Source organism: Cyprinodon tularosa, unplaced genomic scaffold (genome assembly GCF_016077235.1).
Source record: "Cyprinodon tularosa strain WSP-4 unplaced genomic scaffold, ASM1607723v1 ctg280, whole genome shotgun sequence".
In the NCBI taxonomy this organism is placed as follows: domain Eukaryota; kingdom Metazoa; phylum Chordata; class Actinopteri; order Cyprinodontiformes; family Cyprinodontidae; genus Cyprinodon; species Cyprinodon tularosa.
The window spans coordinates 348,727-480,103 of record NW_024038986.1 but is presented as its reverse complement, the minus strand read 5'-3'; the positions used below and the strand labels follow the sequence as shown (position 1 = coordinate 480,103).

The 131,377-nt window shown below is 38.6% G+C and overlaps 1 protein-coding gene across 1 annotated transcript; it reads left to right on the top strand.

Moving 5' to 3' along the window:
- Positions 1–32,104: 32,104 nt before the first annotated feature.
- LOC119786881 (microtubule-associated serine/threonine-protein kinase 1-like) lies at positions 32,105–123,220 on the top strand. The gene is given in 26 exon segments (XM_038290445.1): positions 32,105–32,780; positions 52,104–52,135; positions 75,194–75,288; positions 79,700–79,775; positions 85,007–85,079; positions 88,362–88,522; positions 91,645–91,720; positions 92,370–92,579; positions 97,585–97,686; positions 100,645–100,777; positions 100,866–100,933; positions 102,016–102,092; positions 102,206–102,414; positions 103,782–103,920; positions 104,006–104,138; positions 112,506–112,671; positions 112,852–112,953; positions 113,317–113,439; positions 114,626–114,735; positions 115,036–115,196; positions 115,292–115,854; positions 115,939–116,168; positions 116,710–116,832; positions 116,928–117,061; positions 117,155–117,342; positions 120,656–123,220. Coding segments are annotated over 26 exon segments (5,097 nt in total). The 5' UTR covers positions 32,105–32,741; the 3' UTR covers positions 122,230–123,220.
- Positions 123,221–131,377: the final 8,157 nt, after the last annotated feature.

The following is a 131,377-nucleotide window of genomic DNA, read 5'->3' as shown; positions in this document are numbered from 1 at the left end:
AGAACATAGATAAATGAACTTCTCTTGAGTTGTCTGTCTACTACAATTACTACAAGAACTCATCAATCTCTCACCCAGGAGGTCACAGCAGAACCCAGAGCAACGTCTACAGAACAACAGGGCTCACATGCCTCAGTCAGGGTAAGTACTCATTATTAACCATAAGAAATAGATTAAGCAAATATGGCAATATTTCCAGACAAAAGAGGCTGGAGACCAAGAAGGATACTGTAGCAGATTTCGCCAAAATACCTTATGATGATTCCCAAGACATTTAGGCATTGTTCTCTAGAGTGATGAGAAATAAAGGTCTAATATAATCTGCTTTAAAACTATAACAGCATTATTAAAATCTGTCATCTTGGCAGCATTGTGACTGTTTTTCTGTTGGTAATGACTAATCAAACCATGGATTCTGTTCTCCATCCTGAACAAAAATCTCCTGCCATCAGTTTTCAAGCTAAAGGTTCAGCTGTTCATCTTTTGAAAAGATATGAAAACAATTGTGCAACGAAGCGTGTGTCAAAACACCGATTGGTAGAAAGGTAGTTGTGAGTTCCACCAATAGCCAGTTATTAAGGTTTAGATAATTTTTTTCCTCTAACATATAAAATCCTCATTGAAAACTTTTCTCATCAATGTACTACAGTTAAAATCAAATAGTAAATGGATAATTTCATCACTGCCATTAGAGGTAGAGAGCTTCCTTTCATACATAAGTGGATTTAATCAAATTTTAAGGTGACCACTTTGCCTTAAGCAGATGGAAACTGTTTACTTGGCCCAGTCAGAGTGTCTCTTTATGTAATGCTGATCCCATGAGGTTACTGTAATGTAAATTTAGGACCGATCTAGCTTGGTTGAACAACACTCCTCCCTTCGGGTGAGGTGTCTTTACGAAAAATATGACTCACTGCGTCGTTAGTTTATCTCCTGGGGTGTTTAGGATTAGCTGGGGTGCTAAATCTTATAGCTCTATATATAACATCCGGAGGCTGAAACTTGAAAACCTTCTTCCTCATCTTGAGGAAATCCGAGGTGACGCTACACATGCTTAACACCGGATGCTCTCTAAGCCGTTTAAAAGCTTCCAGATCATTAGGAAAATTACTCCGAACTTTACTCTCCATCAGGTGTAGCTACGTGTACCTTAAACTGCTTAAATAAGGATACTGTCGATTCCCTCATGTACAAGCCTATCATGTACAAATGGCACATTGGTGGTTAGTCAGAATATTAGGATTTTATGAGGAGAGTATGTTTTATATATACAATTTTGTCTGGGTAACAAATTTAGTGTAAAATATTAACCACTTTCTTTTTATATCAATGTTCTGCTGTCTGCCAAAAACTCCCCTGCTGTGACCTTTCTGTCTGATTGCTGGTAGAGCAGGTGAGTATAAATCAATACAAAACTGCACACTAGGCTTTGTTTCTTTAATTTTTTTAAAAAGGGCATGCATCCAGAGCAGACTTTTATGTATCTGTACAACATTTTATCTACAATAAGCAAACTCAGGCAATGCATTACCAACACACATTCAAGGCAAATTCAGGACTCAACTTTTAACACAGATTATTGTTTAAATTCTTGTTTGGGTCACAAGACCTATCGCATATTCACATGGGTTTTGCTTGATGATGTCCATGTTGCTGAGCAAGAGGATAAGATAATAAAGGCTCAGTCTCCTTAGAGGTGTTGGCCTGCAAGAAAACTCCAGACTGGAACAGGACGTTGTCCAACAGCGCCATCGCGTGGCCTTATAGCAGTACTGCTCCCTGATAACTGTCTATAGACTTACAGTGTAGAGTAAAGTGAGAAGAAGCTGTTCCATTTTCTTCCATATCTTTGCAATATAAAGAAGAGCTTGGTTGTCTTGAATCAGTGAAGATGAGACGAAGCATTTCAGCAGTAAATGCAGTGTTCAAGTCTTTTAATTCTAGCTGCCATTAGGTCTCATTCTTTTTTCCTGGATGCTTTTTCCCAAGTTCATTGTCATGGTGGCTACAGCATAGGTTGACAAGATCATGATGGTGCTCCCCACAAACTGAGACGAGGCCCCCCGCCTCGGCACAAACCTCCATTGAGTGGTTGTTTGTGGCCTCTGAGCATCCGTTGCCTCCACCGTCTGTGAAACTGACTCCATGGCTGCTCCTTAAACTCTCCTAGAGAAACAGATGAATCCAAATGTCTTTGCTTTAGTCTGTTCGTCAGGGCGATGGACAGTGTTCTTCTTTCTGCAGCTCGATGCACCAGCCTGCCTTTTCTCAAACAAGCTTCTTTATCTACTTGGCCTTGTTGGCAAACGTCAAATCCTCAGACTCAGCTTGACGACAGAGTGCGTCAGTGACAGCTGTGAATGAATTAGGTCTCCTGTCCCCGGTGCAAACTGTTCAGACAGGAAACATTAATAGAAACAACAGAAGTCATGGAGTTACCTTGAATGTGGCTCAGGATCAATTGGCTCAGACTTGTAAGGAGCAGGATTAGGATACAGTCAATGTCAAACATTTACATACAGTAGATTCTTGTTTACACAATAATAATACTCACTTGTAATTAATTTATTAGAACAATTTTTTCTACAAAGGGGGATATAAAACTACAACATATCTTCATATCTTTGAATTTATTTATTTGTCAAGCCAAAAATTATCCATTGACATTCAGTGTAATGTAGAGAACAATGGGTTTCAAAGCCATTTGCTCCTTGGATAATTCTGCATGGACTTTTATTAACCCTGAAGAAGTTGCACCATTCATATATGTTGGTAGATTTTTTTGCATGTGCCCAACAACACATGCTTTAGGTCTTAGCTTCCTCCTAATATTTATTTAACAGATAGATTAATATGATATACTCAAAGTTTTATATCAATATATTGTAATGTCATGTTTTACAAATATTATATATTTAAATAGCCCTGCGATGGGCTGGCGACCTGTCCAGGGTGTACCCCGCCTCTCGCCCAATGACAGCTGGAGATAGGCACCAGCATCCCTCGCGACCCCAATTGGGACAAGCATGTCAGATAATGGATGGATAGATATATTTAAATAGTATATTATTATCATTATTCAGTATTTTAAAGGGTTTCTGTTTGATAATAAATATAATGATCAATAGTAGGGCTGTAAATCACACCCATCAATCTCCTGGCCCAATGATTTGATTTTTTTCGATAGTCACGAATACACCACGATACGATTCGATTTATTTATTTTTTACCTTACAGGCTAGACAATGCTTCGAAATTGAAATAAATAACTGAAAGCTGTATTATCGTAATGCATTTTAATTGAGAAAAAACGGCAAATAACAGAAGTAGCAAAGTTGTACTCCACCTAGGTGTCATGATGGGCGGACAGATGGACCCAGTATTCAAGGAGAGACAGTCAGTAGGAAAGTTCAAAACATTTACAGTATTAAATAAACAAACAAACAAAAGCAAAGCTGTGGCTTGCGGACACTGCAGGCGGGGGGGCCCCGCCCAATCTCAGACACTCTGTAGTGGGAGAAACACAGGTAAGTGACCACGATCATCTGACTGAAGATTATCTGAGTTGGTCACTTACCTGGTTTAACAGTCCAGACTACGAGTGTCCCCAGTGCTGCAGTCCCAGAGGACATGCTGGAAGCCGATCCTGGTCAGGGATCCAGAACAGACAGGAACAGACAGAACAGGCAGGATCCAGATCAGGCAGGAACAGAAACAGGTGGCAGGATCCAGACTTCCAGGCATCCACAGGCTCCCAGGAGGGTTCAGAGTCTGACTGGGACCAGAAGCGTGACCAGGTGGTCACGCACAGGAGCAGACAGGATCAGGTGAAGACAGGCAGGCTCAGTGGAAGAGGGTAGCCGAGACAAGACGTAGGAACCGGAACTTGAAGCAGGACTTTAAACTGGTCTCCTCCCGGGAGCCAGGCTTACTGGATAAAAACTGAATCTCCCCCCATAATGAGCCAAAAACCCAGAGGACTCCGTGGGGGAGGAACAGTGGACAATCAGGAGACGAGACAAACACTAAAACCCTCTTTCCACTGGCAGCTAGGATCCAAGACATGAACCATGAACTAAAACTGAAACGACAGACTGACAGAAAGATAAGAAAATATCTGGCCCTGAATGCTCAGGCTGAACTGAATATAAACCAGAGGAAACAGTTGAGAGGAATAAATTATAATTGAGGCAGGGAGGGAAGAGGGCAGGTGAAAGGAATAACCAATTAAGCAGGAGCAAACAGGCCAGATCATGACACTAGGCCTATGAAATGCTTTTTCACTGAAAAATAATAATGCCTCTGTGTCATAGATTCTGAAAGGCCTTGCAACAAAAAATACTGCATGTGGAAAGAGAGTAGTGGCTAAAGGAAGCGAGGAAGGAGGGCAAAATAGGTTTAGCGGCCCCGCAGCACGGGAGTCAGAATGCTGTGAACATGAAAAACATGAATCGATGCACTTGTGGATACGTCAATGCATCGGATTGTCGGCTGTTGGACCGATGCATCGATACAAAACGATTATTATTTACACCCCTAATCAATAGAGCAAAAATTGTTGTAATGTGATTTTTTCTTTATTAATTTTATGTAAAAAAAATTTTTTTTGTCATTGTAAAGACTTTTTAGTCAAATCGTGGTAAATGGTAAATTTATGTGTCAAACTAAAGGGTTTTGTCTTTATAAATTTGTCTAAATTTGTCTAAATTCAATTTCAGTTTCAGAATATCTAGGCCATATCTGACTAGGTTTACCTTCACAATCACCTTTCTTACGTTTGGGTTAATATCCTGTTATCTGCCCTCTTTTCCTCTATCCAAAAACATCACCAGCCACAAAAAGTGACACTGAATACATAGATGGAGTCTCTAAGTCATGACCAACTCTATTTTATTACAATAAGGATAAAGAGGAACAAAACAGAAACAGATCCCACTGTTTGAGGCTGTGTTGGAGCACCTTTGAGAAGATGTACGACTTGACAGACACGCAGACAGATTCATTTCTGTGTATCACGTGCCGCCTTGTCAGCATTAGATGGATGGCTGAAGAGAATCCCGACAAACAACTTTGTTTGTTCCATAACTCTGCTGCAGAGATGACACCTGCAGTGGGAGCAGATCAATAGACAAGACAAATCCTGCTGTTTCTTTCACTTTGTCACCAGCGGTTCTGTCAGCAGGTGTGTCTGCAGCAGCAAATCACTTCACACCTTTAACTTTCCTGTCTTGAAGTCACTCATATTAAATATGCATTAAAGAACAAAGGGTGCTTATATACTTGCAACTGCATTCAGCTCCAGAAGTCACCTCTGTTTAAGTGTAGGGTTGCCTTTGTAGAAGATCAATCTGTCAATAAAAAATGGTAATCATCTGGTGCCATCATAAACTGTTAAACACATGGAGATAATTAACAAATTAACAAAATAAGAGATAAGTGGTGGTTTTGTAGAGACCACGGCAGCATAAGCTGACTGGACAACTGTTCATACAATCCACAAATCTCGCCTTGCAACAGTGTTGTTTTCGTTAACAATGAGGATGACGAAGTTATTTCGTCCTTTTTGTTACAACGATAACAAAAACTGAAGCTAAACATGGATCTTTGTTGAAGAAAAGAGCTGAGAGTTATGGGTGTGAGTTTTAGTCAACGAGACAAGACTAAATAAAAATTAGCGGGTAGTCGGTTGGACATTTAAAATATATCATTGTGCTGTAATCTGCTACGCAGTGGTGTCAAAAGTACGCACATTTGTTACTTAAGTAGAAGTATAGATACTGCAGTTTAAAAACACTCTGGTAAAAGTTGAAGAATCAACTTGACCTCTTTACTCAAGTAAAAGGGAAAAAGTATGTGCTCCAAAAACTACTTAAAGTATAAAGTAACCTTAAAAAAACATCCAGATGCCACTATATAAATTGAAAGCTCAAAGGATGAGGGAGGTCTTGTTGGTCTCCATCTCCCGATATTCTCTCGCCTGTGTCCGACCTTTCAGACATTTCAACATCTTTTTCTGAATCTAACATTGTAGCATGGCATAGACAATTCACGTTTGCAGTTTGAAGAACACCTGCTTGCTTCTGATGATTCCCTTTAGCTAACCAATGAGTGTTTGCATTATATGACTCATCTAATTACACTAGTTTTCACTAGATGTGGATGGCGCCAATGATCCGCATTGGATGGAGCACATGACCTGAAATAAATACTTATAAACATTAAACCGAAGCCAAGAGTAACGAGTAACGTTTGTTTTAAAAACATAAAGAATAGAAAGTACAGATACTTGTGTGAAATTGTAATAAGTAGAAGTCAGAAGTAGGAAGAAAAATAAGTAATAAAGTATAGATACCCAAAAAGTACTTAAGTACTTTGACACCTCTGCTGCTAAGCAGTATCAGCCGTGCTGCTGCTTCCTGTTTGATCACTCAGCCCACCTGCCGTGCTGCGGTGCTCATTCTGCATGACCGCAGATGGATCATGGCAGCAGCGGAGGGGTGAAAATAATACAGAATGATCAGGTTGTCCGACAGAACACCGGTACTGTACGCTGAACTCTGACAAACTGTTTTTCCAGCTGTGCTTGTGCAGAAATGCGTCTTTGCACGCACTTAGCTCAGAGTCTGTGCTTCTCTCCATCCACGTCGATTCGTTCACTTTCAGCATTCTCTGCTCTCGCTACTTGATAAACTATATATGGCTGATCATCCTCTGCCGAGCGTAAAAACCCCTTTGTCTAACTATAAAGATTGTATTTCTTCCACCTCACAAGAGGTTATATTAAACATTCTTTAAATTCTACCAAAAGGAATCCCTAAATTATATTCAAACCAAATATTTCATTGCATTCTGTTCATTTTTGTATAAAGAGCCCAATGAAAAGGTACTGTACATAGATCCTTGAATATTTCTCTTTTATTGTTCTTGTTTCTATCTATTTAAATATATTGTAAATGTTTCCTTAAATTGTCATTAAAACATTTCTCTTGTTGCTTTAAATATTTTAACATTTTAGTGAGCACATTCATTCGATTTAGGTCTGGATTGTCATGGCATTACAAGGCCATATCTGTATTTTTTTTTATATCAAAACCCTGTGAATTTAAATCTACTTTGATCCCTGAGCAGTAACCAAGCGGTAAATTGAGGAAATAAAGCCAAAATTTCAAAAAACTTCATTGGAATAAAGAAAGTTTTATTGATCTGTGTGTAAGGCATAATTCATAGTTTACCAGGAAGTGTTTGCTAGCTGTTATAGTATATAGGCTGAAGCTGTCAGTCTGGTAAAGAATTTGGTTGTTATTCCAAATTGTAAAGGTTAACTTTTTTTTGCAAAAACTGACTAAAACTAGACTAAAACCTTTTTAAGTTTTAGTCGACTAAAACCGACTAAGACTATCACATATCGTAAGGACTAAATGTGACTAAGACTAATAATAGTTTTCGTCCTGAAGACAAAGACTAAATTTAAGATGGCTGTCAAAAACAACACTGCTTGCAAGACTAGAAAACAAAACATTTGTCATAAGAGGCATCCTTTGCCTCCAGCCAAGTTGGGAAAGCAATAAAACATGTGGATGAAGGGCCTGAAACGATTTCAGAAAAACTAGAACTGAACTCTTCGGCAGTGATACTTAACACTATGTATGATTAGTGTTGCAAAGATCTTTTTTTTTTTGTAACTAGTAATTTTAAAATTGTAAAAAAGTTAGTAACTCAGTTTACTGCACAATCAAAGTAACTAGGTACCAGTCAAAGTAACTATGCATTTACTTTCTATAATCTAGAATTTTAAAGAATTTCAGTAGCTTCCCTGTTAACTGAAGTTTGAATACAACCAGAAGTTAAACTAGGAAAATTTAACTTCCTCTGTGATTTGAAAATTAAACTACTACAGAAATAATTTATTATCAGATCAAGATAAGCAACAATAGATTGCAAACACAGGGAATGCTAATGCATGTGCTTCATGTGATCTTAAGGCATGGCTGCTAAATGCTAGCCTGGGTGCCATTCTGAACTTAGTCCCGCCCACAATGTTTGAGGTCGGGAAGTTGGGTCTGGCATTGCTCAATAGTAGCGCGAGTATGCTACCACAATATCTGGCGGGCCAATCAAATTGTCAGGGCGGGCTTTATACGATGATGGACAGATGATCAACAGTAACGTAATCAACCACGTCACCAAAGCGCACATGGGCGACAACAACAATGGCTGCCGCTGGAGAGTTGAGGTGAGTAGATTCTGCTATTAGGTCTGTTCTAGAAGATATCGACAGCAATTTAATTTTAAAAGAGGAACAGAGAAACGCGATCAAGGCTCATCTTCTTATTCTAGGCGTACAACTGCACGCTTTGATTTTTGTTGACAACAACTGTGCATCGCTTAACATACGTCACGCACTCCGTTGCTCTTATTGGTTGTAGGTCTATCCAATTGAGTGCAGAGGCATTTTTTTCCTGGTTCGTTTTCGAAACACGCCCCATAATCACAGCTCTATGGAGCAGTATCAGACTCATATTCTGACTAGAATTGAGTAGGACTACGTCAGGCTAGCTAAATGCACCACTGAATTGGCAAAAGCATGCAGGTTTCAGAGCTAATTATGATAGAAGAATAAAAAAAACAACAACAAAAACGTAATATTACCGTATATGGCTGATGGATCTGTCTATCTCTAATTCCCACTTGAAGAATTGACCTTTCAGTAAAAAATTTATTCAAAAATACTTAACTGCTCTGAAAGGGAAATTAAATGTAGTAATTTATTCTTTTATTTAGTTTTGTGGATGTTGATAGCTGAAGGATCCTCTGTAGCGATCTGTCTTGCAACGGATTTGGTGAAGTCTTTGACTAAAGACGATCTGTTGGACTTTAAAATTCTTTTGAAGAGGATGCTCATCACATTTACAATCCTAAACTGTGTTTTGATGTGTCTTCTGTAAATCTCAACAAAAGGAAAACCATTTTTCATAAGATGTCCTACTTGTAGTTTGAGGGAAACCATTTCTTGGATATTAAAAAATATTATCGGCATCCCTTAGACCAGTTACCATAGTTACCTATTACAGTCCTAGAATGCGTAGACAATTCTCCCCCAGTCCCTTAGCCACATGCCAACAGGCCTAGGTTTTGTATATCAGCAGAAAGCAGAGAAGTACACTAAAATTTGCAATTGGGAACCAACCCCAACTTTTTTTTAACACATTCAACATATAATCTGCACAGCAAAACAAAGGAACACATGACTGGAGAGGGAGGCTCTCAAGTTGATAAGAAGATAGAGGAATGCTAGTAAAATGTGTCGACATTGTTGGTTTTATTGTAAAAATATATTTATAAAAATGCAGTAAATATATGTAATATAAGGTCAAACTTGTGAACTATTTTCACCAGAAAGCTGCAGATTTGCTTCCCGGCATTTTGGCTCCAGGTTTAGAACAGCCAACATCATTGTAATTTGATTAGCTGGGCACTTTGACAGGTACGTTTTAATCTCCACTGCCTAAAGGGCTCAGAGCTGAGCCCTTTGCTTTAAATGTTCCGTTGTAAAGCTGGACTCAATTACTAGTCCAACAGACATATGGAGACTAGAGCCACTTTAAAAAGAAGCCTTCTCATAGATATGGACTTCAGAGTTCTCTTTCATGTTACTTTAACTTCTCCTCTTTGCTGTTGTTCAGTGCAGATGAATAATAAAACAATGATTCTGACATTTCTTTGTGTTCTGCCCTATTCATCTGGGTTTTTCCTAAGAGGTTGACTGATGCTTTAATAAGGAGGGAGGTACAACTTTTTGAAGGCATAAATAAAAAAGGAATCTAAGCCACATTCAAACCAAAGAAAATTAGACCGTCAACATCTTTTGAAGCGTTAGGACATGTTTTTATTAAGATTTTCAAAAGTGAACATTTCATTATATTAAACAGTTTCATTATATGAAACTGAATTTAAAAGAGGCTGCTTTTCAGTAGCAGGTGTTAATTAAAGATATAGCTTTGCTGTGTAAAATGACAAAATAACATCATGAACTGGAGGATAGACGGGTTATGATTGTCAGCTCCTGTGACAAAAATGCAAAAGTAGTTCAATGACACCAAAGTGGAAGGGAATTAAGTTAAAATATTCTCTTTTTTGGAGCTAAACTGGTGCGAACTGCCTGATTAAAGGAAGAACTGCATTGTCACCATGGAGAGTTTAAGGGAGAGCAGAGTTTATCTATTTTGAAAGTCCCAAAGGCTGCAACTTGCAATAGCACTGTGCACAGATGGTAGATATGACTGCTATACAGAGAAGATGCAGGGAGGGGAGAAGAAAGACAACTTTATGTCTGGATTAATCACATATAAATAACTTGAAGGCAAAAACACTCTAAAGTAGCCATTTGCAGGGGGCCTCAATAGGGGGAATATCATCTTCCCAGAAATTCTGGCCAGTGGTGCAGCTGGACTTTTCTGGGAGGGAAAGTCACAGAGACAGAGGAGATCACAGAGACTTTCTAACAGTTATTTCAATCTGAAAAACTCACATGGAGAGAAAAGACAATTACATTAAATCTATTTATGCAATTACTAAGGTTTTGGCGCTCAGACCTAGAGCTGAATTTTGATAGATATGCATGAACAGGAGCAAAGAACAGGGCTGTTCCCCCTCAGGCCTGAAACTGGTGGTGGAGTGGAGATAAATGAAGTTGGTCAGTCTGTAGACTGCTGGTTAGTGAGACGGTCTGCTGAGCTTTATGGGGAGATCCAGAGGATTCCATGAGCTGATACTAGAGCTTCACTCAGGGACCTGGAAGATGGAAGTCCAGCTTGGATAACAGGTTGCGAAAACCTGTCCATGATGAGCAAGCATGAAGCGACGGTGGAGAGGAAAAACTCACCATTGGGAAGAAACCTCTGGAAGAACCAGGCTCAAAATTATGGTATTCTGCCGGACCAGTTGAAATGAGATGGGAAATGCAGTAAGAGTCCGCAAATAATGAAACTCTGATGAAGTTTAGCTACGATGGTGGAAGATGGGCTGGAGGTAGATTGAAACAGTGTCATCTGAATGAAGTCACACAGCTCAACCAAGACCTGCGCACTCGGTAGCAGAAGAGTTGCGGATCGGAGGCCTTTTAAAATGAACTTTGGATGCTGATTGGCTTTCATAGATGCGTGGTTCAAAGCTGATTGGTTGTGTTGCAGGTGGATGTAGGAGAGTAATCAGTTTATTTAGCTGAAATTCCACCTAGGCTCCATATTTAGATATACATGAGACATAAATTGGATAACATTTGTATTTGTAATTTGCAGTTTATAAACAATGTGACAAAAAAATCCAAAACACAACTTTGCATTTCAGCGTGTAAATATGTTTCTTCATGAGTTATTGAATACATTTAAACTGAGAAGAAAAATTAAGTGTAACACAAGTGCATGCAATTTATTATTTCGCCACATGAAACACTGTTTCTCCAAAATGAGTAACATTTCTTATTTATTGCAACGGTTAATGAATGAACAGTTTATGACCAGGATCTCCTCTGTTCTTTATGAAATGGACCAGCAAGAGTTTTTTTCTGCTAATAAAGAAAGGAACCAAGTAACTTTGACTAAAAGGTAAGCATTGCTTGGGTTTTACTTTTATTTTTGTAAAATTTTGCAACGCTAATTTTACTTGTAATTAAGAAAACATGTTGCTCCACTGTTACTTGAGTGTTTGTTTTTATGTTATCTAAATCATACACTATCATGTACACTACCCCGTACCCCAGGGCACTGCTCTAGCTCTGCTCCTGTTCCCAAACAACCATAAAGATGATTTTAGTGTTTTATTTATAGAATTAAAGGGAAAAAACTCTTGATTTGATCGTAAAAGTTTGCCAAAAACAAAAGACGAAACTTCTCTTTCCCTTTACCAATGATCCCCATTCCCGATGCACAATTAAAATAACAACACAAGTGTAAGATAATGTGAGCATACTGTGTGTTTTCAGAATCAAAGCTGTATTATCAGTGACCACAAAATAACAACCAACAGAATAATGCCATTTATTTCATATAAAACAAATAGTTTTCCTGTGAAAAACACAGAAAAATGTTCACTGTGTGGATACAACCCATTTCTTTCAAGCTACTTCACTGTTCAAAGGCGATGTTACGCCCTCATGGCTGTCAAACTCTAAAACAAATCCACTGCAGCTGCAAAGCACGCCATTAAAAACGCCGCTGGGTGACACCAATATCTGTGATTGTACTCTGAAACGATCCATCCAGATGTAAGAAAAAACTGTTACAGTTACAAAGAGAGTTATTCCTTCATAGCGGATGGGTGTTCAGCGCTTAGTTCATTAAGCAGCTTAGAAATAGCTTTGGTTACTAGGTGACACATCTGTGTGATTTTTAATTCTTGATAGTCCAGATACGTTGACACACAGAGAGAAGATCTTCTCTCTCTCTATCATTGCACCTTTGCCTCCTTCTCGCCAAAATGACTCAGACTTTTCTGAGTGTGAGTTTTCACCTGACTTTCCAAAGCTGCCAGATATAGATGCAGAAACATCTGTTTCAGCACCTGTTTCAGGTTTGATAAATTGTTTTGCAGTTGGTCACAAAATTAATCAGCATATCCACCTCCCAGTAGGTGGATCTGTTAATCAACATGTTTTATGATCATCACACAAGCACGGAAATTTGCTAATCCTTTAGTGCAGAGAGTGTCAAATTGGTTCTTAAAGCATGTTGTGCTTCACAGGCCTTGGTTGGAGCAGTATTAATCTTTTAAATTCATTGTATCTCTGCTTTGGTATTATACATTTACTCTTATCTTTTTATTAGTTTGTCACTTTGTAAACTTTATATTAACATATACCTCTTTTTTACGCCATGATGTGTCTTTTTTGTCTCTTGAAGGCCAGATGAATTACTGTGAGGGACCGTATAGCTTGACATTTATAGTTTAGTACATCATTTATGTTCTGTGTTCATTGCATTTATTTTTTTTGGATTTGCAGTTAAGTGTGCTTGCAGCTCGTTTCTCAGTTTGCTGCACGTTTGCACCTGTTTGCAGGTCGGTTCTTTTTTTTTTGCAGCTCATTTCCTTTTCGTTTGCAAAATTTTTCTTTTGCATTTGTCTCTTGTGTAAAAATGTGTTCAATTTAAATCTGTCTTTGAGAAAGAAAAGACAGCCCAGTATTTTTTTATAGAATATATCTAGATATCTGGTTGTAGATATATCTTGTCTGTTCAGAGATAAAGTTGATGTATTTCAGCAGAATTTTTCTACATTCTTTATTTATCTTATTTTTAAAAGCTGACTTTGGTTCTACTTTGAGTTTGACGAATGCTGCTAGCTGTATGCTCTTACAGATTCTGGGATACATGCAGCAGCCTTCATCTTTTTTAAATTGGTCTATGTATTTTGGACGGGTCGCCCTGCAGAGTAAATTTGTCAGGGACAGCCGTGCCCTGATGTAAGCTTGGGGACGTCCTGCTGGGAGTTGCCTTCAGGCCACCAGCAGGTGAGGTGACTGCTGGTTCACAATGAAACTAACAGGATTACAAACAACCCCAGCTGCTCCTGTCTGCTCCTCTGATGGGTGACGTCACTCTGTAAGTGTGTGTAGCTCAAAGGAGGGATGCAAAAATAGAAAGGAGTGCCTTAAACTTAAAGACGTTCACCATGAATATCATCTCTTCACACTGCAGAGAGAGATTACATGTCTTTAGATTCTTTTTCTCCTAAACGGATCAGAAGAACCAGATAAAGACTTATTCTGATCTTTTTAACTCAACATCTGACGCTCTAGCTTTAATTCAGTCTAATTCAATAAGCAGCTCTCTGTGTGTGTGTGTGTTTCATTCTGAACTCAGTGTGACCCTATGGTCATCCTACATATTAACTTCAAACCTTCAGGAGCAGCTAATTCAGTTCTGTACTGTTATCAGTCCACCTACATCTCAATTTAAGAAATATATTGAATAAGATAGTGGAGCAGTGGGTAGCACTGCTGTTTTGCATCAAAAAGTAGATCTGGGTTCGATTCCTGGCTTAGGGTCTTTCTGCAAGGAGTTTGCATGTTCTCCCTGTGCATGCATGGGTTCTCTCCAGGTACTCTGGCTTCCTCCCACAGTCCAAAAACATGACTGTTAGATTAATTGGTTCTCTAAGTGTGAGTGTCTGCTTGAACAGTTGTCTGTCCTGTTTGTCTCTGTGTTGCCCTGCGATGGACTGGCGACCTGTCCAGGGTGGACCCCGCCTCTCGCCCATAGACAGCTGGAGATAGGCATCAGCACCCCTCGTGATCTCAGCATGACAGAAAAAGGATGGATTAATGGATGGATGGATGGAGTTTCAAAATTTCCAGGCAAGCAATATTTGCTTTTTCTTTAGGAAACTAAATGTGAGATTCTGATCATTTGTTTCTTATGCAGTAGCTTTGCGTGACATCTTACCCAATTTAATCAGGAACAGTGGTGTCAAAATTACACACTTTTGTTACTTAAGTAGAAGTACAGATACTGCAGTTTAAAAAAACTCTTTACTCAAGTGAACGTGAAAAGGTATTTGCTCATAAAATTACTTAAAGCATAAAAGTATAAAGTAACCTTTAAAAATAACAGCCAGATGCCACTTTATGAATTGAAAGCTCAATTTTTTGACTATTTAAAAAAAATTCTTTGAGACAGGGCCAAGGATGAGGGAGGTCTTGTTGGTCTCCGTCTCCATCTCCCGATACGCTCTCGCCTGTGTCCGACTTTTCAGACATTTCAACATCATTTTCTGAATCTGACATTGTAGCATGGCATAGACAATTCACGTTTGCAGTTTGCAGTATTCATGTTCAAAGTAAGACATAGCCTATTGCCTGGGAATATCCAAAAGATGTTCTCTGAAAGGGAGGGAGGGGAAGGGGAAATTTTAAGACGAATAGATGTAGAACAACAAGAAAATGATTATGTTTATCAATTTGCGGCGTTAAATTGTGGAACAAACTAAATGAGAACCTAAAGCAATGCCCAAACATATTCCTTTTCAAAAAAATGTACAAAGAAATTATTTTCAAAAGGTATAGAGAAGCATTGTGGAAAGTTTTGTTTGTGTTTTATGTTTTGTTAATTTGTATACAGTATATGTATGATGGTATATGCGTATACAAATTTATGTATGTATATGTGTGGGTAGGTATGTATTTATATGGATATATATAGCAACATAATTATAAATATTGTAAATTAAAGAAATACAAGAATTAAAGGGGTAGGAGTACATAAGTTTTACTTCTTCCTACTCCTTTTCGCACATGTAATAGAGGTATATTAATTTAGGAAAGAAGGGTACCTTGTTTGTTGTTTTTCTCTCCAATGTTTTTAAACATTGTTTTATTGTTTTTTTTTTTTCTTGCATGTTCGAAATAAAGAATAAAAAAAAACACAAAAAAAAAAACATTCACGTTTGCAGTTTGAAGAACACCTGCTTCCTTCTGATGATTTCCTTCTGGTGTCAGCACAAATTTGATGAATAACTAACCAATGAGTGTTTGCGTTATATGACTCATCCATTAGACTAGTCTTCAATAGATGTGGATGGAGCCAATGATCTGCATTGTATGGCGCACCTGATCCAATCCAATCCAATCCACTTTATCTATATAGCACATTTAACGACAGAAAACGTTTCCAATGTGCTGTACATAACAAATAATAAACAACAGCACAACACAACAATACATTTACACGATACAACAATAAATAAACTAAAAAGGACACAGAGGACCACACAAACTACACGTTGTTAAAGGCAAAAGAGTAAAAGTGGGTCTTAAGAGGAGACTTAAAACACTCTACTGTAAAGGTAGACCTAATGTGTAAATTAATATTTATAAACATTAAACCGAAGCCAAGAGTAATGAGTAACGTTTGTTTTAAAAATGTAAGGAATAGAAAGTACAGATATTTGTGTGAAAATGTAATGAGTAGAAGTCAGAAGTAGGAAGAAAAATAAGTAATGGAGTAAAGTATAGATACCTAAAAAGTGTACTTAAGTACAGTAACAAAGTATTTGTACTTCATTACTTGACACTTTTGATCAAGAATAAATATGGGAGTTTTAATTTCTCATCACCTATATCTATATCTTTTGTTGAACAGCAAAATATATTCATCAGTTTTTATGGTTTCTAAGTTTAAGTTTTTTTCTGTTATTAAATTTAAATCTATCATCATTGATCTAAATACATAATTGATTTTTGCAGCAATGTTTACAAAATTATGCATCTAGATGGAGATTGTTCTGTGCCTTTTAAAGGGGAAGATCTTTAACACTTTATATGTCACTCAGTGAAAGACTTTGAAATGGAAAATTTCAAGTCAAGAGTTTTATTTGAGATAAAAAAAAAAAAAAGAAAAAAAATCCACTATCCTTACAGAAAGAAAGAAAGAAAGACTTTTTTTGTTAGAAATTGTGGATTTATAAAAAGAAAAAGGTGGGAACTGGATGGGAAGGCAAAAAAGTTCTGTCAAGCTCCAGCAAGTACTACTTTCTACAAACAGTTAAATGTATTCCTTATACCTGTGCTAACATGTAGGATGGCAGGAAACAGGTCTTCTTTCAAAGTTAGCATACAGAGATAGCATTTCTTGGTGTGATCAAACCAAACAAAAACCTTTGGTTCACAGTTTTAAATGGTATATTAAGCCATAATGAATTGCATGCATCACCAAACTAACAAAACTGTGAAACCATGGTTAAGACCTTTTAGATTAAACTAAAGAAAAAATCCAGTTAGTTCTAAAACTAAATCTTCAGTATCTCTGACCCATAGTCATAACTTTCTGAAGGACTAGTGTGGACATGTCCCGAACGATAATTTGCACACTTGTTCCCCTTTCTGATTATTTTGATTTATCCAACAGCGTACCTGTTAATGTTGTGTTCCTCTTTACTATTTAAAATAAAGCAATTCAGCTTCTTAGATGACAATGACTCACAGTTACAGGTAGAAAATAAGTCAAATTTATTGTTTTGTTATTTAAAAGAAATTTACCAGACTGCGGCAGTTCTAGAGATCCTAAATTGCAGAGATTTAAAAGTCTTGCTTAGGTGACTTGAATATTAGTTTCTTTAGCTCATCATATTAATAGATATCTTAATGCCATGTGTTTTTTTCATCATAGCACAGACACAGAAGCAGGGACAGCTTCAGATTTCAAGATAAAACAGGTTTACTGGTATACTGTAAATCTCGGAAATCCTTTACAAGAATAAACATGTAATTTTATATTTAAAATGCACTTTTGTCTTTTGTAAATCAGCACGACTAAGAAATAGATGTACCAGCCAACTTAGCTGCAGAGCCAGACCTGCAGCCAAGAGAGACTTAAAATTTGTATCTAAAAAACCTACAAGATTCAAAGCACAAACAATACAGTAAAAATCTGAGAATCATTGATTTGAAAGACAACCTTCAATACTCTGACTTTGTCTGTCAAAGATATGTGTGGAACCAAATTCTAAATTAGATTTTGCTGCTTGTGAAAGGGGATAATAATCAATGATACAGATGAAATGGAAGCCATTCATCTATCTGGGAATCCTAATTTGCAGTCTTTTTTAGTTTTAGTACCTTTCAGTTTTGCATATTTTTATTAATATCGTAATGGATGGATGGATAGATAGATTTCCTATTTGAAATTGTATATATACAGGGATGCCCAATATATCGCCCTGGAAATCAGTATCAGCTGTTGCTATTTGTTTATATATATATATATATATATATATATATATATATATATATATATATATATATATATATATATATATATATATATATATATATATATATATATATATATATATATATATATATATATATATTTTTTTTTTTTTTTTTTTTTTTTTTTTCTATAAATGTTCGTGATGATTTAGAGCACTTTATAAATGAAACACTAAAAGATATCTGTCCATCTATCTGTAGTTGTAAATATTAGCGTATTTTTCGACTGTTGCGTTCTCAACAATAGGAAAGCATTAAAGAGACACATGGCATTGCCATTTAGGTTTGTGGTAATTTCTAGCAATATATAACCTAACGGAAGTCGTTGGATCCTGCAGCACCCAGCCTTGTCCAAACCAACTTAAATAACAACATTATTTCTCTGACCTTTGCTATGACCTATCCAAAAATTACATCTAAACAACGGTTTTACCAAGAAAAGGTTCAGTAATTATTTAGGGTAAAGTAAAGAACTTAATGTGCCATAAATTTATGAGTTCACTGGAGGAGAGCTAAAGACAAGAAATATCCCAGCATAAAAAATAACTGACTTTTACAGGATAAAAATACCAAATATTGGAATGCCACACAGGTTTCTATTAAAGGCTTAAATTGAAATAAAACAGGTTTAAGCCCCCAAGCCATCTGTATACAGATTTACCATTAATTTCATTAACCTCTACACAGATATAATGAAGATTTAAGCATTTATTATGCTTTATTTTCTGTCTACAGATGCCATAAAATTTTTGTTTGTAGATTACAGTACTCGATTGTACCACTAGGGGTCAGGATGGAGTCTATTCTAAGCTGAGGCACAATGAGGAAAACGTGGAGTGGAACATTGCTGATGTGTACTTAAGCAACACAGCCGCTGGAAAAACACAGAGCAAACATGACTAATGAGGTATAAACTAAATCCACACACAAACACTTTGGTTCAAGGTGTTCTTATTTCAGAAAAGCAGACATCATGTTTGCTCCTGCACTGAATCATCTTCATAATGGAAGTCTTTTGGCAAAATGTCTCTGTTTGTATAACTACTGTTGATGTAAAATACCCCTTAATGAAATGTAACCATGTTTTTATTAGTGGAATTATAACAAAAAAAAAAATAAAAATAATAATAATAATAATAATAGTAACAATAAATAAATGTTTTTTTTTTTTTTTTATATAAACTGTACACATTTCTGTTATTTTTTTCCTGAAGTTTGGTGTCTTTTATTTATATAAATACAGTGGTACAAAAAGTCACTCACAGGAGTTTCTGTTTTTACTTATCGGTTATTTTTAGATGTTTTATTTAATTTATTCTAATTTCTGTGTCGGGGTATTGATAATCTGGTCGATATAAATGCAACTTGTGGAAATAATGGGAATGTTTGTCCACTGGTTGCAGAATTTATTTCATTCAGCCACACTCTATGGCGTAAATATCGGTAAGCAGAGACAGCAGTTGCTTAAGGGTCCATGACCTCTTAGGGGCCCCATCACTGACACCTGGTTGGCCCCATATGCAATTGTAGACTTGGACATCTGTTTTCAGATGTATTAGTGTAAAAAATTCCTCTTAAACCCACCTGATCCTGAAGTGACTGACAACACCGGGACGTATTTATACCCCAAAACATGCCAGATTTCAACATGATGATGAGCCGTTTAAACACGACACCAATAGCAAAGCAGACAGTGGTACTTTTAATTACTATGTATAACTGTGTATAGTTCATTAGACGGTTGGTAAAAATACACTCATATAATGTTTCAAACCACAATAAAGATCTTAAAAGAACAATGTATTTGAGTATTTTATTATTTTACACTACGACTTGGAATTATGGGTAATCCAGAGCGTAGATTAAAACCATAACTGTTACGGTAAGTACAATGTGTTAGCGATGATGGATACCAAGAAGAGGAACTTAAGCGGATTCCAGAAAAGACAAAGGAAAGAAGAGCTGCTGGGAGAACGGAAAAAAACTTCACAAAATAAACGCATTCTTTCAAAGAACCGAAGAGGGAGAGGAGGACGTTTCTGCTAGCCCCATGGCTTGTTGATAAGCATCTCCCTGAAATTTGTTTTTGGAACTTAGGATGTCTGTAACATGTGGTGGTGCTCTGTCACCAATGGCTCCATTCAAGGTGCGCAGTTACTATTTTTCCATGTGTTGTGAGATCATAAACTACTGAGAATCGTATAATTGTGTCTTCTTGGACGATTTGTGGAACTGTCGCCGTATCCTGAACCTTTATCACGTGTTGTACTTCCAGGGGCGGATTTAGGAAATTTGTGGCCCTAGGCAAAGACAGGCAGGGGGCCCCCTGAGAAGAAAACCCATAAAACAGCCCCATTCTAATAGAGAAATGTTAATAGAATAGACATCCATTATTTGTTCTAGGTTTTGTCCCTCTCTTCTTGTCCCTTTTTCTTCTCTATTTATCAGCGTTCTGATGGCATTTTAGCCAAAGGATTTTTATCAAAAACATAAAATAATGTGCACAAATAAGGATTAGTTGTATTAACCATACATGGAAACAGAGTTTTATGGGGCCCCCAGGAACTTGGGGCCCTAGGCAACTGCCTAGTATTGCCTAATGGTAAATCCCCCCCTGTGTACTTCATATGGGGCCCACCCAGATAATGTTGCTTACGGGCCTATTGTTGTGTCGTTACGCCATTGGCCACACTGGATGGTTTTAAAGAACTACAGTTTCTTTATTGTCATACTTTACATCTGTTAGACTGGCGTTGAGCAGCTGAGTGAAGTAGAATCATTTAGGCATTAATAAGCTTAGTTTTTAACATGGAACTGGAACAAAATGATTACGGAAATGGAACAAAATTATTATGTTTTTATTAAAACTGTTATTTATGATTTCACTGAAGAATCCTAGATGACTTGCAGAGACACATCATTTTCTCTTTCCCCCAATATAACACAAAATCTAGTTCCGTTAACAGCATGAGTTCTGTACTTATCATCATTTAATGTTAGTATATTGATGTACAGAATTAACCACGGTGTTTTTATAGTCAAATAATGTTTTGAATATTCCACTTGAGAGTAGTACTGCTGCCACCATCTGTATTAGAGGGGGGGAAATGGTAGGGATGGCAAATGATTGGCTAAGGGTGGCCATGCCCCCCCCCCCCCTGGCCCCCATCTAGCTCCACCCCCAAAAAGCAGGTGTTTAAATGTTGTGTTCTTTGCTAGTTTAAAAAAAGCAAATCATCTCAGCTCCTCACAGGACCATAACTCGGAATTACAGTCTGATAAAAAATATAAAAATCAGACTCTGGAGGTTCTAGATATCCCAAGTGATAATCTTCCAGATTTTAAAGTCATTCATAGGTAAATTGAAAATATGTTTCTTAGCTTCCTAGATTAGTCGACATCTTCATGATATGTATTTTTCAGGACTGCTCAGAGACAGATTAAGCGACAGCTGCAGATCTGAAGATGAAAACGATTTGTAATGGTTTTTGTGATTTTTTTATGTTATGATAATTATGTTTAGAATATTGTTTATATAAATAATAATTTTCATGTTATAATTGGTTGCAACACAAGGGACTAATACGTTCAGATTTTGAAGTTCTTAAAAATATATTTGCACTTACAACTATTCGTATTACCTGCACCAATTTTTATTTTTTTTTCACTTTAATGGGTTATTAATGTTGCTGATGTTTCTGAGCTATAAAAAAGAGCCGCTGAAAGGTACCAGTCTGTCTGTAAATATTAATATTTTTGTTTTGTTACTGTTGCATTCTCAGCAATATGAAAGCACTGAATAAATGAATGGCGTTCACATTTGTGTTTGGGCTCATTTGTTGCTAAATACAAAAAGCCTTTAACTCCAGGTTCATCATCCCCAAAGCTTATAACTTTTATTACAAGGTTACACCCTTGGCTCACATCCTGCTGCTATTAAACTGCAAATCATCAAAAAAATAAGGTATTTTTAATTAAAATATAAATTTTATTTAAAATAATAATAAAAAAAAAAACTCCATTATCTTATTTTAAGCGAATAACATCTAAGTATTTTACTTTAGGGGCAAAAATACTCATTCCATTTGCAGATTGTCATATTAACCTACTGAATTTAAGGCCAAATAGACTTATTTTAAGAAAGCTTTACTTATTTTTAGATCTCCTTTTTAATAGTAGGACCAGGTGGGCTGTTTTTTCCCCTCATGTCTGATTGTGTGCCACAGCTAAAACCAGGTCATTTCTGTGTAGTTTTAATAAACCTTTAAAAGCTCTAAATCCAAACTCGGACACATGGGCTGGATCAGGCAAGCTTTAAATTCATACAAATGTGAGGAGAAAAAAAAAAAATCTTAGCAGTGTAATGATTGAACTAGTGGACATGAGCTCATGTTTCAAACTGAGCAGAGCAGCTGTTACCCTCCCAAAGTCAAAGGGATTACAGTTTCATTACGCAAGAGGATATGAAAGCTTTGTGTTCAGCAGCAGCGGTTCATTCTACGGCAACTACCAGGGCTTTATTTTGAAACTCACTGCTGCTTCCCCACTAATGCATGTTTTATCAACCTTACCGTGAAAATCAGTGTAGCGTTGCTGCTGCACATTAAACACATTTTTATGTAAATATTTCATACTCCAAGAGAAAATTCTTGAAAGTTCCAGCCTATTTAATGCACTACAAAAATTTTAAATTTATATTTTTCTAAGAATAAGTGTACTACCTCTAATTTGAGAACGAAAAATAACAATTTGATTGTGGAATAAGATTGTCTATATTTAGAAAAATTCAAGTGCATATTATCTAATTATCTTATTTTAAGGAAAAAAAATAATGATTAAACTGGTAGATCATCTTATTCACCAGCTCAAAGTAAATGAAAGTACACTTATTTTAAGAAATCGTCACTTATTTTTAGATCTGTTTCTGTATCTTGGATGAACAGATTTACAAAAGGGATAAAAAAATAGAAATAGAAAAATATTTACCCTTGCTCTTTTTTAATTCCATTCATATCTGAATATGGAAAATGCAGTATAGGACCCTCAGATGGGTCCTTTCTAGTGATATGCATCCAGGAAGCGCTCACAGATGTGACAGAGAGAGAAGCACAAAGACAACAAGGCTTTGTGTGGATGAGAGGGGCCCAGCGGTACGATGGGAGAGTTTTTTCTGTTCGTTGGGGTTTACACAACGCACAAGCGGCAGAACAAACCCCTACCATCAGCAGTGAGACGATCCGGCCCTCTGACTGCCAGCCAAACTGCCCGACAGCTCCATTTAATCCAACTAAAAAACAGCCTGCTTACTGGGGCTGTTTTTCCTGGCTCAATTTGGGGAACTCTGAACTTATGAAGCACAGAGATGCAGGGAGAATATCAGCTCTGAAATCTACAAAAAAAACACCAACCAAGAAAACACAAAATAGATCATCTTGTTTCTAAAAGAAAAAAGTGAATTGTTGGGTTTTATATAATAAATGGGATCTGTCTTGTAAATTAAAAATGTAACTAGAGTGAAAAAAGCAAGCTCAGGTCTCAGTGAATGGCAGTGAGGAGCAGTTATAGGATGCCACCTGTGCAACAAATCAGCACAATCATTATGTGCAAAGTGTTGAATGCAGTGGTGTAAAGCACTCCGCTACTTGACTGCAGAGCAGTGGAGACGCTTTCTCTCAAGTCACAAATCTTGCTTCTCCATATGGAAATCTGAAGGACTGTTCTGGTTTTGGTGGTTGCTAGGGGAACTGTACTTCTCTGAATGTAATGTGGCGAGTGTTAAGTTTGGTGTAGGGGAGATCATAGTTTGGGGTTGTTTTTCTTGGCCCCTTATTTCCAGAGAAAGGAACTCTTAACGCTTCAGCATACCAAGATATCTTGGACACTTCCGTGCTCCCAACTCTGTGTGTATGAGCTTGACTGGCCTGCAAACCTCAAACCGATCGAACATCTTTGTGATGAATGACAGCGGAGACCAAGAGTCAAGACTTCTAGCCCAACATCAGTGTGTGACCTCACAAATGAGCTTCTGGAGCAATGGTCAACATTTCCCATAAACACTCCTTATGTATCTTATGGATAGCCTTCAGATAAGAGTTGAAGCTGTTCTAACTGCAAAGGGTGAACCAACGTCATATTGAAACCCTATGGATTAGGAATGAGATGCTAATTAAGCTCAAGGCTGGTAAGCAAATACTTTTTGCAATATAGCATAAATTAAAGTCAGCACTGCTCTCTTAACCAAAATATAAAGGAATGTATGATGCACTCCTCCACCCCTGATGAGATCATGATACGGTAATGTCTCTGTGCTCTAAATGCTGACTCATTGGGAGAAAATCAGACAGAATGATGGAGACACAGATCCAGCACTATGTGAAGGACCAATCATTCAATCCTGAGTTCTTTGTTTCATGCTTCAGGGTTAGAGACGACTTATTGACCCCGATTGAAGTGATTACATTGTTCAATCCAAAGGTAGGAGCCACCAAGATGTTTAAGCTGTGCCATTAATCATTGGAGTGACTCCCTTTGCAAGACAGAACAGCTGTGAAGCTAAAAAGCTAATGGTTCGTTCAGCTGTGTCTGTCATGGCTCAACACTGAGGATCCAGTATTCAAGGCAGACAGATAATTCAAAAGCATTTATTTAAAAAGCTGATCTGCAGTGACAGCAGCTAGGGTGACAATTGCAGGAACTTCTGCAGAAAGGAAACACAGGTTAGTGACCACATAAATCGCATGGAGGTAGATTATATATGTGAGTCACCAATCTGGTTTACTTGTTCAGTCCATGCTGAACAAGACGGTGGGCTGCCAACAAGATGCAGCGGGCGCTTCCTAGAGTGTCCCAGACACTGCAGCCCTGGAGGACAGAGAACAAGCAGGAGACCAGATCCGGGCAGACAAAGGAGGGCAGGAAAATCCAGAGGGCGAAACCAAAGCAGGTTCGGAGGATGTGCTCAGGATTCAGAACAGGAGGTCAGAAGTCCAGAGAGGTTCCAAAGAGAATCCAGGTTGGTGACAGGAAACAGCTCCAAGTTCAGTCAACAGGCAGAATCCAGCTGTAGTCCATAGACAGGTGAGGCAAACACATCAGACGGGAACAGGCAGGGTCAGAGGTCCAAAGGCAGAACAGGTCAGGATCATGTAATCAATAAGGTAACGCTGAATCACCACTCACCACTGGCTCAACAATAATGGCTGATGACCGGAAGCAGGCAGGTTAAAACAGATCAAACGAGCTCAGTGATTGAGAGGCAGACCAGGAAATCAGAAACACCAAGGTACAGCTAGAACACTCTCCCCATTGGCTCGAGAATAATCTGACCCTGATGACTGTATAGAGAGCAAGTTAAATAGAAGCGGGAGCAGGTGGATCAGATGAACTGTAGCAAGAAACTGGGCAGAGTTAGAAAGGTGAAAGAAATTAGCAATTAAGCCAGTCATCTGCACCAAGATCATGACAGAGAGAAAAAGGAGAGAAAAGTGGTGGAAATCGGAGCTGAAAGCTGAGCTGGTTCCGAGAAAGCAGGCAGTTACTGCAACCGTCCTGTGATGCGCAGGTTCTGCTTTATGGGAAAGGCTGTTTTCTGCAGTCAGAGAGTAGCAAGCCTTAAAGGTATTCCTCTGCTTGAGTTCTTCGATATTTACAGATCCTTTAGCTCCAACAGAGGAAACTAAAAATCAAACTAAAGCCTTTTTAAAGGTAAACATGGAGTTTCTAAGAAAATAAAATAATCATACATTAGACCTCAAGATACGCCTTTAATCAGCTAATGACAGTCTGAACCTCCATTGTTAATTACGTTTAAAATTCTCCTCTAAGTTTTGCACCTTTAGTTGATAAATCATTGAAAACTAGCTTGTAGAAATTGTTTAGATAAGTAAAAATAGATATCTATTAAATGAAAATATCTTAGTTACCTAGGTAAAAGGTGAAAAGTACAGGATCTACCAATGTAATTAAGATTAGGTTTCCTGCCAAAAAGTGATGCAGGAGAGCTTAAAACATCTATTCTTAGAAAAACAGTTATATGCACAGAAAATGTTCATTTTTGCTCAGTTTTTACAAACATGAAAAACAAAGACTTTGTTCTGATTTTCACTGATTTTGTTCTAAACTAAAATAATACCGGTAGTATAGATTGAACTGAAGAAAAGTCCTGCATAAACTGATGAATTCTGATGAATGAATAGAGCTCTGGTATTCACAAAATAAATTTGCTAATAACATTAAAATTGAAATAAAACTTAAATCACACTTAACAAGTAAATTTCATATCTAATAAAGGGGGTCTCAAAATCACCACCGTTCTCCAGCCCTGTCTTCATCCATGTTGCTATCAATCTTTTTCTACAAACAAACTAGCCTCCAATTTCACAGATTCCCCTCACACTCTTGACTTTTTATTTTCAATTTTGTAGCAGCTGTTACATCATGTTATTATGGATATGTAGTAAAATAACCAGACCGTTTTGAGAAAGCAAGGAGTAGATAATTACAGATATTTGTGTTCGAATGTAACAGTAAAAAAGTCCTCGGAAAAATAAATACTAAAGTAAAATACAGATACAAAAAAAGCTACTTAAATACAGTAAGTATTTACACTCTTTTCACACTTTTATTAGAAAGAATGCTATTGATCACATTTTTGACTTTATTTGGAGTGATTTTTCTAGTTTCCTTTTAAAAATCAACCCTGTGATTCTAATAAATTAGGCTTAATTAAAAGAGAATTGGCTCCTTCAGACATACTTTAAAAAAAAGATAATTTATTGCATTAATAAGATTGAAATGTGTTTTTGTTGGTATGTCTTTTCATGAAATTATCAACCTTCCATACAAATACATTAGTATATTAAGTAGTTTAAAGTCTGGAAGTCTCAACTTCTAGTCAACTTCCACTGCCGTGCTTAAAAGATGGTTTACTATTGTGCTGATATGCTTTGTTTGGTTTTCCTTACACAAGCGGCTGTGCATCATACCCCTGGACTTTCAGAAACTCGCCTTTTTATCTGTTATATGAAGAGGCTTTGCAAAATAAGCAATTTGAACATACATTAAACGACTTTTCGTGCCAGTTAACCTCAGTTGGGTCAGCGTGGGCTGTTCCCAGATTCTTGGTTGCTCCCCTGCAGATCTCCTCCCCCGTCTGGCACTGATGAGCTCATTGCTGTGTGGGCAAGCAAACCATATGTTGCATCAAAACTGTGTGAAAGCCCTAATCTCCTGCAAGGCATCACACAACGCCTTCGCCAAAGGGGGCAATCATTCATCACTGCCGGAAAAAAATATATATTAAAATTAAAACTGATCATGAAGGTATAAAGACTAAAAGGTTAGTTGTTTTGGTTTCTTTTTAATCTATGTTCTAACTTAAAAAATATACATTGGGCTTTATGGGGGTGTAGTTCTGGGTTAAATGACCAGCCTGCATAGAGTTGACATGTTTTCCTTGTGTATATTTGGATTCAGTCCAGGTACACCTGCTTCCAAAGTTCAAAAACACGACTGGTGAGGTAATTGGATACTCTAAATAGCTCTAGGGTATAAGTGTATGTATGTGTGGTTGTTTATGTTGTGTTGTTATTCCCAATAATCAATGAAGCTACAGATGCCAGCCCTTCGATTAAAGCCTGCAAGGTCAAGCAGATAAAGATAGAATTAAGTTAATCAGGGACAGATCATGGATGCAAACACCTTGGACTGGAATTCCTGCTTGGAAGATCATGTGCAGGAATGTTTTTTATTACTGTGGAGTAAAAGAAAACTATGGTTGAGAGAAAGAAATTAACTAAGCCCATCTGTAGTTTGCCACATTCACAAATGCAGGAGACAGCAAATATTAAAGTCATAGGGAAATGACACAGACATCCATCCACGTGATCACTGGGACGGAACTCAAAGGTAAAGGAAATGATTCTTATTTCAACCATTGCGTATATTAGCTGCGACATATGAATCAAGATTTTATAACCGAAAAAAATTTATTGCGTCATGAGAGAAACGGATGTGACGTTTGACGGGTTTTATTGAGGATGTTAAGCTCGGTGCAGAGTTTCTCTGAACTCTGCTAGACCGGAACTGGAAGATGAGGGGAAGACAGACTATTAGTTCAGGCGCAGTGGGAAATTTGATTCGTTGATTTGAAGCAGAGGATCTGGTTGATGACTCACGTTTCCAGAGAAGTGACGGATCCTTGACTCCAATCTGTCTGTTGGTTTCCAGTGTTTGTCTGACTCGGTGGAGGGCGGAACAGGGTTTACCCAGAACTCGGACGGTGTAGGGGAACGGAGACGCTGATTGCCACTCAGATTTTCTGCTGTACTTCAACGGGTCATGGTGAAGGTGCTTCCCTTGGTCAGAGAGTAATTTCAACGTCCTCAAAGGAGACTGGATCCAAACCTCCTGTTTGAATCCCTCGCTCAGTTTAAGACTCAGTTGATCCCTCCTTGGAGAGGAGGTCCGAACAGGTCCAGTTTGCAAGATGACTTCCTGCCGAGAGGCAAAGACAAAAACAAAGTTAAAACTCAGGGAGACAAGAACTCAGACTTATTCAGAGAAAACTCAGCTTGGCTAGAGTACCCCAAACAGGCAAACACTCAGGCGTCGAGGTAGTGGCAATCAGCAGCTTAAGAGCACTCAGTTAATGAGGTAACCGTCAGCAGGTGTGTGAGGAGGCGAACCAGAACCAGGCGCCTCCTGTTGGTGGAAGGAAGACAAACACAAAAAAAAAAAAAACCACACACAGACAGGAGGCCTGACAGATTGACAGATCACCGTTGATATACAATTGGTTGAATTTAGGTGTACAAGCTGGCATATAACTAACTGGCCTGCATAAGATAACGAAAAAAAACCCACAGATTTTAAGACAGGATTTTTGTTTTTTTTTTATAGAAAATTTGTACATTTTGGGCCAACATAGTCTAATAAAGAGTACATTACACATACACATTTATATACATGTTTAAGCCAGAATAATTTGACATTTAAATATGACTTTTCTATGACTTTAAGTAAGGAGAAGAAGCTCTGATCAGGATACAACAAAATGTGAAAACACCAAAACTATAAGTTTGATATAAAGCTTTGAAATCATCATATCACCACAAAACAAAGAGGAAGTTGCATCATACTGTGGGAATCTTTTTTTTCCCCAGCCAGGAAACCTGGTTAGAGTTTGGAGGCACAATGGAATCCAAACTTTAAAGATTCTTATTCATTTTTCAATCTTGGTAAACCTGTATATATATTTTTTTCATATTCCCTTTAACAGGAAAATGAATGGACACAACATCTTTATTTTCCAAATAAATCAATGAACACAGACAAGATTTTTGAGGCCTTTCCCAATAAAGCTATGCACATATTTATACATCAGTGCTGTTTAAACTAATTTATGGTTCTACATAATACAATAAATGAGCTGAGCAGTTGTTCTTCACTTTTATTGCATGAAAGATTCTTAGATGACTGGAGATACAAAGGCCCAATCCCAATACACCCCTTACTTTCAACCACTAGCCCTTACTCGCTGCCACTAGCCCTCACCCACTACTCACACAGTGGCATTGAAGCCACACTAGTCTGGGCTTCGTAATCTTCTCTGGGAATTGGGACACCCCTCATTGGATTGTTGTTTTTCTGGTTTGCAAACGACTGCATATTTAAGTATGCACATGCATAAGATATGTGGCACCATATAGAAGATACAAAATGTTAAAAAGAAAAAAACCCAACAACCATTTAAACTGAAATTGTAAAATTGGAATAAAGCTGAACGCTTGTCCTTGAAAAGGACTATTAAACCCAGCTCATAAATTATAGTGTAATAAATATGCTAATTACATAACCATAGGAAACAATTAGACAGAGCCATGCCATTTCTTTATCTTTTTTTTTTTTTTTTTTTTTACAAAATTAAAGATAGAAAGAGAAAACAATGAAAACACAGGATGAAGGGGGGCAACCTCTTAGACAGGTTTGTGGGTAACTTTAAAAAACTCTGTCTTAATTTAGCAGGACTGTTTCATCAACCTATCTCCAGCGCAGATATTGTCCAGCTGTCTGCCCGACAGGCTGTGCTAATCCTCTGCTGTACTAATTAGATCTCCTGTGGTTAGCCTAGAGGCTAGCTCCGGCCAGCCGTGGTGTCTCTAAGCGCTGTCTCTCTGGCAGGCTTCTCCGATGTACTGCTGTCCTACTCCCGGCCAGCCGTAGCCCCACTTCCCTTCCTTCAGCATTTTGTCTAAACAGCAGATTTATCCCATCTTTCATATAGGTCTATAGCTAGCCCCGGTCAGCTGTAGCCTCTCCTCCACTCTCATCCTGAGCTAGCATCAGTAAGCTGCTGCCTTCTCTCCCTGTAGCACTGTTTCCTCTGTGGGCTCCTCTGATCTCCTGCTGTGGTTCTTAGCTCCAAAGGTGGGCAGGGCTGGTAGCCTCTTTCCATTTCTGGTACTTTCTTTGCTGGTGTTATAGTACTGATTTTCTGCTGCTCCTGACTGAGCTCCAAAACAATGTCTCACTTCACTCTGGGGAATCAGGTGAACCCAGAAAGCTGTTGCCGACGGCTTTGTTTGGTCTGTACAAAATGTAAACACGCAAACAAAAATAAAAAACTGTGAGTCACCCCTTAAAAATCTCTGTCCTCCATGTTCTCTGTGCAATTGTCTCTGGCACTTCTCCCACAAGTCAGCAGGAGTCTGAAATTGCTTGTTTGTAAGAGCTAGAACTAGGCCTACTTGTTCCAGGGGTGAAGGTGGGATTGGTGTTACTTTTGCCTGGATTCATTTTTCATTTCCAGTAAATTTTGTTTGTTTGAATCATTCTCTCATCTGTTAAAAAAAAAAATATTTTGCACATAACCTTTTGGTCTGTCTTTATTACATTATTCTAAATATCTGATGTTATAGGCTCAATAAAAACTCATTACTTGAGTAACGTTTTTACCAAATACAATTTTACTCATACTTTCTTGTCCAGTTCTTAGATTGTCACTTTTACTTGAATATAAATATGATGAAGTGGTGTTACTCTTACTTAAAGGAATAGTACACCCAAAACATGATTAGCCTTCATTTTCTACTCACCCCCATGCTGAACAACACTCTGGAGTACTTTTTTGATATCTCAAATGCATCTGGAGATCTGGGAGGCTTCTTGCTGTCTGCTGACATTCAAATAATGGAGGTCTATGGCGCCCGAGGCAGAAAGGTCCATAAAAGTCCACAAAAAACGTGTCAATATTCCTCCATACTGCTCATCCAATGTATTCCAAGTGTCCTGAGTGGGTAGCATCCAGAATTTACTCGAAACGAAGTCATTTAGAATGTTTTTAGAGCATAAACAGTAGTGTATAGGATTTCCTGAAAGCGCGCACATGCGCGTTCACGACGCTACGGAAGCCGGCAGACCAAACCAGATGAAAGTGCGCATTCAGCTCGGCAAAGAACTCATGCTCTTCCTCAACACTGAAGTCCTCAGACATTTTTCTTTCGTTGTTTCTTTCTTTGCACAGGCAAACAGCACATTTCTTCTTCTACGCTTGCATTATTGGCAGAGCAGACGCTGAATGCGCACTTTCATCTGGTTTGGTGTGCCGGCTTCCGTAGTGTAGTGAACGCGCATGTGCGCGCTTTCAGGAAATCCTATACACTACTGTTTATGCTCTAAAAACATTCTAAATGACTTCGTTTCGAGTAAATTCTGGATGCTACCCACTCAGGACACTTGGAATACATTGGACGAGCAGTATGGAAGAATATTGACACATTTTTTGTGGACTTTTATGGACCTTTCTGTCTCGGTCACCATAGACCTCCATTATTTGAATGTCAGCAGACAGCAAGAAGCCTCCCAGATCTCCAGATGCATTTGAGATATCAAAAAAGTACTCCAGAGTTTTGTTCAGCATGGGGGTGAGTAGAAAATGAAGGCTAATCATGTTTTGGGTGTACTATTCCTTTAAGAACATGTTCAGGGTTCTCTACCAACCTCCAGGAAGGATCAAAATAAAGATGCTAAAAAAGAAAGATTCTAACCGTGCTCATCATGTGCCGCTGTCTGTGGTGCTGAATTTGGGATATTTTTATTTGTGTCCAGGTTTTTACTTCTCCTCTTACAGTATAATGAAAACTCTTTGGTCGGACATGTGCATACCCTTATCTAGCTGTGTCAGTTGCGTGGGATGTGGGGTGGGTTTTCACCACAGGAGAACCCTAGGGACGAGAGGGAATTACCGAGAAGAAAATATCGCGTTATTGCTTTCTCACTTTAATCTCTGCATCCGCTTCCTATGAAATAATAATAATAAAAATGTGAATGAAAGAAAAGAGGGAATGTGTTTTGGGAGGAGGCGCTAAATATTTACGGGAATCTGCAGCAGCCCAATGGAGGAGTTGAGAGAGGGATGCATTCCTAATGAGTAGGAACTACCAGCCTGGTTGCTTCGCTTTGGACGCGTCGTCCTTTGTGCTCAGAGGTGGAGCCAAGCTGACATATCTTCGGCTCCAACAACAACAAAAAGCGGACGAACTTTGAATCTGACAATAAAAGCTGGGAGCTGATTATTTTAAGGCTTTTTCTTTTTTATGACGGTCCAACCAATAATACTGAAGCTGCAGACCTTCTGGCGAGATTTCAATGATGCTCGGAGAGGAGAGGGATCTCTGAGCGCATAGAGGGCAGCATGTCTGTCTGCAGAGAGGGGACAGCGAAGCTAAGGAGACTTTTATTGCTGCTTTGTTAGAAGCATTTATTTTCTCTACATGAGAATTAGAGAGAATGTCAACGCTTGACATGTGCGTGTTTCCACGGATTTCCTCTACGTGACCCCGGACTCGTTCGGATGCGCCAGGACGCCGCCGCTGCCGGTTCTTTCAGTTCGGATGCTGACGCCCTGCCTTCTAAAAAAAACATAGCAGTTAAGGCAAAGCATTGATTTTGCGAGGGAAGCCTCTGCTTACTTCATTACGCCATGGATGACTCGGGAATAATAAGGCGCCGCAGGCTGCAGGTGAGCCCTGGAGTTCCTCTTCATTTGTTTAAAACCTCTCCTCTTGTTTCTAAGTTTCCCCTACTGATCTAAATTTGTTATGAACAGCGATCTGGGTTTAGTTTGGGGGGAATTTTATAAGAGGTCGCTGTCAACAGTCTGAGTGTATGGAGAATATTAAATCAGCAATATTTGCCATAGGTCTCAGTTTTTATGTCTATAAATCTAAACTATTAATTCTGACCCATGCTGTATGTTTTGAGACTTACTGGAAGATGGGCCACCATCCAGCTTATCACCTTCAGAATTATTATCCTTTATTTAGCTTCATCCACCATCACATTCACTTTGACCCTTCTATCCCACAGCATGATTCCCCTACCACCATGTAGTCAAATTATTTTCAGTGCAGAGTTACATTGCTACTACATAAAGTGTCTTGCATACTCTCAGAAACTTGTTTTGTGTCCATAATGTGAGGCTGTTACATAAAAAGAATACCATATTTCCTAGAGGCCTGTCAAACATATTTTATTCAACCAAATGTTATAAATATTACATATGTACAGTATAAAACTACTATTAGAATCTCACACAGGAGCAACCTGACTGATTGAATATTTAAATTTAGTATACCTGTTATATCAACATTTTCTCATTATCAGTTCGTATGAAATCGTACGAAAAGTTATGCACAGTATTTCGTACGTTTTGGACGTTTTTCCCCGAAAATACAGATCAGTGCGCATACGCAGGCAGACGAAAAAAGCAGATCCGCGGACGGACGTAAAACTGGGAAAAACAGTGCAATATTCACTTTTTCAGGTCTCTAGCTACCTTGCTTGTTGTTTTGTATCTTAGGGTTAGGGTTAGGATTAATTTTATGTAAAATTCTATGTTATTTAATGGTGCGTAAGATGCGCAAGGATATCTTGTCTCGAGGCAAGACGTAAAAATACGACGAAATGCGACGAAAAAAAACGTCTGAAACGTACGAAATTACGGTGCATAACTTTTCGTACGATTTCATACGAACTAATAATGAGAATATCCAATGTTGACAGAAATGTTTCAAAAAATCCCCAATAGCAGAATTTCTGGTCCCTCATTCACGTTTTACAAAGACAATATGGCACTGTGATGTCATAGCTCCAACTCTCTCAGATTTGCCTTCAGTTTAGGTTTTGGATGTTGACAGGGTCAGCCTAACAGCGTTTGCTTTTGCAGCCTTTTACAAATTTCAATAAAAGACTTCCATGACTCTGCTCAAATGAATAATTCCCTCAGCATTATTCTGCCACCTTCTTAGATGAGTCTAAGACTGACCTTTTAACAACACAAATAAAAATTTTGTTTGGTATAATTAAATACTGGCTATGAAAATGCAAATTTTCACACTGTTTGAAACGGTGGAAAGTCAGTTATGCTGTGGGCTTGTTTCTCTTCCAAGAGGCCATTTGAACCTACTAGTGCAATCTACTAGTAAATCAAAAATAGATCCTGTTATGGGCTTTGAAATGAAAAATGACCAATTTAGTCTAATTAAAAAGGGAAGTCGTTCAACTGTGACCTATTCAAACCTTCTTCATGGCCATCATAGTCCGCCCAGAGATAAAACTGCAGAAACCCTCTACACAGCTTAAATGCAAAGCTTCCATATAATATAAATATTATACATTAGATAAATTAGATACCGACTTGTCTTGTGCCCAGCTTTGATGCACAACAATTCTGTCATCTGTGATGTTTTTAAAATTAATGATTTCATTGGTGTCTTTTTTATTATTCTTTTACTTTTTAGAGTGAATGCAGTTTATTTCTGTACTAAATCAGGTCAACATACATTTAATTTGCTAATGCGTCGCTTTGCCGTGGTTCATCTGACTTTAAGGTTGAGCCTTATTTCTGCCGTGCTCCGTCTCTTCGAGGAAATCTACGGTTATGAAGGTGCAGTGATGCATGGTGATCTGATGCGTTCAAATGACTGTGCTCATCCATTATGAGGCAGCCTGCGTAACCAAGGGGTCATACCCCCCCACCCCCCTCCCAACACTCTGCGGTTCAGTCAAGTGAACTGAGCAGAGATGAGCCGCCTGCAGGCCGTGCAGACAGCAGCTTCCTGTTAGCTTCTGCACAGCCATGCATGTGTTTGCGTGCACCTTCCTGTGTACCGCTGTGGGTACATTTCATTTCTCAACCTAGTCTGCGCTCCGGTGGTTTCATTTTCTGAGAAGGATAATCATGAAGGTTCAGTCAGAATGGCACCTGTGGGCTAAGTGGGAGAAAATTGACCCCCTATTGTTTTGCAGAGATGGAGAGGGCTTTTAGAGAACCAAGTGAGGGTTATAGTAAGACTAAGGTGTGCATATGAGTCTTTTTCTCATCGTCCTCCTGCTGCTCTGCTGATGTGATGTGTGACGGAAGCTGAGAGGAAAATTAATCATGACCATCAGTCAGACTCACAAAGTACCTGACTGTCCATTGATATGATCAGCCTTGCAGAGTGATTAAATATCAATACAGTGCTCAACCTCTGCAAAGGTATTCATATACTTCAATTCTTTTCCCATTTTATCATATTACAGCCTCATAATATTCACATTTTGACTTAATTTTAGATAGACTAAGAGATTAAGATAAAGTGACTGCAAAACTTTTGTGGTATGTCTCTATCTTTCATCAGACATTTGGACACATTTCTTTTTGCACCACACTTCCAGCATACAAACGGAAAGAAACTAGCTGTGAAAATCTGTTTTCAAGTCTTTTCACATATTCTCAGTCTGATTTATTTCGGAACCTTGACTTTTCCATTCCAACACATGAATATTCATGACAACCTTTCCATTGTGGGTTTGGCTGTATTTTGAGCAGCCTTTAACAGATTGTCTTTCAGCTTACAAATGATTTATTTCATCACATTTTACAATAATTTAAAATTTTGCGTCGATCTGTTAAAAAAATCCAAGTAAATATATCCAATTTTGCTGTAAAAATTTAAGGAAAAAGTTCCAAAAGCACAGTTTCTCTGTCTCTGAGAGTAAATTGTACATATGTGCTCAAAATGTGTGTGCATTTACCTTCTCTACACAGATGTCACATTAATTTGCTAGCTTTATGGCATTGTGTATCTATAAAATGCCTTGATGAAAACTGATTGGCTTTGCATGCTTTGTTAAGCTGCTGTGTCAGCCCCATGGGTCTCATCATCCCAGCCGTTTCTCTCTCTCTCCCTCTCTCTAACGCTCCCTCTTTCAGCACCATATGGTGACACACCCCACTTCCCTGCAGTTGAGGTCAGAGGTCACAACCATGATGCATTTTCTATGACATGACTAACATTTAAAGAAATGACAACAAGAAATCATGCTCCTTTTTTCCAGTCTATTCTTCACAGGATCTATAGCATCTACTAAGAATAGGATTAAAAAACATTATAAACATTTTTCAGATATATAAACAATATTTCATAGAGCGTATGAAAATAAAGTATAATCCAATTGCATAAAAAAAGAAAAGTTGTCACCGTTAATTTATGGTATGTAGGAACACATAAAAAAATAGAAAAATAGATTCTCACCCCTGAATACATTTTCCTCCGTTCATTAAGCCTAGTGCTAAAATTCCTGTTTAAAGTTGTCAAAACCTGTATTTTTCTTATACAATCCTTCTGAAATTGTCTTTAAATTAAATTAATGTTTAATTATTTATAGAAGATAAGAAATTTTAACTCATTCAGATCCCTTTTCATGTCCTTTTTAGAAAAAAATTCAGGAGGCTACAAAGGAAAATTTGACTTGTGTGTCTGCTCTTCATCATGTGGATGTAGAGTTAGCAACATTAGCAGTTAGCCATCGTTTGATAACCATCATCTTCTGGTCTCTTATTTCATAGGTAAATAGTTACAGGATCAGCAACACATATTGATTGACTCCAGGTGAATCCTTGATTGTTGAAACTGCTTCTTTTGGTGGAATAGTGATAGGAGCAATAATATCAAGGCGTCCTTCTATGAATTGTGTAAATCGAGCAGGGGGACCTAAAACTTCCTTTGCAACAAGCCAACTCCTGTGGACATTTCTTATTTAAACAAAGGGATTTTAACTAAGGCACAACTCTGACAAACATAACGTGAAAACGTCACATTTGGAGGTGATGACACCTTTAACACATTGCAGATATGGCTGTATGTTTCCCCCCACCCTACAAAGCTTGTAGCAAACTTTAAAAAGGATGATTTATGGATTACCTAATGCAACTTACAAATACTGGCCACGTTTGTGGAATGCAAAAGAAGTAGTTGTCATATCAGCTCCTCCAGAGTTAGCATGTGCCGTTTCACCATCTTTGTAGGCTTTGATTAATCATATCATCGTTGATCTAGCATTTTACATGGATAACCATGTTTTTCTGGCACCGCTGGTCTTTAAATGGAAGTCACGTGTCAGGAGATAGAGATCAAAGGGATGTAAATCAAACCTCTCAAGGACAAAGGCCTCTGTACATTGATTTTGCTCTTTACCCCTTAAGCTACCATCCCATCCATGGATTAATGGAGCCATGTTTTTTTTAAGCTAAATTTTTATTTGAAGTATTATGGGGCTAAATTCACGTGAATGCCACACTTTTCAGATTTTCATTTCTAGAAAGAAAACAATGCATCACTTATATCTTTCCTTTAATAGCAGAGTTTACATTTTCGGTGTACTTCTATCAAGATTAGACCAAGAATGAACCGGTACCAAATCATCATATCTCCACCACCGTGCTAAACCTTCATTATGAGGTCTGAGTGCCAATATGTTGCTTTCAATTATAGCTGTAACGATCTGCATTTTAGCCAAACATTTCTTGTTCTACGCCAAGGAAAGAAATTTACAGGGAGTGTTGGCCTAGTGGTTAGAGCAGAGAGCTTGTGCTCTGAGAAGGTTGTGAGTACCTGGTTCGATCCCCACAGCCAGCAATCAGGCTCCCTGAGCAAGACCCTTAACCCCACACTGCTCCCCGGATGCCACACGATGGCAGCCCACGGTTCCCCAAGGGGTTGAGTTAAATTCAGAGGTACATTTCTCCAATGTGAGATCAATAAAGTTCCATTATTATTCATCAATCGGAAAAGCTTTGCTCGGGAAGTCTTTCACTTTGTTTACAAACCTCAGACATGTTTCCTCTCTAAAAATCAGACATCCTTGCAGTCAGTGCCATGACGGACTTCATCATTTAATCAAATAAATGACTCAAATCCTTCCCTTCCATAGAAACAATGATACCTATTCATGGTGTGTTCCTCAAATGGATTAGATTAGCAGCACATGGCTGCTTCTCACTGCTGCTTGTTTATTTAGATAGATGTGCTGTGCATTTAATGTTGCATTACCCCATTTGGATACATAAGATAAGAGCAACACACGTTTTATTAATTAGGTTATCTTGGAATAAAGGAGAGTAAAAGTCGCAAAGCTTTTTGCATTAGTCAGATTCTTAATGGTGAGTAAGTTGAAGCTGTGGGTGATTTCTGGTCTGGTCACTTTCTCTTGGCAGGGTAACACTCCTTGATTGATCCTTGTTTGTCTCCCAGCCAGCTCTCCATTATTTCTCTGAGCACAAAGTCGACAAAATGAATGGCCTCAGAATCCTACGTGAGCAGGGGACTTTATATTCCTGCTGCTCAGCTAATCTTATTTTCTCATAACAGGGGCTTTCTTTCTTTTCTTCTTGTTTTTTTTTTCTCCTGATGTATTTAATGCAGCCAGCATGTCCTGAAGGACATTACTTTGCAAAAGATTTGTTTTTCTTTTATGGCCATAGCTCAGGAGGCGGGGGTTTCACTGGCCTTTACTGGCCAAATGTTTGTCCCTGACTGACCTTACCTTACAGAAGCTTTAGCACGATTTTTAAACATACTGGCAGAAGTATCCCCCACTGCTTGAAATAAAAAAAAAATCACGTTGAAAGCATAGGGTTTTTTTTATTTGGATTTTATTCAACAGATGAACACAAAGTGGAATGAGTGGCAAAAAGGGAAATATATATGTGGTTTAAAAAGAATCTGAAAAGATTGTATTCAGCCTCCCTGATTTAATATCCAACCAGCTTTTGTCAGCTGCACTTTCAGCTCCAAGGAACGCATTCATAACTTTCCGGACCATAAGCTAAAACACATCTGTTATGCTGAAGAGCGAAATCTCCAAAAACAAGACATCTGTGATGATGTCCTGGGTGATGCTGCTTCACAGACTTTTATCCTGATAAAGGGTTTTATGAATGCCTTTTAACCACTCTCTAGGACAAACTGGAACAGACAAAACATTGCTTTAGAAAATCAGACATGCTTTAACACGAAAAGTCAATCTAATGGTTTAATGGTTTGTTTGTGGAAATACTTTTTCTATTCTAACACACTGGGACAATTGCTGCTCTAGTAGAAGCGCCTGAATAGCCACAGATGTTTGCATTGCCTCCCTTCTTTCAACACAATCCCAGGAACACGTGCTCACATGCTAACCCTGTCAGGGGGACAGCCTAGGGCTAAAAGGGATCAGACTATCATTTATTAGCTCAAATCTAAGCTCACCCTGAGGATCCTGCTAAACCTGGATCAACCACGAGCTGTTGCCCAACTGGGAAATGTAGTGAAGAATTAGGAGGAATCAGCAGCTACTTCACATTTCTGGCATTATGTAAATACTCCACCTACACCAATGGAAAGATTCATTAGCATTTAGCTTAAGAGCTACATAAACCTCATCATCAAACATCTGCTTTAGTTTCTCTTCTTCTAAGCTGCTTTTTTGTGAAAGCAGCGACGTGGGAAAAAGCATTCATGCAGCGAGCAATAAGCATCCCATTCCGACAAGATAATTAAACCACAGGAGGATTTACTTTGAGCCAAGGCCTCCAGAATGTGGTTAGAGCCACATATGAGAATAGAGGCCTGCATCGTTTTTGTTATATTATATTCTTATCCTTACTTTATTAAAAAAAGTGGGCCGCTGTGGGAGCGTCGATGTCTGTGATTTTCCTCACTCATTGAATACATTCAAGGTTTTATTACGGACAGAACTGTTGAGCGATGTTATTGAGGGGAAAGGTTATCCAAACCAACCCGGGCCTATGTGACTTGCGCTCCAAACCTAAATGCTGTTTGTAAAATATTTGGCAACAACAACAATCTTTTTTTTTTTATAGTATGGTGGAGGATGTCTTTTTTCCACTTTCCAATAATTCAGCCACAGTGGATAGTTTGTAAACAATGAACTCCTGTTTAAAGACATTCCACAAGATCTTGTGGAATGGGATTTAATTCGATTTAGACTGGAATGCTCAAATACCTTTGTTTTCTTTTATTTTTAGACATTTTAATGTTGTCTTTTAGCCTTTTGATCCTTTTTTCCTTCAAATTTATATGCAAGCTGATGGTGAAATATCCTCCTTCCTTCAGGATTCTTCTTTTTCTTAGAGAGAAGAATCCACAGTTCAACTTTCTAGAGCTAATTTTCCATCTACTGAAGCAGCAAAGGAATACCACACAATCACACTACTACCATTACCACCATGTTTTAAACTGTTGATATGTTTTTGTTTGTTTTACTACTCAATCATTCTTAGAATCATTTTGATATGACTCATCTCTGCTCCATGTTTTGTCTTTAGTAGATACTCTAGCTTTCATGTTGGAGTCCTTCCAGACTAACAAATGTAATTTATCCTGTTTATTTTTTATTTTTATGTTAGGGGAATTAGGGGATATTTATGAGGTAAGAAAGTTGTCAAAAACATATGCATATGTGTCTAAATTTGTAAATGTAAGCCAATAAAGTCAAATTTTGTTTTTGTTCCTTGTTGTTTACCTATAAATATATGTGATATCAGAATTTTCATCTGTGAGGGTTTAAGTTTAGAGGTTATAAATACAAGTTAAAAAGTTAAAACTGCACAATTGAAAAATACAAATCGCAGAATATCGCCACCAGATGGTAAGCTGGGTAATAGATTTGTACTCCTGAATTTGTAATTTGCGCTTGTGCTGTTGAATACTCCTAAACTTGTGTTTTCACAGATGAAACATTTGATGTCACATGTATGTACAGTATGAGTGGATAAGAACCAAAAACAAATCTTACATTTATTTATGTTTATTGACCTACCTTTACAAGTTCAGATGCATTTCTTTTGACAGTTATCTTACCCCATGGATTTTGTTGCGTACTTCATGTAATTAGGCAAGTTTTATTTGATTTATGTCGTTAATCTACATTAGGACCAAGCAATGTTAAATATTACCAGTTATTTTATATCTGCATGCCAACACACAATATATATCTCAATATATTTTCCTTCCCATAAAGCAATTATAAAAAGACACATTTGAACCAAATATCTCGGGGGAACTGTGGGGGTTGCGGGGATTATTTGTGTTCGGAGAGGGAGAAGGAAGGCGGGGCAACAGAGATTTTTGCTCAGACAAATCAAGAAGAGGCAGAAGAACCGGTGGCTGTAAAGGATCATAATAATAAGACGTATAGCTTTTTATCACCACTGTATATCAATAACTATAATCTTAGCATAACATGGAAGCTGACATATATACTAAAGGATGGGTTCAGTTCATTTTACAGTGTTCATTATGTCATTGTAAGCTGAGTAGAATAAGCTCTGATATGAGGAGCAGAGATGGAAACTTTCTGTTGGCCTCTAATCGATCACTGTGCATAACATCTTAACATACAGTTGGATTAATTTTCTAGTTTTAAAAATATAGAACAGTCGGTAAAGCAGGCATACAAAATCAGATGACAGTATTTTGTTTATTGCTTATTAAGGATCTAAAACAAAAAAACCCAGTCAGCTCCAGTGATAAGACATTTATTTATGTTTAAATTTCTCTCAACCATAAAAGGAACAGAGTCCAAACGACTGCTAAACTTAATGGAAAATTATGCAACTGCTGCTTTTAGGGATAATTTAATATTCATTTTGGAAATAATGATTTAGACATACATCTCAACATGGACTAATGGTTAACAGACAATAATTCATTGATTAACGTCATTCCAGTTGAAGATGATTTTGGTTAAAGGTATGATTGTGATTCTATAGTAATATCTATATATCAATCAGATGACAAAAGTGTTTGGGAAATAGTATGTATTTTTATCTATTTTTTTTGCTGTGTGTTCTGATGTGAAACAGCAGGGGCATTATAACATATTGCTCCTTTAAGACATCTTTTTATTCTGAGTTTTTCAGATCCATTTAAGACATTTTCTCTTGGGAGCATTCTCAGTCAGACTGCTTGGGAAAACAAAGACCACAAAAGTTAAAACCAATCAACATGCTGGAACACTAGAGTCACTGTCAACACAACTAAGTAGGTTTAAATTCAGCCGTATTTGGCCCAAGGAATGGGAAGAATGTTTCAATGAGCAAACATTAGGCTTTAAAAAAACAAAGACAGTGCTCTAACTGCCGGTCATAAGGGTGGTTACGTCATTGCTAAGTGCATACAGTGGTAAAAGAAAAGTGATCCCCCCCCCTAAAACATCCAAAAGCTAGATGGTTAAAACATTTGGTCATCCAACTAATCTCTGGTCATTTGCAGAGATCAAAAATGGTTCTGGAATGGAGGATGCATGTTGATTAAACCTCTGTAACAGTCACAGCATTTTAGTGTCATGATTCTATCAAGAGCTGGGACCCACGTGCAGAGAGACCAATCCAGAGAGACCAGGGAAAAGGTTTAACAGGTTTATTTAGGAGTTTGTGATGAATCCAGTGATGCTCTGAACACTGCTCAACCGGAACTGAAAGGTGAGGGGAAGACACTGCGGTTACTTCAGGCTCAGTAGGAATTTTGATTCTCGAACTTGAAGAGGAGAAGTTGGTAGATATATGTTGCTGACTCTTAGACTCCAGTCTGTGTGCGGAAGTTTCAGTGTTTGTCTGATTTGGTGGAGGGCGGACAGGGTTTACCCAGAATACGGTTGTTAGCTGGCGAACAGAGAAACTGACTTCCACTCAGATTTCCTGCGGTACTTGAACGGGTCGTGGTGGAGATTAATTCCTTACTCAGTGTGAAGCTCAAATGATCTCTTGAGGGAAAGTGGATTCAAACCTCCAATTTGAATCCTCAACTCAGTTTGAAGCTCAGATGATCCTTCCAGGGAGTGAAGGTCTGAAACATCCAGTTTGCAGGATGACTTCCTGCCGAGAGGCAAAGACAAAAACAAGATTAAAACTCTTTTTGACAAGAACTCAGTTTGACTCAGCAAAACTCAGCTTGTACCCAAAACTGGCAAAACACTGACGTCGAGGTAGTGGCAGTCAGTAGCTTAAGAGCGCTCCGTTAATTAGGTAACTCACAGCAGTGTGTAGAGAGGCGGACCAGAACCAGGCACCTCCTGGTGGAGGAAGGGAGACAAACACAGAAAAAACACATACATAGACAGGAATCCTGACATTTAGCTTTTTAAACCCTGTGGAAAAGCTCGGTCAGTACCAGGAAACAATTACTATAAGTTATATTTGCCATTTATTATCATAAGAAAATTCAAATATTTTGCCAGCATTATGCCAGTAACTTGTTGAGAGCTAAAGAAAATGTATTATTTTTGCAAGTTGTTATAGACACATCTTTACACATTATACTGTATGCCTATACCAAAAAGATCAAATTTCCAGTTATTATGATGAAATAAGGTTATATACTCTAAGCATCGGTCCAGATAGTGTTTCAATGGCCCTTTTTTAGCCTAAAAAGAACCACAGCATCTGGCAAAATGAGCTGACATAAACTGATGCATTGCCATCTACAGGCAGTACTACTAAACTACCAGAAATCCAGATGTTGGTTTTGATGCAGCCACTAAAGGCTGATTTATACTCGGAAACCGGGTTGTCTGCGTGTGTCACAAAGAACACAGATATGCCCCCGCCCTTCCACAGACACTCTCCTGCACCTCAGGAGAGTGTCTGTGAAAGTGCCACAGACAGGAGGCCTCTGATTGGTCAAATCTTTTTGCACCTTCTTACACTTGATATTGGACTCTTCTTCTACAATGGGTCAACATGCTTTGGCTTGTTAACTCATTGTAGCAGTGAAGTATTTCTGGTCACTTCATATCCATATGGTGAATATACACAGGAAGGCTATATTACTGTTAAATTCAGCAAAAACAAATCTTAAAAGACAAACATAATAAATACTACACCAGCAGGATGCTTTGATCTGTCATAAAAAGTGTTGTATGCAACCAGAGGGAGTTACTAGGCATATATAAATAAATTAAATTCACATAAAAAAAAGGAAAAATTAACATGTGTTTACAAAATTCCCTTCAGCATTTCATGCAATACCCAGTCATCTCTTTGCAAAATTTTCCCCACTGAGGTCCTGCATGTTCCAGCGTTACATGTTAATGAACGATTTTCTTAATGCGACTTGCTCTTGTAAGTCATCTTTTCTCTTGCTGGGCTTCGACAGCTCTGGGCCAATTAGCCAGATCACTCAATGACAAAGTGAAGAAGGATCAATGGGTGGAATATTCAGCCAGCCTCTTTAAGAGAGATCTGCCTCAATTAACATGTAAACCCCAGGGGCACGTAGTTGAACATCAGTGTAGCCTTTGACTTCTGATCTAGAGGTGAGGACAAGGAAAGGATATAACGTTCATCCTGGTGATGTCTGTTGAGGACGTGCTGTTTGTTTTGTCTTGATTAGTTTTCATGTGCAGAGGGAATGTGTTGAATGTGGAATCACATAACTTCAAAAGGTTGCTAAGGAATTTCCATATTTTCTACATTTTATTCAGCCACAAACAAACTTTTATGTGTTTTAGTGGAATTTTGCTTAAAAAACATTTTATTTAGTTCCATTTTCTCTGAGGCCTGTATATAATCAGCTGCCTTTATAGGTCACATAATGAGTAAACATTATGAGTCTATATAGAAAACTGACCTCAGAGGGTCTTTGGGAACCTTGGTGTAGCAACAGACGTTATTGATAATTTTTTTAAGATACTGCTTAACTTATTACCTAAAAATGAAAACGAAAAGTAGTCACAACCCCTGGTAACTCTGGAGGAGCTGCAGCATATCTGTTTGTTTTAGTTATTTATAGGATGAGCAAATAATAAACCTCTTACTGTTAGCACATTTGACTCAACCCACTTTATTTGAACTTTGTTAAATGTGTAGAGGAAAACCAACAATGCACCTCACCCTAAACATAACAAGTCTGCAGTAAAACATGATAGTGGCAACATCATGCTGTGGGAATGCAGAGACAAAGAAGCTGGTCACAATTGGTTAGAAGATGGAGCCTGCAAAGAAAACTTTTGCGTTATTTTTTCATATAATGATCCCGATTAGAGCTCACCATTTTCCTTATAAAAACATCAGTGAGTAACAAACAGTTCATCATATCCAATAACAGAGCTACATCACATTTAACAACTAGGAGTAGTGTTTAAGAAAACATTATAAAAGCATTACAAAATACAAAAAGAGAAATATTTCATCACATCCTAACAACAAACTTGCATCACATTAAAAAACGTAGAGTAACGCAAAAGAAAACAATAGAACAATAAATACTTTTCTTCTGCCTATGTTAGAGCTTTTGCCTTAATAACTAGGGATTTCTTAAGATTAGTTTTGATATAAAAATTATTAGTTATCAATCTAATTTTAGGGGAAGGGGAAATTTTAAGACTAATAGATGTAGAACAAAGAAAAGATTATGTTTATCAATTCATGGAGTTAAATTGTGGAACTAACTAAATGAGAACCTAAAGCAATGCCCAAACATAATCCTTTTCAAAAAAATGTACAAAGAAATTATTTTCAGAAGGTATAGAGAAGCAATGTAGAAAGTTTTCTTTGTGTTTTTTTGTTTTGTTTATTTGTATATATGTATGAGGGTATATGGGAATATATCTTTATGTATGTATATGTGTAGGTAGGTGTATATATATATGGATATATATATATATATAGACATATAATTATAAATATTGTAAATTGAAGAAATACAGAATTAAAGGGGTAGGAGTACATAAGTTTTACTTCTTCCTACTCCTTTTCGCACATGTAATAGAGGTATATTAACTCAGGAAAGAAAGGTATCGTGTTTGTTGTTTCTCTCTCCAATGTTCATACACATTGTTTTATTGTTTGTTTGTTTATTTATTTGTTTATTTTTTGCTCTCTTGCATGTTCGAAATAAAGATACTAAAAAAATATAAAAATAACAAATATATATATATATATATATATATATATATATATATATATATATATATATATATATATATATATATATATATATATATATATATATATATATATATATATATATATATATATATATATATATATATATATATCATCCAATCCAAAAGAGTTCAGTAAACAAATGTTTTTAAGCACATTAGTTTGTAGTTAAGGTTAACCATCCAGCAGGAAATCATCCCTCCAATAACCTTACCTCCAAGCTGGTTTATCTCAGTAATTGTGAGTTCACAAGCACACGACAATACATCTTGCACCACTTCAGCTTAAATCATTCTAGTTCGTCCCAAAATGGGTAAGCTAAATACATTTTAGCATTATTAAGTTAAGGCCTGACATATAGCAGTAACAAAGGCAAGAGCTTCCAAGCTCAAAACGGAGGCAAAATGCAGATGGCAGCGCAGGAGGTTGTAGTCATAGCTGCTGGTATCACTTCTGTGTTGTCAGAATCTACAATTTCATCTTTCATTATCAAGAGCATAATTTTTTGTGGCTTCATATAGCATCTGCTGCTATCTCATTTGTTAATTTGATTGGCTAAAACTAAACTTTGGTAGATGGTCAATAGAAGTTCCGCAGACAGATTGATAATGTGTCGCTCTAAATCTGAGTGCTACACGTTATCATGCTGGCCTACCAGGTTATCCCTCTGCATATAGCCAGAGCTACATAGGGGTTTATAAGAAAACACTTTTCTTTGCCCTCCTAAATCTTAGATTTAGTCTTAGGGCCCCGTCCACACAAAGTCAAACCCTGGCCTAAACGCACAAATTTTTCACCAAACCAGCCTCTCATCCATACGAAGCCGGCGTTTCGGGGTCTGTAAACAATCTTTTTTTTATTAAGCCTTCAGAGTGGGAAGATTTTGAAACGCCGTTTTTTAGGTTTCCATCTTTAAGCTCTAACCACATTTTTTTTCTTACACGCATGCGTCATAGCGTCGCCTCTAAACACGCATGCGCAACAGTATCACAACAACAATGGCGCCGTACTGTGTTGAATGGTTGCTGCTCATGCTACTCACCCTGCTGTCGGGCTTACAACAGAATCTTCTTCTTCTGGAATATCTCCAGGAAGAACAGAGCAATATCAACAACATAGTTCAACACCTGAATTTGACTGAACCACGAAAATGGACCCGCAGGGCAACCATGTTTAAATATTAGTGCGCATGCCCAACATTTCGTCGCCTATTTTTGCTTTGGCACCACAGCGCCACTTACAGGCCTGGCATACATTTTGCAGCGTTTTCATGCATTCGTGTGGACGATCACATTTATTTTACGTCTCCGTCTTTACGACAAACATTCTGGAAAATATTAGCGTTTCGTGTTCGTTTTGACTTCATGTGGACGGGGCCTTAGTCTTCAGGACGAAAACTATTATTTGTCTTAGTCGCATTTTAGTCATTACAATATGTGATAGTTTTAGTTTAGTTCAAACTTAAAAAGGTTTTAGTCTAGTTTTAGTCAGTTTTATGTTGCAAAATAAAGTTAACCTTTACAATTTTGAATAACAATCAGATTCTTTACCAGATTGACAGCTCTAGCCTAGATACTGGGTTTAGAATGCTGTAGTGCAATTCATAATTGCTGTTGGCAGAAAACTTAGATTTATAGAATTCAAATAAACTTTTTTTTTTTATGAAATGTTGCCGTACTTTATAAAGAAGTGTCTCACAAAAGTTATGAAAATAGTAGATCTAGTTCAACACATCCTGTTGGTTAATATAGCAAACAGAAAAGCTAACAAAATGTACAATAAAGAAATGGTTTTAGACATACAAGGTTTCCATCATAGAGCAAACACTTCCTGATCTACAATGAATTATGCATTACACACAGATCAATAAAATCTTCATTGCTCCAAATAAGAAAATCAAAAAACATTCTTCTTTCTGCTTTGGCAATTTTGGCTTTATTTCAATTTACCCCTCAGTTACTGCTGCTCAGGATTCAAAGTAGATTTAAATTCACAGGATTTTGATATTTAAAAAAAAGAGATAGCCTGCATAATTGCCTTGTAATGTCATGGCAATCCAGACCTAAACTGAATGAATATGCTAAGTAAAATGTTAACATATTTAAAGGGAACAGAGAAAATGTTTTAATGACAATACAAGGACAAATTTACATCTTATTTAAATAGACAGAAACAGAGAGAACCGAAATAGAGAAATAGAAAGAAATATTCTATGATCTATGTACCTTTTCACCGAGCTCTTTATCCAAAAATTAACAGAATGCAATGAAATATTTTGTTTGGATATAATTTAGGGATTCCTTTTATTAGAAATGAAAGAATGTTTAGTATCACCTCTTGTGAGCTGAAGGAAATAAAATCTTGATAGTTAGACAAAGGGTTTTTTTTTCACTTGGCAGAGGATGATCAGCAATTATTTGCTCTTTTATTGCCACATAGATGGCAGCTTTATCATTAAGCATGACTTTCTGGTTTGTAAGACATTGGTCAGCTACCTGCTGACCACAGTTCATGTGATTATGCGCTAAAGCTTTTATTTGCTCCTTTATTGGCACATAGGTGGCAATAAAAGAGCAAATAATTGCATCAACTTTCTAACATTGGGTCAAATAAAAGTTACATACCTTCATATATCTTATTTCGGTTTCAAAAGATCAACACTAAGGAAAATTTGTAACTAATAATCAATAAAAGTTTTGGCTCGTAATCACATGAATTCTGACGTCCTTTGCATGAATTCTGACTGCTGACGGACATCTTACAAACCAGAAAGTCGTGCTTAATTTTAAAGCTGAAAGCATGAAAGCGTCTCTGCATGCAGAGTTAGCAATGATCCAGCCTGGGACGGCATGAGCTCTGGCCCTGGTTGCAGTGTTTTTATTTGGTCCTGTGAGTGTTTGCAACCGTCTGCACCAAAGAGATACGGGGGGCGGTGGGTGTGGTAAGGGACTCCGTGTTGTCAGAAACACAAAGACAAATGCAAACACACAAATCTGCGTGTCCACACAAATGTGTCACGATCACACGGCTGTTGAAGTAAACAGGACAAGCTGTCAGACTTGTTCTTCGTGAATAGGCCCACTGTGAAGCAATTTACATCTGTCTGTGAACAGTCCAATCACGACTTTACATCGACGGCACAGCGGGCCTGGCAGGTCTTTGATTTCTAAAGTGCTGTGTCGATGCTCCAGGGTGGAGAGGTTAGGTGACCAAATATAGAGTCACAAAGTGGAGAGGCTTAATTGGTCTGTGTTTATTTGATGTAGTTCTCCTTATCGAATCCACATTTCAACCATAATTACAACTGAATCCAAATAAGCCTCAGTGAAAAGACTTAGTAGCAATAAAACTATCACTATTCTGCTAAAGTTGACCGTCTACATTAACCAAGTTTGCCATAAAAACAATCTTCATCCTTTTTTTGAGATGATTTTACAAACCATAACCCAATTATGTTAGATTATTAAACTTCTTTTTTAGAAAATTCTATAAAAAATAAGTGCCATTAATCTGCCAGAGAAGAAAGACAATTACACTTGGTAGGACTTCTTGTTTTGAGAATATATATATCATAACTTGAGGAAGTCTTACCGAGTGCAATGCATTTGCATTAAATAGAATCTCAACATGAGATTAATAATATAAAAAAATCTGTTATGCTTAGTTTATCAATCTAATAATTAAAAAAAAGATTACAGAGACTTTTGGTTAGATCTAAAATTGTATGACCCCTTTTGAATTGCATTACTGGAGCTACACTAATGTTTAAAAAACAATTGCTAAGAGTAACAAAACAAAAAATTTACACCATGATTTTAAGAAGTGCAATTGTCTTACTGCGCTGACAGATTATTGTACTCGTTTTGAGTAGAATCTTCTTACTCTTGCTTAGTGTATGAAACACTAAAACACATTAAATGAAATATCTACAGTACATTTCAATCTGTAGAGTCACACTGAAATGCTGCAATTTGGAAAGTTTTATTGACATAAATGAAATAACTTCTTTGGCGCCTAGACCACTGCAGAAGACCTTTATGGAAAAGAATCTTTTCTTTCTTGGAAAATAATTAAAGTAGCCTTTCCTCCCAGGGTCCGAACACTGATGGTGGAATACTGTAAGCCGGAGGATGAGTGGGACTCAGATTAGTCTGAGAATGAGGGAGGAGATGGGGCACAGGTGGGTGAAAGTTTGCTGGAGAGGAAAGATAGGCAAAGAGCTAAATTAATGGGATCTTGAAAGATGATTGACTACGGAGAAGGTGTGGTCCTAACATTGATTGACTGAAGGTAAAGCGAGGGACATTGAAGGTGGTCCAGCTGTCATGGCTCAGAACCGAGGACCCAGTATTCAAGGCAGACAGACAGATAGTTCAAAAGCATTTATATAAAAAAAAACTGATCTACAGTAGCAGCGGCTAGGACCTCTAGGACAGGAAACTACAGAAAGGAAACACAGGTTAGTGTCCACGTAAATCTGGCGGAGGAAGATTATGAACGCGAGTCACCAACCTGGTTTAATAGTTCAGTCTGTGCATGGGGAACGTGTCGCTCATAGAGTCCTAGCTGCTGTTGTCCCAGAAGACAAAAAACAAGCAGGAGATCAGATGCGGGCAGATGAAGGAGGGCAGGAAAATCCAGAGGGCAAAGGCAAAGCTGGTGTCCAGGACGTGTTTCCCTTCTGAATCTCTTTGGAGCCGAAGAGGTTTAGAAGGGAAATCCAGGTCTGTGACTGGAAACAGCTTCAAGTTCAGCAACAGGCAGAATCAAGCAGAAGTCCAATGACAGGTTAGGCAAACAGATCAGATTGGAACAGACAGGCTCAGAGTTCCAAAGGCAAAATTTACGAGTCACCTTCACCTTCAGCTATGACTCACATCAAAACCAGGCAGAGCAAAATACTTGACGTAGAGAGCAGCCTGGGATCAGCTGTTTTCAAAACTGAGATATCTGAGCTTATCAAAGTAGCTCAGGTTTCTTGATGAAAACAAAGTAAAAGTAATTATGTCAGTCTGACTATAATTTGTTTTCTGTATTTTGTCCTCAATTCATCCCGTTTATATGTGATTATAAGGGAGTTACTCAGAGGAGCCCCAGTTTTATAAATACAGGTTTATAATATGATTTTATTTTGTATTTATTTAGATTCCATACTAACTGCTAGGTATAAAATACCTAGGAATTAAATGCTCAAATTAAAAGATTAAGTAAATTTTTTTTATTTTATAATCAGTTATTATGCTTTCGTCCTATTTTCAGTCAACAATACTTTTGAATGAGAGGGGTACTCATGGTAAGACAAAATTTTTCTTTTGAAGATATAGAATTGTGCACGGGTAAACAGAGGAAAAACCCACTCTTATCTTTTAAATATTCTCTTTGTTTCATTAAACAAAGCAAAATAATAGATTCAAGGGACGCTAAATAAATGTATTTTATTTACATGAGCAATGAAACTAGAAGAGGAACTGACACTGAGTATTTAGAACATTAATTTCACTCTACAAGTTGTACATCTAGGCTGTAATTTGTTTAACACATTTCATGTATTTTATCTAGGGCTGAAACAATTCATCAGATGAATCTATTATCGAAATAATGTCCACAAATTTAGTAATCGATTAATTGTTAAATTGAGTATAGAGACTCTAAAACATGTCTTTAGCTCACAGGGCGATCAACTTAGAGCAGGAATTATACCAACATTGTAAAAAAAAACATTTAGCATTTTAGATCAAAAAAATATTTTCGCCATCCAGAAGTCCTCTACTGCTGCAACAACGCTGTATTTTAAATTATAAACATGTTATTCACATCTAATTGTTGGTAAGGACAAGTAGGTCAGTCCAAAATTTTGGTTGGGACATGTCCCTATAGTCCCTATGCAAACCTATGCCAATGGTTTCAGTAGTTGAGAGGCAGTGCTTTCCTTTTTTCTGTCTTTAGATGGTACCTGAGTGTTTTATTTATATGAATAAACCAAATTGAATTCACCCAGGTAAAATGAAAAACACTTCCACTAAATGTGTTGTTTCAAAAATCTCTTTTTCTCCTCCTATTTGTTGCTGCCAGCAGGATTTGCCGCTGCCTCGCAAAAACAGCAGGTGAGTGTTACTTTTGTTTACTTCCTCTCCGGCTCTCTGCATGTTCTTTTCCATCCCCTTCTTTCATGAAGCTGACAGCAATTCAAAGCACATGAATCTTGTTTGTTGATGTGAGTTTAATATTTCATTTGAAAGCAACGAGGCGGTTTGTTGGAGCTGATGGTGTTTTGTTGTACATGGTGTGTGGAGGATGAAGAGGACGAGAACGCCTCCTGCAGAGCAGCTGGAGTTTGTCAGACTTTGATTACTACCAGCTGTAATCTGTGGTTTCTGTCCACTGTGCTGAAGGATCCTTATCTCCAGTACTAATAAGTTTTTAATCCATCAGTGTTCCACTTTCTTTTCCGTTTACCTCTTTAACACCTGCTTGATCCTTCTTGTTTTCCAATCATTTAAATTTGAATTAGTCTCAGTGTTTATAGTTGTTACAAACTTAGAGTTGTGGTAGAGTTTGTTTATCAGATTCTTATTACCAATTACATATCTAGGATTCTATTGCAGTGGCTCGTAAATTGTGAATAGACAAAAGCATCATTCTTTTGCAAATTAAAGTATCTGAACTAAAAATGAAACTAAACTTGACACAATAAAAATAATGAATAATGTATTTATAAAACAATATATTATTGGCAGACAACATACAATGCTATATTGTGACATTTGCAGTATTTCTCTTGTTTTACCAGTCTTGGGTTTTTTACAAAGTGTCTCAATGCATCTTAATCATGTCTATTTAGTTTTAAAACAGCTGCATTTATGGGAAATACTTCACAGCTGTACTAACTTCTATGTGGAATAACTGTTGGAAACAGTGTTGCCAGATTGGGCGATTTACCACCCAATTTGGCGGTTTTTATTTTGATTTTGAGGGTAACCTATTAAAACACATGTCCACCAATCATTCATTATTACTGGTCCATAGCAAAGCCTCCATCACTGATTAGCTAATGTGATCTGCCAGGGTGTTTCCCACTGAGACCTAGTGTAGTGGTGCCACAAATTATGCTAGTTTTTGCAGCAGGTGGATCTGATATGATAACTCTAGCGCTGACGATTGATGCGTTCAGGTTGGAAGAGGAATCTTTTAACCTCTTACATTATTTGAAAGCTACCACCCTCTAGTTTCCTAATATATAAATTAAAATTGGGTGAGTAGAACACAGACCATCCTGCATCAGTTCAAACATGACTCAAAGTTGTTGTTTTTTATTCTCGGAAACGATAGGTCTTTTTTGAACAGCAGTAATAAAGACATTCTTGAGAAAGTTGTATTATATTTTTTCTACATCATGTCAACCACAAATGCAGAAAATTTCAGACCTCTAGCCAGAGGCGTGCACAGACATTTTGGTGGGCAGGTGCTCAGGAGGGGGGAGGGCACTTTTTAGCGCACGTGGAACACTTAATTATAAAAACAAATACACACACGTTGAATGAAATTTGACTTTTATTTGTAACATTCTCTAAACATGAGTTTTCAATGGATAAAAGTCAGAACAGACTAAAGCGTACTACTTTAAAGTAGTACGCTTTAGTCTTTCTTCTTTAATCTGGCTCATCTCCCTGTTTTCCCTCACCCATCTGTTCTCCCTCACCCTGGTCTTTTTCTGTCTCTGGGTCTTCCCTGAACTCTTCCTCATCTCCTGTCCTGGTAGATGTTGATGGTATAGAGCTTCCCTGCTGTGACTGGCTACAGTATAATAATAATAACCATCATGACAATAATAATGATAATAATAGCTTTAACAAATATGCCACATTAGTTTAAATAATGGGCTATTAGGGCAACATGACTGGAAGTCTTGTCACGTTGATATGACTTATGGTAGCCTACAAAATAATAGCTATTTTAATACCTGCTGATTTTGTAAAAACCACTTAAAAATAAAATGTGAACAGCTTTTAAGATTTTTCAATACGATTAACCCTCCTTTCTTGGCATTGTGCTGCAATTACTAAATCAATATGCAATTAAGACAATAAAGAGACCAAAATGTGTAAATTTATGTTGCCTAACAAAACCTATACAACAGAAAACATTTGTCTTAACGCATAGATTTGCAATTGCAAACTCTACCGAAATTATTTGTAGCTTATGTGGTTGTCCTCACGTTATCTGTCATTGACTTGGGCTATAGTGTAAAACTTTATCTAGCCTAATTAGTTTATCAGGTGACCAGTCGGCAAAATGCTTGTTTGGTGCTGCTGAATGAGACATTTTAATGCACAACAAAATGATTTTGCTTGATCTGTATATTACCTGGCTAATGGGGCACGGGAGAAGCAGCCTGTCAGCGACCGTTCCTGCTATCTGAAGACGCTTACTGAACTGCTATGATGCTGTGCATCTGGCATGCCTTGCGGGCGACCGCACGAGTTCACGTGACAAAGGAAGAGAGATAGGCTGGTCGGATGTGCGCAAGGAGGTGACTTATTTCGGGGCATTGTTTCAGTCGTTTTTAATGGCTCAGGTTTTCAAAAGATCATTTCAAAACCGACCTCAGTAAAATCTTAATAATATTAATAATAATAATAATAAAAAACGAGTTTCAAAAGGGCATTTTCGTTGATAAAGGGCAAACTTCCTAGTGCTTTAGCACCACCTAGTGTCTATGTGTGCACGCCCCTGCCTCTAGCTATAACAGCTCCAGAGCTGTGGGCTGTGGAATGTTTGGTGTCAGCTTGGAGCTGCGCGCAATGGCTCCACCTGCTGGTAAAATTTTTACCGGTGTAATTTTATGCATTCTGAATTATTACCCCCACTTAACGTGTATCGGGTAGCCGGTGACCCGGTGGGTTTTAAGGGATTAAAGATGCTTTAGGAAACCGCTTCTATCGGGATTTAGCGCTTGGTGCAATTAAACTCCTCCCCCTCCCTATATCAAGCTCGCCAGTTGAAAGAGCTTTTTCACAAGTTGCTCTGCTGAAAGCCGACTCCAGAAATCGCATGGGCCTGCCGATACTGCGAAGTTTGATAGATCTGCAAACCAAACTAACACAGAATGGATGGACATTAGCAACAAACCCTCCTTCCCCGCAGTTAGATTTCATTCAACCATGTACTGATCTCAAATCACAAGGGATTGTAATATAGTTCATCGGAGGTAAAGTTCAGCGTTCCAATGTTCAATGTTCCAGCCATCAATCTAATAAGCATTAAAGGTAATAATTCAAACTCAACCATAATAAATGTAATTATTTCAGTGATGTAAAAATAAGTTTAGCATATTTGTGAGTGATCATAGTTTGTCTTCTAAATGTAAAAAGAGGAGTAATCTACGTGGTTTTGAATCCATCCTCAAATGTGTTAGTATTGGTATATAGTGTGTCACATGACACTGGATCTGACATCACTGTGCTGGCAGGGTCAGTTGTTTACAGAGAACAACTCTGGGCAGATTTAGTTGAATTGTAGCTTTTTTTTTTATGTGTTGAATTAGGTTATACTGAAGTGTTCATGTTCAGTAAATATAACAATATATTAATTGGGCAGGTTGTTGTGTGACGTGACTCTTTCAGGCAACAATGGTTGGAAACATGCTGGCTTTATCAAACTGTTCTATATTGTATGGTGGCTGAGGGGTGCCAGTGTCTGCATAAATACATGATTTAAGAGCAAAATCAAAAGGTTGTGCAAACTCAAAAGTAAAAATAGCAAATGGAAAAATGCTGCAAGTTGGAAAAACAACTGCAAGTTAGGAAAAGCTGCAAACTAGCTGGAATAATGGAAGTTCTCCAAACCACTAGGTGAAAAGAATCCATCTGGGACCAGAACATAGACAACTCAAATTAATATTAATAGGCAAAAACAGAAATGGTATGCCATCCAAAGGACATTTGGAAGAAAGATTAAAGACAGTATGTTTTCCTCTGAGTCTTTTTTAAATATTTAAATGTCCTCAGGCTTATTTACTACTTTACTAATAGTCTGTCCCTACATGACATGATGATTATCTCCCCCTATTGGTCTGAAGCACTTCAGTTATATGGAGCTGGTTAGCAGATGATGTTTCTTCATGTTGCTTGAAACATACATTTTAAGGCCATATTACCATAGAAATGGTCTACAAATGTTAAATAGAGATGATAACATGTTTCTTTTTTTTATCGGAATGTTCGTTTATTTCCAAGCTTTAACCATTTTACCCAAGAGATTACCCTCAGATGAAAGATTTTTGGTAGGATTTAAAACAAACATAAATATATATAACAACTGAATCAAATATGTTCTTTAGGGAGTTTTTTTTTTTCAAAATCTGCAAACGTACCTATTAATGTTTGCCAGATGTAGGTTGTTTTGTTTTCACTCCTCTGTCCAATTCATCCCAAACCAGCTAAATGGGGTTTGGACACAGATCTTTCCACTGCATGTTTTTTCATGTTTATTTTGTTCTGTTTCCAGATTTAGTTGTGGCATAGCTTGGACTAATGTTTTGGGTCATTAGCTTGATGTAAGATGAACCCCTGGCCAAGTAGTCACCTTGCATGCCGCTGTCATTTTGGTTCAGAGGGTTTCTCATTTTGTACAGATCACCGACACTGGATCCATGAAAATTATGCAAACCATTACATACTTCTATGTTTGACAGTTAATGTCACACACAGAGGAACTTTCAAATGTTGATTCATCAATCTATAACCCTTTCTTTCAGTCTTCAGTTTGTCCATTAGTAGTTTTTCATGGCCCAGGCAAGCCAGTTTGTCTTATTCTGTCGTCTTAACAATGGTTTTCTTGCTGCAACTTGTCCAGTCAAACCTGCAGTCCTCTTTTCACGGCTGAAGCTGAGATTTTTCTATCAGCATCTACCATCAACCTGTGCTGGAAGCTGTTGATTTGTGGGCTGCTGATCATGCAAGCTGTTAACATATCCTCTGATTCAGGTTTTGCTTTGGATCTGCCAGATCTCTTCCTGTTTCTGAGTTTGATTGTAAAGGAAACGGTTCTCACTGCCTCCTTGAATTTTTATAACAAGTCCTTCACGTAAAAGTTTTTTCTATGGTATGCCTCTATTCCACATTTAATTGCCTTTTTTCTCACCAATTTTGTTGCAACACACTACTTTCTGACTCATAATGCGTAGAACAATGTTGTTCCAAACTGTTTTTATGCGCACAGTGGGGTTTGATCGCAATCAAGAAAGGAATTAGCAGCCACAGCTTTCAAGCGTTGATTAACCTTCATTGCTGTAGAACAGCCGTAAACTGATAATCCATTTTGTCTTTTCTGAAAAAGACTTGTTTTTCTACATTCTGAATTTTTATTATTATTCCGTTTTTTTAACCTCTGGCATTTCAGCATTTCCATTTTTACCATTTCAAGCTATTCTTTGGATTTGAACAACTTTATTTGAAATGCATAACTTTAAATATCGAGGCCTCCTTAAACATTTGAGTGTCGATTTATATATGTAGAAGTGTGTATTTCTTTTTGTAAGTATTATCTTCTATTTCAGAGGTCATGGATTAGCGGGCCGTGGTCTGGATCCGGACCCACCTGCGGGCCAATCCGAACACAACCTGATTTAAAAATGTATAAATTACTGCACGTTGTCGGCCAACAGTGTCTAACCTCACTTGCGCCACTTCTCCTGTTAATATGGTAAAGCCTTTTGGAGCATAGGGACCAGGCTACACGTAATTTGGCCAATGAGCTGACAGTCTGGGTCACTGCTGTGAGCCACTTTTAGACACAGTAGGCAAACCTGTGGCAAGCCAGAGAAAGAGACGAAGATGAGAAAAAGAAATCAGAGAAAGTGTAGACTGCTGGAAAAACAGCTGGGAAATGGTGAAAGAAAAGTGAAATGGTGCTCAAAGATGACCGTGCACATTTTGAGTATGTTTGACTCAACCTGCTGCTGTGAAGCAGGATTCACCAGCATGAACAGAAAAAACAGAAAGAATTAGACTGCATAGAAACTACCTGCTAGGAGGCCAGCCACATTCACTGCAAAGATGGCTATACGATGAGGTTATGTATTGTCACGATCAGAACAATAGGACCAAGAATTCAAGGCAGACAGAAAATTAGATTTCTCAAAACATTTAGTTATGGGTGCCTAAGGCAGGAGCCTCTGCAGGAAGAGACCAAGGTTAGTGACCCCGTCTGTCTGCATGAGGATGATAATGAAAGTGTGAGTCACTAACCTGGTCTTATAGTTCAGTCCGTGCCCAGATGGGGAGGTTGATTCCAGCCGGCTGCTGGCGCAGCAGGTGATAATCCAGAGAGTCACAGACGTTGTTGTCCAGAGGGCGAAGCCAAAGCTGATGTCGAGAAATGGTTCCAGGATCAGTTCACAGACAGGCAGAAATCCAGCATGAGTCCGAAGGCAAATCAGGCAAACAGATCAGACTGAGACAGGCAGACTGGCAGACTCTGTTTTTAAATAAAGCTGCTAAATGATTAAGCTCAGCTTAGACATGTCATGATCTTGGCGCTGATGACTGGCCTGATTACTCATTTCATTCACCTGCCTAGCTCCGCCCAGTTCTCATTACCGTTCATCTGATCCACCTGCTTCAGCTTCTATTTAATCAGCCTTTAACCAGTCATCAGGGCCAGATTATTCAAGCCTTTTTTTTGGGAGTCCTCTAGCGTCCCTGAGGGTTTCTGATTGCCTGATCCATTCTACTCCTGGACCTCTAAGTCTGCCTGTCTCCGTTCTGATCTGTTTGCCTGATGATTAAATATAAATTAACTTTAAACTACATATACTGGTGGATACAATTTATGCATGCGTTGCTTCACTGTTTACTGCTGAAAAATGAGGGAGAACACAAAAATTATTCATTTTATTTAGAAGGAGCTGAATTAAAGCAGATTGAGCAGCTTTTTGAACATTTTGGATGAAAGCAGAGAGAGACAGGTTTATCAAACTCCATCACAGAACAGCCCCAGAAACAACTGGCCTTTTTCTCCAATAAAACAAAATGTATCTTTAAAAAATAGCAGAATACAGCATTAGTATAAAGATAGTTAAATATTTGACATCTTTTAGAATAAAATTAACTTGTCACATTTCAGTTTGGCTTTTCTCAATGCCAGTATGTCTCAGGTTAATGTTGTTTCACAGCAACAAGCTTTTAAATGGTTTGTTTATCCATCTGAGCTGTGGAAAAACCTAAAGAAATTCCAGAGATATTCATCAGTCTTTAGATTCCGAAGGCCATCTTTTTTATCTCACCAACAAGAGCAATTGCTTGCACAGGTACGTAACACCACTCCCCCACTGTATTCATACAGCTCAGTCAAGTTAAGCTGAGCTTTCTTTCAGTGATGAACACTCTTTTTTTGCAGTTGAATGCTTTAGTAAAATGGCCACAATGGAACGCAGCCAGAGTGACTCAGCTTGTCATGACTTTGCAACGCTAAAGTGATGCAGTTTTCCTTGCTACATCTGATTTTCCTACAGAAACAGCTTGTGCATCCTAATCTTGAGCTGGGGCTAGATCTTGCAGTGCATTATGGGTTATGTAGCGTAATTGATGTAAGCACTACTCAACCTACTTATTACAACAATTTTATGAAAAGATCTTATGGGTTTCATGTAGTTGCATCATTGCATGTCGGATATAGCCTAATAAATTTAATAATTTGGGATGCTAATAGGGGGAGTGGCAGTCAGGTGTTTAGGGCTAGTGGTTAGGGCATAGGCCTTTGAATCCTGAGGTTGTGAGTTTGATCCCCCACTCCTACAGACTGTCCCTCTGGCTCCCTGAGCAAGACCCTTAACCCCACACTGCTCCCTCGGCGCCACACATTGGCAGCCCACTGCTCCTCAAGGGGATGGGTTACACTGCAGAAAAGTGATTTCCCTCTGGGATTATTAGAGTATATATATATATATATATATATATATATATATATATATATATATATATATATATATATATATATATATATATATATATATATATATATATATATAGTTAATTTTCATTAAACATGTTTTTTTATTGAGTACTGCTGTACACATGTGGTGTGATGTCACTTATTATTTTTAAATATTAATAACCGTACACTTCTGGGTGGCTTGAAATAAGTTATTTTATACTTAGCTAATTGTGTTATTAAATTAGAAATGGCTAAAATTTGCATAAAAAAATTGACAAAGCTCTAAATGTTGCATTTTAAATTAAAGGCCCTATATCTTGTGTTTTGCATTCAAAGCAAAGCCCCCTCTCCCATTTGGATTGTTAAGATCTTTAGTATTTAATAATCATTCTAAAACCAGGTGATAATTAAAGGAGAAGACCAGGCATCCTCTATTCAAATTCACCAAAAGCTATTGCATTCATTGTTGGGAACGTATCTGCTATCTACTGTAGATAGATCTAGATCCTGATACACTGAGGGATGTACATTTGGGGTTGGGGGTCCTGTGAACAGACATCTTTATGGCAAAGAAGGGTTGTGTTTTCCTTTGAGCATGTGGTCAGGAGCCTGGAGGGTATAATGGAGAGTGAATAAAATTGATAAATTCTTTATATTAAGCAGTTTAGCTTTGGCCTAATCTGGAGAGATAATCAACACGCTCTGCGTGTTAAACTCTTTCCTGCAAGGAAAGCAACCTTTGACCCTAGCAAGATTGTGGTACGCAGTTTCTCTTTTAGCAACGTGAATATTGGAATTGCACCAACACCATATCTCTATTCTATATCTATTTTGAAGGCTGAGACCTCTAATGGTAAAAAAACAACAACACGAGTTTCACTGCTTAGACATTAGACTATGAAAGTCTGTCTAAGTCTAAGATTAAAATATGAGAGTTCCCCGCCTTCTGCAGATAATCTGAGTGTTGGCCTAATGCGTTAGTGTGGTTCACTTGTGCTCTGAGAAGATTTCAAGTACCCGGTTTGATTACCACAGCCTGCACTCCTGAGTTCCTGAGCAAAAAACCCTTAACCCGACACTGCTCCTTTGGTGCCACATAATGGCAGCCCACTGCTCCCCAAGGGGATGGGTCCAATGCAGAGCGTGAATTTCCCAATTGTGGGACGACAACAAAGGGATTTATATTTAAAAGAGCCATTTGGTCTCATTTTAGCCAGAATCAACTCGCTGATTCCTGATTGGGGATAGTGGCCATTTGTTTACCATGCCAGCGCAGCCTGCTTCAAGTATCTACCTTCTGGAAGGAGCCTTCTTACGTAGATAGCCTGCAACTGCTCTTTTTTAAAGGCGAGGGAGGGGCTGCTGCTCAGACAGCAGAACTAATGAGGATTAGTCAGAGATGCCTGAATGAAGCAAAGGACCACTTTCTCTATGATTATGATGAAGCAATAGCATCAAAACATTGTTAATTGCTCAAAAAGTTGATCTTACACGATATGGACCCTTTAAAATTCATATAGGTAATTGCAGAAATGAGATGAATTCACTTAACTTGCTATATTTGTTTTTACAGTCCTTTACTAAATTTATTCTATGATTATCTTCAATGCCGCTACAAACCTTTATTTAAATATAATTTAATGTGAATGTAATGGTATTGTTAAATTGTAGATCCAATGAGTTTTTTAAATTCTTTTTAAAGCTAACAACTGCTCATATATTCTTTACAATGTTGTGTCTTTTTACTGTTGGTTTTGTAGTTCAATTATTTTTATTTAGGTTCTGTACTTATCAAGCATTGAGGTATTTTCTGTTTGGGTTCAGCATGTTGCCATCTCCCTCAGTCAGAGTTTATTAGTCCGGAATCTATTAAAGATGAGCTGAGTGGATTTGGCTCCATGCTCGGTCTGCCTGCTGCATCCATTCAAGGGTAAACCCAGCCATTCACAGCATGGAGTGTATGTGGCGTAACTCCTAATTAGCTACGCTCTCTTCATCTCTTATCACTTCAAACCCTTTCTCATTATTACGTAACAATCCACACGAGATTATCCCTATGCCAGTTCTTCAATCACAGCTTTCTAATGAAATGAAGGCAGAAAATGGGAATGGCAAAACTACACCATAGCTGGGAAATAAGGACCCATAATCCCCTGCTGTCTTTTGTTATTTCTTAGGGTGTACAGAGGAAGGGTGTACAGATCCACCCTTCCTCCCTTTAACACTCCCTCTTTCTTTCTCTCTCTCTCAGTCTCTCCCTCTTGTTTTCTCTTCCCTCCCTCACCTTTTGCTTCTTGGACTCACTTGCTCAGACACGCAGCCGCTGAAAGGATGTGGGAGCTACAGCATGTGTTTGACCCAGCTGAAATTGTACCCCAGTGTTTTTAGACTGCTCTTGCTCAAGCTGTTGCTTGTTGATATATCAACAACAGATAACCAACCAACAACATGTTCCGACGCTCTAAAAGGTAAAGGATTGGGGGGGAATGGAAGCTGTAGCAGCACTGTTTTTGATTCCTTCTTTCTACGTGTAAAGTGTTTGCTGTGTGTGCATTAAAGTGGATAAGAGCATCTGTGATGCAAGGTGATAACTGCAAGACTGAATACGTTCCTACTATCTGAAAGAGTTGAAATACGTCCATTATTAGATCTTAAAACTCATATAGTGTCCGTTTTAGTTTATGTTTCTTAAAGTTGAGTGGGGTGATTTCCAGTAAGGCTGTTTATCCATCTGATTGGGTTTAATGATGAACCAGAGGAAGTGGTTTGCAAAGACTTCCCACACATGACATCACTGTTTATTCCCAATTATGGCTTATTTTCACTGAATGCCAAGATATTTTGAGTCATTGTCCAAACTTCTTCCTTATCAAAGGAGGTAGTTTTTTGTTAGTTACTGTTATACTAATGTGTTTGTGTTTCAAGAGGTTGGAAATTCAATCACAGTATCTAGCTTGGGAGTGAGCAGTCCAAACCTCAGGGGCGGTGCACTGGATGGTCAGACTTGTTCAATGGAAAACACCTAATTCTAATTAATAGCCACACAACTGCTAAGGAGAAAATTCAAATGTTAGAATACAGTTTGATGGATAACTGTTAGTTTTAGCAAAGTCTTTATACTAAAATTTACATTAATTTTAGTTGCATATCACTCATATGTAAATATCTTAGTACTACTACAGTTTAACCCCAAAAAAATGCAATAAATTGATATATAGAAGGTCAGATAATATTTTAAATAATTTAAATATAAAAATAAGTATTGAAAATGTTTCCTTTTTTTGTATTTTAACAGTTAAGAGGTTTTATGAATCTCAAAATATAATAAATAATTTGTTTAGGTCTGACCAGTTAAAAATGCTCAAAGCTTTTGATTACCAGATTTATAATCAGTAAAAAGTGTAGATTAAAGTCTCTAAAACATTAGCTGCTATAATCATTGTGTATAAAACATTTGTACGTTTTACTTTTCTTTCTCTTTACTCTTTTTTGTATATAATTGTGAAATAACATCACGAGAGCCATAAGAACGCCTCATGTCTATCTAAATTTAGTACCTACCCTTGTGTCCTTTCTTATTTCAGAATTAGTGAAGAATTTATAAGGACAAACTTTAACTTAAGGAAGGCTTTATAAATGTGTTACCAAAGTAATGCATAAAGGAAATGAATAAACCTGTAGGTTTTGTTTTGGGGCCACTTTGAAAACACTTGAATGCATTTGCATTAAGGCTGCAGATATAAATTATTTAAGTAAATTATTCTAATAATGAATTATAGTGATTATAAATGTCACAATCAATCCGAATAATAATTTCAGCCCTTGTTTGCATGTTAACCTTTATGCCTAAAATTCCCTAACTTGAAACTAGGTAAACTACAGTTTCTGCAGCATGATGGCAGGATTCCATTGCAATGATCTGTCAATGTTTACCTGACGTTAGGTGACATATGGATGTCTAAACCTTGATAGCAAAGATTTTAATTCTTTATTCCTTTTTATTTTATTTTATTGGGTACAACTAGATGCTATGATGCCCTGGCTCTGACATGATTGACTATAATGTATTTCCAATAAATTCTATTGAAACGTGGCTTCCGTGACTCATAGAGATATTTCTGGCAGAGCTTCAGGGTGACCGCTTAACAGAAAGCTAATTATTACATGAGTCAGGCAGAACAAGTAAAAGGATGGATTTTTTTTAAGGTTTGATTCAATCTGAGGTATAATTGTATCCCTTTAAATGACTTTGCACACAGGTTCTTTTTGTTAAAAGTAGTGATATTTAAATTACACAATGAAACACATAAGTTGCATTTATAAAACGTATCTTTATGAGATATACCTTTAACATATTCTGTATCAGCTATCTGGAACTATAGCTGACATTCAAGCTCCAGGGGTTTCCTCTTTTGAACTGCCACTAGTGGGTGTCCTGCTGAGCTTCTCATTGACTTATTTATCCTCTGCTTCTCAGGCATTGCTAAAGCCCTCCTGTGACCTGATGACTCATGATCATAAACAGGAAAATGCTGCAGATGCCGAAGTTGCTGTAACACCTTGCATCAAAATGATATGTACCTAAATGCAGCATAATATACAGTGAAAGTCCCTATAGTATCTGAAAGATCTATTTGGTAGGATCAGGTAATTACTTTTCTTTTTTTTTATCAGTGTATTTCAATAGGAACCAGTTACTTTTGCAGCACAAGCTAATTTCCTTGTCCTGAATTGCTGTTTTGGTCACAATTGACAACAAATAAAACATCATTTTAAAATGTTTCATATGTAAGTATCATAAAATCCATTTTGATCCAACAATATATAAGAGCACAATTCTATCAAGCTTTTCCAAGAGAGTTATAATAATATATAATCACAACTTTAAAAAATTGTGATTCAAGAATTTTGAGACATTTTTAAAATAATACAACAATCAAGATTAAACTCACCAGATTATATAGTAGCAGCCATTCAAAATGACCCCATCCAGTCAAACGCCAGCCGAATGGCAGCCCACTTCCCTGCAGCTCAAGTACACTTGACTATACTATTGGTAAGTATATGAAATATAGTTTAGAATAAGTAAACCCTAAGTGCACTGCCTGATTTTAAGTATGAAATTTGTGCACTTTTAGTATACTTGAATAAACTACTTTTTCTAAGGGTATGTTTGTGCCATTACAAAGGGTTGCAAGAAAGCTCTGCTTTATATGCATTTAACATTTTCATTTTGAAAGTATTTAACTCCTGATCAGCTTTTCGCACATTTTAACCCGATATTTTCACTATTTTGGTGATAAGCTCCACAATTCCGAAGCTGGAAGCCCTCCTTGTCATCTCCTTGTGTTTATCCCTTGGTTGCCTTAGCTAAGGTGCGGCTTGCATTTGAGGAAACAGCAATACCACAAAGACAATTAATCATATGCTTTTTTTCCATGTGCAGCACATCTCTCACTCTCACTCACCTAACAGCCTTAATGGTTACATTTTCTACCCATAAACACTCATTGCCTTTAACCAAACAGGCCAAGTAGTTAACTGTAGACCAAGTGAGGTCAGTGAGAGGCCAGAGTGTCTTGATCAGGTTAAAGAGTGTCTCTGCTAAGTGCTGCAGCTTTCCCCCCAAGAGGAGCCCTGGGTTTAATGGCGGAACTTCCATTACTAAACATTTCCAGTGGAGGTCTCTGCCTTTTTTCTCCATTAAGATTCCTCCTGATCCTATTTGTATGTTAGCTGTTTTCCTTTCAGAATGTCTTTGATTGGAAGAAAACACTTTTAAGCCAATGTATCTTTTATATCCTTGAATTGAATACGCCTAATGTGTTTTACTGTGCCATCAACTGCTAATTGTATAGAGACACATGGATTTAAAACTGCTATAAAGAGGAGAAAAAGACGTGTTTTCTGAATAAAAGATCTCCTCTCTCCTGACAGTGTTAAAGAAACTGAAGAGTCAAGTTGGATTACTATTATATTGTTTTTTAAACATAGCAAACAACTTTCTAATTCTCATAATCTCTTGCTGTATGAGCTGCCCCAGACCCTCATCATGACCATTTCAGTCTTTCTCCTATTGCTGGTTTTGAGACATAGTGATAAAGTTTCATTAAATGTATTTGCTAAGAAAGACAAAGGTAAAAGTAATGTTAGCTTGCAGGCGCTGCTTTGCTTCACTCAATCACTTTGTTATTTACTCCGTGCGGACGTGCTGAGTGTCCTACTTACTGTCATTCAATGTTGTTATTGTAAATATTTACAAAGTGCTTTATTTTCTAACGAGCTGAGCAAAAACAAAGTATAACACACAAAAATAGCAAATAATCCAGCAGGACTTAGTAAATGTTCAGAAAATCTTTGTATGCAACCAGCCTGGGCTGCTGGAAAATACATGTAAAAAATGTGCATGAGTAAATAGCTTAGAAATATTCATTGGTTTTTAGTTCTTATTTTGATTTCTGATCTTTATTTTCTATTTCGCTACAATTTATTTAGTATCTTTTATTCGAAGACTTGCAGCATACAGGGGCAGGACTGAAAAATATAGACATAAAAAAAGAAATAAAATATTCAAATATAGAAAAACCACTGCAGCAACACAAATGACCTGAATGCTGTACCTGCCATCTGCTGGCCTAAAGCCTCAGAGTGAAAAATATGAAACTGGAAACTAGATCTTATATTAATGCATTAAGATAAAAGAACAAATGAAAAAGTCCGTTCTCTTTTAAAATGTTGTTAGTTTTGACTAATTTTTAAAGCTATTATTATTCAGCTTCTGTTTGGGGTCCGGTTTTATTTTTACTTTAGTCAACATTTTTTTTATTCTTGTTTTCATTATTTCTGTACTTTTAGTTAAGGATAATTGACTCAGATCTGCATATCCTTCACCTATTAACTTGCACAGTTTGGTGATTAGAATATAAACTGCATATTGATGAAGGCGCATACACATAAAAAAACGGTTTTCACATTCTGTCTGCTGGATTGCAAAGACAAATCACTTGGCACCTTCTTTGAAAATCTGACCTGTGTTTCCTTTGCACCTGTTTTAAGATGCAAATCCTTCTGGAGACCAGGAGATTTCTGTGGTTAAAAAACAATCAACCTTAAATGCATCATCTCCATTATTAAACGTGAGGTTATAATTCTTTTCAGTGGGGACACAGAAGCTGACAACAGCTAACAGGAAAATTGATGGGGCTGATTACTGGAATAAAGCCTGTCAGAAGCAGCAGAAAACAGATTTCAGAGTTCCACTCTCTAGGAGGGAAAAACCTCAGTTTTAATCTCTAGATGTGGAAAACTAGACTTAGACAACTTTTATAGTCATGTTTGTATACACAGACTGTATGCAAAACATTTTGTACAGCTTTCATGACATTTCTATTTCTTACAGTTCAGCAGTGATCAAATGTAAACAGAGTGGGAGTAAAAATTAATATGGAAGTTCAGAGCATTAAATATACATGGTGCAGTTATGCAGTATTGTTGGTTCGGTGTTATCAGTGTGATGCAGAGTCTGTGACATGATTCAGAGTTTTCTCAACAGTTCAGCTGTCTGATGGCGGTGGGAAAGAAACTTTTTCAGAATCTGCTGGACCTGCATCGAATGCTGCGAAGCCTCTACCCAGAGGGCAGCAGGGAGAACAGTCCATGGTGGGGGTGTGAGGGGTCATTGATGATGTTAAGGGCTCGGGACATGCAGCACTGGGATGAAATGTCTTTAATGGAGAGAAGAGGAGCTCTGATGATCTTCTCTGCTGTTCTAACCACTCTTCTGACCTTCTTCCAGTCTGAGGCACTGCAGCCTCCACACCACACAGTGAGACAGCTGGTCAGAACGCTCTCTATGGTGCTTCTGTAGAAGGTGGTGAGGATGGGTGGGGGCAGGTGGGCTCTCCTCATCCTCTGCAGAAAGTATATGTGCTTCTGTGCCCTTTTGACCAGTGAGGTGGTGTTTACAGTCCAGTTGAGGGTGTCTGTGATGTGGACCCCCAGGAATTTGGTGTTTCTGACCACCTCTTTAGCTGAGCTGTAGATTACCAGTGGAGCAGGGTTAGGCCGGTTCTTCCCAAAGTCCAAGATGATCTCCTTGGTCTTCTCCACATTCAGGATCAGACTTTTATCTCTGCATCAGCCAATCAGCTGCTCCACCTTCTCTCTGTAGTCCCATTCGGCTCTGATGAGGCCCACCACCATGGTGTCGTCTGCAAACTTCATGATGTGATTGGTGGTGAACCTGGGGACGCAGTCATGTGTCATCAGGGTAAACAGCATAGGGCTCAGGACGCAGCCCTGAGGGGAGCCTGTGCTTAGGGTGATGACATCAGAGGTGTTCCGTCCTACTTAGACTGACTGGGGTCTGTTGGTGAGGAAGTCTAGCAGCCGGATGGGTGCATTGAAGCTAAGCTGTTCCAGTTTGCCCATCAGATGCTGTTGGATGATTGTGTTGAAAGCAGAACTGAAGTCCAGGAACAGCATCCACACGTGGGTGTTCTTCTCCTCCAGGTGTGCCAGGTTCAGGTGGAGAGCAGCAGAGATGGTGTCCTCAGTGTAGCGGTTCATCGATAGGAGAACTGGACCGGTTCAACTGGAGACGGTGTGTTCTTTAACCAGCCTTTGGAAGCACTTCATCATGATGGGAGTAAGTGCGACAGGAGTGAGGTGACCTGAGGCTTCTTTGGGACCGGAATAATGGTTGCAGACTTGAAGCATGCTGGCACCATGGTATCGTCAAGCTAGGTGTTCAAAATATCTGTGAGGTCACCAGCCAGTTGACCTGCACAGTCCTGGTACACCCGCCCAGGTATGTTATCAGGCCCTGGAGCCTTCCTTGGGTTGACTCTCCTCAGAGTTTTCCTCACTTCAGCTACGTCCATGTTTAGTGTCTCTTCCCTCTGGTGTGCAACAGCTGTCACTGCTGGGGTGCTGTTTAGTGCCTCAAACCTTCCAAAGAAGTTGTTGAGTTAATTTAGGAAGTCAGTGTTTGCTGCATCTACCGTGGGGGGGGGGGGGGGGGGGGGGGATTTCCCGTATGCCTTGGCACATCCTTTTGGTGTTGCTGGCATCATGGAAGAGATCCAGCATCTTTTGGCCGCGGTTCTGCTTCGCTGATCTGATGGCACATTTTAAGTTGGCACGCGCTGTTCTCAGTGCCTCTCTATCACCAGACTTAAGAGCTAAGTTTCGTGATCTTTGAACCTCTCCATTCATCCAGGGTGGTTGGTTGGCCCGTGTGGTGATGTTCTTTGTGATGCTGACGTCTTCAATTTATTGTTGATGTAAGCTGACACAGTCATGGCATACTCGTTTATATTTATTTTGTTGTCATAGGTTGCTGCTGCTTAACTGCTTGTGATTGCAAATGTCTTTTACAGAGCTTTATACAGCTTTCAAATTTCCATTTCAGAAAAAAAGATAATAAAATAAAATAACCATTGAAGTGTCTTAGCAGCAGAGCTGCTCTTGTTTAATGGATTGATGGGGCTATAGTAAGACAGCAACAGAAATGCTGCAATTCACAAAAACAGAGTGCTGTCCTTGAGCGCAAGAATAAAAGGCTTTTAGAACATAGTAAACATCCAGACAACTCTGCTAATGGAGCTCCAAATTTTAAGCATGATGCCTGAGGCATGTTTTCCACTGGATGGTCATTTAAGATAAAATGGCAGTACAGAGGGCAAAAAAGCACTCCAATATACTCATAAATGGGCTGCTCTGGTTTATGTCCGAGATATTTGGACTGATGTTTGGATGATAAACCCAAGATGGAGGCGCAGATAGGGGGGTAGGATAAGCTGGACAAATATATTTATTGAAATGCAAGACAGAAGTAGTGGATTATAAATATATTTTTTTCTAATCTGAAAAAAATAACCACTGACAGAAAGGTTAAAAGTTTTCGCTCACAGCTTGTGCACATACATATATATATTGCAGATGTTCTTCCCGATATATGAGAATATAGCAGAACAAATAATCCGCCATTTGGTTCACACTTTTCCTGCTACCTAACTAGGAGGCTATTATTATCAAGTCAAATGAGGTTTTTGTTCTTGTAAGTGCCAAAAATGCCCAACAAACACTGATGTAAAGAGTTTAGACCTTATATTAATTATTTAATCCCACTACGTCTGGTTAAATTTGAAAAATGCTTGGAGGGAGAGCTTTTAGAATAAAGAAACTGCAACTAATCAGTAAATGAAAGCTTGTCAATTTAGTTTAGGAGAACAGACAAAACAAAAAGCCCAGAGGGAATGTTGTACAAAGGAGCTTGTTCACGTGATAGCTTGTTGCTACGCAGAGCGCATCAGGGAGACCGCCGAGAATACTAACCAGGGACCACAGGAGGAGGGGAGGAAGAGGAGGAGGCGACGCAAAAGAAATGATCTAATGGTGACACAATGCAAAATCTCAAAACAAAACGTCAACAGCAGGAAGAGGAAACTGGCAGCAAATTGTTCTGTAAGGAGACAAGTTTGGAATGGTTTCTGAATTACCCTCAGGAAATAACTAAAATGAGAGGGTTTATAGAAATACATAATAGAAAATGATTTCTTTGTTCCATACAAAGGCAACAATTGTGAGGAAAAAGTGTCAAAAAAAAAAGGAAATCAAAAAACAACAAAAATCAAATAAGAGCGGTTTTTATTTTGACCGTGTGGGAACATTTCTCCCAAATATCCTCCAATTGATCTTCTTGCATAGTTATTTCCATATCTGCAAACTTTTTTTAATATTATTGTTACATAGATGGAAAAGACGGCCTTCAATGTGGAGCCATGTGGAACTGAAGAAAAATTATGCATGGTCTTCAACTATTTCTTCCTGAGTAAAGTCTTAGACTAATGTGCATTTGTGACCTCACCAAAAATAAAATCCTTAGTATCCGAGTTCCTCATGCTGAACCAATGATGGTACGATGAACAGAATCTGGTGTTTAGCAACAGGAAGTGGACACTAAGGACCAAGCAGGGGCATCACAGATGCATGGGGCATAGGAAACATGGATGGTTTGCTTTGGGGCACAAAAAATTCTGCAAAAAGCAATGCTTCAATCACCCTGTAGAACACATCTGCATTATAAAAAATGGTGGTGGCAGCATCATATCGTCTTTTTTTTTTTTTTTTTTGTGGAATAAAGAGGCAGCCTAGTAAAAAAACTGGTTAAAAGCTGAAAACAACTAGAGAGTTAGGCAGAGGTTCAACTCCCAGCAGGACAGAAACTAAACAGCCTGAGCTGCAATGAAGGGGTTAAATTGGATGGGCATTATCAAGTTATATGATAACTCATATGTCATGATTTTTTACATTTTTATATTTAACTTCAACTTTATTTTACTCTTATAATTGTATTTTTTTATTTATATATTTTTTCTGCATTTATATTTTATTTTTTTAACCACATGTGAATAATGTTAATGTTATAGGTAGATGAGTATTGTCAGTTATTATTCAAATAATTATTATCACTATAACCTGGCTTAAAACCTCATCTTTTTTTATGGCCACTCTTAGATTTCCCGTAACGTAACCTGCACATTTTAATGGGCTGAACCAGACGGGTTTGCATGTCTTAACGTTTTAGTAGCAGTCTTTGTAGACCTCCCACACCACTTATTGCACCTGCCCTTATTTTAAATCTTTTAAGATCAGACCCATAGTGTTTTATATGTAGGGTTTAGTTGCCAGAAAGTTCCATGCTGTTTTCCCTTCGCCACATTCCCTGTTTCTAAATGGGCTTCATAACCTGCTTAGCTTTCTGGGAAACTTTTAATTAGATTCCCTTTTTTCTTTCAAAAATACCTTCCTTCTTGCTATAATATCATAAAGTTTATTTTGTGGAATGCACCAGTAAAAGGGGAACTTTTTGCTTTTAAAGTTACTGCTGTTTGTGCCCTATCTGTCAGTTCAGGAAATCTACCAAGTTATGATAGGCTTGAATTTGTGCCAAATACTTTTTTAGATTAATAAAAAAAAAAAAAACCTACATACTGCTATATCCCTGACCTGGCTGTTTGCTGTGTTCCTTGGTCATCGTGATGCTGTTTGTTCACTAATGTTCTCTAACAAACCTCTGAGGTCTTCTCAGAACAGCTGGATTTATAAGATTAAGACAGATTGTTTGTTTGGTGATATTATTCAGTGGTTTCAGATTAAAGAGGGTGGATACTAATGCACACCAGATGTTTCCCGGTTTTGTTTTCACAACAGGATAATTTTTTTTTTACTTCCATTTTTTTTTCCTTTAAAAGTTTGCACTACTTATTGAGTTATCACATTCTGTTGGTATATTTATTTTGCATGACAGGTCAAACTTGTATGAGCTTTAGATAGATTACATGTGCTTTTGCTTTATTTACTTTGTGATTCTGTTTTATTCTATTTTATGAACCTAAAATCAGTAGTCCAGCGAACACTTATTCTGTATTTTAAATCAGTTTTGAGGAGTTATAGCTGTTTTTATTTCTTTTTATATTTGTAGTTTTCATTGCAGAATGCTTACTGTTGTGGTTTTTTTTTTTAGGTAGAGAATTTTAAGATCTGTCCAGGGGCAACAGCTGAAAAATAGCCTTTTGGCTAATTCTGGTGCATTTGCAAGAATGCTTTTTAATGTACACTGTCCCTGTCAAATAAATTAATTAATTTAATTAACTTAAAAGTTAAGCTGCTTTAATTTTTCTTACATTAAAATGACATTTAGATGATAGTATAAGTAACTGGGTGCAGTCAGATTATCTGGCGTGTCGTAAGGCTCCTTATGAAAACCATATGAGAGATAACCTCTCCTGCTTCTTTTCTATTTCGAAGCATTATAACAAATTCTTCTAGATTGATTGGCTGCATGTTAGCGCACTTGCTTGCATTGAATTACAGGTGATGGCTACAGCGTTAACACTTCCTGGCCAGTAACTTGCATACTTGGCTGTTCTTGTTCTATACTGTTTGCCACCCTATTGGCGATGTAAAGCAAACTCAACATTTAATTTACCAGTTAAAAAGAAATGCAGTAACCTCTGATCCTCTTTGCTCCCTCATCTAGAAACAAATCCTTTAAATCTTGAATTGATGTTCAACCATATTTTTATTCTTATTTTTTGGTTTGAATGTGAAAAATGTAATGCTGGAGACATTTCTCAGCTCTGTTAGGAGCTACTGGGAGATACTGTGAACTCTGTCTCACATGTCTTCTATCACGACCCAATCCATCCAGGTACACAGTCCGAACCATCAGATTATTTGGGCATGCGCAGTCAGAAATACAGCCAGGTCACCGTTGATTGCACTTCATGAAAAAAATCTAAAATAATCTTTTTGTCTCCTTGAAAAAATAAGTGTACTTAACTAAACTGTTTATTGAGAAAATAGATGCGTTTAAATCCTGTCTGTTCGTCTGTGTTCGATCTGTCCCAGAAATGGGATCCTACACTCATTCCGGTCGACTTTGGATTCATACATAAATCTAGTCTTTTTGAGTTTTATATTTGCCTGTCTGTGCACCTTTATGCTGTATAGTGCATATTTTAATGAAAGACACAACTAAAATACAGATAAACGCAGTGCAATCATATTTTGCCAGACTCCTCTGAGCATGTCTGATGGTGACGTGAGACAAGCAATTTAACAGAGAGAATAAAAAACGTATCCAATTCTCTCAGAAAGTTAGTTAAATATTTTTTATAGGATGTAGTTTAGATTAGTTTAGAAGGATAGAAATTAGTACTCTCAGTACCATGCTTACATTATTTATGGCAATCTGAATGAATATCTGATTGCACGTGCACAAAGGAGCTAAATGATAAAGATCCTGCTTTCAGTATGGATGATAACTTTAACCTACTTTTGCTATCGTTGCAGAATCTTCAACTCTGAATGTCAACATATTTTAGATCTGTCAAAATTTTATATATAAGTATTACTGATATACTTTTTTTTTCAAAGTAATATTAATACTTTTATTTTTGCACCACTCTAGATCAGGATTCTTAAAAACTTCAAGCTGTGACCCCAAAAGTAACCATGCAACAGGCTGGTGTTCCCCTTAAAATACATAAATATTTTATTTTATTTGAACATTTAAAGTAAAGTAATTATATGCATGATTAAAATATATGTATTTTTAAAGCATTGAATAATTGAATTATTCTGTTTTTTTTTTGTTTTTTTTTTGGGGGGGGGGGTTCCCATTTTACAGTTTTCTGCTTTATTTGTTCTGTGGTTGTCTTATATTAAAAAAAAGAATCTTTTTGTTGAAAAAGTGATAGCTATGGCTTTTAAGAGCATGAATCTTGGAATGGAGTTTTTCTGCACACTCATACATTGAAGACAATATATGGGTGTGTGTCTGCTGGAGTTTTTGTCCTTTGTGTCTCTCAGTTTAGAAATTACTTTCATTATATATTAGATGTTTGATTAAGAATTGTCTAAATGCATTTAAAACATCTTGAAAAGTATTACTACAATAAATGATGTTGACACATTTTTACATTTTCTACATATTGAATATTTTATGATGGAGTTTAATTTTCTCATCTTATCTCTTAGCATCTCTGTGTCACCGCTCTGGTGTCGTCACACTGAGCTCACGTCTCCACAGAGTCATTGTCGATGGATAGCTTTGCAGAGATAGCATGTCCGGTTCACATGTGAGCCCATGTGACAAAGGCAAGGATGAGACACAAGAGGAGGAATCCAGCTTCCTCTTTATTTAAACGAATAGATGAGATGATTCTCCCATGCTGCATAGGAGTGCAAAGCACATTGCATTGTTGAAAAAGCCTGCAGAGTAAATGACACAGCTAAAGAAGGAGGTTGGATCAGAGTAGACGACTTCTGAAATACAAAAGGTTGCTGTCTGGCACTGTCTGAAACTGTGTGAATTAGATGAGTCCAGGTTTGATGCAATTGGTTCGATATGTTTACATGAGGCCAAAGAAAAGAAGATCTGCATTTTTTCCCAGTTATGTTTTATTTCTTTTTCCTGTTATTCTCCACCCTCCTCCTAATGTGTAATGTCAGCTCCAAGGAGACCAGGCGGAATGGATGTCTGAGGAAATTAAATTTTCTTTATCACTGTTCTTGCGTCGTCTGAATGAGCCATGCATGGCACAAGTCTCCTGCACAGTGCACACAAAGCTACCGCACACTCACAGAGATCTATCCTAAGACAAACTTTGCTGGTATAACTTCACACACGTTTTCCTTCCTGTTTTCTCTCTTTGCAGTTGCCGCACAAGCAACAGGAAGAGTCTGATCCTGACAACCACTTCTCCCACGTTGCCTCGCCCTCATTCCCCCCTTCCCCTCCCAGGACACATTGGTATGTGCAGAGTTTAAAACCATCTGACAGTGACCACTGTTTTTGACTTTTGGGTTGATTTTTAAGAGGGATTTGATTTTTGCTGTTGTTTTACTGGCTTGATTGAATAGAAAAACTTCAGACAAAAAATAAAACCAATATACTATAAACAGTTTAATCAGCTAATTTAGTAGGTTGCAAATTTCACAGAAGAACAAGAAACTACTTCCTGTCACTTTCCTAAAATAAGAGAGAACTCCACATACATTCAGTGTGTGAAAATCAAAGCTAAAATTAAAAAGTGACTTTCAAAATTTAAAGGAATAATTGCCACAGCCACTGAACCTGAACTTCAAATTCATGTAATAAAAAAAAGAAGAAAAACAAAATGTTTAATTTGATAAAAGCAGAGATACATTCATGATGTACAGAAAAGTAAGCAGCAAAAACATTATAGAAAAAAATGTCATACAAATGTGGACCTTAGAAAAATGTCATGATTGGTTTAATGAACGAAAACCCACATGCGGAACACTTACGGAGACAGAGGAAAGTTTAACAATATTTATTAGGGAAACACACACAGAGTTAATCAGGAACTGGTTCTGGTGCAGGTCCGGGACTGGTTACTCTTATATCTTGAAGAGGTTCTAACAGATCCTTTGAGAGGGGGACCGGTTGGGTCCAGAGACAGTGGAAGTAGCAGAGAGCTCAGCAGCAGCAGCGTCTAGCTTCTAGCCAGAGAGTTTTCGGACTTGGGTTTGTTTCCTAGCTCTTCCCAGAGAACTGACGGAGGAATCCAGACTGAGATCTTCAGGTTTGGCTTACGTGGGCAGGCAGGTAGATTTCCAGGTTATGCTCATCCAGAGCTTCAGACTTCAGTCGGGTTTCTGCGAGCAAAGAAGACAAGAACAAGTTAGAAGGCTAGTTTCTCTCAAGAGGCAACTAGTATTCACTAAGATTTCAGAGGCTCAGGTTCGCTAACCAAACTAGGTCAACACTGCGGCGTCGAAGGAAGGTCTGACTGCTGCTTATGTAGGGAGGTCTTCTGATGAGCTGATGATCCCCAGGTGTGCTGAGGACTCCAGCTCAGGAAGCCCACAGCGCTCTCTGCTGGAGACAGGTGGCAGATCTCCAGATCCCGACAAAAAATGTATAAAAATAACATAATAGTGAAGAGTTAAAGTCGTAGGGAAATCATATTTAAATGTAAAATCATTCTGGCTTGAACATGTGTATAAGTGTACTCTTTATCAGAAGATATTTCCCAAAATTTAGAAAATGTCTGTTTTTAAAGAAATCCTGTCTTAAAATCTGTGTGGGGATTTTTTTCATTATCTTATGCAGGCCAGTTAGTTATACTTCAGCTTGTACACCTAAATTCGGCCAATCATATACCGACGGTCATCTGTCAATCAAATTTTTTCGGTGATAGCATCTTGATTCATACGTCGCAGCTAATATACTCAACTGTTGAAATAAGAATCATTCCTTTCCCATTGAGTTCCGTCCCAGTGTTCAAGGGGATGGACGTCTGTGTCTTCAGCAGGCGTAGAGCTAACAGAACTGGCAGCGTTGCGAGGCAAGGGCTCAAACATGTACGGCTGTAAGCCTTCTACACCAAACCAAGCTTCTGCCGCCATGGCGTCCTCTTCCACAACAACTTCGTCCCCGCTTTCCTCCTCTAAATAGAAAATGTACAATGGAGAAGACTCAACCACGACCTCAGACACAAAACTCCCCTCCTCTTGCATGTTTCCTCTGTCCATAGCGTTCCTTGACCGTGTCGTTTCCAAGTCACCAATTTAGTGCTACTTGGTCCCAATGGAATTTTCCATTGGGAATCTACTAGCACTAAGTTGCTAACTGGTTAGAAAGATGCGTCTGAGAAACCAGCCACAACCAAACTTGCTTGCAAACCTTCCGCCACAACAATCCCGCCCCCTTGATAAACGACCAATCACATTCACTTTATTCACTCGTGTAAAGTCGTGCACCACTTGGGAGAATTCGGAAATGCAACGGTTGGAACGGCCGCTTCCCTATGACTTTAAAAGATAATCAATAAAATACTGTACTGTAAAGTGTTTCAACAATATAAAACTGTGCACCTGGAGAATAAAATAACCAATATACAGATATGGACATTTTATGTCCAAAAATGGGGTCGCCAGATATTGGGCCGGATTTATCAAGATCCAATTTTGCGTGCAGTAATTTGCGCTCGCAAACTGGAATTTTGTGCGAGGGGCTGAACCATGGTTTGCGGGTGATTTAACAAGAGCGATTGCGTAACTGGTGGCAGGTGCAAAACTGTTGGAGACGCCCTATTTAAATGATGGTTTTGCGCGTTTTGTGGTTTGCGGCAAAGTAGTTTGTGAAAACTAGTGCATTAAGAAATTTTAATCTTACAGTGGCACCCCCACCCCCTCCAAAAAAAAAAAAAAATTATATATATATATATATATATATATATATATATATATATATATATATATATATATATATATATATATATATATATATATATATATAAACTTTGGCAACCTTTATTCCCTAAGGTGGTATGTGGCTGAATTTCTACTTCACTGCAGTAAAAAAACAAAAAAAAACAGGTGTTTTGTATTGGCCTGTAGAAAAATGCACATACCAAATGGCTCACAATGGGACTGTGGATGAAATGACTGCGCGGAAGCATCCCCGCAGCATTGGCATGTTGCTCCACAGGCGCAGAGGTTGGGGTTCTCTGGTAGGGCGTCAGGGCGACATGGCATTTAGAACGTCGGACAGCACTTCTGAAAAACGAGATTGGGAGATCCCAGATGCAAAAAAGTGCAATGTTGCAAGGAGTTTTGTGATATCGGGTATTGCGTGGGTCCTCCTTGTGGCTGGCTCCAAATCCATTCGGAGTTCCCCCAACAGCTCCAAAATGGCAATGCTGGATAAACGATATGTTTTGATGATCGTTTCCTCGTTCATTCCAAAAATATTCACACGGAGTGAAAAAATGCGTTCTCTGGGTCTCCTTGCTTCATTTCGATGTCTCCTTCTTGCGACAATAAACGCTGCCATGTGTGCGCAATTACGCATACAGACCATTTGCACCTTCTTTTGAAACGTGTTAAATATAGAGTCAGATACCGTTAGCAAAATTGCTTTCAGGTTTGATAAATCACTTTGCGAGTGCTAAATTAATATATTTACATGTTCTCCTCCCACAAGACACACTTTTGCGTGTAAACGCCCCATATTGCATATTCATTGCAGAAAAAGTACTAAATGGATAAGAGACGCTATTTAGCACGTTTTAAAGACCAAATCCTTTTAGCACGCTGTTGATAGATCAGTTTGTACATTTTTTAGCGTGCGCAGTGAAATAGCTCACGTTTTTATACACGCAAACCTTTGATAGATCCGGCCCATTGTGACATATATCCCCAACAAGCGTACTTTTTCCTTTAAGTAAAAAATCCAGGATATTAGTGGGATGAATTACTAATCAAGAGCTTGGTAGGAGATAACATTAAAAATGGGGAGTCTCCTGTGTAAACTGGGAGACTTGTTAGGTATGAGCAAGGCCTGTAAAGAAATGATCCAACCTGATCCAGTTGCAGAGGTCAAATCTTTCTGCTTTCTGTTGCAGAACATCCCAAATAATTTATGGAACAGGGATCAGATTTATTTATTTTTAATGACATCTTTATAAAAACAGACGTTTCTATTCAGCAACAGAAATGTGACTATACATCAAACACTGTAGCAGCCTTACTGTATGAGGAAAGAGCTTTCTTATACTGGTATTGTAAATATAAAGTTAGAAACTGCAGCTGGGATGTTGATGGAAATGCCTGACCTTCTTGAACTACAAGCTGATCTGTTTCCCAGCACCTTTAAAGTGATGTGAATACAGTTTTATATCCTCATATTTTAAATCTGTTCAGAGATCAAAGTGTGACAAATAATATGTTATGGTTTTACAAGGGGCTATGAGGAGGGTGGTTAAATGGTTGTTATGCTAACGTTGTCTAGCAACCATGGGTACCTCCAGGCAATGACGGCCTAAGTAAAGTCTTGGTTTACCTCCCTAAGCCCAGGACTCATTGTTTTTGTTATTTTACAGCTGTTGTTTTATTATGTTTCTGTATTTAAGTGGACTAAGATACAAAACTTAAACTCACTAGGTGAGTTTAATGGTTGTCTCGTCAGTTCAGCCGTCAGCATTGTACTAAAACCTCTCTTCCAGGAAAGCGTTAAAGGGAGACGGTGACATCAAAATGAACTTGAGCTCCTAAAATCAATAGTATGGTCTTAAACTTTGTCACATTGCCATATTGATGCAGAGATTTAGTGTGAGTTGCAGGTTGTGTCTGTCTTGCTTTGTCATCTCTGACCTTCTCTGATGCATGTTTGCCTTTTCTCATTGTCCCCTTAGGAAGCAGCCCACTGGACAGCCCCAGAAACTTCTCCCCGAGCAACCCTGCACACTTCTCGTTCGCCTCTTCCAGAAGGTCTTTGTTTTGTCACATTTCTGTACCGTTCAATAAGTCAGGATATTGACACTGAAATTCAAAATGAATATATAAATTCAGTAATTAAATCCAGACAAATAAAAAAATTTCTAGTTCAATAAAGACAACTCCATGTGCGCGTCCAACTCATTGCTGTCTGCTGCAGATAAAATTGCATTGGGGAGTAGTCTTGATAGCAAATTAACTGATCAGCAGTTGGGTTCCACATTATCTCTGGTTAGTTTATCGTATACATGTGCACATTGTTTGTAGATTTTATAGATGTTCCAGCTCTGCCTGTTTTTCAGTGTAGTCCTGTTTCTCTGACTGTGACCGGCTGGATGTGCTCTCTTCATCCTCTGACATGGGAGCTAACTCGGAGCTTGTCTGCCTGGCTGTGTGTTTCCTGGACGAACCGCCTGTGGAGCTGGTTGACAGCTGCTTTTTGTCTGCTTCTGTCTCATTGAACCCTAGTCGGCCTCGGCAGATGGCCGTTCACACTGAGCCTGGTTCTGCTGGAGGTTTCTTCCTGTTAAAAGGGAGTTTTTCCTCTCCACTGTCGCTACAAGCATGCTTAGTGTGAGGGATTGCATTTGAGTCAATGAGTCAATCATCTGGTTTTCCTTAGATAGAAAAATTTGGATCAATTTGACTGTATGATATGGTTAAATTGTAAAGTAAAGAGATAACATGTGTTGTGAATTTGTGCCATATAAATAACCTGAATTGAATTCAATTGGTAGAGAGCCCATTACCCAAATCATATGAACTTGCCCAAGGCGTTAAAGCTTCCATTTACAGCCCCTCTGGCCCCTAGGTTAACTTTGCTTTACTGGAAGCTTGCCCATCCTTCCTCATATATCAAGTGGGTCCGGGAAGTACTCTACAATCTGAAGCTTGAGAGGCTTATTCTCTCTCCAGGGCACTTTGAAGTTATTCAATACCAGGTGTGACCCCTTCTTATGGTAAACACAGTCTCTTGATTACAGTCTTGATGTGAAGGTTTAGTAGAGAGAGCCACCTTTATTGCTATTCATTTTTTGTGGATTGTTGGGATTGATATGTATAATAATGTGCATATTTGTTCATATTTATACCTATAAATCTGAGGGGGGATAGGCAGGTGGTCAGGGGTATTCACATATATAAATGTTGATGCTTATAAAGAGGCTCTGGGGCTTTGATTTCAAGATTTAAATGTACACATATATTTTAATCCAAATTAGTGGTATTCCATGTCTTAGATTCATAATAATAATTGAACTTTATTGATCTCACATTGGAGAAATTTAGCTCTGCATTTAAGCCATCCCGTTGGGGAGCAGTGGGCTGCCACTGTGGGGCCCCTGGGGAGCAATCAGGGGTTAAGGGTCTTGCTCAGAGACCCAGAGTGGTATTCTGTGGGAGTGGGTTTTCATGTCTAAGAGGTGGGTCAGAAGCCACATTTACAATACCCTCTAAAAGAAACGTTCGGCACTGAGCTTGGATCAGTTAACCGTGCCGAGCTTGGTTCCTTTTACACACCACACTAGCACAGTTCCTCGCCTCCTAGTGATCATCTACAGTACTGCTGCCCTCTAGAGGTTAACCAGCAAATCAACATGTCAGAGCACGTAACATTCAGGAAGTTTGTGGACAGTCAGGCGAAGAAAACAGCCTTTGGTGTCGTATCCACTTCGTAAAAGCCGACTTTGTCAACTGTGATTACCATCTAATAATAGATGTCTAACAACAGTTATGTTTCTTAAGAGTTTTGACTAGGAAAGAATACTTTGCATATATAAGTATTGAATATTGAATCTAGCCATTATATCGTAAATGGCTTACCATACTTGCGGATGCCTCTGTAAACTTCTGCCTAGCAAAGACAAGCCTAACTTCACAGGACCCATACTTTCAATGGCTCTGCCTATACCTACAGAAGTTAATGGTGAAAGACATGTTTTGCTCCACTGAGTCGTAATATCTAATGGATGACAGAGTATGGTGTAACACCATGTTGCAGGTCCCCCAGTTGAAAGATGGCAAAAACAAAATACATCAACAATAAACCTCCTCGTAGAGGTGAATAAATCCATCCAGTCACAAAGTTTCTGTTCAATGTAAACATATCGTCTTGTTGTATTTTTCTATCTTATAAAATAGGAGTTAAGCAGCTTTTAATTTTTTATAGCAGCAAATGATGCTCTGACCTTGCCTCCCCAACCAGGAAAGATTCACATATTTGATACTGGAGGCTGGAAATTAGAAGAACTAATATTAGGTGGCAGCAAGGCCCTTAGCATTGGTAAATATTAACCGGAGCAGCACCAGCAAACCACTATACTCTTTGCATGTGGCAAAATGCTTGTCAGGCCTAAACTGAGCAACTTAGAATGCCCAAACAGAGCCAGCTTAACGCCTAAGGGTATTTTCATCTGTAAAAGTGCAAAGAAGAACCACAAAGAAACATACAGTAATTACCTTCTGATCCGATTTGTTTACAAATACATGTCTGTAACTAATAACTGATTATCTGCGATCGTCTTATAGCTAGAATTTCTGCCAGATTCCACCAAAGTTGTGTTGAAAAGAGCTTAGTGGAGATGTTCTTCACAGAAAGAGGGACCTGAAATCAACCTCTGCCTAAGCCAGCCAGTCAAAATTAAACGCCTCGCCTCTTCACACTTATCCCTTCACCTCTGGTGAAAAAAATGCATCCCTGCTTACTTTGAATAATCTATTCAGATCTCTTAAAATATGACATGAAAATGTAATGCTGGTGGATGTTGCTACTTTCTAATAGCAGGCGGACTCATTTGTAACTAATAAACAAAGAAAGTTTTGATATGATTAAGCTCCGACACTTTCCAAAAGCAGAGATATGTTTGAATAAGTCCAGTTGGATTTGGATTCATCACTGTCGCCTCTCATCCAGACATGGTGCTGCCAGTAGAGTCTCTAGCGGCTCAGCCCTCCTGCAAATCTTTCACCCTCATTTATCAAATCTGTCTGCCTGCCTGTCACAATTGGACTGAGCTGTACAAAAGTAAATTAAATGAGTCACCAGTCCTCATCTTATTAAGAGTAGATTCAGAATAAGTCCTTAGTTTGCTCTGTAATATTCTAATACATTATACAGTTGTTAGGGGTTTGTTTTGTTTTTTTTTGACTAAGCACACTCTGTGGAGGATGCTCGATGTTTCCCATAATATTCTTTATTTTATGAAGACATCTTTAGTGTGAAATCATCCCGAGAGGTTCTACAAAAGTTCATAGAATAGAACACTCTTTATCAGCTTATTGAGCTTTAAGTCATTTGCTCTGATGCTGTTAGCCTAGCAGATGATGGTAGAAGAGATCACACTTCCCACAACATACTTTTAGAAGATATGTAGCATCATTCTGCAATCAAAGGCCCAAGTTCCCTCCAGAAAGTACAATATCCTCTGTCTTGTCTCGTCCCTGTTTCTTCTGAAATCTACAATTATCTCACTTGTTTTGCTTACATTCAGGATCAGATGATTGTTTCCACAACATTTCACAAAACCTGCTCCTTGTTCTCAGCTTCTTGTCCACCTCTGATGCACCCAATGACTGCAGAGTCTTCCAAGTATTTCTGAAGATGACAGGATTCTGTCTGGCCCTGGTAGTCAGAGGTGTATGGAGTGAAAAGGAATGGTGAAAGTACCGTCCCCTGTGGGGCTCCTCTGCTGCTGACTGGATGATTGACCCTTCAGTCTCTCAAGCTGTGGTCTGTTTGTGAGGTGATCTTTCATCCAGGCAATTATTGAGGCCTCCAGTTGAGTCTTCTGAATTTTCAAGCCAAACAAATCAGGTCTAATTATGTTAATTGCATTGGGACAATCAAAGAACATGTTGCTCACAGTGCTGCCTGCCTTGTTTGAATGGAAGTGGCTCTGTTGAAGCAGGTGTATGATGGCATCTTAAACTCAAACTCCACGGCAATCAGCAAACTGCAGGTGTTGCTACAGCTGTTTTTTTGTTTGCTGGGATGAACCAACTGACCATCATGATGTGGGATGTTAGTGCATCATTGTGGACTGGTGGCAGAGTCCTCTTTGGTGCTGGAACAGGGTAGGAGGTCTTCCACATCACTGGAAGTGGACTAAAGTTGAAGAGGTGCTGTAGAATCCCACGGAGCTGCTCTGTGCAGGCCTTCAGGACTCTGAGACTAAGACCAACTGGACCTGGTGACTCATAACAATTCAGTCTCTCCCTTTGCCTGTTCACTTGACTTCTAAAGACAGACAGGTGAAAGGCAGAGCAGCACCATCTTCTGATTTGGGTGAAAACAAGCACATAGAAGCTGGAGGGTCCATGGCAGAGCTTGACAAGTAAATTAAGTAATTTCTAAACACTTTTTTTTTTTTTTAGATGTTGATAGCTTTTGGTGGAAAGGATCTCCTGTAGTGGTCCGTGTTGCAGCAGATTTGGAGAAGCGTATGACTGAGCACACTCTGTGGAGGATGCTCGATGTTTCCTATAATGTTTTTTTTATGGATAGTGTTGTTCAGTTCTGCTAAATAGTAAAATAAACAGTTAGTTTTGAATTAAATTAAAGCAGAATGTATTATTTTCTTGTAATGTTGAATGGGGGTGTATAATCTGATTAGTCATCATTGATGTGATGATTGGATGGTCATGAAAACTCTCTTGTAAACCAAAGGAGCTCCCAGCAAGAAATGTTTTGGAACCACTTTGTCCGTTGTTCTGAAGGACTCAAGATGGAAACATGGCAAAAATGGCGGAGAGTAACTTATTATTAGATCAGACTAAAATATATATATATATATATATATATATTGCCTGCATTCAACACACCATGTGTAGTGGAAATGGACATCTTAATGCTGTTCATCATTCTGAAAAAAAAAAACCTCAATAAGGAACCAGAAAGTGTCAGCATCATGCTGTACTGTATATAAGCTTGTCTAGGTCTAATTAAGTCATTAATTTAGTTGATAATCTGTGAAAAGACATAAAAATGAAGACAAAGACAAACAAAAAGCAAAACCAAAAAAATGGCTCAAGCAGAATTAATCAAACACATAAACTAAAAAAATTAAGATTTTATGCCCAAAATGTTTTCATTTTGATTGATCCTGTAATGGGTATCAATCCAGCACTTAAATATTACAGTAAAAGCATTGAAGTGTGATTGTCATACTACAAACTGCAAAATGTTTTGTATTTGATTTTAACAGATGTGATATTTGTGTTTCCTGCAGAGCGGATGGGAGAAGATGGTCTTTAGCATCTTTACCCTCCTCTGGATATGGCACCAACACCCCCAGCTCAACGGTAAAACTTTTCTCTCATATCTAATTCATTATATAAAAAACTTTCCATCCATTTTAATTGTTGTTGAGAGCCTGTAAATTTGAATCAGTTGTTAATTGGCAAGTCTTGTCCTCGGAGGTCGCTGTTCTGCAACTGTAAGCTGTGTCCTTGGTCCAGCACAAATGTATCAAACGGCTGAATTATATCCTCAGTATACAGATTCCCCAGTCTGGGTAATAATTTTTTTGATTGCGGTATGTTGGAGCAAGGACATACCTAAAAACGTTAGGATGCCAGCCCCTGAGGACTGGAGTTACCTATCCCTGATGTATGGGGTTTGCATCTATTAAGGAATTTCCTTTGGGGTTGAATGCCATTGAATGTCAGAACTCCAGGTTAGAATGTTAGACATCCTTTTTCAACCTTGACCTGACAATCCAATATGGCTCCTCGAGGTACAGATCTTCTGTAGCTGTAGTATAATTCAACCTGAGGGTAGGAACTTTTGTGCTGTTTTTTTTTCTGGTGGGTGAAGAATAAATAAAGGATCATTTAAAAGAGCGACGTGGCTGTGTCCGAACGTCCGCCCTAACCCCTAAATCCCTCAATTGCTATATAGAGCAGGGACTATATAGTGGACTTTATAATTAACTCAATTAACTGACCGTTTGGACAGATGATCGCTACTTTTCACTTCCCGTTGGTCACGTAACTCTGCCATCTTTGTTACATGTATTTGTCAGCACCACAATAAATCCCATGATGCTTTGCAAGGAGAGCTCTCGCAAAGCAATGGGATATATTTGCTAGTCCAGTGAACATCGATGATCAGTACTTTTCAAGTTGCATTGTGGGAAATTTTGAGTCCACTACTTTCTTATCTACTAAACATTCAGACAGTCATTTAAAATGGGATAATGGCTATAGAGTTCCCTAAATAGTGATTAGGGAAGACATTGGGATACAACCATGTCCTTTATTCTTTTGCATGCCACATTTGTTGAAACAATTTCTGTTAATTTACAGCTTTTTCAGGAAATGTACAGTATTTCTTAAAAGAACAAAAATAATTTTTTTGTGTAAAAGGGGGGTGGCGGCACCTATACTTTCACGTGAAAAGTCCTAACTTGATTTTTCAGTTTAATTGTATTTTAACCATAAACTTACAACAAAATTAAAGAAATCAATAAATTATTCACATCAATATACTAATGTGAATTAAGAGAAAAACAGAGTTAATTCTCATTTCAGAACTTGGGTGTGCAATTTGCGATGAAGAACAACTGCTCATATGCATGTTTATAGGCTATATACACTATATTGCCAAAAGTATTTGCTCACCTGCCTTGACTCACATATGAGCTTAAGTGACATCCCGTTCCTAATCCATAGGGTTCAATATGACGTCGGTCCACCCTTTGCAGCTAGAACAGCTTCAACTCTTCTGGGAAGGCTGTCCACAAGGTTTAGGAGTGTGTTTATGGGAATTTTTGACCATTCTTCCAGAAGCGCATTTGTGAGGTCGCACACTGATGTTGGACGAGAAGGCCTGGCTCTCAGTCTCCGCTCTAATTCATCCCAAAGGTGTTCTATCGGGTTGAGGTCAGGACTCTGTGCAGGCCAGTCAAGTTCATCCACACCAGACTCTGTCATCCATGTCTTTATGGACCTTGCTTTGTGCACTGGTGCACAGTCATGTTGGAAGAGGAAGGGGCCAGCTCCAAACTGTTCCCACAAAGTTGGGAGCATGGAATTGTCCAAAATGTCTTGGTATGCTGAAGCATTCAGAGTTCCTTTCACTGGAACTAAGGGGCCAAGCCCAGCTCCTGAAAAACAACCCCACACCATAATCCCCCCTCCACCAAACTTTACACTTGGCACAATGCAGTCAGACAAGTACCGTTCTCCTGGCAACCGCCAAACCCAGACCCGTCCATCAGATTGCCAGATGGAGAAGCGCGATTCGTCACTCCAGAGAACGCGTCTCCACTGCTCTAGAGTCCAATGGCGGCGTGCTTTACACCACCGCATCCGACGCTTTGCATTGCACTTGGTGATGTATGGCTTGGATGCAGCTGCTCGACCATGGAAACCCATTCCATGAAGCTCTCTGCGCACTGTTCTTGAGCTAATCTGAAGGCCACATGAAGTTTGGAGGTCTGTAGTGATTGACTCTGCAGAAAGTTGGCGACCTCTTCGCACTATGCGCTTCAGCATCCGCTGACCCCGCTCCGTCAGTTTACGTGGCCTACCACTTCGTGGCTGAGTTGCTGTCGTTCCCAAACACTTCCATTTTCTTATAATACAGCTGACAGTTGACTGTGGAATATTTAGGAGCGAGGAAATTTCACGACTGGATTTGTTGCACAGGTGGCATCCTATCACAGTTCCACGCTGGAATTCACTGAGCTCCTGAGAGCGACCCATTCTTTCACAAATGTTTGTAAAAACAGTCTGCATGCCTAGGTGCTTGAATTTATACACCTGTGGCCATGGAAGTGATTGGAACACCTGATTCCAATAATTTGGATGGGTGAGCAAATACTTTTGGCAATATAGTGTATGTATAAAAAAAAAAAAAAAAAAAAAAAAATTTTAAAACAAACACAAATGTAAATAGATTACACATTACACTGGTAAAATTTATAACACCGTGAGGAACTAGTTGTAATGGTTCCTAGATCCACATTGATAGTAACTGGCACAGCGGGAATACACATGCTACCTTGGCTGTGTACGTAATACAAATGGTCTGTTGGATATTTACAACAATTTCCAACAAGGGGTAGAAGACAGAGATGAAGTTCTCCCTTCATCATCCATTTATTCCATTTTAAATTAGTATGTCACCTGTGATAAATCAGCGATCAACTCCTTAGTGAGACAAATAATTGGATGAAGGCCACTGATTGGCTTCACCTCGCACACAGTCTGTGATAGACAGACTCAGGAGTGGCATTGAGGCTCAAAGAAAGACTTCATTAACGTTTCAGTTTTGGCCTGTCATCCTGCTGTTGGACCCCATAAGTAATCTTGACACTCTGTAATTGCATAGCTTTCAGAGGATCGCTAATTATGCCTCAGTTTCCACATGTTTCACACACAGCTTTTGATGCTACCAGTTTTCCGGCATGTCACCTTTTTAATCTTTCCCATTCCGGTTTAATCTTTCCCATTCCAGCTTCACTTCTACAAACATTCTTCTTAGTCTGCCATGTTCCCTTCTGTTCCCTCTAATTCCCTTCCTTTCCTTGTTTCTTCTATATTTTTCTCCTTCATCTTTCTTCTTCTCTCTCTATCCAGTCCTCCAGTTCCTCTCAGGAGAGGCTGAACCAGCTGCCCTCCCAGCCCACCATGGACGAGCTCCACTTCTTATCCAAGCACTTTGGCAGCACTGAGAGCATCACAGATGACGACGGGGGCCGCTGCTCCCCCCACATGCGCCCGCGCTCCCGCAGTCTCAGGTCAGCAGCCCCATCAGCAGCAGCAGCACGCCAAGAGATTAAAACAGTGTCTGCTGCCAAAAAAACTCTTATCTCATTTACTTCTTTTTCAATAATGTTCCAGAAATCTGCCTTTTTTTTTTTTATGGAAAGCAATTCTTGTTCACTTTTCACAAAGCTAAGAGCTGACTTAAAACAGGAATGAAGCAAAATTGCAGCCACCAATAAATATCACAAATGCTTATCTAGACTCGGATAAAGAGTTAACAATGAATTTAAGATTTATCGAGACTATCTGGATGCAGACGGACAGGAGACCGTAATATAGAGGACTTGCGCATTAGATATCAACACATTTTTTCTCTCCAAAAAGTCTTTATTAACCTTTTATACAGTGTAGTTTAGTATGCTTTTTATAAATAGGAAGGAAAGATGTCTGTCTTGTTTCATAAAGTTCGATATTGTGGTTGTGCTAAGTAGCAGATGGTATGGATGATTTTAGCCGTGACAGGGACCCCCAGGGGGCCCCAAGACACAAAATGATGGTGTGAAATGGTTTACATCACCATTTGCTCCCTGAGGTATATGGAGGCCCAAATACTGTATATCATGAAATGCATAAATGTGAATGACCCACAACATAAATAAATGTACCATTAAGTAAGCAGATATATAATTTAATTATTTATTTATTTCAAAACACAATTCAAACATAAAATATACAGCCAAGTTATACAATTAAAGGTTAAATAATAAAATGTTACAAATTAGAAATACATTTAAATTGATGAATTAAAATGTTAGATGTTGTTTTTAAAAAGTAATTTGTTTAAAAATGAACATAATATTGTTTTTATGAGTGAAGAAATAAAATGTGTTTTTTGGAAAACCCCTCTCACAGACCATGCCAAAGTACTGCATAACTGTGAACTGAAAGGAAATTATGGATGCTTTTTAAGTTTTCTTCACAAGTGAAAGTCAAAAAAAACAATGTATTTTTTGGTATGTTTATGGGTTGAGTCATTCCAAGTCAGTACTTTGTAGAACCACATTAAACTACAGTTACAGTAATTGGGATATAATAAGGATGTATATTATCAGCTTTTTTACATATTGTAATTTTTGTGCATTCTACTTAGTCTGTAACAGCAGATTTCTCTAAAATTTGTACATTTATTTGTACAAAATATGATTTTTCTTTGAAGGAAGTATTGATTTTTCTGTGTGCCACAGATTTTTGCATTTTATCTTTTTTTAATTCATATTTTTCAGTTAAATGGACCTAAGGAAAACTGCAGATAAGAGCCATGAGAGAGAATACAACTGACTTTATTATATTTTTTTCTTATTTTACTATTTTAAAGCAATGATTGGTATGATCATAGAGCAGCTCAGTAATGCATTTTCAGTTTATAATGCATGCCCTTTCATTTATGCATTTATCCTAATAAGTTTATTAATAATATTCATATTAATTTTTTGTTTGAAAAAAAAAAAGCAATGCGTTAGTTCTTGGCTCAATAGGCTCTGTTCATTTCAATATTTTTTTTAATAAACATTTAACCAGCACTGCCCTCGGCTTGTAGCAAATTAGTTTTTTTGGCCCACAATGTGTTTGACTTTGACATCCCTGCTATAAGGTATAGATTATAATGTTTTATTTAATCTACATTATGATTCAATTTGGTTGAAACAGATATCCCTTTTTATCAGGATAAAAGTAATCAGCTTCAATGTATAATCAGAAGGTTAGGGAAATACTGTGCAGATATGGAGCAACTTCAATACCTAAATATATAATATAAGCATAGCTTTCTAAACATAATACTTTTCTAACCTAACCCTGTTTTAAATCTCCTCTCAACATTTCTCCTGACCCCTCTGCTGATTTCCTTGACACCAGTAAAGTGACTTCTAAAGTAAACTGGTATCGCTAGATTTCCTTTATGTATAGGCTATAAAAGTAAAGAGAGGTTTTTGAAATTTAAAATTGTTTTTTTTTCTTCTTTTTCTTTCACAAATCACAGTGAAATATGTTGATTTCTGTTCATGACAAAGTGTGAACAAGTATGCGGCTTATTTTGCAATACACTATATATTAACATAGTTTTAATTTGACTCTGAGATCATACTATGGCTATAAAAAAATGATATTTTCATAATAAAATAAAGCAGTGTATGCCATCCTGACAGTGTGGCCTACACTGAGTATTTATTTACATCGCCATCAACCTGACAGGCCTTAGCCCCCCTTCAGTGAAAACCAACATATACATATTGTTTTCACAGCACTACTCTTGTCTTATCCCTCTTGGCATTTGATAGTTTTGCACTTTTTCACATTTAATTTTGGACTTTTCCTCTTTTTTTTAGACTTCCACTTGGAGAATGCTGGTCTGCTTCGCTCTATTACTTTGTTTCCTTATAAGATAAATGTGCAAAAATACTTATTGAATATAGATCAAGCTAAAGTTTACTAGAAAATAGTGCAAAAAACACAGAATAAAAAAATAAAAAACAGGACAACATGGCACCAAAATTTTATTGTAAAGCCTTTGAATGCACCTGCATTGAGTTTCTGGCTTAGAAATTCGGAAAGTAATTGTAAGTGACTTGGCCTCTTTACCATAACTTTCCTGTAGTAGTTTTAGTTTTCCTGTTCCCAGTGCAAGTTTTGCTATCTTTCTCTAATAATCCACAGAATCACATATATGTCTAGGTATCTCTTTTTTTCTTCCTTTGACTTTATTTTTATCACCCCGCCAATACTAATAACAGCAAACTCTGAATCATAACAATTTTCACACCAAAGAGAACAGCAGCTACTTCAACCTTGGTCTGCTTGGAGAAGGTGCATTAAGTGATCATAAAAAAAAATTGAATTTTTATTTCCTTAAAGAGGTGATGAACTTCGGAGCCCCTAAAGGGACATGGAGGGGGAAAAAAGAACTTTTGCGAGATCCTGCAATAGTTTTGCGGGATCTCGCAAAAGTTTTTTTTTTCCCTCCATGTCCCTTTAGGGGCTCCGTAATGAACCTATAGGTCAGAACAAAGTAGAAATCAATTCCAGTGACCAGTCCATTTCTGCATATCTGTTAAACATCTTAAATTCTTCTAAGACGTTTTTTTTTTACTTCTTCCAGCCCGGGGCGCTCCTCCTCCTGCTATGACAATGAGATCGTCATGATGAACCATGTGTACAAAGAACGCTTTCCAAAGGTAACCTGCTGAGTCTCACCGTTACAAACATTCAAAATGGTTCTGCAATGCAAATTTTTCAGCAAGAATTAAATTAACTGCAGTTCAATGAATAAAACCTTCAAAGCAGTAAAGCATCATTCCAGTCCTCATGATATGTCATAAAAATGATATCCTTCCTGTTTAAACATATTTGATATCAGCTTTCCAGTGAGGGTAGCTCGGCGTCTGATAAAACCATATCAAATCATATTATGTTATGCCACTAAGTCCTTTTACTCATTTAGGGAGAATATTAAGTTTGCTCTCTCCCACGGCTTGGAGCTTTGAAATAAAGGCTTGTTTTATCTCTCATACTCTCTGCCTGAGTTTGATAACAAGAGGAAATGAGTTAAAAAGCTTTTGGATTGATAAAAATCATGCTTGCCAACGGGTATTTTTCTTAGTAAAAGGTTTCTAGACTTGTTACCATGAAAGTTAATTGGAAAAAAGACATTGTTGATGAAATGAAATTAAATAAATATGCAGTAATACAGAAGCTTTTTTAATTTAAGCACAAAAAAGGGATTATTTTTTTCTTATATCTTATCTCTTTTACTCTTCTTCTTGCTGTATGTCATATTTTCTTTCTCCATCCGCAATTCGTTGTCGCCCACCCGGCCTTCATCAGGCCACAGCACAGATGGAGGAGAGGTTGGCTGAGTTCACCCAGGCTTTCTCACCCGAAAGCGTTCTTCCGCTGGCCGACGGAGTCCTCAGCTTCATCCATCATCAGATAGCAGAGCTGGCCAGAGACTGCCTGGCAAAATCACGCGAGGGCCTCATCACCTCCGTCTACTTCTTTGAACTGCAGGAGAATTTAGAGAAGCTTCTCCATGATGTGAGTTATGATAATATGTTGAGTTTTTTTGTTTGTTTTGTTTTTGGTGTGAACAGCACTCCTACTCCCTTTAATTCTGATATATTACAACAACAAACTTCAATATGTTGTCTTCAAGCCTAATAGCATCAACCAACACCAAGCAGATATAACATTCTATAAAATTCCAAGCCTATTTTTGTTGAGTTGACTAAAACACATTTTCTCAAAAGTTAGTATCTATCACTTCTAAATTTTATTATAATGTAATACATGACACCACATGCAAATGACTGTCTACTCATTAAAAAATGCTGCATGCATCTTTTTATCACTAGATAACCACATCTGCCATACATTTCTTTAGACTTTCCCAAAACTACATATGAGTTCAGTCTTTGGGAGGTCGTGTGGAACACATACCGGTACATAATTTGAAACATTGCTATAGAAGCCATAATTGAAACTTGCTGCAATTAACTAGTGATATCACTTTATTTCACACTTCTCTATCTAAATGCTTCAACCACCTTGGAGTGCTGGGTGCTTAAATGTTAAAATGAACTAAAAAGACTATAAAACTCATGTAATCTCTCATGGTCTAATTCCTTTCAACTAATGATTATCTAAACACTTTGGGGCACCCAGAGCATTAGGAATTTCATTTCCAATTTGAATTAAATAAAAATACAGCAAATGTTGTCCAATTTAAGCTAGGCTTGTCCCGATCCGATCCACGTATCGGATCGGACGCCGATATTGGCAAGAAAAATGCGTATCGGCAAAGCATGTAAAAATGCCGATCCAGACTGCCGATCCAGTTTCTAAAAAAAATTCAGTCCGTATTTTCCAGTTTCGCGGATTGAAACAATCCATTCCACTATTTTGCGCCAGTTTTCCCCGAATCCGGTCCGTATTTTCCAGACCACAGGTCTTTTTGGGTCTGTCTCCCGGCCTAACCATTAAAACAGGTGAATTGGAAGATAGCGGGAAAATGTCAGCCGTGTGGGATTATTTTATCCTGCACGATGTGTAGATGGAGACTAGTTGTGGAGGACATTGGGGAGTATAAGGCATTTTTGTGTAACTATTATTTGCACTGATTTTTTTTAAGCAGTGTCTTTTTTCAAGAGTAGAGTCCTGATTCTAAGTTAATAGACTATTTTCCGCTCTTATCTGTTTTGCATTTTTATTAAAACTTACAGTAATATAGCACCTTTAACTGTTTACGGTTTTACTGTTCACTGTGCAATATTAGATTGCTATTCATAATTTTGTCCAGTTTGTGTTTATCTCTTAATAAACAGGTAAGTTTGTTGTTACCAATCATTGTGTTTTATTCAATCTCACCTAATTCAGCTGGCTAGATGTTATCAAGAATACTAAAACCCTTTTCAACATTAGTCTTACAACTAAGGCTAAATACTTTAACTTAAACTTAAATACATGCTCGGATAGGCTGGTATCGGCCAGTATCGGTATCGGATCGGAAGTCCAAAAACAATATCGGTATCGGATCGGAAGTGCAAAAACTTGGATCGGGACATCTCTAATTAAAGCAGCTGATTATGAATAATTATTTGTCATTCAAATCAAGGGTAATACCAATTAATGAGATAACAATTAATGCAGAAGTGTTTCATTTGGCTTAACTTAGTGGCCCAAACCAGAAGAGCAACCCCCTCGGGACAAGACTCTGCGGTACATATCCTTCCTGTTTGAACATATTTGATATCAGCTTTCCAGTCAGGGTAGCTCGGCGTCTGATAAAACCATATCAAATCATATTATGTTATGCCAATAAGTCCTTTTATCTACACCTTATGGACAAAGGACATTCTTTTGAGTACAAGAATTTTCACATTTTGGACAAGTGGTGGTTTGAAAGGGGCGTGAAGGAAGCCATTTATATTAAGAAGGAAAAACCAACCTCAAACAGACTTCGGCTTTCCAAAATCTACAATGCAGCAATTGAGTTGACCCCTTCCTGTTATCATTGCAACCCCAACCCCTTTACAGGGGAACAGAAGACCTCGCCTATTCAGCCAGGCCAACAATTCCCTTTAACCACCTCCATTTCAGGGACATATACAGGTATGGGACATTGCAGGCTAATTTGCATATTTTCTAAACAAAAACAAGGCTTTGTTGGCCTCGAACTCAACACTATTTCTGACATTTTGAATTGAAAAGCCTTCTTGGATGGGAAGCAAAATGTCTTCAAACTTGTTTGTTTTTTATTTTTTTTGGAATGACTATGACCTAGGTGACTGAGAGTCTTCAGCACATTAGTGTCTGGATGTTTTGGACCGGCTGTTAAATAATCCAAGGTATTTTCACCATCAGTAAATGTCAATAACTTAGTTTTTTAATTAAGGTATTAATCATTAACTAGAAGGAAATGTTTTGTCTCTGTCTATTCAAGTTGTTAACTCAAAGGAAGTAGGTTCTGCTCTTATAGACAATCAGTCACTGCTGTGTAAATAACCACATTCAACCACAATTAAAACAAAATGGGTGCTTTATTGAAGCTAATAATCAGTTTTACAGTATTATTATTACTATGTCTAATAAACTATGCAAACACTATAAGCTACTGGAATAAACACAGAATACATGAAATTATCCGTAATAAAAGACTTCAAATAAGTCCTTGAGGTAGGGTTTTGTTATTCTTCAATTCATTAGCTCAGCTGCTGTGATGAGGGGACGTCCATCAGATTAGCAGCACAGCTGATATAGCAAACAGACGTGTGACAGTGGCCGTCTGTGGTAACAGTCAAATCAGTTGAGTTTCAGTTAATCCAATAATGAAAAATTACCACCAAACATGATGCATTTGATGTGACAGCATTGAAATTTGTGTTGAAACGAGTGATTGTGTGGGGATGCAATGCTGCTGTAGTTTAGTGGCTGTTCTTGCAGCTCACAGCTCAGAAATACAGCCGCTCACAGTGCAGAATGGCACACTAGACATAGGACAGCTGGCCAGGATGGAAACCTGGTGCTACAGTATCTTGGTCGATCGGCAGAGATTGAAAAACTCCTCCTACATTGCATCAGAACGGGCGTACCAGTAAGCAGGGTGCGAAATTAACATTCGCCACTAGCCAAATGTGATGAAATGTTTCATTTCCCAGAGCACCGTTCACCACAAGTCAAGTAAATGTTTCATCCACAGTTGCGCTTCAGTCATGTCCCTCCATCTTTTATTTTGGTAAGTCTCCCCTCAGTCTCTTTGTCCCTCTGCTGTCTGTTCCTCACACAGCAATGGACAGACGCGCGTACAGAGGTTACACCTCCAACAACCCGTTGTTTAACAACAACTCTGCCGCTAGACAAACTGTGGCGTTATATAGTTAGAGCAACCACGCCTTCTAAAAGACAAATGCCGATTAAGAGGAGGGGCGAGGATCTACAGCCCCCAGGGGTGAAGAGAAAGTTTATTGAAAAATGGCGCTTTATTGAAGACTGTTTAGCAAGAAACTGGCCTATTTATGATGATGCTACACTAATGCGATGCTCAGAATGCAGCAAATATGCAAAATAGACCAAACACGATGAATTTGTCGCTGCCTGTCAGTCTATGAAAGTGGAGAGCATCCGTGTATGCAAACACAATAAATGCCACATTCACTGGATGTCCAGGTCTCAGGCTCAGTTCAAACAACCCACACAGCAACTGTGAGAGAGCTGATGGCTATATCAACACAAAAACAGAAAGATGAAGATATTGTTTTGCACTGCCAATGCCACTGGAAGAAAGGCTATGCTTTTATTTATGATCTATACAACAATTCAAAATAGTCTCCTGTTTTTTAAATATTTTTTGAATATTTTGTTTGCATTTAACTTTGTGCCTTAGAGTGGAGGTCTTCAACAGGGGGTCAGCGACCCCTAGGGGGTGTCCACGGAGGTTCACAGAAGTTTTGGTTGATTAGACTTTTTTTTGTACATTTTTACACTAATTTAAATGTCTTTAAATTCACATTAACATGAATTCAACAGACTGTAGTAAACAGATAAATGGAGGCAGAAGATGTCTTTCAGTCATCAATGCTCACATTCAGCGACACACAGGAGCTCTTTCAAGCTGGGCACCGTTTCATTCACAACACCTGTCCCATCAACAAAGAACCAGAGTCAGAAGTACTTTAATAATCCCAGGGAGAAATAACTTTCGTTACATGAGTCCTTCTGTAATAGAGTGACAGTTTGATATAACACAATTTCATACAATATATATAAGTGGGGGGTCCCCGCTCCATCTTGCCATCAGCTTGGGGTTCCTTGGGCTGGAAAACGTTGAAGACCCCTGCCTTACAGAGATTATATGTACCTTAAAAATACATGAGAGGATATTGTTTTGGGGTTTTTTTCTGGCTGGTAAAAATAATGCTTTGCATATAATTTTGTCTTCCGGACCACTTGGCCGGTAAGTCAAAAAGTTAATTTCGGACCCTGCCATCAAGGTTATGAAGAGCTTAAGGCTTAGAGCTTTTTCAACGAGGGATGCAGCAAACAAAAATGGACACCGGTTCTGGGGATTGCATCAGGTGGAATGTGCCCTCCAGCTAGAAGTTTGGCGTCTCTCCTTTGCATCCAGACCGAGGTCCATGGAAAGAGAGAAAGAAAGATGGTTTTCTTGGTGGATTTAGAGATGCTACGGCGTGAGGATGTGATATCGGAGGGACAGACTGTGTCAAAACACATCCATGAATTGATGGGAGTTGTAGTTCTAAACCGGGAAGTTGTAGTTCTGATTCATAACATGATTAAAATGGGGAAACACTGAATTCCAGCTTCATGCTTTCAGTTTATATGCACTATTATATGAACTATTTTGAAGAGGAGCACAAGTGTCATTTGGAACAAATATCCCACAAATCCACAAATTGTTAACACGTTTCTTTGTTTCTTTTTTTTTTGTACTCCCTTTGATTCTTCTACTATACTTAACATAGACAGCTCTTTTTTATAATTCTACATGTGCATGCTTGTGTAACTGTCTCTGTCTTTGTCCCAGGCCTTCAAACGCTCGGAAAGCTCAGAAGTAGCCTTTGTCACAGAGCTGGTGAAAAAGCTTCTTATCATCATCTCCCGACCCGCAAGGCTTTTAGAGTGTCTGGTAAGTTTAATCAAGATGTCCTTTAGCAACATTGTACTCTACTAGGCATTTTAAACTTTTTGAAACCTTCAGGAAATAGATTGCTATCATATACTGATCTTTAAGCCCATTACAAGTTTTTAAGTACCCAAATCTATTACACAGAAGGGGGTAGAAATGTAAAACAGCTAAAAACCAAAGGTGGGAGGCTGTTTGTATAGCTGACAGAGACATTTGCATATAGATTAAAATTTGTCTTGCCACAGTATAGCTAATTCCAGCGGCCCTGCTCATTGGCTGCTTTCCAGTCTGAGTCAGTCAGACCGTGACCGTGATGTCATTTAAAGTTGGAGAATATCCAAAAGTGGGTTTATCTGCGGAGCTCAGCTCGACTAGGTTTCATAAGAGGATTTTACCCCTGCGACCCTGCATGACTCATTCCATGCAGAGTTGGTTTCAGGATTGGGACCGAAATCTGAAAAAATGACATAAAGAAGCGTTTTTCATTCTGTCTTGGTGTACTAGAGTCTGTTTTTGAACTACGTTGTTATTGTGATTTTATTTTTTTTGATGTCAGTAGTAAGAAGGTTTTTTTTTGGTTTTGTAAATTTACAGGATTTTATTATACAGGAATACAATAGGCTAATGAAAAGGTGAATCTCTGTTGTGGGTTAATACTAGGCACCGATTGGAGGTTTCTGGTTGATCATTGATTCCCGATCTTTAAAAAGCCTGAAAAGCCAATTCCAAATTTGATTGATACAGATTGTTTTTATAAAATCATGAAACCCCTAAAATAATTTCTATATTACCTTACTAAAATGCATTAATTAGTACCAGTGTAATGATAAAAGCTGAAATTACTGCTATTAAATATAAATAAAGTTTAGCGCCTCGATTTTCATACCTTTGCAGAAGTAGATAACATCTGTGGAAACGATTGTTTTCACATCTAAGTATTGGTGCTAAGTTGGTGCGTATGGAAGCAAATCGTTACCATATTTAAAATGAAAAAGCATTTCTGGAATTTGCTTCCATAGGGTGCACCCTTGATTGTGCAAATTACATGCTCGGAACTCATAAACTACACACGTTTCTGTAGGATTACTGGTTCAAATCATGATCAGCTTAAAAGGCAGATAAACCTCAGTTTTTTATGTTTCTTTCTTTCATTATATTTCTTTTTTTATATATACAATCTTATTGCAAATACAAAAAATAGTAAGATCAGATGATCCATTGTATGCATTTTTCAGCCTTGTAACAATTATGTTGAATCGAATATTATATAATATTGACCTTGGTAGGTGAGTTGTTATTTATAGAGATAGTGTCAGAATTGTTGACCAGTTTCTGATCTCTGGTTTTTACAAGACTTTAACGTGGCTTTATTGGATTTGATTGAGTTTGTTTTTAAAGACTTTAAAGGTGCAAAGACAATAAGTCACCATCTGCTGTTTTGTGAATACATAAAAAGGTTGCGTTCCATCATTAATGAATAAAAGTGAATTCCTGAAAGCACTGAAATAAAAATCTACCTGCAAATTAGAAATGACTATGTGAAACTTACAGACCAAGCACATTTAAAGAAAGACCAAGTAGAGATGCACCAATCCATATATCTCCACTTCCAATTCCACTCTAATACTTGAATATGGATATCTGCAGATCTCGTTACTTTCAAATACCAGAGCTCTGTTTGCTTGAATGTTATCACTACTGTTAATCTTTTAAGAGGCTGTCATAAAACTCCTTCCCACAAACAATAATGATCTATGTTGTAAATAAATGTTCACATATATCCCAAAAGGCTACGTGGGATTAGTATAGGAATGGAAAATTAAGTTTTGAAAACAATAACTAGTTTTAATAGGGCAGATTCCCTCATGAAGACAAATGTACAACTGTAAAGGTTTAAAATTATGTACCTATTACATCAAATAAATAAAGTTTTCTGTTGTTCAAAAAGCTTTTATCTTAATGTAACTGTATCATAGAAACTGACTGGATAGATCTGCCCCTATGGATCAGGCCCATTTTCAGTGATAACCGATCTAGAATTAGCTTCAATATTGGGACCAGATATTAATATCTGATCGGTGCATCTCTAGGATCAACTTCACATTTTGGAACGTCCAAGTCAAAGCCCTGCCATAAATCGCATCAAATGCAGTTAAGATCCTTAATTAAGCCAATAATTCAAGATTATTGATCACTTTATGACTGCCGCAGGGAAACTATGTCATTGAAGCGAAAATAAAACACAATAAAAATAGAAACAGACTAAGATTAAGAAAATAGGTTAATGGAATAAGAGTAAGAGTAAAAAAAATACCAAAATGTTCTTGTTGAATCAACATATATGACCAGCAGTGAATTTGGTAACAGTTTCTCAGTATACTGTAAGCTGCAGTGTGCAAACATGAAACAGCGAGTACAATCTTCCAGGTCATTAGTTAGAAACACTTAGAGCTGATTCTAATGTCTTGGATAAATAACCTGCAGACTCCAGTGACAAGAGCTACAGCTGCTCCCTTGTCTAACCAATTTAGGTGACTTTCACGGGCCAGGGTCCTCTGTACCTCTGTTCTAATTTATTGAATATGTCTATGAGTGATTAGGAGCCTGTTGAATGGTGGTGCATCTGTAAAATATATTAGAACGACTTGAATTTGTTGATGACCTCCAAGTCCTTAAGGCTGGATGTCCTCCTTGCCCTCATCTTAATCTTTAGCCCCCTCTGCAGATTTGCCCCCTCATGTGCTCAACTGTACAAACATTGAAAGAAACCTCAATCCCTTGACCCCGCTTACATGTTTTGACAGGATTTGTTAGTAACATCACCCACTGCAGAAATAAATCTTGGAGCTCCTTTTTAAGCTTTGATTTGTTTTTATTATCAGCAAACCAAGTCAATTATAAGTTCTTAAAGTTTACAACTTTTATAACCATTTTCCACCCTACTGCTCTGGTCTCTAGGAGTTTAATCCAGAGGAGTTTTACCATCTCCTGGAGGCAGCAGAGGACCATGCCAAGGAGGGTCATCTAATGAAAACTGACATTCCTCGTTACATCATCAGCCAGCTGGGTCTGACAAGAGATCCGATTGAAGGTTAAGGGCCAAAGCAACACAGAATGGTTCTTAATTTGGAAAGGAAATGACTTTAAAACTAATTTGACAAAATACTTTTTATTATTAGACATGGTGAACCTGGAAAGCTATGACAGCGAGGGGCCAGTAACGCCTGAAACAGATGACTCAACAGAGGTGAGACTGAAATATTTCCTGTTATTCCTCCTCAGGTCGGGGTCCATACTAAAGGTCAGTGGGATGGGAGGTCGATTTTTAGTGTCAGGATACATCAGGATTGAGATTTCCATAGTTTTACTTTCTGTATTAGTATGGAATTTAATTTATAATGCAGATAAAAGTAGTTTTTATATTTACATACAAAAAAGCTTGTTGGAAAAACTGCTGTTCATTGAAGCTTTTATCCTGAAGGTGCTAATACAGAAAAAAAAGTGGAGCATCTGTTATAGAGTTTACACCTTTTTTTTTTTTTTTTCTCAGATCAGTTAGTATTTTTTAGCAACACTGCTTCATTTATGTTGAATTGGCATTGGTGAAATTAATTAAGCTAATTTCTTCTGACATCTAGAAAACCTGACACTATCACTCCAGGCTTTCCTGTAGCATTAGGCAAGCTTCCAAATTAGAGATAACTAGAAAAGCACTATGAGAGCGCAGACCTCTGCCAAGCTGCACACTTTGGCACCATATTGTGACTTAAATCTATAACTAAAACCTGGACATGGTCTGCTTCATTAGCAAATTTTAATTGTTCCTTGGCATGAGATGCACCTTTGGTAAGAATTTACTTAAAGTCCTTTCATAAATAAGGCTCAGCGAATGGCTGCAGCCTCTGGTGTTTGTTCTGTTCTCACCTTCTTCATACACTCTGCTTTCTTATTTGATCAGCAGATCAAAATTTCAAGCCTTTTCCTGTGTTTTTGGCTTCAGCATAATAATTCTGGGCTTTTTTGAGTCCGATGCTGAAGCCTTCCATAGTCACTGCTGCCAAGCTCTGGTTGAAATGGGAGCTGCTTGTTCCACCACCATTAAAATCCATTCATAACGTTTGAAGTTATCCTGTACAAAGTTGGACAGATAGACAGAAAAAACACACAACCTCTTCTAAAAACATAACCTCCTTGGTAGAGGTAAAAATACTAAAATCAAGGGGTTAAGATAAAAAAAAAAGCACTGGAATTAAACGTTTTAGCATGATATAAACAAGTTCAGCTCATGCTGAATGATATCCTTCAAAGCAGCTGCTTTTTGATCCACAGGGAAAGATCCGAGCAATGAAACCACCAGGAGAAGCAGACTTCCAAACCATCAAGCTGATCAGTAACGGAGCGTACGGGTAAGCCACTCAGTGCAGCATCCTTTGTAATCCACTGATGTGTATGGGCTTGGGTGCAAGTGATACTCTAAAACACAGATGAACCAGACATGGATTTTCTCTGTGTAAACTAGGGCTGTGTATTTGGTGCGTCATTTGGAGACACGTCAACGGTTTGCCATGAAGAAAATCAACAAGCAAAACCTGATCCTGAGGAACCAAATCCAGCAAGCCTTTGTGGAAAGGGACATCCTCACTTTTGCAGAGAATCCCTTTGTTGTCTCCATGTTCTGTTCTTTCGAAACTCGACGGCATCTCTGCATGGTGATGGAGTATGTGGAAGGTGAGGATCTGAAGATGTAGACCAAGAAGCATGAACACATAGCAGCTTCTGAGAAAGATAACTAGAGCAAAAATATTTAGATAAATGTTCAATCCCTGGATACACTTTGATTGTGTTTTGAGTTTAAGAAATTCAAGACACTTCCTCACTTTTGAATATAAAAATGGGCATTCCACAAGGCTCTATACTCAGCCCATTGTTCTTTAGTTTCTTCATTTTTTGACTTTTCTCTTCGCTACTCATGTGCCAGCTGTGAACTCTATGTAGACGATACAGTTCGTTAAAAAATTCTTGATATTTTTTTATATTGATATATTGGTGACCCTAAATTGTCCTATTTAGGGCTATCTTGTATTTTAGGATACAGCTTTGGTTTTTGTTCTTAATTAATTAGTTTAGTAAACTTCAGAAAACTAAAAATGTGTTTTATTTCTTTAATTGAATACATAAACAGATGTAGTTTTAATTGTGGAGAAAAAAAGTGTTCCCTACTGCAAATAAAATATTCATATTAAATTTACAGTTTAGGGGTTTGTCTCTTTGACTTAAACCTAGATCTCAACTGAGCTTCTCCAGCGTTAGTTTAAATTTTGGTGTCTGATCACATCTTCATCTAACCTTCTGTTTTATGCACCTTCTATATTTTGATGGGACCAAACAGAGCTATTTGAGATGTTTAAAGGTTAAGATATTCATCAGCCCCTGTGTCATGTGCTGCTTGTTTGTCAGTATGTACCAAATAAGCTACAAGGAACTAGTATAAAGCATAAATAACTCGCATTTGATCATTATATGACTTAGGAGAGGGTTAGATTTGCATCCTGGGGTATTTTTTTGTTTTTGTTTACTTTATTTGTGTTGTTTCCTATATGAAATTGCTGTCTTGAGTCAAGTCTAAGTGTCCCAAATGAACATTTTAATTTAAAAAAAGATTTGTATTTGTAATGTAACTAAATGCAATAAAAGGTCAAGGAGCATATTTATTTTTGAGAGGCGATTTATTTTAGTATGGACGAGTGCTAGGCAGACCTCTTTACAAATCCTCAATAAATGTATAGGTCTGTTTCATTATTGCATAAAAGTGGCATAAAATGGCAACACTGCCTCTAACTACACTCAAAAGATAGCTCTTTTTCTTTATTTTCATCCTTGGCGATTAACGCCCTAACACCAGAAAACTGGACATGATGTCCTTGAGTCGCATCATGCCGGCCAACTCAAAGAACAGTCAGCATTACTTAAAAAATAGCACTTAATGCACATTTCTGTCCGACATTCAATCGATTGCCCTTTCCTTTAACCTAAAACAATGTCGGAAGAGAGGTTCCTTAAAGGTGCTGATGACACACCAAGCTCTCTTTCTGCAGGAGGGGACTGTGCCACTCTGCTGAAGAACATTGGGGCTCTGCCTGTGGAAATGGCACGCATGTACTTCGCAGAGACCGTCCTTGCATTGGAGTACCTACACAACTATGGTATCGTACACCGTGACCTCAAGCCTGACAAGTAAGATGGAGTTTTTTTTTTTTTAAGCATCGCTGGGAAGTTTTAGAATAATTAAAATGTTTGACTATGTGGTTTTTATTCACAGCCTCCTAATAACATCAATGGGACACATCAAGCTGACGGATTTTGGTCTGTCTAAGATTGGCCTGATGAGTCTGACCACTAACCTGTATGAGGGGCACATAGAGAAGGATACACGGGAGTTTTTGGATAAACAGGTAAATGTAGACAAATGGATATGGATAAGAGACTCTCTACAGCTCCCACATGTATTAAAATTTTAAAAATATTTTTTTGTTTTTCAAGGGATTTGAGTTTTTAAACCTCTACATCTATTAGTTTACAATTTTTTATTTTGATTATTATAATTCTTTGGTTCATTTTCCATGTAAAACAAACTCTTCAAAATGAACAATGAGAAGCAATTTAAAGGAAGATGTTGAGCAAAGAGGGAGAAAAAAGCTGTGTTCTATACTCTGAAGTTTATATTTCTTATGGACAATCTCAAGATGTTGGGAGCTGGAGAAGTTCCATCTTTCTCCAGCAGAGTCCGCCATGGATCCTCCTGAGCTGAGCCTTCGACACACCTGAGGCGCATCTCATCATCAGAGGATCCACAGTATATAACCTGCCTTCAGACCTTGCCTCGACGCCGCAGTGTTAAATCCAGTTTGGAATCCTGTTTTTCTACTGTGAGCTCTGGAAGAGCTTAACCCGCCGAGCCTGCCCTCTGAGCCAAACCTGAAGACTCTTCTCTGGATTCCCATGCAGCTCTGGACTAAGAGCTGGAAACCAAAAGCCAAGGTCTGCCTTCAAGCTAGATGTAAGACGCTGAAGCAGTTATCGGACTCTGCTGAAACAAACAATCTCTGGACCCAACAGTTCCTCTCTCAAAGCCTAAACCGGACTTCTCAAGGTATAAACCTGAAACTCTCAAACTCAACTGATCCCAAGCTAACTGAACTGTCTCCCACACAGACTCCAGTGAACCAGCCCCCCAGGCCTGAACCAGTACCTGTGTTATTCCATGTGCTTGTGAACAATAAACTTGTTAAACTTTTCTTCCGTTTCCGTGGTGCTCTGCATCTTGGACTTTTCAGTAACCCATCATGACAGAACACTGCGGCCAAACACAAGGCCCAGCAGATCACCTCCGCCGTTGATTGGAGGAGCAAGATGCTCAAATCCAGGGACAAACTCAAACCCTCCGTGAGTTATATCGAATGGTCGATTCTCATAATCAAATGCTTCAGAGTTATGCTAACTACATGAGCAGTGCTAATGCCACGTCGGCAGCACAACCATTTCCGGGTCCAGTGCCGCCTCTGAGGTCACCGGCAGTGACGTCATCATCTGAGTTCCACCCAAGTCTACCTGAGAAGTTTTCTGGTAATATGAAGGACTGCAAAGGATTTTTGTTTCAATGTCGTTTAATATTTCAAGACTCTCCTGGCAGTTTTCCCACAGATTATAAGAAGATAACTTTTATTTTGTCCCAATTGACTGGAAGAGCCCTGGAATGGGCTCAGGCAAGGTTTGCCTCCGACGAAAGCCTCAGTTGTCGATACACAGATTTTGTCTCTGAAATTTCTCAAGTATTTAACCAAGAAACTGATCAAACCATTGACTCTTGGCTCTTTTCAACCTAAAACAGGGAAATTCTTCAGTAGCGGATTTCTCCATTAACTTCCGGGTTAAAGCGGCAGCTTCCGGATGGAATCAAAGCGCTTTAAAAGGCGCTTATTTCATGGCTTTGAACGAAAGCATCAAGGATGAACTAGCAACCCTCGACGAACCTGAAACACTTGAAGAATTAATCCGCCTGACAATTAGGCTGGATAACAGGATCCGAGCTAGAAACAGCTCCAAATCTAAGAATCAGGGTTCTTTTGCCCCTGCCTCTGCTTCAAATAATGTGACTGTTTTTTCTGCTCCCACAGAATATTTGTCCAAACCGAGACCTAAAACCCAGTCTCTCTCCTTGCCTGTCCAAGCTTCTCATAATGGAGAGACGGAAATCGAACCCATGCAGGTTGGACATACTAGGCTGACTCCAGAGGAAAGACAAAGACGTTTTTTGAGCAAACTGTGTATCTACTGTGGTGAGAGTGGTCATTTCATCGCTTCATGCCCAGCTAAATCAAAAGCCGGGGCCCGTCAGAGGTTCTGAGGAGTCTGGCGGGCCATGTCAACTCTGAAAAATCTCCTCGTCTCATGCTCCCTGCCACTTTATTTTCCTCAGATCAGAACCTCTCTTTTTCTGCTTTCATTGATTCAGGCTGTGAACGGAATTTAATTGACTCCAATCTTGTCCAACAGCTTCAAATAGAAACCGTACCTCTAACCCAGCCTCTTTGTGTCTCTGCTATTGATGGAAAGAAACTCCACCACGTCACCCATCAGACGCAACCTCTCGAGCTGCTAATCTCAGGTAATCATCGAGAAACCTTAACATTTTTTGTTTTTCCCTCCGCATGTTCCCCTCTGGTGCTTGGATTTGAATGGCTGGAAAGACATAATCCCCATATTAACTGGACTGATCGTCATGTTGAATCCTGGTCAACTTTATGTCATGAAACATGCCTCCGTTTGGCAGCTCCCGCTGTGAGATCTCCTAGAGGTGGGGGGGAGATGGACTCTCCTGACCTTACTTCTGTCCCTTCCGAGTACCATGATTTGGCTCCTGTCTTCAGTAAGGTCAGTGCTACGTCCCTTCCACCACACAGACCATATGACTGTGCGATTGAGCTATTACCTGGAGCACCTCTACCCAGCAGCAGACTTTATAATATTTCCAAACGTGAACGAGAAACTATGGAAAAATATATCAATGAGTCTTTAGCTGCTGGAATTATTCGCCCATCTTCTTCTCCGTTGGGTGCAGGGTTCTTTTTCGTCGGCAAGAAGGACGGTTCACTAAGACCCTGTATCGATTACAGAGGGCTGAACCAAATAACTATTAAAAATAAGTACCCTCTCCCATTACTCGCTTCAGCTTTTGAACCTGTACAAGGGGCTACTGTATTCACCAAACTCGACATAAGGAACGCTTATCACCTTCTCAGGATTCGAGATGGAGATGAGTGGAAAACAGCCTTTAAGACTCCTTTGGGCCAGTTTGAATATTTGGTCATGCCTTTTGGTCTAACGAACGCCCCTGCATGTTTTCAAGCCTTGGTAAACGACGTTCTCAGAGACTTTTTGAATGTGTTCATGTTCGTCTACATTGATGACATACTCATTTATTCTAAGAACCTTTCTGAGCATAAAAGACATGTCCGCCTGGTGTTACAAAGAATACTGGAGAACAAACTGTTTGTCAAAGCCGAAAAATGCAAGTTTCATCAGTCTTCAGTCTCCTTTTTGGGGTTTGTGCTCGAGGGCGGGCAGGTTAAGCCTTCTGAAGATAAAATAAAGGCAGTTTTGGAGTGGCCGGTTCCTGAAAACCGTAAGCAGCTGCAGAGAGATTCCTGGGTTTCGCCAACTTTTATCGAAGATTCATCAGGAATTACAGTCAGACAGCTCTTCCACTAACTTCTCTAACTTAAGTCAAAAGAACCTTCCAACGGACCCCCGAGGCACAAGCCGCATTTGATAAACTTAAGACTTTGTTTTCCAGAGCTCCTGTGCTGATCCAGCCCGATCCTTCAAAGCAGTTTATCCTCGAAGTTGACGCTTCCGACTCTGGTATGGGGGCTGTCTTATCTCAAAGACTCGACACGGATCAAAGAGTTCACCCGTGTGCCTTTTTCTCTCGTAGACTTTCCCCCGCAGAGCAAAACTACAACGTTGGAGACCGTGAACTCTTGGCCATCAAGCTGGCATTGGAGGAATGGAGACACTGGCTGGAGGGAGCTGAGCACCCGGTTCTTGTTTGGACAGATCACAAGAACCTCGCTTACATCCAGTCTGCTAAACAAGCCAATCCTCGTCAGTCAAGGTGGTCCCTATTTTTCTCTCGCTTCAACCTCATTATTTCTTACAGACCCGGATCCAAGAACGTCAAACCCGATTCTCTCTCTCGTCTTTACTCCGTTGATCAATCCGAGACGCCTGAACTTGTCCTTCCCGCATCCTGCACTGTGGGAGTGGTTACCTGGGAGATCACCGATCTCATTAACTCTGCCCTGGCTTCTGAACCTGACCCAGGTAACGGTCCTCCAAACCGAACTTATGTCCCTTCTTCTGTTAGATCTCGCCTGATACAGTGGATGCATACTGCCAAGTTTTCTGCTCATCCGGGGGTGAGCAGAACCATCTCCTTAATTTCTAGACGCTTCTGGTGGCCTACCCTTCACAAGGATGTCAAAGAATATGTTTTGGCTTGCTCTACCTGCGCCAGGAATAAGGCTTCACATCAACCACCCTCAGGTCTGTTGCATCCTCTCCCAGTCCCCACGCGTCCATGGTCTTACATCGCTATTGACTTCGTCACTGGTCTTCCCATCTCCCGAGGTATGTCCACAATCTTTACTCTCGTCGATCGATTTTCAAAGTCCTGTCATCTGATCCCCCTCAGGAAACTTCCTACGGCCTTTCAAACTGCTCAGCTCCTGATCAAACACGTTTTTCGTCTACATGGAATCCCACAAGAAATACTTTCAGATCGTGGTCCCAAGTGTGGAAGGCGTTCTGTTCTGCTCTCAACTGTAAGTCTTCACTAACCTCCGGTTATCATCCACAGTCCAACGGTCAAACAGAAAGGATGAATCAGCAGCTCGAGTCTACCCTTCGTTGTTTAACTTCTAATAATCCCACCGACTGGAGCCAATACATCACGTGGATCGAATACGCCCACAACTCTCTCAAGTCAGCTTCCACCGGTCAGTCACCATTTCAGGTCAGTCTCGGTTATCAACCTCCACTTTTTCCTGCAGACAAGAGAGAGATTTCGGTCCAGTCAGTCAATCAGCACATCCGTCGATGCCAACGCATCTGGAGAGACACCATCGCCACTCTCAATCACTCCTCGGAAACAACCAAATGCTTCGCCGACTCAAAGAGACGTCCTGCCCCTGAGTACTCGGTTGGACAAGAGGTATGGCTTTCCACTCGAGACATCCCCCTCAAGGGAATGTCTCGCAAACTTTCACCAAGATACATTGGTCCATACAAGGTTGTCCAGGTTATCAATCCATCAGCCATACGCCTGCAACTTCCCCCGACTCTTCGCATCCACCCCACGTTCCACGTCTCTCAGGTCAAACCAGTCATCTCAAGTCCTTTGTGCCCTCCATCCGACTCCCCTCCACGCGCCCTGGAAGTCGATGGACATCCTGCCTTCACCGTCCGCCGGATCGTGGACTCCCGTCGGCGAGGTCGCGGTTGGCAGTACCTTGTCGTTTGGGAGGGCTACGGTCCGGAGGATCGCCAGTGGGTTCCTGGTTCCTACATCCTCGACCCATCGTTGATCGAGGAGTATGAGCGCTCCCTCCCATCGACATCTTCCGGACCGCCAAGAGGCGGTCGTTGAGGGGGGGGGTACTGTTGGGAGCTGGAGAAGTTCCATCTTTCTCCAGCAGAGTCCGCCATGGATCCTCCTGAGCTGAGCCTTCGACACACCTGAGGCGCATCTCATCATCAGAGGATCCACAGTATATAACCTGCCTTCAGACCTTGCCTCGACGCCGCAGTGTTAAATCCAGTTTGGAATCCTGTTTTTCTACTGTGAGCTCTGGAAGAGCTTAACCCGCCGAGCCTGCCCTCCGAGCCAAACCTGAAGACTCTTCTCTGGATTCCCATGCAGCTCTGGACTAAGAGCTGGAAACCAAAAGCCAAGGTCTGCCTTCAAGCTAGATGTAAGACGCTGAAGCAGTTATCGGACTCTGCTGAAACAAACAATCTCTGGACCCAACAGTTCCTCTCTCAAAGCCTAAACCGGACTTCTCAAGGTACAAACCTGAAACTCTCAAACTCAACTGATCCCAAGCTAACTGAACTGTCTCCCACACAGACTCCAGTGAACCAGCCCCCCAGGCCTGAACCAGTACCTGTGTTATTCCATGTGCTTGTGAACAACAAACTTGTTAAACTTTTCTTCTGTCTCCGTGGTGTTCTGCATCTTGGGCTTTTCAGTAACCCATCATGACACAAGACCTTGAACTTTGTCGCTTGAATGTGTTGTTTTAACCCCCTAGGTCAGAAATGTGAAACATCTACATCTTTAATGTTTTATATCAGAGGTGTTAATATTTGTTCATTTTATAATCATCATGTTTAACTCCAAGTTTATCATATTCGATAGAGGAGTTTTTGAGACCTCTACATCATCAGTGTGATATTTTTGTCCTTGAAAAATCTGACCTATTCCAGATACATATGGTGAACAGAAAATCTAATAAATTACACAAAAATACCTAAAATATCACAAAGGATAGAGATAACTTGTCTAATTTAACTTGTTAAAAACTGATATTTGTGTGTTTAACCCTTTAAAGCCTGATCCGAGAATAAAACAAAACAGAAAATTACTTTTTTTTGGTTTGAATTCCTTATTTGGCCTTTTAACAAAATATGTAAAAAGAAAAATCAGAAATACATTTTTGATATTAATAATTTATTACTATGCGATAAGTCAAGATTATTTTTTTGTGTAGTCTTCTACTGACTGTTATCAGGTATATCTGATTGTGTACAATAGGATTTTGAGCAAAGTTTTTACCATTAAATTATGCAAAAGGTGTCAGATGCAAAACATTTATGAAACCGTATGTATCAAATACGATACATTTGGCATTATAGGGTTAATAACAGCTCTAGTTTAAAAAAGATAGAATTTTCATAAAATTTAAAGGGTTAAAAGGGCCATTTGCAGCTGCATGAATGAAACTTAACATTTGTAATGATTTCAGTAACATAAAGGAAATATTAAATCAATTCAACTTAAAGATCAGTATTTCCAATTCAGAAGTCATGACAAAGTTTATGAAAAAAAAAATTACATTTGCTATAACTGATTAAGGATGAATTACAGTGCTGGATCATGGCAGCTGTTAAATGCCTAAACCCAGACACAGAGACTCACTGGAGACAAGAAAAAGTTCAATATTTATTTAACTGAGATAATAAATTTTTAAAGGATCAGACATGGGTCTTCCCTGAGGAAAAAGTGAGGCACAGACTTCTGATGAAGAGAAAATGATGGATATTAAGGTAATGATTGGTAACTTACAAATAAGCAAGAAAAGAGCTTACGGTTTGTAGGGGGCTGAGGGTAGGGGAGTCCAAAAATGGTTGGTGCAGATCTTCCAGTGGTGAATGTGTTGGAGGATGGGTGTGGCAGGAGCCTGCAAATACGTTTTGGTTCTGGAGGGCTTTGTTTGAGCAACTCTTGCCAGAAAAAAAGAAGTAGAAGCAAAGGTAAGCAGCTTTGAAACACATTCTGTCACTACATTTGGATGCATGAACACAAGTGTGCAAACAAAATAAAATTGATTAATTAAGTCACTAAAATATAGCAGTATCTGGGGGTAAAAAAGTAATTTTGTTATTTATGAATGCTTAGATTTGGTGATTCTGCTCGGCATTACTGATATAAGCCCGATTTTATGACATAACATGCCTTTAAGGCCGAATTAATTTCCATTGTGGGATGGACTGGGCCCACAGGCCTTGATTTTGACACAGGTGCTTTATTGGATTCAGGCTTTAAATGCTAAGTGGATAGAAAATGCTGCTTAAACAAAATTTGTTTTTTTTCAGATAAATATCTAAAAACTATGGCATACAACCCCTTCACTCAGATATCTCTAAACTGAATCAAGTGAGATCAGTCACCTCAGACTTTCCTAAATTGATAAGCAAAGTTCACCTTTATGTAATTGAATTTAATTAATTAAAGAAATAAAAAAAGGTGTACTATTTTCCTTTAACTCTTCACTGTTATAAAAATCCATAATAGTCTATCTCACAAAATCCCAGTAAATCAATTGAAGCTTGAGGTTGTAACACCTCCACATTGAGAAAACCTGAAGGGACACAGTTCTGTTCCAGTGCGCTGGTTCTGCTTTGTTTGTCACATTTCCACTAGAGGCAACGTTTCTGTCTTTCTGGCAGAAGGACGAGGTGGACTGATTCATTATGATCTAAGTTTAAACATAAAAGGCTCCTTTGATGTCTGCTTTCCATGAAAAGATGTTGCCTCTCATTGTGCAGTAGGCATTTCCAAAGCCTGATAAAATGAGACCTTTAACAGTTGGAGGAACAATAGACCAGTATTTCCCCAGCCGTTGCAATCATACTGTGTCTCTTTTAAGAACACTTTAAAATTACAAGCCCTTTTTATTCTCTGCTACTGCTTTGAATACGAGCCTCATTATTTATCCAAGCCAGAAAATTGTTAGCATTCACTGCGAAGCCCATCTGCACATGAAAAAACATTTTTGGGCTTTCATGTAGTCTTGGCATCTGTGAGGGGATTTACTCAACCAGACGTTATTTTTGTGAAGAGGATGTACCTCAAACTCTTGGATTCTTTCAGATACAAACGGGAAGAAAATTTACAAATTCATAATGAGATTGTAATTGTCATGAAAGAAAGCTCATAATAGCGTTGATTCCATCAGGTCTTGTTTTTTTTCTTCTAGGTGTGTGGAACTCCAGAGTACATCGCTCCGGAGGTGATTCTCCGTCAGGGTTATGGGAAGCCTGTGGACTGGTGGGCTATGGGCATCATCCTGTATGAGTTCCTGGTGGGTTGTGTGCCTTTTTTTGGAGATACTCCAGAAGAGCTATTTGGACAAGTCATCACAGGTGAGAAGTAAACAAGCGTCCTCCACATTGATTGAATACATATACTTTATGCATATTATAAACAGATAAGTCAGGTTTCTTAATTCATCTGCACACACTCAAAAGAAAAAATTGGCTCCAATTTTCTTAACCTCCTCATTATTTTGCCATCTTGCATCCTTCCCATTGCCTCATCCGCAGATGACATAGCGTGGCCAGAAGGAGACGAGGCTCTTCCTGTGGATGCTCAGCACCTGATCTCCTCTCTGCTGCAGACAAATCCTCTGGCGCGACTTGGCACAGGTCAGTCTCCTTTCAGTAAGACTTGAAAAAAGCTAGTCAAAGTCACAAATTCAATCTCATCAGGCTGTTTGGCACAAACTGGGCACAACATTCAGTCTCTAGATCTGCAAAGCCGGTAGAGATCGAAATCCCTTCCCCCACCAAGAGAGGAGCTGCCTAGGTACCTGTAACCTTGGTTCTTGCTGATCTAGAAGAAAAATGTCTTCATGTATTTCCCATCAAAGACAGTTTAATCAAACAAGTCACCTCTGTTGGGGTCAGAAAACACCTCCAGGCTTTAGGGCTGTAGTCATCACCCTGACTCTCCGTCTGTTTTTTTTTTTAAATGCTCTGACCTCCTTCTTTTCCCTTCCTGCTCTCCAGGTGGTGCTTTCGAGGTCAAGCAGCACTCGTTCTTCACAGAGGTGGACTGGAACAGCCTGCTGAGACAGAAAGCAGAGTTCATCCCTCACCTTGAGTCAGAGGAAGACACCAGTTATTTTGACAGTATGTTTATGTCCCTGAGGCGTTGAGCCCAGAGTTCAGAACTCAATCACACACAATCAATTCATTATATGAAATTATAATACAAATTGGGAATAAGTTTGTAATTGAAATACTTGTTTTTTGTTTGTTTTTTTGGACTGGGTTTGGATTTTTTTAATCTTTCAGTAATTGACTCAGATAATACATAATATGGTATACAAATTAACAATAATAAAAAATGAAAAATTATCCTTTTAAATTGTTGGGTTTGGCAGGAAATGTTGTAATCCAGTAATCAAGCACATACGTACATTTCTAAGGCATTTAGGAATGTCAGGAGCAGCCTCAGTGGTTCCTTCAGCTCCCTTCAGGAGCTAAACCTCACCTTGAGTTTACTGTTGTCTCCATCTTGTCATGATGGCCCTTCTATGTTTTGCCCACATGCAGAAGCACTCACAGAGTCTGAAAGAGGTTTAAAAGTTTATTTGAACAAAGGTGAACAAAGTGACTAAACAACTGGTTTCTCAGCTTGGGGGAATCCAGCAGTCTGGTAAACCGGAAGTGGAAGCTTGTTGTGGTTTTGAGGTTACCCGAGGGTTCCTGTTTGTGGAGGCTTGAACTGTTTTGGAGAGATTACTTAGCTGGAGGGCGGACAGGCAGACTTATGGTGGTCCTGAGGAGCAGCGGAGCAGACTGTCACTAGTTTTCCTGTGAAATCCTGTGAAAGATTCACAGAGAATAACTGGGTAAAAAAAAAAAAAAAAAAAAACTCAAAGTATTGACTCAACAAAACTCAGAGGGGCTAGAGTACCCAATACTGGTAAACACTCTGGCGAGGAGATGGTGACAGTCTGCTGCTCATATACTCCTCAGACGGTGATGAGCTGCAAGTGTGAGTAGTTGAGAGCAGGAAGAGGCCCTCCAGACCAACAGAGGAACAATGTCACCATCTGGTGGATGCATGGAGACACTGAAAAAGAACAAAAACAACCCCCACAAACTGGAACCCTAACACATTTTGAGCAAGAATTTCACAAAAACTCTTTCCTAGGATTTTACCACAATAGGTACTAAATTAGGATTTGTATTTCTGCCCCCCTTCAGTTAAAAATTGACAGTTTTAAAAGGCTGTATATACTGTAAGTGAAGTGAAGATATATGGTTCTAGAAACATAAATGCCTTTTTCAATGTTCTTCCTCGGTTCAGCCCGGTCTGAGCGCTACCATCACGTGCAGTCATATGACGAAGATGACACCAACGACGATGAGCCGGTGGAGATCCATCGCTTCTCGTCGTGCTCTCCTCGCTTCAGCAAGGTTTGAGCCCGACCCATTGCTGGTTAGAGGTTTGCATCCACTCATTGTCGGCTCAGATGTCATGTTCTCCATCACTAGTTTGATTTTTAAATCACCAAGAAAATAATACCAAAACAGCTGATGAACTGTGTGGATTTATAAAAAATTATGTAGGCCCACAGTTATTATTACTGCCTTGCAGATGATGAGTGGATGTTCAATTTCTGACCACAATTATATGTCAGCATTTTGTCCTCCTGCTCTTTCTGTTTAGCAGTACCCCTAACCCCCCCATAACCACATTACTGTTCCAACCTGTAGGTGTACAGCAGTATGGAGCATCTGTCCCAGCTGGAGCACAAACCCCACACTGTGACTCTACGGGAGCACAAGGTCCACAGGGAGGACCGGGTTACCAAACGAGAAAGCTTAGGGAGTGTCACCCTACGAGACAAGAGCTGGAGGACCAGCTCCCCGGAAATGTAAGTGAAAGAACTCCCAGATTAGCATCCATGTTTTTTTATATATTTTTTTAACCTCTTCCTGATGTTCTATGTGTTGCTGCTTTGTTTTTAAGGAAGCGTCTGTCCTGCTCAGAGTCCTTCTTCACTGAAAGCGACTCTAGTCCACCGTCCGGAGCCCGCAGGCGCTTCTCCGCTCTCATGGATATGAGCCGCTTCGCCTCACCTCAGGAGCTGGACACGGAGCCATCAGGTCCAGGAAAGCAGCCTCCTGTGAAAACCAGAGGCGCCTCCCTGGAAGGGGCTGCCCCCTCTCATGGAGACCTGAGAACATTCCTTAAAGATGGGAACGGCCACACAGCAGCAGGTAGGGTCCCGCCCACCCTAACCCATTTGATCCATACTTTCTAGAAGCATTTCTTTTAAGTTTGGGTTCATGGTTCTGCTTTTTTCACAGACAAAGTTTTGAGACCTGAGTCATCGTTGCCGCTGCCAGGCAGCACAAGCAGTCTGGGACTGCCTGATCTTCAGGGGCCCCGTGGGGCCGCTACAGACCTGGTACTGCGAAGGGTTCGACACCAGCAGCTGTCGTCTGAAGGAGAAAAGCATAGCTCACGTCCAGGGACTAAAGTCATCAAATCTGCTTCAGCTACTGCGCTGTCTGTCATCATTCCAGCAGGTGACGCCTCAGATCACTTGATCAGGAAATTATAAAAAAAAGAGTTGGGAAGAAAAATCTGAACACTGTTCTTTCTATTCTCAGTGGAGCAGCACGGTGCCTCCCCGCTGCCCAGCCCCATGTCTCCTCGCTCCCTCTCGTCCAATCCCTCCTCCCGGGACTCCTCTCCAAGCAGAGATTTCTGTCCCATGGTGAACGTTCTGCACTCTCCGATCACCATCCACCGCTCTGGCAAGAAGTATGGTTTCACCCTCCGAGCAATCCGCGTGTACATAGGAGACAGTGACGTCTACAGCGTGCACCACATGGTCTGGGTAAGAACAGATATGAAGCGGGTGAAGGCGGGTGAACAGAGCCTCCGAAAATTGGATAATCCTTCTCACTCATTCATCAAGTTGGAGCCAAAAACTTCCAAGTCTTCTATTGGGGTTTTATGTGACATAACAGGACAAAGTGGTGCATTATGTTCTGCAGGTTGAAGTTTTAACATCAGTACCTTGGAACAATGTTTTATCAGTTGCACACATGGGAACAAGCATTTCCTGTTTTTTGTATCGCATAAATAAAGAACATCGCGACTGGACCTTGATTACAGCATGAGTTACCTGCTGGCAAACATGCTACAATATCAAAGCTCCAAACCCAACTTTGAGAATAAATTAATATTTGGTTTATTGCCCTATAAGAGTCTGCCGTTAATGCCGATAACAGCCCACGACTACTTAAAATCCATTTAAATGAATTGTTGTACCGTGACGAAATGTGTTCTGTCACTGCAAACATACCTGGCTTGCTTGGTGTACTTGCATTTTAATCTCTGTCTCATTTATATAAAACTACCCGCTTCTATTGCAGCATGTCGAGGATGGAGGTCCTGCTCAGGAGGCTGGACTCAAAGCTGGGGATCTCATTACTCATGTAAACGGCGAGTCAGTCCATGGTCTTGTCCATACAGAAGTAGTGGAGCTCATCCTGAAGGTAAAAAAACAACAAACTAAACATATAAGATGACATAAAGGTTTTGCTTATATGTTGATCGGTTAAAAATATGTAAGTAAACGTGTGATCCACAGAGTGGAAACAAGGTCACAGTCACAACCACTCCCTTTGAGAACACCTCCATAAAAGTAGGGCCCGCCCGCAAGTCCAGCTACAAATCCAAAATGGCGCGTCGCAGCAAAAGGACGGGAGTCAAGGAGGGACAAGAGTAAGTCCTCATATAACAGAAGTACGGGGTTGGATTACAGACTCTGTAAGGTTTAACTCACTTTGTTTTGTTTGTTTTTTTCTTTTCTTTTAGTAAGAAACGCAGCTCGCTCTTCAGGAAGATCACAAAGCAGTCCAGCCTTCTCCAAACAAGTCGCAGCCTCTCCTCCTTGAATCGTTCGCTGTCTTCCGGAGACAGCCTGCCAGGATCCCCCACCCACAGCTTCTCCGCCCGCTCTCCTACACAAAGTTACCGCTCTACTCTGGAATCCCCATATCTGGGTTAGTAAAACACCTCTTCTGCATCTTTGATCCCAACCCAGAACTAATCAGAGATATTTAAGAAAAGATAAAGTATAGAGACTGTTAATGCATTAATAGAGCTTTAAAAGAAACACAGACTCGTTAAACATAAGCATAAACTATACAGCAAATGAAACTGTGAAAATTCATTATAGATTAAATACAATGGCATAACTATCGGTAAGCAGAGACTGCAGTTGCTTAGGGGCCCCCGACCTCTTAGGGGCCCCGTCACTGACACCGTCTCTTTGCAGATGTAATGCAAAAAATTCCTCTTAAACCCACCTGATACTAGCTGAGCTGACCGGACCTTGGGGTAGATGGGGTGTTGTACTTCATATGGGCCAACCCAGATAATGTTTATTTGTGTGTCGTGACACCATTGATTAAATGTAATATCAAATTAGTCTAATAAAAAAGGAGTTTTACAAAAAAGGTTTGTTATTTCCCACAGAAATATAAGAAACTTTATACAGCAGCCAGTGATCGGAAAGTTGAGAGGAAGGAAAAATGTAGGTAAATAAGATGCTTACACAGGCCTATCCAATACATCCATTCTTAAAGGAATAGTACACCCAAAACATGATTAGCCTTCATTTTCTACTCACCCCCATGCTGAACAACACTCTGGAGTACTTTTTTGATATCTCAAATGCATCTGGAGATCTGGGAGGCTTCTTGCTGTCTGCTGACATTCAAATAATGGAGGTCTATGGTGTCCGAGACAGAAAGGTCCATAAAAGTCCACAAAAAACGTGTCAATATTCCTCCATACTGCTCGTCCAATGTATTCCAAGTGTCCTGAGTGGGTAGCATCCAGAATTTACTCGAAACGAAGTCATTTAGACGAGCAGTATGGAGGAATATTGAAACGTTTTTTGTGGACTTTTATAGACCTTTCTGCCTCGGGCGCTGGGCACCTCCATTATTTGAATGTCAGCAGACAGCAAGAAGCCTCCCAGATCTCCAGATGCATTTGAGATATCAAAAAAGTACTCCAGGGTGTTGTTCAGCATGGGGGTGAGTAGAAAATGAAGGCTAATCATGTTTTGGGTGTACTATTCCTTTAAGCCACTAATATTCTTTTTTTTCAGCATTTTTATTTTCATTACACTGTCACAAGTACAGAGCAATGAAATCAACTCTCTGCATTTAACCCATCCTCTTGGAACAGAGGGCTGCCATCATGGGGCGCCCGAGAAGCAGTGTGGCTTGAACTCAGAACCTCTGGATTCCAAGCGCAATGTCCCAAAGTGATCCCAACGTGTTTCAGAAGAGTGGAGAGGCAGAGAATCCAACTTTGCTGGAATTCAATGCAAAGTTTTTAACAGTCAATGAAGATATGTGTAGCTATGTTGGTTGGTGTTCAGGAGATGTCAGAGCATTTCTTGCTTCCCTCTACTAAAGAGCTTCGTGGTGACTTTATTTCCAAGCCTACCTTGGAACTTGCAGATACAACCAAAAGTATCAACACCTGCTTTAAGCAGGGCTTACACTGTGCAATTTTTTTGCCCTTTTCAGGGTGGCTTTCCAGTCGTACGAGAATTTTCCGATCAGCCCGACTTTCAGGGGGTAACGGGGGCGGATCAGCCTCTCATAACCACCTCCCAATCAGGAATCGGGAGGTCGGGAGAAAACATGTTTGATTTTCAGTCTGCTGTCGTGGGAAAATCGCTTAGAGGGCATGCACAAACAAGGACTCCTCTTCTTCTCAGATGTAAACCAAGAAGCATGGTGGAGGTGCAAGTGAAATAGAGTTAATTCTGTAAAATGAACAGACCGTAGTAGCCATGTATTTGTCACAATACGTCGTCGCATTTTCTTTTTAGGGCTTTCAGCACAAAATTGCACAAATTGCCAGTGCGTTTCACTCTAGTGAGCTTCATATTCCGCTTCTACTCGTTTGGCTTCTGGATAAACGAGTCAGAGTAGCGCCAGCTCACTCCGGAGCTGAATCCGACCTGGTTTTTAGACGTACAGTGTGAGCAGGTAGATTGCATCAGAGCGTCATGCTGCACATACATCGTGAGCTGTGAACTCAAACTGTGCGACAAAACCACAGTGGGAGCTGCGTGCAACGATTGAAAAAAATCGCACAGTGTATGCCTGGCTTTAAAGGGATCCATGACTAGTTGAACTACTAGTTTAACTATCTTGCAAGCTTTATTTATCCAAAAAAAGGGTAACAGAAGCAAAAATCCGAAAAAATAAATCCACAAAATCCAAAAATATAAAAAAATCAGGAATACTCACTCAACAAGGGGGCAAAGAAATGACGACACACCAGCAACAGTGACTGAGTCGAAGGTGAAAATTTGGGGCAAGAGAAACAAAGATTAGGCTAATCAGCAGATTGGGAGCAGGTGTGAACAGAGGAGTCTAGAAGGGAGCTAGGAGAAGGAGGCTGATAGAAGAGGGCAACACAGGGCAAACAAGAAATGCCAATCCCCCCCTTTAACGACCGACCCTCAGAATCATAGACAGGTTTCAGATATTACAGGCTAACAATGGAACAAAACGACCCATTCATCGGTTACCATTTGCATGTTTCCAAGCGATACAAGGCTTTGTCTATATAAGACTCAAACTCACTGCGGATCCAGATATTTGAACTGAGAAAGCTTCCTGGAGAGGTGGCGAAACGTCTTCAAATCTAGGAAATCAAGCCCACTGGATATTTTTGAATTTTTACGCAAACAAATGCTAAGAACTCAAATACCTCCTGAAAACACCACAAATAGCAATTAAACCAATAGAACTAGAAAACACAGAAAAACATGGATCAAAGTGAAACGGAAAACTCAAAAGAACACTTAAACAGAACTAAAACCGTGACAAATGTTTCCCGTAAACAACTTCAGTTTGAAACTGTTTTGGTTGGACAGAGCTAACTCTAAGTGACCTAACATATGTTTTTTTTTTTTTTACCCAGAATGCATTGCAGCATATACAACACGGGGACGTTTGTGTGACAATATTTTTTAAAATACAGAAAATAAAAATAAAACAGCTTACAGTATTTTTACTGTATTGCAGTTACATTGAAAATAACTATTTTTCAAATAAAGTCTTTTGTTAAAATTAAACCCCTTGATATGACTTTGCTTGAAGTTTTCCCCAATCAAAACCCCACAGGGAATCTACAGCGCATTCTATGGAGAAGCATGAATGAATTAAATATATTAATCTGTTTGCGGTAAATCCCTTTGATGATTTTCATATTTTGAATTGAACTATTGGAATAAATAAGAAATAATGTTGTTAATAAGGATGTAAATAAATGTCTCCTCAGGCACGTCGTCCCAGAGCAGCTCTCCGGCATCAAGCACCCCAAACTCCCCTGCTACCTCCCACCACATGAGGCCCAGCTCCCTGCACGGCCTTTCCCCCAAACTCCACCGCCAGTACCGCTCTGCGCGCTGCAAATCCGCTGGTAACATCCCACTGTCCCCTCTGGCTCACACCCCGTCCCCGACCACGTCTTCTCCTCCGCCTCTTACGGGCCACACGGTGGGTAGCTCCAACACCACCCAAACGTTCCCTGCCAAGCTCCACTCCTCGCCTCCCGTTGCCCGTCCTCGTCCCAAGAGTGCTGAACCGCCCAGGTCCCCCCTTCTGCAGCGGGTGCAGTCTGCAGAAAAGCTCGGGGGGCCCATCCTACCCTCCTCCTCTTCATCATCGTCAACACCTTCCCCTTTGACGGGAGGGGTGTCATTGCGTAAGCATAGTCTGGAGGTGTCCCATGGGGACTACAGACGAGAGTCCTTCCACTGTGAACACAGCCTGCAAAGTTTGTTAGAGATAGAAGGAGAGAACGGACCGGCTCCTCCCTCTCCATCATCTTCTTCCTCCCCTTCTCCTCCAATGGGAGCAGACATTGGAGGCCTGAGCCATGTGAGGAGGCTGGGAAGGCAGGAATCCCTACTCAGCAGAGACACAATTGTGACAGCAAAGGAAAAAGACTCTAGAACATCAGCACCTGAGCCCTCTGGGTTGCAAAGTGCAGTTCCTCCAGCAGATGTTGATAAAAGCAAACCGTCAACCAAAGAGGCTGCAGGGGGCAATGGAATCACGAATGCAGCTGAAATGAAGTCTATTACCTTATCTGCGGACATCAAAACAGGCTCTGGTATCAAACAGGTAAGCGTAAAAGCATTAACTTCAGAGGCAACAGCCTTTCAGACCAAAGCCACTGAGAAGAGCTTAACTCCAGGCACATCTAGGCTGCACAGCGCACAGATCGAAGAGGGGCGTGCTACTAAAGCTCAGGAGAAGACGGAAGGAAAAGAAAAAGGCACTTTGGTTGTAGAGAAAGAAAATGTGCAGAAAACAGCAACCATTGAGCAATTCAGGCAGCGTAAAGGCTCAGAGACCGGAGATAAAGAAGGAATAGGCGGAAACGTCAGAGCGACTGATGCAACCAAGGCCAAAGTACCTTTATTCCCTGGTCCAACTCAGACACACCCTGCATCCAGACACAGAGCGGAGAGGTCAGCGAACGGGAACTGTGGGATCAAAGAGGAGAAGACACAGCTGGAAGTCCTGGAGGAAAACCCAGCATCTCCTTCATCCAACGCAGCGTCCCCCTGCTCAAACAAGTCCCGGTCCATGTCTCCGGGGGACAAAACCAGCTTCGTCACCCAGCTCACAACCGTGGCTAAAACAGTACTCGGACCCATTAAAGGAGGGTCTCAAGAAGGCGGGAAGATGAAAGACACGTCAAAGTCAGGTGAGGAGAAGAAGGGAAGCACGGCGGGGAAAGCAGAGGCCTCATCTACGGGGGGCCGCCGGGGGCCTCAGGGCTCCACCGCAGCCGCTGTTCACTCTGATAAAGGTAACATTCGAAGCTCTAAACATCACTCATGATGCAAAAGCCTCTGAAACTCAAAGAGTATCCCATGTAATGCCTTTAACTGTAGCATCAGACTGAAATGTCATGAATTTGTATGATGCAAAGAGAAAAATGCCTGAACAAAATAAAATAGAAAATTTAAAAGGAGTAAAAAAGAGCTCAGCAATGATCAGCTACTCTTGAGAAATGTGCACATGGTTTGTTGATGTAGAGCTGTGTATGTACTGTATGCTCATCTCCACGTGGTGTATATTGTATAAAAAAAAAAAGCATATGTCTTTAATGCATGTCTTACAGAGAATGGAAGACCATTTAAAAAGAGGAAACTTATCATTCAGACCTTGAGATAGAAAACACTGTGAACAATGTTTCAACTTGTCAAGCAGACTTTTGACTGTGTTGACAGTAGGATTCTGTTAGAAAAGGGCATTACTTGCATTTTAGCTGAGTTTAGCTGAAGTTATTCAGTTCTTTGCTGTATTTATTTGAAATTCAGGTCCAAAAAAGCTGAATGAGGAACCAGCAGATTGAGTTTTAATGCCTGACACACATAGGATTACAGTGCCTTGCAAAATGCCCCTTGAAATGTGTCACAGCTTTTTGCACATGTGGAGAATGATAGTTCCTCCCAATTTCTTTTGCAAAATAGCTTACCGGGTACCTTCCATCAGACTGGATTGAGAACAACTATTTTTCTTGAATTGGATTTTCTTGAGTTGAATTTCAGGTTTGCCATCTTCTTTCCGAAAAATCTGTTACCACTGCTGCAGGATCATTTCAAGCTTTTTTCATTGTCTAGCAGGTTTTCTTCCTGTTATTTGCTGTCTTTTCATAAACTCTTATCAGCCATGCTAAACAAAATAATGCCCCTCTATGTTGTTGACAGCATGTTTTTTGGATTGGGTGTTCAGTTTTAGGTCAAGTGTTTGTTTTCATCAGAGATGGCAAAAGTACTCACTTTCCGTACTTGAGTAAAAGTACAGATACTTGTGTTAAAAAATACTCTGGTAAAAGTGGAAGTACTGATTAAACTTCTTTACTCAAGTAAAAGTAACAAAGTACAGGCTTGTAAATTTACTTAAAGTATAAAAGTAAAAGTAGAAACCACTTTTTTCATGCCGTTGCCTACATTTTAAGTGGATGTCTGCCAATAGGACTAGATCTCCGTTGTGTTCATTTTCAATCATCTCGTCGTCCATGCTACTATGCTAACGCCACCGCCACCAAGCTGCAGTGATTTGCCGCGAATGAATACCGCCGAATCTGTCGATTCATCTTGTAGTGGTGCGTCAAATGCAACGTAGATTCCCATCCAATTAGATTGAATTTGGTATTGATGACGTGAAAAATAATAACGGTAACTCCATTGAAATGATTCAAAACTAAAGTAACGAGCCAATTTTTAAAAATGTAAGGAGTAGAAAGTACAGATATTTTTGTAAAAATGTAAGGAGTAGAAGTAAAAAGTCGCCATAAAAATAAGTAGTAAAGTAAAGTAAAAATATCAGAAAAATCTACCTGAGTACAGTAACGAAGTATTTGTACTTTGTTACTTCCCATCTCTGGTTTTCATATATATATATATATATATATATATATATATATATATATATATATATATATATATATATATATATATATGCATTGACACAGAAACCATAACAGATTGGTCCATTGGAGTCTTTGAGTCTTGGAGTTTTTACGTTTATAGTTGTACTGAGAGGGCCTGTATCATGCAAAATCAGTTTCAGTTTGCAGATGATAATAACCAAGATACTTCTGTATAATATACTACATTTACTACATTAATTATAACACAGCGTAGCTTGAAATTGAAGCTAGGGTCTTAGAAGCTTCCAAGTTGATGGATACATGAGTAGGTAGTGCTAGTAGATGGCCACAGTGATCAGTCTGCTCATTGCCTAGTGCAAAATTTCTTTTCAGGTTCCAAAAGCACTAAGTAAACACTATCAGGATGAATGCTTGATGTATATTGGTTTATTTAAACTTCATCCTATAGTTTGCTTTTTATATATATATATATAAAAATAAGTTACTGAGCCCCTTTAACTTGTTGGTATGTTCCACCCAGGTCAAGGATCAGTTTTGAATATGCTTAAAAAGGCGTCTCTGTTGCAAGCTAAAAATTAGGGTGATGGCAAAGAGCCCTTCCATCTTTGCTTGGAACCAGAGTCCTGCACAGGTCTGATTTTTCAAAACTGTATCCGTCCGACCCGTTACCCACAATTATCTGGGACCGCTCAGACCCGTAAATAACGCAAAGTGTAGAAAAAGTCGTTTATAATAACAGAGGCAGTAAAAAACATTGCCTCACGCTCACATCCAGTACATGCTATGCTAACAGATTAACAGCTGTAAATTAGCCAATGTAAGAAAGTTTGCTCTGTGGCTTAAAAACTACTGTTATCTGGAGATTCTTGATTCAGTTTAATTTTTAAGGTGTAGAGGTAATGAATAAGAAAATATAAATACATTTCATAAATTTTTTCATATATACTCATGCACCTACCCGTGAAATGTATTTTTTTTTACCAGTAGATGTACATTTTATACGGGTCCCTGACCCAATGCCTCTAACCACAGGTAATAAACTATGAAAATACCAATGGAAAGATGAAAGAAGCTGGAATCTGAACAACTCAAAGGTTTTACTGTATATTCCCTTTATGTCACAATCACACACTGATGTGTGTAGGTCTATCACATAAAATACAACAGAATAAGGGTTTGTAAGTTCCCTAAAATTTCAAGGGGTGTAAATGCTTTTGTGAGGCACTGTAGTTTTATGCATTGAGGAATCTCTGCAGAAACTGGACCAAATAACCAAAATACTTTTGTGGGGGGATTTGAAGGATGGGTAATATTTTACGTCCGATGTGTCTAAGAGCTGATCATCAGATGGATTTACAGAGGTAGTTGGATGAAGTTGCCCAGGGACACTATGCAATCTGCTGCCAAGGCCACTTTTTTGCTGTATCTTTGCGTCTCCCTGGTTTCTAAGTTTACATCGTGCTACAGTCGAAAACAGAAAAAAGTAGACATTTTATTTTATTTACAAAGTGGTCTCTGCAAATTATAGTGATGTGTGCAATTATATATTTTAGATTAACATATGTTTTCTCAGAGTGTGGCAGTGAGCAACGATGCACATGGAAAGTAGCACTTAGAGGAGAGCTCGTTCTTAAGGGTCGCTCTTTTTTATTTATGCAAAACAGCAGTTTCTTGGGTCCTTTAAGGTAGAAAAAAAGGAGATGTCAGTGTTTTTTTTTTTTTAAGGGCCATGTGATCATACTTGTTGTTTTCTTTTACTTTATGTGAAACAATATGCAATCCATCAGTGCCCAGCCCTGTAACGCTACTGTTAGAATATATTAGGCTAAAGAGAGAACCTTAGTGATGAGGTCTTGTTTGTTGTTGTTGTTGTTGTTGTGTGTTAAAATGTGGTGTCAGGACACTAGCTTACAGACTTGTCTTAGACTGTCACCTTGTGGACAACGTGGCATAACACCGGACGTTTTATGGCGCACAGCTTCAATCCGTGGGTCTTTTCTGTGTTTAGTTTTCATGACTAGACTGATATGTTTACAATGATTTCAGATAGACATCTCATTTTATCTCTCAGGATCCTGTAAACAATAAACAGCAGTGTTTTGCATGTGACCAAATTGCACTTTATGTTATCTTATTTGAAACCAGGACTTTACCTTCAACGTACAGAAAAAATTGCCATTATTTTGTCCGGCTGTCATTAAGACAGACTGAAGTTTTTCCTTTTTAGGGTCAGTGTAGATTACCAAAATGATTTGTATTTCCTTTATGTCGGAATTATGAGAGAATCTTTGTTTTAGATTTATTTCTTTAATCTATCTTTCTAAAAAAAAAGATTTTTGGAAAATTCCTCTTGACAGAACTGCTATGGCTAAGTCAGTTTTTTTTTTTTTTTTTCAAGCTCTATTTTACCTCAAAATACTTTGTAGGGATCAAAAATCTCTTTTTCCAGAAGCATGCTGGTTTTATTTGGCTTCTCTGCTCAAACACACCCTCTTATCTCTGGCTTCAGTAACAATAGGACTGATATCAGGTCTTTGTGTTGCTCCTCCATCACTTTGACCTTGTTGTCCTTTAAGAAGTTAGAAAATAATTGCTCCATATGCTTAAGCATACATAGGCTTAGAGTTATTGTGTATTCTGAAGACGTTGAAGATGTTGCTTCAGTATTTTTACAAAACATTCTTCCCTCTTGATGTTATCTATTTTGTAAAAAGGCTCCAAAGTTAAGCAGTCAAAAATTAGGAGTAACACTTATGGTTATTTGTTGTGTTTTAAGAGAAAAAATAAGGGGGATAATTTTTTTCCAATTCATGTTTTCACTATTTCTATTTATACAAATCTTACTTTGATAAATAATATTTAGTTTTAAGCTAAATATTTAGTTGGCAAACTACATATTTAGTTCACTTTTTGGCAAGGGAATTTGCATATTTGCTGAATATTTAGCTATCGCAAAGCTAGACAAATATTTAGCTCGCTTGGTGCAAGCTAAATATTTTCTTTGTGAAATAAATATTTAATTTGGAGCTAAATATTAAAAAAAAAAAACTAAATATTTAATTAGCAAATTAAATATTAAGCTCCAAACTAAATATTTATTTAACAAAGGAAGGTTTTTATAAATGAATGAATGACATAGTAAAAAAATGACTTGTGGAAAAAAATACCCCTCTTATTTTTCTCCTGAATAAATAAATAAATAAATAACCATGAATATTGCTCCTAATTTTTGACTGCTTAACTTTACAAACAGTGTCCCATACCCCTGCAGCAAAGTACCCACAACATGATGTTCCTACCCCCATATTGATCAGATTAGGTGATGGACGGGGGTCGTTAAGTCCAAAAAGTACTTTGAATCAGAAAACTTCTCCCAAAATGTATGTAATCTATAATCCATCAAAAGATCCCTATCTCCAGGACATCCCCTTAGGAGAAACAAATTTATAGATGCAGGAGTTTGTCCCCTTTCAGCTTCTCTGATCAAAACTGGTGATGTTACATGGCATATCCCATTGGGTGCACTGCCTCCATGTATTTATATACTATTAATCTAAGCAGTTTGCTAATAAAAAGCCAATAAACCAGACTTGTGGAGGTCAACATTACTCTGCTGTCTCATTATCGGTTCTGTCTCATTACAAAGATATGTCTTTGCCTTTCAATTCATCTTTATATTTGCTTATATTTTATTTAAATGTTCAAAGTTAACCTATTAGAAATGTATAAAGACCATTGCATCACTATCTGGCCTTTTTACACTGGAAAAAATTTTAATCTCAACAAGTAATTTTTTCTTAAAATAAGTGTGTTTTTTCTCTTGAATTCAGGAGGTAAGTGTGAAACTTTGCCAATAGATCAACACAATTTACATTTAAAATAAGAAAAAACAATTGCATTGTCTTATTTCAAGTGCATATTATCTAATTTTCTTATTTTAAGAGTAGAAATACTCATTCCATTGGCAAATCCTCTTTTTTACCTGCTGAAATTAAGGGTAAATACACTGAATTTAGAAAATGTTGACTTATTTCTAGATCATTTTTGCAGTTTATCTAATTTTTCAGATATTGTGAATAATAAAAAGAATAATCTCATTATTCTGGCATAAATAAAACAGAAGTTATTTTAGTAAACCTGACTGACCAAAACTAGGAGATATATATACTCTGAGTTAATGTTTCAGTTTTAAAATGACTATTTTTTCATTCAGTAAAACTAAACAATCTTGTTTCAAGCAGAAAAGCAGAATATATCCTACTTTTTTACATTTGTTATTTTTTATTTTATTTATTGAATCTTGTATTTATTTATTTAAGATCCCAGTGTGCTGAAAATGAAGACGATAATATTGAAATAGATGATCAAACACCCCATCGGGTCTATGTGGTTGTCCTTCCTGAGTTTTGACTTCCCGCTCTTTAAGTCCAAAGTTGTAGAATAATATTACTGTCATGTCCATCTTTGTTTTGTTCAAAGTGTTTGACTTTTTTAAGCAGCTGTTGTGAATAAACTCATGTAAGAAAAAAAATATCATTAGGAGAAAAATAAATTGTGTCAAAAAACTTTGGTTTTATCTGAGATTTTTTTTATCTCTATATCCTTATTAGGTCCTTTATATCCATGACCATGTTTTTAAATGGTATGTTTATATGAGCTATATTAGCACATGTTTACAACAAATATTATTTAAGAAAACAAACATAGATATATACACACATTGGAAACAATGTTGGAACCCCTCGTTTAGTAAAAAAAAAAAAAAACAATGGTCACAGAGAAACCTTGAATATTAGAAAAGCAATGATAAATAAAAATTATGTATAAATGAAAATCAGATATTATTGTCAACCATGATTCATTTAAAAAAAATAAACTAATGAAGCAGACGTTAACAAAAATGTTTCCTCTAGAGAAGACTGAAACTGAAACATCTAACCAAAAGGAAATGTTAAATCATGGTCTGTCCACTAATTAGTATCACAGGCGTCTACAATCTCATAATCAGTCATTGGGCCTACATATAGGGTTACAGATTATCAGTGTTTGGTGAGATGGTGTGTACCACACTCAACCTGGAACAGAGGAAGTGAGGCAAAGAGTTGTCTCTGGAGATTAAAGGTAAAGTCTCCAAGCAGCTTGATGTTTCTTTGCCTACAGTTGCACAGATTACTCAGAAATGTTCCTCCTGCATGGCTGCAGGAGGAAAATTAATGCCGAATCAAAGAGACGGATAATAGGAATGGTGACACAAAGATCCCAGAAAAAATCAAGATATTAAAGGTGAGTTTCAAGCACCAGGAACATCAGTGTCAGAACAACATCCATCTTTGTTTGATCCAAAGTGGGCTGAATGGAGGACGGTCAAGGAGGACATCTTTTTTTAAAAGCCAGACTGGAGTTTGCCAACCTGCATGTTGCACAGCGCTTCTTCAAGAATAACAGATGGGACAACAATTAAACTTCTTATTACACATCAGTTCTATGTTCACATATTTAAAAAATGAAGAACATCAACAAAAGAACCCTTTCTCAACTGTAAAACATGAAGGAGGCAGTTTTATGTTCTGGGCCTGCTTTGCTTCATCAGGAACAGACTGTCTAGAACCATTGTCGCCAATGCAGCACCCGTGGGCGCCAAGGGCCCATCAAGGACCATATGAGGCGCCCTCAGGGTCTTTTGACACTAGAAGACTACAAATTAAAAGACACAATAAAAACGTTTTTTATTCATAAAGTCTGACTCCAGTTCATAGGTCAGTAGCTCTCCTTATGACCATGAATCTAATCATTTAAAAGGTTGTTGACCACTGATGTAGAGAAATATTAAAAACTCAGATATATGCGCATTTAAATATTTTCAGCTATATAAATATATTCAATTAAATTTTGTAGAGACTTCAATTTAATAATTTAAATAAACATATTCTACAAAGAAAATTTTTTGCACGTTTGCAAAAACACAAAAGGTTTGGCTCATAAAAACACAGCACATAAAAAAAACTATATGAGATATAAATGTAAAGACAGCTATAGAGAAAAACAGAGATCATTTTTAATTATACAGGGTAATTCATAGTTTGTTAATATAGAAAAATTTTAAACTCAGCTATGTGCACCTTTAAATATTTTTCATCTATATAAATGTATATAGAACCTAATTTTGTGATACGAAGGCTTTAATTCCTTTATAAACAAATTCTACCATGAACAGATTTGCCCTCTTGTGGTCAAAACGTGTAACTACAACTCTTTGCTAGTAACACTGAAAGTTTAGTTAACACTAGAAGTCCCAGAGAATTCCAGTTTTTTTCTGAAAGCCCCCCTCCCCTCTCCAAGTTTGTGTATTCACTCTACCTTGCTAACTGTCCTTGTTGTAATGCAAATAACCTGTGACATGACCAGCCATTCTACATGAGACTGTAAGGCTGAAACAAACTGGCATCAGAACCAGAGCATGCTCCAAGGACTTTTCATTACCTTCCCCTGCAACATCAGACCTTTTTGCAGGAATATCTTGATAAGTCATATCTAAATCTTTTATCTAGGCAAACCTATTAAACAACCAGATATCATATGGTTCCTAGTTCCTTAGCTGAGAACAGGTCATAACCATGCTTTTCCAACAAGGCAAGGAGCCCATTTATATTGTCCATTCACCAACAGACTCATTTATATTGCAAAGCTCACTGTGAAAGAAAGAAGAACTTAGAGAATAATTGTATTTCGTCTGTTCTCGCCTTTTCACATCATACAACATTTCAGCTTAGAGAATGATAAAACAGTATGATTTCAGTATAGCAGTAACATTCATATCACCCAGGGAAAAGCACTACATATGACGCTACAATTGTTCCATTTAGCAGTTTTTACAAACCCAAGGTGAGTCCTTCCTGCATTTGTGACAGGTATACTTTGTGCAGTGCACACAACGCTCAGTGCTGTGGTTCCTTTTGCAGAGATTGTGCACCTGGCCTGCTTATAATAACAATGGAAAAATCTTTAAAACATAGAGTTTAGCACAAATTCTGAAAGTAAGAGTTGTAGTCTGAACTAGATGATGTTATCCATGTGTGCTACAAGTTTGGAGGCACTACAATGATCTATCGTGTAATTATTGGCTATTTTATGCCTATAATAAAAAAAGAAAAAAGCTCCAAGAAGACAGTTTGGCCTATCTTCCTAAAGTAAGAGTTGTATGATACAGATGAGGTTATCTATGTATCCTACAAGTTTGGTGGCACTACAATGATCTATAGTGTAGTCATTGCTCATTTTATACTCGTTCTAATAATAAAATAGAGGTGCCATTTGTCATTCAGGCTTTGGGAAATTCTTCAAAAAAGTATTATTTACAAATCCAATAAATGTGGTATGAAAGACATGAGATGAGATACACATGAAATGAATGTGCTAATAATCCACCTCTCCTTGGTAACACTTTTGAATATTTCTCTCTGATTATTTTGCATCTTGCAGACAGCTCCCCATAGGGTCCAATGTAATTCTCCCAGCGCGATAGGAGACTCGTTTTGAGGAAACTAAGGTTGTAGCTCAATGTCTGCCTTGCTGTGGTTGCAGAGAGGTGTC